This window comes from Tamandua tetradactyla, chromosome 4 (genome assembly GCF_023851605.1).
Source record: "Tamandua tetradactyla isolate mTamTet1 chromosome 4, mTamTet1.pri, whole genome shotgun sequence".
Lineage (NCBI taxonomy): Eukaryota > Metazoa > Chordata > Mammalia > Pilosa > Myrmecophagidae > Tamandua > Tamandua tetradactyla.
In genome coordinates this window covers 112,799,180-112,943,358 of record NC_135330.1, presented here as the reverse complement: position 1 = coordinate 112,943,358, position 144,179 = coordinate 112,799,180, and the positions used below count along the sequence as shown (strand labels likewise).

Genomic DNA, 144,179 nt, shown 5'->3' with positions numbered 1-144,179 from the left:
GTGGGAGTCTGTGATGGAATTGTGCTGGGCTTTTAAAGTTCTAACTGGATGTCAATCACCATCATAAGGTTTCAGTTTCCCATCATAAGCTGCAGATCACATGCCTAATGGGTGGTACTGGCCATAGACTCCAACTCCCTGTAAAAACTCCCCGTTACATTGGGTTATCTCTAAATATTTCAATGGATTTTAGAAACAAGCTACTTGGCTAAGGTTGGGATTTTTTAGACAACCAGCTGAAGTCACAAAATCCCTTGCAGAGTCCCCAGGTGCATGCATTACTTGCTCTCCAAGGAGAATGGATTTAACCTCCATGTATCTTAACTATAGCTGACTTTGGAACAAGCCATTTTTGAGTAAATAAATGAATGAAAGAATGAAGAAATAAATAAGTTAAATTATCCTTCCTTTTCAGGATTTCATGTGTTGGCCCAATGTAAGACCCAAGGTTAGCAAATAGATCCCTGAGAAATGGAAGTCTTGTTTAAAACAGCCTCTTATTTCTATTTGATAAATGGGAACCCCAGATGTTATAGTTAGATTCACATGTCAACTTGGCCATGTGATGGTGCCCAGTTGTCTGGTCAAGAATGCACTGGCCTTCTCTCTCCAGCCAACATGACGAACAGTCTCATCACCCTACCCCTCTCTGCATGGGACATGACTCCCAGGGGTGTGGACCTTCCTGGCAACATGGGACAGAGATCCTGGAATGAGCTGAGACTCAGCATCAAGGGACTGAGAAAAACCCTAGTATGAGCTGAGAATTAACATCAAGAGATCGAGAGAACCTTCTCGACCAAAGGGGGAAGAGTGAAATGAGACTAAGTGTCAATGGCTGAGAGATTCCAGAGTCGAGAGGTTATCCTGGAGGTTATTCTTATGCATTAAGTAGATATCACCTTGTTGTTCAAGATGTAGTGGAGAGGCTGGAGGGAACTGCCTGAAAATGTAGAGCTGTGTTCCAGTAGCCATGTTTCTTGATGATGATTGAACAATGATATAGCTTTCACAACGAGACTCTGTGAATGTGAAAACCTTGTGTCTGATGCTCCTTTTAGCTACTATATCAACAGAAGAGTAGAACATATGGAATAAAAATAAATAATAGGGGGAACAAATGTTAAAATAAATTTAGTTTGAAATGCTAGTGGTAAATGAAAGCGAGGGGTAAGGGGTATTGTATGTATAATCTTTTTTTTCTCTATTATCATTTTATTTCTTTTTCTGTTGTCTTTTTATTTCTTTTTCTAAATCGATGCAAATGTTCTAAGAAATGATGAATATGCAACTATGTGATGATATTAAGAATTACTGATTATATATGTAGGATGGAATGATATCTTAATGTTTTGTTTGTTAATTTTTTTTAATTAATAAAAAAAAGTAAAAAAAAACCCAAAAAATAAATAAATAAAAAATAATGCACTGGCCTAACTGATACTGTGGGATCATTTTGTGACTATTTTGTGGCTGGTCTATTAGATCATCAGTATGTTGATTGCATCCATGGGTGATTACATCTGCAGCTGGCCAAGGGGAATGTCTTCCACAATTATGATGTTCAATCTAATCAGCTGAAGGCTTTTAAGGAGAAGTCAGAAGAGATAATCTCTCTCCACTTCAGCCAGCCAGCCTGTCCTGGGGGATTCATTAAAGACCTTCAATGGAGACTGTGCAAAGCCTAGGGGATAAACAAGTGCTTCGTTATGTGGAACCAGAGAGACAAGGCTCAAATCCTGGTTATTCCATTTATTTAGCTGGGGAGCTTTGGGCTAATCACTTAACTTCTCCAGGGCTCAGATTTTTCATCTGCAAAAGGGGGGGGGGTCCACAATAGTTGCTGTCTCTTAAGGCAAAAGGAGGATTAAACAAGGCAAACTGGAAAAGTCGCCTTTCCCGGAGGTGATTGTTATTAACTTTCCTTGGGAGCAATGGTGCTAACCAAGGAGTTGATCCAGATCAGATGGGATGGAAGGACCAAAAGGATTTGTTCATTGCACTTCCCTTTGACCTAGGCTCATAATGAGGAGGTAAGAGTTCTTTATCAAGGATCCAATTTTGCTAACTCCACTGAAGCATTTACTGTTTCCACTGAAGCATTTACTGCTTCTTCTTTTTCGAGTCTCTGACTCCACCTCCTCCAGGATTCCCTTTCCCCAGAGACCAGCCCTATGTGCAAAGAGGTCCAATTCACTTCATCCTTAGAAAGCCTCCCTCCAGGCCCACCAAGTACATCATGTGGTACACTGGCCACTATGTATGCTGTTTTGTAGACTGAGGAGTTATAAAAATAGAAATGTCCTAAACCTTTTGGAAGTGAGTGGGGGTGGATGTGGAGACTACCCATGATTAAAATGATTTCCCAATGCAAATTGTACATCTTTCTGTTGATCTTGCATCATGTCAAGAAGATAGCATGAATCTTTGATCCTAAACTGATGTCTGGAGAAATTATGAGGTCTCTAGGATAGGATAATAGATTCTCATCAAGACTTTCAGCTTTAAGAAATTGTTTAATCTCCATTCTCAGTGGCTGCTGCTTGAGGCAGCTGCTATGGAAAGGTCCCAAGTGCTATTGAAAACAGCTCATCAGTTCAGAACAAAGCTGATTATGTAAATTGTGCATTAAGATGCAGATCCAATTTAATTTTATTCTGTAAATAAATATCCCATTAACATCCATCTGTTGAAAGCCAGGTAAGGCAGTCTTTGAGACTACAGGGCAAAGGTTCCACAAATAAAGACAGAGAATGAATCAGACCTCAAAATTCACTATATAGAATGTTATTTTTTTTCTTTAAATGGTGAGTTAGCTATAAAATCAATTTAGAGCAAAAAAGAAGCTGTGATTGCCTGAGAAAGACACTGGATCTATTTCTGGTCCTGTTCTTTGGAGGGCATGCAAAAGCTTTCTCTGATTGCTGTCATAGAGATCAATAATAATTATAGTTCCCGAATTCCCTCCTCCCCCCCAATTTTTCAGCTGATGAGAAATGATCACTAAATTAGCACCAGCTCTTGTTGTTTTGTGAGAATGCTGCTTGTGAGAGTTGTCTTTGCTGAACTGGCTCGTCTTCTCTCCTTGGAGTCAGGAGTGGTGAGAAAACATCCACCCTTCACCTCTTCTAAGCCTGTCCCCCCCCGCCCCCTGCCCCCAGGCCCTGGGAACAGTAATGGAAGCAGAGAGCCAGGTAGGCTTCCCTGCCTCAAGAGAACTGCCTTCTCCATTTCAGGCTCATAACTACAGAAGGCCCTTGAACTCTAGGAAAAAGCCTCTTTAATCATTCTGAGTGATCCATTGGCATCAGGCTCTCAGAGCATGAGACTTTGTCATTATCTGCTAGGAAGAGAAGTAAGAACATGTTAGGTTTCTGGATGGTTCTGGGAAGGAGCTGGCGGTGACGGATGCCGGGGTGAGATGGGAGCTGACCCATTGTTGGCTGTACATACTAACATTTAACACACTGCTTTCCAAACTGTGGGTCATTTTCCCTGATAGAAGTGCCCCATATAGCTCCCTAGAGCATCCCTGGAAAGATCTGGAGCAGAGGCCCTTCAGCCAAAGTAACTGGGCCCAAGGCCACCAGCATCAAGAGTACTTTGGTGCATATTGCAAAAAGGAGACCCTTCTGGGCAGAACTATTTCAGAAAGCTGCCCCTTCTTCACAGATGATGAAGTCTTGAGTCAAGACCCATGGATTCAGGAGTATACAGTAAGAGTGAGGCTCAGGGCATCAGCTCTACTTCTCCTATTACAGGGATGGGCCTGAAGCTAGCTCCTCCCCTTTTCTTCTGTCTTGACTGTGGACATGATGGTTGGAGCTAAAGCAACCATGAGGCAATACGGCAAACTTCTCAGGACAGTGAAGGCAAGATGGGTACAGGCTAGGTCCTGAAAGTCATTTTTGAATTGACTGTTTTTGAACTTTGTCTTTTGTGAAAAAGATAAGTGTCTATTTTAAACCATTGTTAATTAAGTATTTTGTTACTTGCAGCCAAACACCCCTAGTCCAGACAGGGAACCCTCAGGCAGCTGGTAGAGGATTTCTAGATTTCTTATTTTTGGTAAGCACATCTTCAGATGCACCACTCACACCCCCTTAAAATTGGATTTCATGATCTCTCTTCCCAATGTTTTCCTTGCTTTTGCATGGGCAGGCACCAGGAATCGAACCCGGGTCTCCGGCATGGCAGGCAGGAACTCTGCCTGCTGAACCACCGTGGCCCTCCCTCTCTTCCCCAATGTTTGCTGAAGACTAGTCATTACCTGGATTAGTGCCCTTTTACAGAATTCCCTGCAACTTGTCATCCACAGGATTATTTTTCTGCACTATTGTCATGAGTCCCAAATTAATCAAGAACGCAGATCAAATGAGGCCTTTCTGTGACTATCAGCTCTAAAAGCAAAATTCCTGAGTGTTCCATGGACAGAAATGAGGAGAAAACATGAAACCTGAGTAGGACTTATGCAACCAAGCTGAAAACCACATCATCAACTATCCGTGCATGCCAAGTCCTTCATGAGTTTTGTGGGGCCTCATCTGACATTGGCCTGAAGTAGCACCATAGGAAAAGAGTGTTTCATGTCCTGGTTCCTCCTCCATATGAAAAGAGCAGGAGTGTGTGTACCTGTGTGTATTCATACAAAGATGGAGGAATCATCTTAGGAACAACCACACCATAGTAATGTCTCATCAACTGTATCCCTTTCCTAGTGTATGTCTTGCCCACCTCCACCCAGATTGGCTCCTAGTGTCTTCTTGTGTCAGTTATAATAGACTAGCTATGCTGCAGTAATGAACACACTCCAACCCTCAGTTGCTTAGACCAATGAAATGTTTGTTCCTTGCTTATGCACTATGTCCTCTGAAGACAGCTGGGGAACTGTTCTCACAACATTGTCATACCTACCCCAGGATGCCAGCTAGTAGAAATGAATTTATCCACTATATTCCCATTCACCCCAGATATAAATAACATTCTAAGGCATCACTGTCCAATAGAAATACAATGCAAATCCCATATATGAGTTCAAATTTTCTAGTATCCATATTAAAAAGTATTATGAAACAGATGAAATTAATTTTAATAATGTATTTTATTTAACCCTGTATTATTTTAACATATAATCAATAAAAAAAAAATGAGTTCTTACATGGCCTTTTGTTTGTACTAAGTCTTTGAAATTCAATATGTGTTTTACACTGACAGCACATCTCAGGTTGAACTGGCCACATTTCAAATGCTCAGGAGCCACAAGTGGTGCAGCTCTAAGATTACACTCCAACAGTTAAACACTCAGCCCAGAAGTGACAGACATGCATCACTTCTACTCACAACTCATTGGCAAAACCAACCATGCTACTCCATCCCCCCCAACCTCACCCCCAATTACTGGGAGCCAGCAAGGGTGAGCCTACTTTATGCCTTATGGTGGAGAGGAGGGAACATTTGGTGAGCACTAGTCAAGACCAACAAGCCCTCCTCAGCCAACACTGCTTTTCCCTGAGGCGTCCCACTGAGTTGGCCCTTCTCTGGCTTGAACACCTTTTGGGCCAGCATTCTGTTGGGCTTGGCTCCATTCCTTGCTTGGCATGAGCAATGAAAGGCAGAGACACCAACTCTTGCTGCAAATGGGCCAGAACACACTTGTGCCACATGGTTTTCTTTTGTTTTTTCTTTAAAGTCCTGGGAATATGAGGCAGTTATTAAGAAATTGTGGTAACTGGTTAGATCAAAAGCTTGGAGGTTCTGCAATCAAGAGAAGGTATCTACGGTGCAGAAGAATTTTCATTCATCCTTCACATTTGCTAATCACTCTAGCTCCCTTTACCATTAGTTGCCTTGTTGCCAGAGTCCTCTGGTCTTTGTCACCAGCATTCCTGGCACCACAGCCAGGAGGCCAGGAGCTCCACAATGATGGTAAGTTATAAGGTGGTGTATGGTTATTAGTGTTTTATGGGAAACTGTTGGTGGGCTGGACCTTGATTTATTGTCCTTGAATCCCTCATATTGCCTTGTACATAATAGATACACAATAATCACCTGACAGACTGAATTATTTTTCATGATCCAGTGACAAATTCAGCATCTACCCCTGTGTCAGCTGCACAGCAGTTAGGAAAGAGCATCAAGGTGGCTGGTGGGTCTCCTGGAGCAGACCCTTTCAGTGCTCAGCCTTAATCCTTAATACAAACTCATGTTTGGGTGAAGGACGAAAACCGGGTGAGTTGAGTGTGACTGAGGATGCAGGGATGATTGACACCCAGACTGCCTAGATCAGAATGTTTTGAGTGCAACATTCTGGTACCCTTGCAACTCAAAGAGCAGTTGGAGGGGCTTGAAGGGAGGGAAGCTTGATGTTTTTGAAATATGCAGTGTTTGTGAGCCTCCCTCAGCACTGGGGATTCCTTCAGAGTATACTGGATACCTGGGAGACAGATGCTTGGAAAGTCAAGTGGGGCTGAGCATTACTTGAAAGATGTCATGGTGCCACTTGGCGTGCCCTCAGGCTTCCCTATAGCCAGTCTCTGAAGGAATTGAAATGTAGAGTCCTATCAGAAGGTGAAAATTAAATCTCTGTCTAAAGATTTGAATTTTTTGAGATGTCCTACAGAACTGGGGATCTGTGAATTAGGTGGCCAGGAAACCTCTTAAAATGATGGTGTCAGGAGCCAAGAAAAATAGTCAACTTGTTGGCTTCCTGAGTCATAGAATGGAGGACCCCATGCATGTATGCCTCAGGTGTCCAGCATGGGACTTTACAGTGAGGTCTGCTAAGGCAGAAGCATCTGAACTATCATAGAACAATGGCTACCAAATTCTTTGGGACTAGAAAAAACATTCATTTAAAATCTGTATTTTCACTTTAAAATAAAGAAAAAGTCCTTTAGAAGAGAGTGTGTTTCAGATTTATCTGTCTAATGAAAAGGGATATTCACTGATGGATGGAAAAATGGACTGATAATAATTATTAATAAACTAGTAATATCAATAGTCAGTATTTATGTAGTGCTTACTATAGGTCATGCAAGGGTCCATGCCCTTTACTAATATAGAGTCACGTATTGCTTACAACTATCCCATGAGCTAGGTATTATTATTATTCCCTGATCATGGAGAGAAAGGACATTAAGCAATTTGCCAATGGGTGATGCAGCTCATAAATGACAGAGTAGGACTTTGAACTTGAGCTCTCTAGCTCTAGTGCATGCTCTTCATTACAATACCTTGCTAAGGGAGGAAGTGCACTTGGAAGGATAGCACGAACTTCGCCCCAGTTTGTTACTGACTTTTCAGTCTGTATCAATGTCTACTGAGTATCTCTATATGGAGTTGAGGCTTATAACAGAATGGACCCTTTGTCAGATGCATAGCTGTTAAGAGCGTCCAGAGGAGTTGAAAGTCAAACCCTTTGGAATCACAAGTTGGCCCTTAAATATAAAGGCATTCAGTAGGTCTCCAGGGACTTCACATTGCAAAAAGACAGGTCCTCATAGGATACCCTAAGCCTCAAACCTCAAGCATCCATAATTCCTCACAAGTGATACCCAGAAAGGCTTCCTACAGTCTCCAAGCTCCCAGTTTCCATGCTTGTTCCTGGCTCAAAAGCTTGGTTGCTGGATCAGTCAGGATAGGCTAGATTATGTTGCAGTTACAAAACCTCCCAAATCCCAGTGGTTTAAAACCACTATGGTTTGCTTTTTCATTGTTCATAGCAATCCCTCAGGAACCCAGGGTGACAGCACAGCCACCATCTTCAAGTTGGCAGTTGTCATGCCAGAAGAAAAGAATGCCTGGAAGTTCCTGCACTTGCAATGGAAGGCTCTGCCTGGAAGTAACACATAATTCATTGGCCTGAACTGCTCAATGGCCCCACCAATCACAGACAACATAGCATGCAATCCTAACATGTGCTTAGAAGGGGGAAGAACAGACAACAGTTGGTCAACAGCATTAAATTACCTCCACGTTGCTCAGTCTGAACAGTGATGAGAAAAGAAGATTGCAGGAAAGTGCCCGATATACAAATCAGAATCTGCTGAGATCTTTGCAGCAGTGAATAGGGATGGGTGCCAAGCTTTATTGAATCTGACTTAAATGCATTAGACTAGAAAGCATGTAATTTAGCGGGTTGTTTTCCTGATTTCAGTGACTGCTCCATCCATTTTTCTCTGCTTCCCTCCCTCCCGCACCCCCCAACCATCTGCCAGGTCCCAGTATTGTGTTAGTGATACTGCTAAATCTTCAGGGCAGTTTTTATTTGTAGTGATTTAAAGGGTTGGAGAAAACCGTGATTTCAAAGGGTGATGGAGAAAACATATACTCGTAAACATTTTATGTACCACCAACTGATTATGCACGAACAAAATGGAGCTTCCAACCCTACCCCTCACACTATAATGATTTCTTTTAGTCTGGACTATTTATGGTGGTGGATAAGATACAGCTCTTCACTATATGGGAACTTTTCATCAAATTCCATGCTTGATTGACCTGGAGCAGAGGAAGTAAGAGACCTGTCACTATTTCTCAGTCTGACTGATTGTGGTAAAAAGACTGAGCTGAAATGCGGTTGATCTTGGTTGTGTTCTCCACAAGGAAAGAGGAAAGAGAATCGATTTTGTTAGGCATACAGGTCTGGGTTCCTGTCCTGGCAGCTCTACTTAGGAGCCCATGATCTTGGGCAAATGTGTTTCTTCATCTTTTTAAATGAAAAAAGCACAGTATTGACAGTTGCTTGAGAAGCTGGTCTCTTTTAAATAGAAATGAAATAAGGGAAGCACTAGCTTGCCATGACCTTGTCATTGAATCTGACACATGGGGAGAAGTAAGATTATTACAGCAATGGAATCCTGGGGCTCTGCTTAGGTTCAACACAAGTAGCCCAAGAAAGAGTTCATATTTTCATAAATTTAAATCACTCTGCTTCAAAGAACCATAGTTAAAATATCTCAACATATAGTTCATATTTAGGGCAACAGTGAATAAAGAGAGAGCACTGGTAAATAGACCTTTCAAGAAGCACTATTTCTTAAATATTACCAGACAGCTGATATTGTCATGTTATTAAGTTGTAAACAGGCTGACTTTAAAAATTACAGCACCTACAAGTGCCAACAGTTGGAAGGGAAGAGAATCCAACCAAAGGGTTTACTTTTACTCCATCATCAAAGAGAAATGCATATCGGTGCTGGATAAATATACTCCATTGCATTTCTCAGAAAGTAGATTCAAAGCTTGCTTCTTGTTTTTTATTTTTTTAGAAGGAAAAGTAGAGGGAGGTGGTCAAAACGAGACACAAGAGTTCTGAGTGAATTAGTAAATTGCCAAGGATCAGAGAGTGCTAGCAAAGCAGAAATCTCTCAAATTCTTTTGACTGCCCCTCCCCAAGTGTTCTCCACAGGAACCTGGAAACTTTAGCTCACGCCCACCTAAGTCTTCAGTGATGGGTTATTAGAGTCTGCTGGCTTACTCCAATAGTCACTGAATTCTATCTTATTTTTGTGACCATGGCAGCACGATGGCCAAGATGCATAAGGAAAGGTTTCTCAAAATATGGTCCATAACCAACTGATTGAAAGTCACTTAATGAATCAGAATCTCTGGGGAATGTGGAACAGGACTCCTCATTTTCACGAGTCCCCAAAACTCCAATCTTTGCAAACCACTGACTTAGTGCCCTGTAAAGAAATGATTTCAGCAAAGAGAAACATTGCATCTTGGAAGACTTATGAAAACCAAAGATTTCTAGAGAAGGATTGTGGGAGCAGGAGGGCTTCCTCAAATTCAAGTAGGCATGTCCCTTCTACCCATTTGGTGCCCAGTTCCCCATAAGCATCCTGAACAAGTGGCCTTTGCCTCAGGATTTTGCTACTTTTATTTTACATTAACTCATTGACTTTCTTGTGACTTTTCATAGGTTTCTCCTTCAATTTTCATAGGCTTTTTTCTTTCCTCTCTAACTACAGAGTCAGTCTCTTAAAGGTAGAAGTTGTATATTGCTGTTTCTTTGTATTTTTTCCAGGGCCAGCATGGTGGCCAGCCTCTAGTTTGTGCAATGTGGAGATCTGTGAGTTCACTGATTTGGGTACAGCTCAATTGTCATTTCACCTGAGGGGTTTAAAAATACCTAAGTCCTCTGCTCCATCCCTTATGAGCCTTGACCAGGGCTGCCACATGACAGGCACCCCCCAGACATGTGCTGACTGATTGACTTAGACTCCCTAACTTATATATTTTAAAAATTTATAAAACAATTTTTAAAATATATAATCTTTATTAAAAAATTTATAATGCTTATGTTTTGGTTGGTGCCACGGTCAGGTTCAAGTGTCAGCTTGGCCAGGTGATGGTGCCCATTTGTCTGGTTGGCCAAGTGCTGGCCTCTCTGTTGCTATGAGGACATTTCATGGACTTAAATCATGACTACGGTGGCTGCATCCACAGCTGATTGCATTTGTAATCAGCTAAGGGGAGTGTTTTCTGCAATGAGTGACACTTAAACTAATCACTGGAAGTCTTTTAAGGAGGATTCAGAAGAGACCGTTTCTCTTCCTGCTTCAGCCAGTCAGCTTCTCCTGTGGAGTTCATTCAGACCCTTCATCAGAGTCATCAGCTTCACAGCCTGCCTTACAGATATCAGACTCTTCCATTCCTACAGTTGTCCAGCCAGCTCTCCTGAGAGTTCATTGAAGAACTTCATTGGAGTTACCAGCTTGTGGCCTGCCCTACAGACCTTGTACTCTACATTTCTACAGTTATGTAAAACACTTTTATAAATTTTATATCTATGAATATTTCCTGCTGATTCTGTTTCTCTAGAGAACCCTAGGTAATACAGTAGGGTTCAAAATGCACTAGAACTGCATATGCAGTATGATGTTGATGACAATGTAAACTCTAAAAGGAACCTAAGCATAGACTTTTTTTTCCTCTTTTGAAAATGTCAGATTATTGACAGTTACTTTTTTGCATGGTGAAGCTCCTAGTAATTTTTCTGCTCTGTATTTCTATGATGACTTTCAAGTTTTCTATGGTACATGTATTACTTCTACAACAAAATGTGAAGCTTACTCAGGGGTGTGCCTGAGCTGGCTTGCAAAAGCCTGTTGTGCAAATCTCTTCCTGTAGCATGAAATATGCCATGGTGGGAGGATTTACACCACAGAATAGTACAAATTAGGACCTTTTCTTCTCAGAGAGCCAGTTATCACTACTGGATGTGTTTGACCATCTGGAACCCCTGTCTACCTGTATTTTGATGATAGCCATCATATATTGAGGTTACACTGGTCCCACAGTAACCTATGAACAACCAAGCATTATTCCAGAAATGGCTGTTTCTCAGGTGGTTTCCACAAAAGATAATGCCAACACCACATACCTGCCATTGGACCATCTAATTAGAACAATACCATCTAACACCATTTATCTGCCTACTTGACCATCTCCCCTTGGAGGTCTCATGGACAGCTCCAACTCCACACTTCCCAAGCTGGGCTCATCTTCACCCTCAATTCCGCTTCACCCACAACCTTCTCCTTCTTGGTTAATGCTGACTCTATACTCCTAGATGCTCTGTCAAAACCTTTGGAATCATCTCTCTTGCACCCACATTCAGTCCCAACTAGATTCTGTTCACTCTACCTTTCAAACACATCCTGGCCACAACTCAGCATCTGCACTAATACCATCAATCGTCTCTCTAATCATCATCCTCTCTCTTCTACTTGCTGCAGTGGCCTCTTTGCTGGTCTGAATCTGTGGTGGACTTCAGAAAAGCCATGTCCTTTGATCCTCATTCAATATTGCTGAGTAGGAGCATTTTGATTGTTTCCATGAAGATGTGACCCACCCAACTGTGGTTGATAACTTTTGATTAGATGATTTCCATGGAGGTGTGTCTCCACCCACTGAAGATGGAGTTGCTTGCTGGAATCCTTTAAAAGAGGAAACATTTTGGAGAGAGTCCCTTTTGGTAGAGCCATGAGAAAGCCAGCAAATGCCACCATGTTCGCTATGTGCCCTTCCAGCTGAGAAAGAAATGTTGAACTTTGTCGGCCTTCTTGAACCAAGGTATCTTTCCCTGGATGCCTTAAACTGGACATTTCTATAGACTTGTTTCAACTGGGACATTTTCTCAGCCTTAGAACTGTAAACTAGCAATTTATTAAATTCCCCCTTTTAAAAGCCATTCTGTTTCTGGTATATTGCATTATGGCAGCTAGCAAACTAGAACAGCCTCCTACGTGGTCTCCCTCAGTCTACCCTTGCTTTCCTCTGGTTTATTCTCAATACAGCAGCCAGAGTAGCCCTCTAGGAGTTTAGATTACGTTACTCCCCTGTGAAAGTCCCACAATGACTTCTGCTTGCATTTTTCTCAGAGGAAAAGCCAAAATCCATAATTGGGCCCTTCCATACCTCTATGACCTCATCTTCAACCACTCTTTTGGCTCAACCAGTGACATCAGCCTTCTTGCTGTACACACCCATGCCAGGCTGTACTTACCGTCTAGAATGCTTTTTTTTCTTAAATAAACACATGGATGACTCCCTTGCCTTCTTCATAATTTTGCTCAAATACTATATTCTCAATGTTGCCCTTCCTCACTCTTTAGTTTAAATTACCACATTCCTCCAGTGTTTTGGATCCTCTTACTCAGCTCTGTTTTCTCATAGCATTCACCACATTTTAACACATTATATGATTTACCTGTTTACTATGCTTATAGGTAAGAATCTGTTCTTTCCCAACTAGAATGAAAGCTGGCAGTGACTGTGTTTGTTTTGTAGTCTAGATTATCCAGTAAATATTGTTGAAGGAAGAAAGGAAGGACCCTGATTTGTTGGCAGCCCTAAAATTTAGAACCAAGGTTCTTAAGCTGAAAATGGCATAAATCCACACTGAGTGGAGGGGAAGAGCATGAAATGTTTGAGAACTAGAAAGGAGGAATTTCTCACATTGATTGTTTCTGGCTTAGCTCTATATGAGTGGTCAGCAGTACCTGTTTAGATGGATTAAATGGCTCCCTGCCTAATCAACTCTCCATCAGTTATCATCTGAACTTCCATCTTGCGCTGGTTTGAATCTGTTGTGTAACCCAGAAAAGCCATGCTCTATAATCCTCATTCAATATTGCTGGGTGGGATCTTTTTATTGTTTCCATGGAGATGTGAGACACCCAATTGTGGGTGGTACCTTTTGATTAGGTGGTGTCATGGTTAGGGACAGGTGTCAACTTGGCCAAGTTGTGGTATCTGTTTATTTGATTGGGCAAGCACTGGCCTGTCTGTTGCAATGAGGACATTTCATAGGATTAGGTCATGATCACGTCAGCTACATCCACAGCTGATTCCACTTGTAGTCGGTCAAAGGGGAGTGTCTTCTGCAATTAGTGATGCTAAATCTAATCATGGGAAGCCTTTTAAGGAGGACTCAGAGGAGACAGGTTCCATTCCTGCTTTGGCTGGTGAGCCTCTCCTGTGGAATTCATCCAGACCATCCATTGGAGTCATCGGCTTCGCAGCCTGCCCTGTGGATTTTGGACTCTGCATTCCTACGGTCACGTGAGACACTTTTATAAATTTTATATTTGCAAGTGTTCCCTGTTGATTCTGTTTCTCTAGAGAACCCTAACTAATACAGGTGGTTTCCATGGAGATGTGTCTCCTCCACCCATTCAAGTTAGGGTTGCCTACTAGAGCTCTTCAAGCAGGAAACATTTTGGAAAGAGTCAACAGTGCCTACAGAGTCCACACAGCCAGAGACCTTTGCGGATGCAGAAGGAAATGCCTTCAGGGAAGCCTTTTGAAGTGTGAAGAGAAAGCTAGCAGGCATTGCCATGTGCCTTTCCAGCAGACAGCAGTATTCTGGACCTATTGGCCTTTCTTGAATCAAGGTATCTTTCCCTGGATGCCTTAGTTTGGACATTTTCATGGCCTTAGAATTGTAAACCTGAAACTTAATAAATTTCCCTTTTTAAAAGCTGTTCTGTTTCTGGTACATTGCATTCTGGCTGCTTTAACAAACTAAAATACATACCTGTTGGCCACATTGAATGGCAAATGTTTCCTTGGGTTCTTGTCAGCCTTTAAAATCTATGGGTTTGTGATATGACATTCCAAGTAGGGTAGAGAGAGACCCTAACCTAAAAACTGCTTGAGAGTCTCTTTATTGGAGGCCAAGGGTCCCCACTGAAAGTGTATTCCAGAGACTGAGGCCTTTGGGGTTACTGGCTCGCATGACCTGATGTGGATGGTTTTCTCCAAGCGTGCCTGTTTTAGGAGCAACTGCTGCCTGGGGTGAGGAGGTGGATCCACAAAAGATGTGGATGGGTTGGAAGTTATTTATGCTAATCAACAGGATCTCTGTCTTAGCATTCATGGCAGGGCTGGCTGTTCATGGAGGAAAGTCTAGTGTCAGTGCAGGTTTCAAGATTCACCGTAAACACCAGAGGTGCAGATCAGGGGTGAGCTTATCCTGGTGCTATCTTCCTGATGTTCAGTAACTTGCCGTGCTATTTTCCTGATGCTCAGTAATCGCCCCCTTTGCTGCACTGTGTGACATCCCTGAAGACTGAGCCATGTGTTTCAAGAGGCAAGGGCTGTATGTGAGGTTAGTTCCTCTAGACCATTTGAAAATATGGTGACAACTTTGGTGCATCCTCATGAACAGGTGGGTTTAAGTCCTCTCCACTGGCACTGGGCACGTTCTCTGTGATCAATGCTTTAACAGTAGAATAAGGTGGAAGTGCAGCTATGTGACATGAAACAGCAGGCAGCTTCCACCCTATTTGTGGGAAACACTCACTCTTGGAGCCTTGAGCCCCCAGGTAAGGAGTCTGATGATCTGAGACCACCCTGTGGCTCCAAAAGACAGTCCCAGCTGAAGTTGTCCTTATGTCTTCCCAGTACAACCACCGATTTGTGAATGAAGTCACCTTGGAAGTGAATCCTTCAACCTCCACAGTTCAAGTCGTCCCAGCTGGAGCTCTGAAAACCTTCCGCACTTGCCCTTTCCAAATACCCAAGCAACAGGGCCCTTGAGCATAATAAAATGGTTGTTTTATGCCACTGAGTTTTGGGGCAGCTTTATGGCAATAGATAACTGGAACAGTGGCATAGTGGCCTTGGAATCAGATGTGAGTTTGAATTCCATTCCCACTTGGCTTGCTGTGTGACCTTGGACAGCATCTGGTACAGCCTTAAATGGGGATAAAATTACCTGTATTTCAGGTTGTTCTGAAGGTAAAATGAGGTAATATATGTACAAGGCCTATCGTGTCATGGGCACTTGAAAAAAAAGTTTTCATTTCCTTTTTTCTTCCCTTCCCTACTACGTAAGGAAAAAGAAAATAATAGGCCAGCTCTGCCCATGTCACAAACATGAAAGGTGTATAGTGTTTCCGGGTTTATGCTAATCAATAGGATTTCAGTCTTAGCATTCACAGCAGGGCTGGATGTTCATGGGGGAGAGTCTGGTGTTGCGTGACAGCTGCTGGTTTCCTTGTCCTTCTCTGTCCCACACACCTACCACAGACCATGCTCCTAGGTATGGATGGTTTTTTGCAAATTAAGAGCTTAGTATAGGGCCTGATTCAAAGGAGTTTCTTGATAATTGTCGTTAAATCAGTGTGATAAAATGCGTATAAGCTGAGGCTTTACGTACTGCTTTTGAGCAGCATAGAGGACTAAGAGGCATTATATCTCTAAGAATTAAACCTGATGTTTTTAAAGTTGGTTATCATAGACACCTAAACTCTGGCTCTGTTCCTTATTGATTGTGTGATTTTAGGCAGGTTGCATAAACTATCTGTGCCTACATTTCTCCACCTGTTAAATGGGAAAAATATCGGTGTCTCCCTAAGAGGTTTGTTGTAATGTGCTAAAGCACACACATAAAACTCCTCCACCAGTGCCCAGCACATAGTAAAGCTGCAAAGTGCTGCGCCCAAAATATGGTCCATGGACCCTGAGCTGGGGCTTCAGCTCCAAATTTGTTAGAAATGCAGGAATTTCAGGCCTCACCCAGACCTGCTAAATTGGAATCTGCACTTTAACAAGATCCCCAGTTGACTCTTAGAGCTTGAGAAACATTGCTTTTACAAACCTTAGCTATTGTAAAGGTGTGGGAGAGAATCGCCATACATTTGCAAAAATATCTTTCTATGAATTTGTGCAGCCCCGACACCCAGGAATTTTACAAAATGGGATGGTTTTGGGTATTTGGCCAATGGGCTAGTAAACACATGTCCTGCAGCAACCTCTTCCTCCCCTGCCCTGCCATTAAACTCCGCTCTCAGCATCCCTTCTCTTTCTGGCTCAGAGGAGAGTCACTAACTTTCCCAAGTGGCTCCTGGTTTATTCTTAGATCAGAACATTCTCTGCAGCTCCAGTGTTGCACATCGCCTTATGCTTCATTCAGGAAAAGGGAAATGTATCATTTGCAGTATCCTGCACCGTGAAAATTTCCTTTGCATTTGCCAGAGGCATTCTCCTTGTTACACCTGTAAGTGCACCTGTTATTTTATCCCACACCAGGAACCCATTTTTAAAAAATGCATTTCCTTGAGTAAGGTCTTAGCTACACCAGCTACAAATTCTGCCACCCTTATGGAAAAAAAATCATTCTGGCCTCTCTGTGGACAGATTTTCATATAACAAATACCTCTGCTAACTGCATGCATTACTGCCGTGACAGTTATTCAAATGGTTTTTGGAATAAGGATAATCATTACTTGTGAAATTACTGCAAGCTGACTTCTCACTAAAAATTCATTTATGCCTTTCCTGAGCATGTTTAATTTGAGACTTTTAGAAGCATTTCACTCTATTATATTTCCATTAATACCATCCACTATTTTGATAGCCCCAGAATGCTTTGGTACCTCTGTGCCGTTAATGAAAGAAAAAGGAATGCGGGATGACTGAATTCAAGTAATCAACCTAATGCAGTGTTTGCAACCCTGCCTCATTCTTTCTCCTCAGTAACTCAACAGCAATCAGCAAGCAATAAAGGCAGAGCCTTAGAGGATATTCTAGGAAAACAGTGTTTGCAAGTCAGTGGGTTCTGCCTTACAGTTCCTGGAGTCCCTGTGCTGACATGTGATTGACGGCCAGGGCTGGAACTTGAATGTGTCTCTCCTTTGCTGCATTTCTTGGATGGCATGGTGGTGGCTGACTGGTGCCTTTCCAGGTGCAGCAGGCAGATGTGGCCGCACAGCTCCTGGACCTTATGATCAGCTTGGGTGCCAAGGAGGCAGTACCTGGGTTGGAGAGCAGAGCCCAGCTCTTTCCATGTGGTACACCCCTGCAGGCAAGCGTCCAGATTCCTCTGCCCTGGCAGCACTCGTCCTTCCTCCTATGCCCTTCACAGCCACCAACCCCTAAGACATTGCAGGCACCAGATGTGAAACGGCTTGGAGTAAAATGGGGCAAGAAGCAGCAGTCTCTCCCAAGTACTTATGTGGGTGCTGCCGCTCCACCCCCCACCGTTCCCCACTGTGGTTTAATGAGTCAGTTGCAGGCAAAGGGAGCTGGCTGTCTTTACTCTCTGAAGGGAGGCATTCAAAATTGCAGAGCCTCCATTCCCACCCACAGGAGTCCAAAGGCTTTCTGAACCCAGTGATTTTCCCAAATGCAGATGTTACTGTTTTCATATAATAAAAAAAAATGCAGTGACATCAAGGGCTGACAATGGCCCCCCATCAACTCATCCTTTCCAACCGTGCCAGTGTGTTTCGTGAAGGGATGGAGTAACCAGGTATTATAGAATCAGCAGTGTTTATTTTCTTATTATAGTTGTCCAATTAGTGGGAGAGCAATGGCCAGAGCCTGGCTTGGGATCTCCAGGGAGATGCCTGAAATTTTGCAAGCAATTTAAAGAGAAGGAGTTACCGGGGCTGGGATTGACGCTCATTTCCCTCTTTCTCCATGGGACCAGGCAGGGCGTTGCGGGTTGCAGTTGCAAGCAGAGTTGCCGCTGGAACCTTCATCACGACCTCTGAATTAATGCTGACTGCTCCTTCCATCCTCTTAGGAAGCCTGTCACCAGGTCCTCCTCGCACGGGATTCGGCATCTTTAGGATTTTCTGGAATTGGCAGGTTTGCGCCCCGTGGCTCTGCCCGGTGTGTGGGAGGGGCGGACGCCTGCTGAGCCGGGTCACGGGTGGAGTTTGGAAGACTCGGAAGTCTCCGCCCAGGTGTGTGGTCGATTCCCTCCGTTGCTTGGCACTGCCAGGGCTGCTGCCCCGGGCAGTCCCCATCTCTGCGCGCCATCCTGCTCTCTCCAGGTCCCCGTGACTCTTTCCCTGCCCTGCTCTGGTTGGACATCTCTCCCAGCAGTGAGGCAGGAGTTCTGCCCACATCTCCTTCCCCTCAGGGCCCTAGAGCATAGGTAGTCTGCAAATAGGCACTTGCTTCTTAAAAAGAAAAAATAGTACGTTAAAATCTGATTATAGGAGCAATTCATTTTAGAAAGTGTTGATACTTCAGAACATAATCGAGCTGCCCCCAAAGGCCATCAATTTTAGCACTTTAACAGTGGCTTTCATGTATACGTATTAACTAACTTTCTTCACTTGTGCCGTGAGCTTTTTCTCATGCTATTAACAATTTCTCTACAACATAATTTTAGATGACTTAATAGTATTTTATCATACCAATATTTCCTTCTTCTAATGCCAATTCCTTATTTTTGACTATTTTAATGGCGGCTCAATGTTTCTCAATGATGAATGTCTTTACATGTATCTGTTATTATTTCCTTAAGATAAATTCTTAGTAGTGAAATTGCTAAGTTAAAGAGCACGCACATGTTGAAGGCTTTCATTGATATTTCCATTTTCCCTTGCATAAATAATGCATCAACTTGCTTTGGCCTAGAAAACAATTGCATTTTTATGACATCTCCCTAATTTCTCCTGGGGAACCCATATATTTCCTGGAGGGCAGGAATTTTGCCTCCTCTTTCTGTTCCTGCATCAAGTAAATAGCAGGGACTAAGTCTCTTGTTCACACCCAGCTAATAAGGCTGGGGCTAGGAGAGGTGAGTGAGGAACTTACTCTCAGAGTTGCACAAGTGCAGGGTCAGATTTGGTTGTTATTTACAATTTTGATATTTTTTCATTATACATTTTTGGCATTAATTTTTTTATTAGAGATGTTGCAGATTTACAGAAAATCATACACAAAATACAGTTTCCAAATATCCCTCTTTTAGTAACACTTTGCATTAGTAAACTTGCATTTGTTACAATTGATAAAAGCACACTTTTATAATTGTACTATTCTATAGTCCATGGTTTAATGTAGAGTTCACTGTTTGTGTAGCGCAGATCCATGGATTTTTTAAAAAATTTATTCTAGAAACAGGTTTACAACCTAAAATTCTCTCCTTTAACCATATTTAAATATATAAGTCAGTGTTGTAAATTACATTCACAATGTTTTGCTACTGTCACCACCACCCATTATCAAAACTTTCCCATCATCCCAAATAGAAACTCTGTATTTGGAGTTTTAACTCCTCATTCCCTACCTCCCACTCCATTCCCTGGTAATATAAATTCTAGATTCTGACTCTGTGAGTTAATTTGTTCTAATTATTTTATATCAGAGATATCAGACAGTATTTGTACTTTTGTGTCTGACTTATTTCATTCACTAAATTCTTTTTAGGGAAGAATAATATTCCATTGTGTATATTTTGTTTATCCATTCATCAGTTGATGGACATTTAGGTTGCTTCCACCTTTTAGTAAATATTTGTTTGATTCCCTGCTTTGAATTCTTTGGTGTATACATCTAGAAGTGGGTTTGCTGGGTTATATGGGAATTCTGTACTTAACTTTCTGAGGAACCACCAAACTGTCCACAACAGCAGCTGCACCATTTCACATTCCCACCAGTAATGAGTGTTCCTACTTCTCCACATCTTATCCAACTCTTATAATTTTCTGTTTTTTTAAAAATAGTATTCATTTTAGTGGGTATGAAATGGCATATCATTTTGGTTGTGATTTGCGTTTCCTTAATGGCTAATGATGTTGAGCATCTTTTCATGTGCTTTTGGCCTTTTGTATACTATTTTGGAGAAATGTCTATTCAAATCTTTTGTCCATATTTTAATTGGGTTGTTTGTCTTTTTGTTGGTAAGTTGAAGGATTTCTTTATATATTCTGGATATTGACCCTTTAACAGATACATGGTTTCCAAATATTTTCTCTGATTGGGTAGATTGTCATTTTACTTTCTTGATAAAGCCCTTTGATGCACAAAAGTTTGTAATTTTGATGAGGTCCCATTTGTTGGTTGTTTTTGTTGTAGCTTGTGCTTTGCGTATAAAGTCTAAGCAACCGTTGCCTAACACAAGGTCCTGAAGATGCTTACCTATGTTTTCTTCTAGGAGTTTGTTCTAGTTTGCTAGCTGCTGGAATGCAATATACTGGAAATGAAATGGCTTCTAAAAAGGGGAATTTAATAAGTTGCCAGTTTACAGTTCTAAGGCTGAGAAAATGTCCCTATTAAAACAAGTCTATAGAAATGTTCAATCAAAGGCATCCATTCAGGGAAAGATACCTTTAGTCAAGAAGGCCAACGAAGTTCAGGGTTTCTCTTTCAAGTGAGAAGTCACATGGTGAGCAAGGCATTATCTGCTAGCTTTCTCTCCTGGCTTCCTGGTTCATGAAGCTTCCCGGGAGGAGTTTTTCTTCTTCATCTCTAAAGGTCACTGGCTGGTGGACTCTGCTTTTCGTGGCTATGTCGTTCTGCTCTGTTCTTTCTGAATCTCCAATCTCCAAAATGTTTCCTCTTTTATAGGACTTCAGAAACAAATCAAGACCCACCTGAATGGGTGGAGACATGTCGTCACTTAATCCAGTTTAACAACCACCCTCAATTGCATCACATTTCCAGGGAGATGATCTAATTGTGGTTTCAAATATACAATGCTGAATAAGAATTAGAAGAAACAGCTGCCTTTACAAAATGGGACTAGGATTAAAACATGGCTTTTCTAGGGGACATACATCCTTTCAAACCAGCACAGAGTTTTAAAGTTCTGGCTCTTTTATTGAGGTCTTTGATACTTTTGAGTGACTTTTGTATATGATTTGAGGCAGTGGTCCACCTTCATTCTTTTGCACATAGACATCCAATTTTCTCAGCACCATTTTTTGAAGAGACTACTTTTTCTGAATTGAGTAGTCTTTGCCCCATTGTCCAAAATCAGTTGGCTTTATATGTGAAGGTTGATTTCTGAACTCTCAACTCAATTCCATTTGTCGATATGTCTGTCCTTGTGCCAGTACCATGCTGTTTTGATTACTGCAGCTTTGTAATAAGTTTTAAGACCAGGAACTTTGTTCTATTTTTTCAGGATGGCTTTGGCTCTTCAGGCCTCCTTACCCTTTTAAAGAAATTTGGTAGTTGCGTGTACATTTCTTCAAAGTATGCTGTTGAAATTTTGATTGGGATTGCTTTGAATCTGTAAATCGTTTTGGGCAGAATTAAGATCTTTCAATCTATGAGCATAAAACATCCTTCCCTTTATTTAGGTCTTCTTTGATTTCTTCCAGCAATGTTTCATAGTTTTCTGTGTTTAAGTGCTTTACCTTCTTGGTTAGATCTTTATTCCTAGGTATTTGATTCTTTTAACTGCCCAAAAGGGCATGTCTTCTGCAATGAGTGATGCTTAATCTAATCACTGAAAGCCTTATAAGGAGGATTCAGAAGAGACAGGCTCTTCCTGTTTTGGCTGGTGAGCCTCTCTTGTGGAGTTCGTCCAGACCCTCCATCAGAATCGTTGGCTTCACAGCCTACTCTGTGGATTTTGGACTCTGCGTTCCTACAGTCATGTGAGACACTTATAAATTTTGTATTTGCGAGTGTTCCCTGTTGGTTCTGTTTCTCTAGAGAACCCTAACTAATACAGTGCATATATATTTATAATTATTATGTCTTCATGTTGAGTTGACCCCTTTAATGGTCATCTTTCTTCTTTGTAATAGGTTTAACTAGAACTCTATTTTACCTGATCTTAGCATAGCTATCTAAGGTCTCTTTTTCTTATTACTTGCATGGTATATATTTTTCTCATTCTTTCTCTTTCAACCTACTTATGTCTTTGAATTTCAGTTAAAAAGTCTCTGATAAACAGCATATATTTGGATCATCCTTTTTTATCCATTCTGCCAATCTCTGACTTTTAACTGGATAGTTTAATCCATTTACATTTGAAGTCACTACTGAAAATTCAGGACCTTCTTCTGCCATTTTTATATCCCTTAATTCTTCCATAAATGTCTATTTTCATATTTATTGGACTTTTTTGGTATTGTGACATAGTGAGTCCTATCTCATTTCTATCTAGATATATTTTTCTTTATGTTCCTTGTGATTACCATGGGATTAAAATTTAACATTCTAAACATATAACAATCATATTTGATTTGACACCAACTTGACTTCAATAGCCTAATACTTTTTTCCTATACCCCTCTGATCTGCGGTCTTTATTTCTTTGTGCCGTTTTGAACCACTGTCTAATGTCCTTTCCTTTCAGTCTGAAGAACTCTCTTTAGCATTGCTTGTAGTACAGGTCTGGTGGTGATGAACTGCCTCAGCTTTCATTCATCTGGGAATGTCTTAATCTGTCCTTGCTTTCAAAAGACAATCTTCCCAGATATAAAATTATTGGTGAGCAATTGTTTTCTTTCAGCACTTGAAGTATTTCAACCCACTGTCTACTTACCTTCATCGTTTCTGATGAAAAATTGGCTCTTAATCTAATTGGGACTTTTCTCTTGCAGCTTTCAGAACTCTCTCCTTATCTTTGCCTTGAACAGTTTGATCAGTATGTGGAGGGCATATTTTTCTTCAAGTTTCTCTTGTTTGGTGTTTTCTATGCTTTTTGGATGTGTATATTCACATCTTTTGCTAAGTTTGGGAAGTTCTCTGTCTTTTTTTATTTGAATATTCCTTCTGCCCCTTTCTCTCTTTCTTCTTCTTCTGAGACTCCTATAATGTGAATATTATTACACTTGATGGTATCTCAGAAGTCTCTTAGGTTATTTTCAGTTTTTAAAATCTTTTTTCTTTTTGCTCCTCGGCCTGGCTCCTTTCAATTGTTTTGTGTTTGGAAGCAGTGATTCTTTCTTCTGCTAATCTGCTGTTGAAATGCTTCTGGGAATTCTTCTTTTCAGTTATTGTGGTCTTCAACTCCAGTAGTGTTATCTGGTTCTTTTTTTAAAATTACTATCTCTTTACTGATATTCTCATATTATTCATTCATTGTTTTCCTGATGCCCTTTAGTTCTTTCTTTGCATTTTCCTTCATCTCATTGAGCATATTGAAGATCATTTTTTTTAAAAGACCTTGTCCAGAATTTCCACAGCCTGGTCTTCTTTATAAATGTTTTCTGGATTTTTATCCTCTTCCTTTAGATGGATTGTCATTTCTTCTTTCTTTGTCTTGTAATCTTTTGTTGCATACTGTACATTTTAATATTTTAAAATGTTAACTCTGGGATTTATTCCCTGAGATCTCTGTTTCTTGAGTTTGTAACCATCTGGTGATTTGCTAGTTTTTCTTGAGTGAGGAGCTACAAAACCAAGCAAATTTAAGCAAAAGTCACCTTTCATCGTCTTTTCAAATTGGCTTTGCATAGGCTGGTGCGCTCCATCAGAGAAGGTCACCCCAAGGTGAGTGCAAAGTGCAGGGTCCCCCCTGTCTTTCCTGGACCTATTTCTCGTCCTGGGCTTGTTCTTGCTCATGTTCTTAAGAATTCCCTTGTTAATAAGAGCTTGAACATCCCCTCTACTTCCCAGGAAAGCAAGTTGTGGGAGGGTGGGGGATGCGTGAAGTGTTTCCCAAGTCAACAAGGCTAGGACTCACAAAGCGTGCACCAGCCCGTTCCAAACAGCCCTATGGAGAAGATAAGGGAGGAGCCAAGAAGTCCTTTCAAGGCTCTCTCATGTTGCTAATGCAGCCCTTCAACTGTCCTCTGCTGCTCTGAGGGAATGAACCATCTTTAAGTCTCCTCCAGCCCCTTTGTCTGGGACTGGCTGGAACAATGGTGCCCTCAGAGATGGGGGTAAGTTTAATGGGGTGTGGCAAGGGAATGCGATTTGAAGTAGCTAAGCAAAAAACAGTGAGCAAGTAAGGGGTATGGCATGTAAAAATTTTTTTTATTTTTATTTCTTTTTCTGAATTGATGCTAATGTTATGGGAAATGATCATGATGATGAATATGCAACTATGTGATGATATTGTGAATTGCTGAGTGTATGTGTTGGCAATGTCTGTGTTTCTTGTAATTTTTTTAATTAATAAAAAATATAAAAAAAAAACAACAGTGATCAGCGATCAGCCCATGCCCCACCTCTCCTGGACTTTGGGGAATTGGATTTTTATGACTCTCTTTGGCACCAACAAGCTGGTCATCAGAATGGGGGCTGGGCACCAGTAACTGCTGCAGGAGAGCAATTTACTGGTATTTACCATAATTTACTAGCCTCTTCCTCCTTCTCTTCCTTGTATGCTGAACAGTGTCCCACTGGACTCTGGAGGTAATAGTTGATTCAAATAGATCATGTCTAATAGTTGTTCCAGTGGTGTGACTAAGTCCTGGAGCTTCCTTCTCCACCATCTTCCCACAATTTTCTACATTAATTTTGATCTTTAAAAAATATTGCATTAAAATATATTGATCTTGATCAGTGAGCTTTTTGGCATCCCCGTAAATTTTGTGCCCAAGTCCCTATCTTGCTTCTTCCCAGCCCTGGACCTGTGCCAGCTCACAAGGTCTTCTCTAATCCATGGCTGCCTGCCCTCCAGAGCCTTTAGCCGTGCTATTCTGCATGAGCTTCCCAGCCTCCAAGCAGCTTGGCCACTTTTCTCCCGTCCTCCTTCTCCATCAGTAAATGTGTCCCATCTTTCATAGAGACATGAGATGGCTCTGAGGGTAAATTCAACTTTTCCATTATATATTGTTTCCCTATTGAGTGTCTGCTGCTTCTGGAGAGAAAGTGACTTTCTCAGGGCAAGAGAATAGGAGCAATACTTCCTGGTCCAGGGCTTCCCAGGGGCAGAAGTTTTATTCCGATTGGGAGATTCGGCAGCATCTAATCTCCTTCTCCTTCTCCCTCTTTTAAAATCCCACAGGTATCCTCACTCATGGGCTCAATAATGTGACACATTCATTTAATAGTAACAATTGTGATAAAATAATAGAGACTGTTATCAAGCCCTGAGTGTACATTCAAGAACAAAGGCAAGTAGTGGTTGAGTATTCATTTAAACTCCTGTCAACTTGCCAAGGGATTATAAACTATGGCTCTGGATTCAGCTTACTAGGTTCAAATCTAATTTGGCCATTTTCAAGCTGGGTGACTCTGGAGAAATAAGTTAACCCTCCCTAAGCCTCAGCTTCTTCTGCTGTAAAATGGGAATAGTAAGAGTTCCCATCTTGTAGGTAGAGCTTTTCACATACAGCCCCAAGCATGATGCTTGGCACATAATAAGTGATGAGTCAATGTTAGTGTGGCAGAGGGTGTAATTATCTTCCAAAATTTATTCTCTTCTTCTTCTACATTGCTAGAATCACCTATTTTCTGGACACATGGCCATCTACAATAAAGACTACTTCCCAACTTATTTTGCAGGTTGGTGTAGTGATATGCTAAGTTCGGACCAACAGGATTGTGATGGTTTGGGGGCTTTCTGGATTTCAGAAATCAAATTCTTAAAGCTGATCCATTCCTATGGGTGTAGACCTGTTGTGGGTGGGAAATTTTTGTTAGTTTGTTTCAGTTGCAGCATGCCTCCGGTGGGTCTGAATCCTCTTACTGGAGTCCTTTACGAGAGGATAAAATTCAAAGGAATGCACACACAGAGAAAGACATAGAAGACAGAGAAACCCCCCCCCACACACACACACACACTACACACACACACACACACAGAAGCTCAGAAAGAAAGTCACAGAAGCTCAGAGAAAAAGCCATGGAAGCCAGAAGCTGAAAGCAACAAAGCCTAGAAGAGATGGGAAAGTACAGCAGATCTGAAGTGTATATTATTATGTTGTATATTATGCTGCCACATGCTCTGTCATGTCACAGAGAAGTCCCATATTGTTGGCTGCCAGTCTTTAAGAAGAAGTTATCATCCTGACAATGCCTTGATTTGGACATTTTCATTACCCCAGAACTGTAAGCTTGTAAGTTAATAAATCTTCATTGTAAAAGCCAACCTAGTTCTGGCATTTTGCATTTCATCAGTTTTAGCATACTAAAGGAAATATGGAAATAGAAGCTGCATGTGCAACTTCTTGGAAGTATCTTTCAGGGAGAAGATATACTTGCCATCCTCTTCCCTTTCTCTTTCCTGTTGGAATATGAATTTGATGGATGGAGCCTAAGTAGCATTCTTGAACTATGAGGTAAAAGCTTAGTGTTTGGAGAGTGGAACAGTAAGATAGAAAGCATGTAGGTCCCTAATGATCTTGAAACCACCATACCAGATCTAGACTGCTTTTGTTTATATGAGAGATAAATAAACTTCTACCTTATTTGAATTACTATTTCTAACCATAACTGAAATGCTTAGTTATTAATATTTCTGCCTAAAATAATATGAATAACCCCAATATTTAGACTTATAGCCTTGTCATATGCTACAACCTCTACCCAGTCCATTCCCTCTGTTTTAGTTAATAAGCTGCTGGAATGTGATAAACCAAGAACTTAATGGCTTTTAAAAAGGGGAATTTAATAAGTTGCAAGTTCACAGTTCTAAGGCCATGAAATTAATGCAAGTGTATAAGAATGTCCAATCAAAGGCATTCAGGGAAAGATACCTTGGTTTAAGATGGTTGATGACATTCAAGGTTTCTCTCTCAGCTGGAAAGGCATATGGAAACATTTGCTAGCTTTCTCTCCAGACCTCTTCAGTGGCTTCCCTGGAGCTCTGTGTGTCTGTTGGCTCTGTTGGTTTGGTGACTGTAAAGCTTTTTCCAAAATGGCTCCCTTTTAAAGGGCCACCTTGAATGAGTGGAGACACATCTCTATGGAAACCATCTACTCAAAAGTTGCCCCCCACAATTGAGTGGGCCATATCTCCATGGAAACAATAAAAAAGTCCCACCCAGCAATACTGAACAAGGATTAAAAGACATGGCTTTTCTGGGGTACATAATAGCTTCAAACCAGCACACCCTCTCACCACTGGCCTGGCAAAGAAAACCTTTTGCAATCATTTCTGAAATATTATCTAATTCCTCTAGTTTAAGGCCTCAGAGAAAAGGCAGCCAAGGGAGTGAGTGTGTGTGTGTGTGTGTGCGTGCGTCAGGGTTGGGAGTATTTTCTACTATTTGAACAACTTCGTCTCATAAAGTCATATTGCTGTTTTGCCTTTCTAGAAAAAACTGTGTCACCTCAAACTTAGGGCAAGAATCCCTCTTTTCTGAATCCAATACCATCTTCCTTAGGCCCAGCTATTAACCAACAAATTATAACATGATTTCCAGAAATACTGCAAAGAGTAGATTTTTCTCCACTCGTAAAGAGACCAGAGCAATCAATTCCAATTTCACCCTGACAGCTGCCTGTGCACTGGGAGGGGTGACTGCATTATCAGTAATGGGAAATGTGCTTGGAAAATGATACTTGGTCTCCATTACCAAGTAATAATTATGAGCTGTGAGTCCAGAAATCTTACTGTCCTGATCCTGCTCTGCCATTGCTAGGGATTTCCACATACACAATGGGGAGAATGGACCTTGGCAGATTTAAAAATACATACATATCTATACTCATTTAAGGTGGAAAGGCAGAAGAAGTTATTGTCTTGATAATGCCTTGATTTGGACATTTTCATGACCTCATGAAAGTTAAGCTTGTAAGTTAAAAAAAAAAAAAACGTAAGCTTGTAGGTGACCATTCCACTTTTGTTTTGAAGAAAGGAGGAAACCAGCCCGCTGTGATGAAAATAATTTCTATGTAGTGAGCATACTACTGACATTTGCTCTTTTCTAGATACAGAATCTGGACCTGAGGTTGATCATTTGTGGCATGCCCTGGGCTGACTTGTAGACATGCAGAGATCCACGTCTGCCCTCCGCTTTCAGGCCCAAGGTTGACAGTCCCCCCACAGCATTCCCCTTCCCAGCCCCCATGCATCCATGTGGGCACCTAGTTCCAATCATTTGGAGAATCACAGGCTCAGCCCTATAAACGAAGGGGCCCTAGAGGTCATCTCCCTCTTTGTTACACAATGTGTGCTCTGAGATCTACCAGCCATGACATCACCTAGGAGCATGTTAGAAATACAGACTCTCCAACTCCACCCAGCCCTATCAAATCACAGCCTGCCTTTGAACAAGACTTTTGGGCATCCTAGAGCTTGGGAGGCACCAATGTAGTCTAATTCCCTCATCTTTCTCCACCTCCCAAAGTCACCACTTCTCTCATCCTTACGATTGCATCTTTACCTTCTTTGAGGATTAACAAAGGAAATTCAATCTCCCTCTTCTTCTCAAACATCTTCCCCACTAATGGGGCAGAAGGACAGGACAACTTGATACCACACTTTTGAAAGTTCGATATTACTCTCTCAAATCTAAGATCTCAAGATGCTCCTGCTTTCCTTATGGCATGGCTGTTCCCGGTCCACCAGGCTTGTCCTGACTTGTTCCTGAAGGTGATAGCTGGTATGGAGCCAGATTTTCCAATTTTGGATCTGCAGTGCTCCCAAACCTGCATGAGTAGGAGACATGTCCCTGGGAGCCTCACCCAGGGGAGGTTGTTATCCAAAGGTGGTGGGTCTGGGGTTAGTCATGGAGAGGGAGCACAATGAACCAGAAAGCTAGGATAGCTGAGCAAAAGCAGAATAGGGCTTCAGGCCAATGTCCTACCAGCCAATCCTAAAATCAACCAACAGAAATCAAGTATTTGCTTTGAGAAAGGCAGAAAGGTGAATCGTGTGAAGTTATCCTTTTAGAATTTGTGGCAGCCACCTTGCCCCTCACTCTCTCTCTACTTCTCTGTACCTAATCTTTTGCACACTGGCCTTAAAATTCAACATTATTAAAAAAAAAAACAGGGTATAGTGAGCTCTTACGTTGTATGTTGGTGGAGAAGTGATGGCCCTTGTCTTCTAGTTCAAAATGGAGTTGGAGACATTTGGGAGTAATTGGAATTGAAGGTGACCAGAGATGGAGCCATGACATAGACACAGGTGACAGGAGAGATGGGTCTCATATGTGGGAAGGTGGCCAAATACCTTGCTGTCAGCCCAAAGCCCATCAGCCTGCTGTCAGCCCAAAGCCCATCAGCCTGCTGTCAGCCCAAAGCCCATCAGCCTGCTGTCAGCCCAAAGCCCTCTTACTAACATCACCTTAATTTTGTTTAGGTCCTGGGTGGGTTTTTAGTTTGCTAAACCTGCTGAAATGCAATATACCAGAAATGAGTTGGCTTTTAACAGTGGGGATTTATTAAGTTACAAGTTACAGTTCTAAGGCCATGGAAATGACCAGTTAAAGCATCAACAAGAGGATACCTTTACTGAAGAAAGACTGATGGCATCCGGGTTTCCTCTGTCACATGGGAAGGCATCTGCTGGTCATTTGCTCCCAGGTTCTGTTGCTTTTAGGTTCCCTGTGTCCTTGCTTGCTTTTCTGGGGATGTTTCTCTTCGTATCTCTGGGGCTTTTCTCTGTGTGTGTGTTCGTCACTTAGTTTCATCTCTCTTCTCTGAGTTCCCTCTAATAAAGGGCTCCAGTATAAGACTCACCTTGCATTGAGTGGGTCTCATCTCCATAGAAACAACCTAATCAAAAGGTCCCACCCACAATAGGTCTGCCCCCAAAGAATGGATTAAAAGAACATAGGCTTTTCTGGGGCCCATAACAGATTCAAAGCAGCACAGGTGGTCACAAGGCAGTTGGATCTTCTCTAACTTTGGCAACTTGAACATGTTAATGAAGAAAAGGAAGACTTTATTCTTTCTAAAAACATCATCAGAAGTAATCGCACTCCCTTTTCACCTTTTTATGTGTTGTTGCTGTCTTTGTTCTGTGTCCTCCCATTGGAACCCTCGACAGCAGGGATTCAGCCCGTATTTTTCCATGCTGCTCCCCAACACTTTGGAACACTGTCTGGCCAGGGGGAGGCATTCCACAGAAGTACGCAGAAAGATGGAGCCAGGTACCTCATTTCAATTCAGCAGATAATGATTAGTTGCCTGTTGTGTGCCAGTCTCCCCGTGTTAGGCCCTGGGGATACTATTGTAAATAGACTCCAATCCGGAAAGACAAACACACAACCCTACATGACAAGTGTGACCAAGGTTCTAAAGGTGACCAGACGCAGGGAGCTGGCTGCCTAGTAAGCCTTGGTCTGGAAGGTGTTGGGAAAGGCCTCCTCGAAGTACCCGTATAAGTGGATGGGTGGGGGGTGCATAAGAGGAAGAACTTTCCAGGCAGAGGTAACAGCCTCTCTCTGAAAAGACAGGGCACAGGACCAGTCCCAGGACCTGGAAGATGGTCAAACTTGCAGGAAGACAGATGGGGACGGCGTAGTGAGGTGAAGTGAGGACCACCCAGAATGGAGGGTTAGATCAATGAGGCAGAGCTAACAGAACAAAGAGGGGAAGCAGTCTGGGGATGCGCAGGGGACAAAATCCAGTCAGGGTCAGGTGACCAGGAGCCCCACCTGGGGGTGAAGGGCAGTGCTGGGACCTGGGATCTGCGGGAGCTTGTGCATGATTATTGATTTGACCTGACTGCAAATGCTTTTCCTCCACATCCTGGCCCAAAGCCCAAAGTCAAGTGAGCAGTGCAGGTCCAACTCCTAGCCAGAAGGACACTGGCTGCAGTCACCCTGACTCCAGTAGTAGCACAGGGAGGGACTTCTGGGGCAGAATTGCTGTCAGTAGGGGTAGGAATGGGGAGGGGGTGGATGGGAGTGGAGGGTAGGGTGGATGGGGAGGGGCTGCAAAGCTATGGAGCATCGTTTTGAAATCCAGGCTGTCATTGCACATAGCCTTTGAAGAAAGTGCTGCATTTGTTTCTCATTTGTTTTATTGATGTGCTCTTTTAATTTCAATTAAAATAATAGCATAGAGATATCTGAGGCCCTTCCTGGGGGAACTCTAAGCCCTGAATTTAGCTTCATTAATGGAACCATCGAGACAGCAGCTCCTTCTCCTCTTCCCTCAGTCTCGCCCGCCCAATCTTCTTCCAGAAATATTTTGAGCTCCAGCAGGATTTGCTGTTTCAATTCCATTCAGTAGGCATTTATGCAACTGGGTGCAGGAAAGTTTCCACTAAGTTGGTGTATTAGTTAGGGTTCTCTAGAGAAACAGAATCAACAGGGAACACTTACAAATATAAAATTTATAAAAGTGTCTCACGTGACTGTGGGAACGCAGAGTCCAAAATTCGCAGGGCAGGCTGTGAAGCCGACGATTCCGATGGAAGGTCTGGACGAACTCCACAAGAGAGACTCACCAGCCAAAGCAGGAAGAGAGACTGTCTCTTTTGAATCCTCCTTAAAAGGCTTCCCATGGTTAGATTAATCATCACTCATTGCAGAAGACACTCCCCTTTGGCTGATTACAAATGGAATCAGCTGTGGATGCAGCTGATGTGATCATGATCTAATTCTATGAAATGTCCTCATTGCAACAGACAGGCCAGCACTTGCCCAACCAGACAAACAGGTACCACCACTTGGCCAAGTTGACACATGAACCTGACGATGACAGTTGGCAACTTGCAAGGAGACTTGCAGACAAGCATTGCTTTGCTAGGTGAAGAAGAGAGTCCAAGCATTGGGATCAGCACATGTGAAAAGTCCAGAGGAGAAAACACACCACAGTCAGGGAAGTAGAAGATGTCTGCTGTAAAAAATACCATGGAGTAGTTGGCTTAAACAGCAGAACCCTCCTGTTTCACGATTTTGGAGGTTAGAAGTCCTAAATCAAAGGACTAGGCAGTGTTTCTTCTTAAAGGGGAGAATCCTCTCCAGGCCTCTCCTGGCTTCTAGAAGGTAGTCAGCATCCATAGAGGCATCACTCAATCTCTGTCTCTGTCCCATGGCCCTCTGTCTGTCTGCATCCAAATTTCCTCTTATAAGGACACCTTGGATTAGTGCTCACCCTGACCCTATTTGGCCTCATCTTGATGAACAACATCCTCAAAAACCCTATTTGCAAATAAACTCACATTCACAGGGCGGGGGGTTTAGACTTGCACATGTCTTATTAAGAGACACAATTTGATCTTTAACAGGTGGGACACTGAGAGGGCTGCAGCTTGAAAAGTCTCAGGGGCCCATTGTGGTGGCTTTACTTGCCATAGTCACGTTAGAATCATACATTGGACAAGGAGAGGCCACTGAAGGCTCTGAGGAGTGGAACAATGGGATCTGACATGAGATATATGAAGATAATATCCCTGACAGTGCAATGGGTAGTGTGAAGAGGTGAGAAATTGGAGATGCAGGAACCAGGAGGGTGATAATTTGAGTAGCTATGCAAGATTTCCAGGCTGTGAGCCTGGAAAGGAAAAGTTAAATGCAACCTCTAAGAGACGGCAGTGTTAATCAGCTCTGCATGAAATGAAATTTATAAATAATGTAATCTACCTACTCTTATAATGTCAGAAATGAGATTGCACTAAGTATAACATGAAGGAGAAAGAGAGAAAGGAATTTACAATAAAATGATATGCACTTCAGGATGAAGTAGTCAGATATTTTCACTGATACTAAAAATAAATCATTATGAGTTCAACAACGGCAAATGCAAAATGATATAATGTGGAGTATTTTGTATAGCAATTCAAGTAGATTGACCCTGAAGTTCCTAGTGGACCTCTCTGAGTAGTCCTCATGAATATCCTGGAAATATACGAGCATCCACAGTATCAAATGTGGTAGAGTTTGGGTAAAATGAAGACTGATAAAAGGCCACTGAATTTGGCAATAAAGTATTAGAGAACAAAGAAATAGAAGTAACAGATATTAAGAGTTTGGATCACTGCCAGGAGTGGGAAGTGGGGAAGGAGTATGGATACAGTATGTGTTAGTGTGTGTGTGTGTGTGTGTGTGTGTGCACGTATATGAAGAGGTGGATGGGTAAATAGAGTAGGAGCAAATAAGGGTGAATCACAATTCATTTGACACAAGTTCTACTTAGAATTTACAGAATTCTACCATAGTCAACTGTGGTAGATTGAATCATGTACCCAACAAAGACATGTTCTTAATCTTAATCCACATTCCTATGGGTGTGGGAGAACCAAAACCATAATTTGGTTTCGGCTGACGGAAACTCTGAACGTGCAGCTGCCTGCATAATCCAAACACCCAGTTAATTGTTAAGCTTGTTTCCTGTGTTAGTTTGCAAGCTGCCAAAATGCAATATATCAGAATAGGAGCAGCTTTTAAAAGGGGAAATTTAATAAATTACAAGATTACAGTTCTAAGCCTTTGGAAATGTCCAAACTAGGCATCCAGGGAAAAATACTGTAATACAAGAAAAGATACTGTAATTCAAGAAAGGCTGATGCATCTGGATTGTCTCTGTCAGCTGAGAAGGCACACTTGTCCCTTTCTCCTGGGCTCTGTTGCTTTCAGCCTCTATTCCTGTGGGGGTTCCTCACTTTGCTTCTCTGGGGCTGGCTTTCATCTCTTAGATTCCCTTGGCTTGCTCCAGGTTCTGGCTTGCTTAACATCTCATGATGACATCTGCTGGGTTCCAAGCATCTCCAAACATCCGTGTCTCTGTTTTCCAAATGTCCGCATCTGTGACAGCTCTGCTCATAAGATTCTGTAGGCACCCTTTCTGTCAGCTCTGAGGTTTCTGTCATTTATGACTCCCTCCAAAATGTTTCCTCTCTTAAAGGGTTTCAGTAAACTAATAAAGACCCACCTCGGAATGGGTGGAGTCACATCTCCATCTAATCAAATGTCACACCCACAACTGGGTGTGCCACATCTAATCAAAAGTTTCCAGCATACGTTATTGAATCAGGATTAAAAGAAACAGCTGCTCCACCAGACTGAATCAGAATTCAAACATGGCTTTCCTGGGCTACATAATACTTTCAGGAGGGAAAAATACACAGATGATTCTTTGAACAAACACCAGCCCCCTTAGTAGTTTGATGCCCTTCTTTACCCTGTATGCCTTCATGTTATCACACACTCCTTTAAATTTCCTCAATCTGTAACCCTTCCACACGTAGACTGAGTAGTAAGAAACCACCCCATAAGTCATGAGACGCCTTCTAAGTGTATGATCTTATACACAATGAAATGTCCTTGTCTCAGGACCCTATTTCTGGCCCTTGTGATTTTCCCCTAGCTATGGGGTGCCTCTTGTGATACTCCAACTGGCCATGGAGCTACTGTCTCTATCTTGAATAAGTTCTCATAAGCTTAACGATGCAGTTGATACCTGGTGTTTTCTTCAGTCTCATTGTGGGAATCTCTGTACCTGGGGGCCTGGATTGGAACAGGGTGTGAGTTTATTTGTAAATTGGACCCTTTGATGATGTGGCCCCACTGAATCTGAGTGGGCTTCAATTGTTTTACCAGAATGCTTTATAAGCAGAAGAAATGTGGGTGCGGTAAGTCAGAGACCGTCACAGGGAGAAGGTAGGAGCCATTGGAAACTGGAAGAGCAGATACAAGGAGAAGGCACTCTCCATGTGGCAGAGGCAGAGGTGCAAGTCGGCAAGCCCCAAGGACTGAGGCAAGCCAGCATGAGAATGCAACAGACTTTGGGGAGAAAGCATCATCTTGATGAGACCATGATTTTGACGTTTGGCCTTCCAAATTAGAAGCCAATACATTCCTGTTGTTAAGCCACCCCGTTGCATGGTATTTTTCTTAGCAGCTCTGTCAAACTAAAACACTAACATTTAAAAACATCTGTTAAATTAATTTTTTTTATCTATTCTATATTTTTTCTTAAGAAATTTAAGTCACCTAGTCCAGTGTTCCCAAATCACTGACACTTTCTTACTGTCCATTGAATCTAAGCCTCATTAGCCTTCCAGTAAAATGGGAGGTAATTTGGTTAAGAATGTATTGGGAACTTACTTGTCGAATGGAGAGGACAGCAGAGGTTTCTGTCGGATTAAGGATCCTTGCAGAGACATGGGCAGGGATCACAAATTTCATTTCTTCGTATTCAGGAAAAGAAAATGTGATATATATTTTTAAGCAGTAGCCCGCATGGCACCAGGATTGAAACTCATGTAGGTTTTATCGGTGATGTTAGAATACTTAGAGACTGACCTTTAGAGTTCCCTCCAAGACAGCACTGACCCTCAGTCCCTCCTTCCCAGCCTGCGGTAGAAAAATTCATCTAATTCCATTTTATGTCTCTGACCTGCTGTGCTGATTACGTTGCTTTTCTCCCATTCACCCAATTGTTTACTACAGCTGAATCAAGTTGACATTTTGATAATAAAGTCCAGGATGAGCCAAGATTTCAAATTTGGCATCTTTTTTCCCTAATATGATTTTCATTGATTCTAAGAGTCGTTAGAACAGCCATGGCTCTTTTACAATTCCCAGAAAGGGACTCAGATATTCTTTTGAGAGCCTGTGTGAAAACACTCTCTTTGTACAAAGATGGCTTAGATTTCTTCACAGCTTCCTTTCCTGCAACAGCTCAGGAAGCATAAATAGGTTGGGGGATGGGGCCTGATATGGAAGCATTTTGTAATTTTGAGGCAACCAAACAAAATAGATCATTCAGAATGGTTTTATTTGCTGTGGCTCCATCGTCGTGGCTGCAAAATCTCCTCCACTTCTTTAGCCAGCCTCTGTAGCCCCTTGAGTTACCTCGTCACTAGAAGAAAATAGGATTTCTCACCTATAGATGGTGAAGAGAGAAGAAGCCAGCCTGAACATTAAGTAGAAATTACTTGTCAAGTCTGATCAATTCAGAGAAAATCCAAATCCCCTTTGAAAAGGCACAGTTGATATTTGAAGATTAGTTGGGGTGTCCTTATAGATCCATTGTTTGTCTAAATTGTCTGCATATGCAGCATGTTTGCTAAATGAATGATGCATTTGCATCTAAATGGTCCGTAAATAATTTGATTCTGCCCCAGACAGTGCAATAAACAAGGCCCCTCCCCCTCGTGGATTTACCAGACCCGCAGGAGGACAGACTTCTCTCTTAGTGTTTCGACGGTGGGGTTATCTGACAAGGTACTGGGGAAAGAGTACATGAATCTATTAATGAGAACCAGTCTCCATTATCTGCTGAGATTGGAGTGAGCGGGCAGAGAAATCTTTCATAATGCACACCTTTTGGCCTCCAGCTCTCTGGGCAAAAAATAAAAATAAAATTACGTAAGAAATAAGAGCCGAGAGTTTGAACGGGAAGCCCCGCACCCCTATCCTGGACGCTGTCGGCTGTAGCAATTCTGCTTTGCACACGGGGGGCGGTGGGAGTTGTTAATTACCATCTGTGTGCTGCTTTTGATGAGACCATTAAATACCTGTTCCTCTCATCCAGCCCCTTATGAGTATTTATAGCACACATGGGGGTGTGGGGACCACAACTGACAATTGAGTTGATGCCTCAAAGCCCCCAGCTACCGAGATAACACAGCTAGGTATTAGGATCACACAAATCCTTCCCTCCATGTCGGAGCTGATGAGTTCCAGCTCTTAATTTGAGAGGTAGGGGGTTTGATGATGGCACTGACAGTTGCCAGTTTCCATTTGCAGTAATGTCATGCCTGTTATGTCAAAACCATGCCTTTTTATCACCTCCTTTCATAGGATTTGTGATATTCAGTTCTTTTAAAAGTCTCTGGTGGGATAGTATCCCTTGAATTAAAAAAGCTCAATATATTAAATCTGGTTTTACATGAATGAAATATAGAAGACGGTTCTTGGCTTTACAAAAGGATTTGCAATGGGATTCTTTAAGTAATAAATATATGTGGCACTTAGTGTGTGATTCAGTTCACTGTTTCAGGACTTGGTCTCTGGCTAAAATGCTGTCTATTTAAAGGGTTTTGGTGCTTCTTACTTTGATGTGGTCAACAATTGTTTCCCAGCTTGCACTAGCCATGGGGACAGTCAAGAATTCAGCTGATGGTCTCAATGGACCTAGGGACCAAATTCAGCCATGCGGGCAAATAATCAAGTAATCATGACTCCATAACAAATCTTTAGTAAAAGCTCTGGCCTTTGAAGCACAGATGAGCTTCCCTGCTAGGCAGAACTCTGTGTATATTGCTACACATTGTCACCCAGAGGAGATAATATGATCTGTGACACCACAAGGAGAAGACAGCTGGAAGCTCCACATTCAGACCACTTCCAAACACCATTTTGGGCATCTCTGGACCTAAATGCAGCCAGTAGTAAATGCACCCATGAGTTTAATAGGTTTCAGTGAGTCCCATGAGTCTTTCTAGCCAGTTATCAAATTTGAGCATGGCTTTGGGAAAGCTCTAAACTTGACATTGGTGTCAGAGTGAGAGTGGTTTTATGTGGATTCTCCCCTCTAACTTTGTAGTTGGACCCTAACTCCTTGCAGTTGGGGTCAGAAGTCCTGAGCAGTGTGATTATTAAGTTATTAAGTTCATGTGTCAGTTTGGCCAGGTGATGGTGTCCAGTTGTTCGGTCAAGGAAGCACAAGCCTGGTTGTTACTGTGAGGATATTTCATGGATTAAAATCATCAGTATATTGATTGCATCTATGGCTGATCACACTTACAATCAATCGAATCTAACTACCACAGGGGCCTAGGGAAAATAATCTACCACCCTGTGGTCAGAGGGTATTGGCCAGACACCCTTGGCTCCCCAGATCAGGGGCAGACACTTTCTCTTGAGTGTTAGCAACTTGTACCCACAATAAAATGAATGCACTTTATCACCTCTTCTCATCTCAGTTGGCCAGTTTTAGCAAATAAAGATACAGGATATCCAGTTAAATTTGGATTTCAAATAAACAACAAATACATTTTTAGTTTAAATATCTCCCCAATATTGCATGGGAGATACTTACACTAAATATTTTTGGTTGTTTATTTGAAATTCACGTATAACTGGATGTCCTGTATCTTTTCCAGGCAACCCTGTTCTCTGTCTTCTCCCCTTCAAGAGCCCATTCCCCAACTGAGCCTTAGCCTCAGAGTGTGGCCTCTTCTGTAAAGTACCCCTACGGGAATTAGGTCATTTATTCTCTTTTTCTAAAGAGCACATTTCCTGAGCTTATGAAGATGACCTTCCCTGAGTTTTGCTGATCAGACAAGAACTTCCATCATTGTAGGAAGCAGGGTCACGGGGCAGCAGGCTCACCCTTTAATGATCTGGAAACATTTCAGAATGTCAAGGTGCTTTCCTTTTCTGGTTGCTTGATGAGGTTTAATTTTTTAAAAAAATCTGTAATACCCAGAACTGTCTATAAAATTGCATCTAAAATAAAAAATTGCCCATCTTCTGTGTATTCATGGAAGTCAAATTGGATCCCAGGAAGAGACCGAATGGAAGATTCAATCACCTCCTAGTTGAAAGTTAATCAAAGCCCCCCCGACTTTGATATTTAATAGATTTTTTTTCCATCAGCCCCCTTGCAGAGTGTGTGTACAGGGCGTATCTTTTCTATCCTAGGGCTAATAAGGAGCTGGTTCAGTGATTTCCTTTTCTCTCACCCTATAGGCAAGGCTTACATGTGGTCTTAGCTTTGAGCTGCCAGGGAGGGTGGCCTGTATTTCACATTCCCCATGGAGGGCTCTGAAATGGTGACCCCACTCAGGCAGGTCACGGGAGATTTGCAGGATGAATACATGCCTCCCCGGGGATTTGCTAGGTAAGTCCCTGTCAGGGCTGGAGGCAGAGATTTAAATGTGAATTACCATCCCGACCAGGCAGGGATTTACGGGATGAGCCCTTCTGTGCTCATGGGGAAGATTTACAGAGTTAGTTCATCGGCACTAAGCTGTGTAGAGAGTGTGTGACGCTCTGCCTTGGGGACCCCAAAACACACTGGCCTCCATCGGTGATGGATTGTGCATCTGCTGCCAATATCTGGATCTGCCTGTGCAGCCTCCTTCTCTCACAGCTTTGCCACCTCCTCATCCTTCAATGATGGAAGAATAGAATTCCTTCTGTGCTGGGTTAGAGGGGACTCCTACATAATACTCCTCTGTTAAACTTTTTTTGGACTCCATGAAGTTCTTCTTCCATCAGGATGTAACTAGCATTTCCCATCACCCCTTCTCTGCCTTCCTCCCTCTTGCAGAAGCTCTGTCTCTCTTCTTCAAAATTTTTAACTTGCTCTTTAGTTTTCTGTGGCCCCTCTTCTCACTAGGCTCCTGGGGTTCTCTGCTCTGGATTTGAGAATCAAAAGGGTCAATCAAATACTCCTCCAGCAGAATTCCATAGGGGCGAGTATTAAAAATCAGAATCCTGGGCTCAACTCCAGACGTTCTGAATCAGAATCTCTGGTTCTGAGGCCCAGAAATCAAATTCTCCAGATGATTCTTAAGCACATGCACCTTTGAGAACCAAAACCCTAGGTCCCTGGGAGGGATTGGTGCTGGTCTTCAGCTCCCATTGCTGAATTCCAGGCAGGCCAGTTTCTCCCAATGGTGGGTGGAGTCTCTCTAGCCCTGAGCAACCATTGCACAGATTTTTGAGGGTATTTGAGGAAAAGAGTAACAATTTGGGTCTCCATTTGGTGCAGGGCAGTCCCAAGTGGAAACGTGACTTGAGAAGGAAGTGACCTTGCTCATGAATATTCATGATGGCCCTGTGGTCAGTTTGGATCTCTCCTATCAATTCAAGGTAATTTCTATAAGACTTCGTGAGAGCAGGAAACAGGTTCTGGGAATGAAGATTGAGGTTAAAGTGAATTGACAGGCAATAGGATTAGAACTCTTGGTCCATTCTGACCTTGCGAGTAACTAACAGTGTCCTGAAATTAAGGAATTAAACCATGAAGGCTTTCTTGACAACTCTTCTGATAGGCCTAGAAATAAATTTCTAGGATATTTGTCAGGCAGAGGCAGAAAAGAGGTATGATAAAGGGTACTGGGGGTTGGGGGAGGTGGCAGGGAGATATGTTCACCATCCTTTCTTTACAATTTATCGAGAAAGGCTTTGTTCCCTCTTCTCAGGGAGGCACCAAATGCTGAAATAAGAACTGGAGGTAAATTAGATGCCAGGGCTTTTATTCAGCTCGGGTAGCGCTTTCTTCCTTATGTCCAATTATGACTTTAAAATGGAGGCAAAAATGAAAAGGGGAGGAAGATAATGCAACATAAGTCAAATGTGGCAGCTGGTGAATTTCTGATAATTGCACTTTTCCTTGTAGCATTTCATTTCTATTCCCTCATGTTGCACAGTAGCCTGTGGAGTAAAAAAAAAATAACAAAAACCAATTCCAAAGGGTTCAAGGAAAGAGTATCAAATGCAATTTAATGACATTTTCCATGGGAGACAGGGTAAAGATAAAGTAGCAATCTAAGTTTGCTTCTTTTTGTTGTCTTTAACATCATAAGAAATTCTAGAAAACTATATATACACTGATTCGTATATCGATACACTCAAGAAAGGTTTAAAAAAAAAAGTGGGGAGTATTTATACTATAATATCCAAGGTGAAATATCTTTCATACAACATTGGAGGAAACAAACTCTAACACATGTGATAACGTGATTTGTGGGGTGGGGGTGGGGGAATAATGCTTATCTACAACAGATCTCTTTTTAGTGAGGTTTCCTGAGCTGGCCCTTCTCCAGGTTAACAGAGAATGCACCAACTCCTGAAGGAAATCTCCAGAATAAATAATCAGGTCTAGCAATGGACTAAAGAAGGCCACCCTAGATGTAATTTGTAACCCAACTTTAAAGCCTTGCTCCTTGATGTCCAGCTCACGATCCACTCCCATTCCACCAGGGATTGGATCGAAGTAGAAGCTTTGTACATTTTTGCTCTGCCTTTTCTTGTCCATCCCTTACCACTAGGATTGGAATAACTGGTTCTCCGCTGGCCTTGGAGACCATACCTGCTCAGAGGTTCCCGTTATTTTTACCACTGTGGGAATTGTACCCTTGATTGAGAAAGAGGGTGAGTGTGGGACCTGAAGGTCATGGCTGGTGAACAGGGCCCTTGTTGGGCTGCGGTGAAATGAAGGAGCCGAAGCAGGAAAGGGAGGCCCGGGCTGGGACCTTCATGTAGCAGCCCTTGATTTCACTACCTTTTCTGTCTTTGTTCCCACTGGTTTAGGGCTCTACTTTTGTGATGCGCAAAACCACTACCTGCTGTGCAGTGCTTTTAAAGTCAAATTCTTCTTTAGATTAGGTTTTGACCTAATGGATATGAGGAAGAGGTGTGTGAGGAGACCCATAAGAACAAGTAACAAGAGGAGATTTGGGGAGAGCTTGATTTTGCGATTTGGGGTTAGGATAGTCAATAGGCTGGCTTTAGGGAGTCATGATTTTTCCTTGAACGTCATCAGATGGAACGTTCCACACCAATGGCAATCGGGAATAGTCTAGGGAAGAGTAAGGGGGTGCTCTTAAAGCTGTTTAGGAGCCTCAGAATCTCTTCTCCAGAGCAGTCTGTGTTTTCCCCTATTTGGGCTGTTTTGACTTGGCTCTCATCCATGACCCTACCCATGCGGGCACTGGGGTGTCCATCTCCCACCCTATAGTAAATGCCAGCAATGTATAGGCAGTGGTGTGCTGGTGACGATTTAACAGCTGGTTCTCTGGGGAGGGAAATCCCTGGCTTATAGCATTAGCCATTTCCCATGCTGTAATTATTCCCTCTGTGAGTGATTTCAAGTCATCGCCAAGTGTCACTAACCTTGAGGTGCTGTAGCAAACTAATATATAACGTATTATCATCCATATATGATGGGTGTAAATAATCTCAAGAGACATAAAATAAGAACATAGTAAAATAACTAGGAAGTGATGCGTTTTGAGAATTTCCTTTGTTTTTAGTATAACTTACTTAGTTGTTAAGTTTATGCAATTTAATTATTAACAATGGCTGTGTTGAACAATCAACTCACACAATTCTGGAAAATTTTATAGCTGGCATACAAACCAACTCTTGCATATCCACTACATCTTGGGAAAAAAGAGGGAGGAAAAAGAGAAATGAAAGGACAAAAGCTGCCCGCCCCCCCCCCCCACAATGGTACTAAAAGGCCATTCAGACTTTACAATTGGTCCTTTTGAGTTGGAGGCCTATGAATTCATAGAAATGGCATAGCTGATGGTACAGAGCCAATATGATGGGTTCCAAGCTCGCTCTGTCATTTGCTAGTTGAGTGGCCTTAAGCAAGTTATCTCACCTCTGTCAGCTTAAGTTTTCCCTCTGTACAATAGTTTCAACAATAGTATATGCTTCATAATGTTCTTATGGGATTGGATGAGATAATTTGTTCAAAGTACTTAGCCCATGATCATGTAGTAAACCCTCAAAAAGTGGTAACTATGAATCCTATTTTTATTACTATTCTAATCCATTTCTAAAATGTGCTCAGCAGCCACAGACAGGGGGGCGGGAGGGGTGCGTCTACACCAAGTACAAGTTCAATCCAATTGTTAAAGATAATTTTCTGTGTGTGACCTGATCATCATTTCAGCACCTAATATTTATGTAGGATCAGTTTTAAGGTGAAGAATGCCTCTCTCTTCACACCCCCTGAACAAATCTTTCTCACAGGTGCCTGAAGTTCAAGTTTTGGTAACTCTTGTCTTGTTGTTAGACACTGCATTCTTTCTAGGCCTAGTTTTAAATGCAAATACTCCTTAGGGAGTGAGCCAGGAAGTCTAGAACGTCGGTGCGACTGAAGCAAACAGATCTCAGGGCTCTCTGTCCCAGGACTCCTGGGAATCTAAGAATGAGAAGCCTGGGAGTGGGCAGAAGTTGATACAGAAAGGGGATTTCTCCTGCTCCCATCTGCTTCCAGGTTGACCAGTTCTCCAAGCAAAGATGCCCATAAAAGCCAAACCACTGCAGTCTCTCCTGCCATCTCAGTTATCCCAGGACAAAGACCCAGTGGGTTCTCAGGTTCATAGTCCACTGGTGAGATGGACACATTGCAGAAAGGTTTGGGTTACCCTTCTTATTTCCAGAACACCTAGTTGATGGCCAGTTGCCCTGGGTTCTAGTTGCAGTCCTGATTCCTTGATGTATGACAGTGGGAAAGTCATTTCACATCTCTGTACTTTCAGTTTTTAGTCTATTGAGGTCAGTGGTGAGAATTAATCTGAAATACAAATGAGAGGGCCCACTGTGAAGTACAAAAGCTCAACACATCACACCTTGGTATCGATATTTTCTGTTCTCTATTCATTGTTTCTAGTTTTTTCCTTTCTCTTCAAATATCCACATATGGTTATGGAGAGAAGGGTCTTCTTGGGAGCCCTTTAGGTGGAAGAAAAGAGCATGTTTCCGACTCCTGAATACCTCTTTTGCTGTAAGAAACAAAAAATATAGGCTCCCATCTGGAATCTCTTATTCTTAATACAGTTTCAGTTGTAATATCAATAACCTTAGGTTGTTCCCAGCTGGGCTTAGGAAACTTAGCACCACAAGAAGGCAAAGGTGATTTTTGCAGGACCCCTAAGAACTTGTGAAAGTTAACTAATTATATTCTTCTTGAGGTTTTGTTTGTTTATCTCTCTGGGGTACCTGTGAGGCTACACAAATATTTTCAGAGCAGCTGGGTATCAGAAACCAGAGGAAGAACTGAACTGTGGCTTCTAGAGGTAGCAGATTTAGAGCCAAGGAGATCATAATTTGTACAAAAGGTCGACCCCATAAAGTAAGAGGTCAAGTAAGCCAGGCTTTCCCAGCACTGACCAACCAGTCCTCATGTTGAGTGTCCATCTGATTGGTCCCTCATAGGAGATGCTGAGGGTTCTGAGAGCAAGCAGGAAGTCCTTTGGACTTCCAAACCTGACCTTTCCTCAATCTGGGATGTGACATTAATTACCACTCCTGTGACTCTACCAGAACAAAGCCTCACCTGGGGTTCCAGAGGTGACTATGTGATTAGAAGGGGCTGCCTTATTAAAGCTTCTGTAGACTCACAAAGTCCTTCTGATGCTTGGGGCGTGGGTTAGCAGCAAAGGTGGCTGGAGGACTGCTTAGCTGTTGTGGGGGAGGTGTTTCAGGATTAAATATTTTCCGTGGAGGAATGATTGCTGATGTCCAGGCAGGGCAGCCTGCCTGGAGTTAACTACTCCCTTGGAAGCCTGCCGGGATCCAGCAGGGATGGCTGCAGTGAGTGAATGCGCCACAGATTGTGATGTCTAGTTGGCAAAAGGCCAACTAATGAGTACTCTGTCCAATAGGGGGACCACGTGTCCACAGAGTCTGGAAAGAGGCCAGAGATGAGGGGCAAAGATGGCCAACAGGAAGGAGAGGGGGGTCCTACCTAAAGTTATTCAACATAGAAAAGGAAAGACAGAATGGACTAAATGTGCTTATGTTCTTCAAATACGTGAGGGACTTTCAGGTAGAGAATGCTGACAGATTGTTCTGACAACAAAATGAGAGAAATCAGCCTAAGGAGAAGCGATGAGCATTTTTGTGGCTCTTTCCTTCAAACTGCAACAGGATGCTGAGTACATATTTGATCAACTGTGACATTTACGTGCTGTCTGGGGTCCTCAGAACATTGTAGGTCAATAAAGGAAAGGGGACCAGGCATCCAGGCCATAAGTTCTGAGTTCACCGCCTTTGACGTTCCATTGTGGCTCTAGTTCATGAATTATCAGGAACAATTTGAGTTCTTTGCATGGTTTAAAAGTACTCTGCCTTAGAGGAATAATTGATGGAGTTTATAACTTGATCATAAACTTCCTGAGGAGAGGACATGCTCCCAGAGGTGGGAGATAATTTCATGCTTCCAGTTTTCTCCACTTCTCTTCCCTGACCCCCACCCCAAAGTCCTTCCCATCCCATTCTGTGACTTGTTCAACAGAGGGCAAAAGGGTTTTCAAGAAACCACCAAAACTTGAGGACTTTGACACCTGAGCAGGAAGAGATGGCACTGGCTAGGAACAATTCCAAGGGAGTCTGCCAAAAGAATGTTGACAATTGACAACACGAGGATATCTTGTGCCAGGCCTCCTCCAGGCCATGCCACATCTCCCAATCTACTCATTTCCAGGCAGCTCAGCTTTGAACCTGAGGTTCCTGGGAAGTTGTCAGAGTTGTATCTTGTTGGTCTGAAATAGGGTATTTCTCTGAGCTGGCCAGGCCCTCCCACTCCCTGACTTGCTGTCATCCCACTTTGCAGATTTTAGCTCACTCTGAAATAGACGGAAAACAGGAGGAAGAAATTATTTGGATGCCAGGTCTCCTTTGGACCCTTGCTTGGCAGTCTTGGCAGCTTTTGCTTATCTGGGAAGCAGGGGACAAGGGAATGGGTTGCGACAGTAAAGAGCTATTCTGGTGGAATCTTTATAAAGCTCCATAAAACTCTTACCAACAAACCAGGACAGACATCACACCAGGATCTTGAATCACACGAGGTTTACAGACTAGAACAGCCGTGGCAGACAATACTAAAATCCACAAAATACCTGAGCCCCCCCCCCCAATAAAATAAAATGAAACAGAAAGAAAAGCAGACAATAAAAAGGAGTCAGGAGTCCCGGCCGTAGGAGAGGTGAGCGGCGCAGGACAGTTTCTGGGCAGTGGGTGATTTGGGGGTGGCGCGCTGTCCGTGGAGTCCCGGGCCTCACATCTCCTCCTCGGTGGAATGCGCCTGGGCCGCGGTGATGGCAATTCCGATGGCCAGGCTGCCGTTGTCGGAGAACAGCTGGGCCAGCGAGGTGTTGAGCACGAGACAGTCCCCGTCGGTGAGGACCGAGTCCACGCACTCCAGGACCGAGCGCGGGGTGGCTTCCCACTTGAGCCGCCGATGGTTCCTGTTGAGCTCCAGGCGGTAGGTGAAGCAGTCGGCCTGGGTGGGGGTCCCGATCAGCATCATGGTGGCGAAGAACTGGGGGTGTCCTTCCTGCCTCTCCTGCTTCCTGAGCACCAGCAGGAAATGGTGGCCCAGGCAGGAATGCAGGATGATCCAGTCGGCAGGCGCGGGCAGGTGCATGTCCGTGGCCAGGAACACGATCTCGGCTCCCTGCAGGATGTCGACCCTGTGGGTCTGCCTCAGGTGGGGTACCACCACCTCCAGGTGGCCCTCCCACTGGCACGAGAAGAGCGGGCACAGGCAGGGCGTCACGTGGGCGGCGCGCAGCCCCGCCTCCTGGTGGTGGAGGTGGAGGGGGTGGGCGTGGAGGCGGCGGGGGTGGTGGGGGTGGCGGCGGGGGTGGCGGGGGTGGTGGGCGAGATGATGCGGGTGGAAGCTCGCGGGCTCCTGCGTGCTCTGGGCCGTGGCGCGCCGGGTGGACACATACTGAAAGGGAGAGAGAAATGCGTTAGTGGAGAACGAGGCCGATCCTCTCCCTGGCTGAGACGTCCCCTGGCGCTAAAGCTGGGTGAGGCCAGCTCTCCAGCGCCCGGCGAGAAATTCTGTGTCTTTTAAGTCAAAGAGGGGGCGCCTTGGAGGGCTTAAGATTCTTGAGAACTCAGTTCAAGGAAATGCAATATTTATGCCTTTCTGATTCCTTAGTGAGGCATTCAAACCAAACAGGCAATCGCCACCCCCACCCCCAATTAATGAGGTCAACTGAATTATGTCTCCCAATAAACACAAGCTCTTCATCTTGATCAGCCTTCTTGTGGATATAAACCCACAGTAACTAGGACCTTTGGAAGATGTTATTTTTGGTTGAGGTGTGGTGAACTGACCCAGCTGTGGGCTTTAACCCAATCACCGGAAGCCTTATACAGACAGCTTGCAAGTCACAGAAGCCAGAAAGGAGAGGACATGCCCAGGACGCAGAAGGAGTGCCAGTGGCTGGCACCAAAACGCTCCCAATCCTGGCAGGAAGCAAGCCTTCTGGCCTCTGAAATGGTGAGGTGACAAATTCCTGTGGTTAAACCCAAACCAGTCCATGGTGTTTGCCATAGAAGCTCTGGGCAGCTAAGAACAAAAAATCCAGTTATGTTTGTTTTTGCTATTTTGATACTGTTGATTATTTATTTATTTATTTTTGCACAGGCAACAGAGGCCAATAGAGTTTTTTAAAATTCCTATTTTATCATTATTATTATTGTAGAACAAAATCACAGCAACGGCCTATGTGTCCTTCTGGCATTGTGTGGCAGCCTTGGCGCCCTTCTCTTGCGTGTGAGGTCATCTGGTGTGAATGTAGTTGGCTGTGCCCGGCTGGATCCCAATCTCTGGGGAGGGACCACCCTATCAACCCCCTGGGACTCCTGAGATGTTGCCCCCAGTATCCTTCTCCCCCATCTCAGTTTCCTCACGCCAAAGGAGGTTTCCAGGAGCTCTCCACCAGTGGGAATCTCCCAGCCTTCTGACCCTCGGGGTAGGGCACCCATAAATGCCTAAAAAACCCCAGATGCAGGAATAGGGACCTTTTGATCAGGTATCCATCAATATTTATGGAGTATCTGCTATGACGACGCAGGCAGTATGCAGAGATACAGCTGCGACTAAAACAGACTCTCCTGGTGTGGGCGGTACATGTGAATTCATATGTAATTAATGATGTCTTTGACAAGGGACCCCATGTGACATGAGGCATGCTATTCATATTTTTCCATTGAGGACACTCTTCTGTAGTAACTTGCCTGAAGCTGGTAAGGAAAAGATTGGGATTCGTTTTCTCACCTCCTACCTCTGAGCCCAGCAGCCTCACCTTCCCCATGGTGATCCCATGTTAGCTCCCTCCCCGGCTCTTGGAGTGTTTTTTTTTTTTGTTTAATGAGCCTGCTTAACACAGGCTGGGCAGTAGGGTGGTAGCTTGGGGTGGCAGCTTGGCTAGGTGCAGCAGGCCCGAGGCCCTCACCAGCCAGTGGGTTTCTGGGCTTCCCTCAGGTCAAGAAAACCCTTTCTGCCTTAGGTCTGCAGACCCTTTCTGTATTTTAGGTGCACCGCCCCCCTCGGCTAGGATATAGAGGGTGGCAGGCTCTGTCTATTCACATTCACCACTGTTACTGCTAGAGTTTCTTTCTCCCCAGGGTCAGAGTGTGACTAATAGCAGAGGCCAGGCCACCTTCTTTTTCTTTAGGGCCTGCAGGACACACATGCACAAATGCATATGTGCAAATGCACACACACATGCAAAACACACAGACATACACAAAAACAGGTGAATATATACACACAAAGACACATGCAGATACACACAGAGACATGAAAACATGCAAATGCACACACAAATGCAAGAACTCACACAAACACGCACATACAGGCATGGACACAGATTCACAGAAATGGGCACACATATACAAACACATGCAAACCACATACAAATACACACATGCAGACACACTCAAACACACATGTAAACACAAATACAAATACACACAGAGACAAACAGGCAAGTGCACACGCATGTAAATGCACACACATATGCACGCCCCTGCATGCACACATGGTGGGATGGTCACTACTGGCAGAGGAGGTGACCTGGGAGGCAGGCAGGGGCCAGATCAGCTTTGTGAGTGGGTTCTGCCCACACCCCCTTCTGCCTCAGGTGTGAGCTATAGCAGGCCTTCTGGTAGCTCCTCCCCACTCCCGGCTGGCAGCTACGGGGCAGCCTGCTGAGCCCCATCCTGCACCTCCACCAAGCCCACCTGCCCCGAGGGGCACAGGTTGTCTTCACCCATGGAGGGACAGGCTGTGTCCTGGAATCCTGCTAGGGATGCAGCTGCCCTGCCCTTTAGGTAAAAGGGTTAAATAGGGAAAAGGAAACTAATACATTCATAACCTCTACTAAGTATTAGGCACTGTGGGAAGAGGTATTTTCCCATTATGATCTCATGTAATTTTTTTTACAGGAAGGATCACTTTCTTTACTTTTAAAAAACCAAATTAAATCTGGCTCAGCCCCCATCTGCCTTAGTCATTGGGTGAGGGAGGGCTCACACACGCCACCACCAGGCCTGAGGACTCCTCTCATTGTCCTCCCCTGCCTGCAGACCCGGCAGATGGCCGACCTCTTCTGCTAGGCTCAATAGGACCTTGGCATCTGGTGGAAGGCCCCCAATGCTGAGAAGCACCTTCTGCCTTACACAATCTTTCCAACAACCATGAGAAGAACATATGATGCTTGTCTTGTAGATGACCAGGCTGAGACCCAGGGAGGTGGAGACACTTACCCGAGGTCACACAACCCATCAGGGGTGCAGCTGGAAATGGGGCTCAGTGGTGATGAAGATCTGAGATTGGCAAGGTCCCACTGTTTAGTTGTCCATGTGGTTAAGTCACTTTCCTCATCAGCAAAACATTGGTCTCAAAGGGTTTTTATTGGATGAGATGGGATAACTCCTGGGAGATGACTTTAATAGCTATGGGGAGTGTCACCTGGTTTGGCATTTCCACTTAGCTGTGATTTCTATTTAGAAGCGCTGGCGGTCCTCCATCTCCATCCATGCCTGTCTGTCGCCACCCCGGTCAGCTGACCTGCACACATGGGCAGCATTTGGGGCTGTGCATAGGCCACCATAAAAGTGAGGAGAAGCCCACGTTGCACTTGGCCAAGGGCCTCCTGTCCCAACACTGAGCCGTGATGGCAGAGCATCCTAAACCTTCCATCTCAGAAATGGCCACTGGGCTAGTAATCTCACACACCCTCCCCCCAGATCCATTTTCCTTCTTCTCCCTGCTCTCAGCAGCTAATATAAGAGATGCAAAGCCAAAGTAAGGAGGGAGCAGGGAAGAAATACCTCCATCCCTCTTTCCTTCTGCTCTCCGATCTCCTTCCAATGCTTCCCTTTGGCCAAATCCTTTCAGAAACGTGCCAACCAGGGAGCCCAGGAGATGCGCACAATGGGGCTCAGCAAACTTTGAAAATGGTAGTAGTTGAGGAGAAAGGGGGCAAGGGAAAATCCACCTCTAGGCAAATGTCTCAATTTCCTGCGGTGTGATGTCCCATTGTGGGAGTGGGGATGATAGATTTGGTTCGGGACCCACTGTTCATTAAAGGTACACATCCTCTGATGTGTGCAAGGGGATGAGATGACAGAGCAGAGTAAGACTTTTGCTCCTGCCCCATAACTTACCAGGACTCTGTCAGCTGTTGTGATACAATGCAGAAATGCAGTATGTACTCCAGACTCCGAAAGTACAATCAGGTGGCGGTGCTAGTCAGTATGATGTGACATATTGCGTTGGGCGAGATGTGAAGGGTGAATCCCCTGGGCTAACAAGACAGGCAAAGGGCTTACTGACGGAGGGAACAGCAGGTTCAAAGGAACTGTGTGGGAAAGCACGTGGGATGTTTAAGAAATGACAAGAAGTTGCAAGTGGCTGTAGATAGTGAACATGGCGGAGATGGGGAAGGAGGTTGGGACATGGTGCTTGGGTCAAACCGTGAAGGCTTTGCAGGACAGGCTGGGACATTGAGATGTACCCAGTGCACAGCTGACATCATCAGGACCTGCACCAGAGGTTTCGCTTCACGCTCCAGGGAGCTGCCACGGCTGTGGGTTTGCAAAGCCCTGTTGCAATGCAGTCTGTTGGAAGCTGGCATGTAGGAAGGGGTGAGCAGAGGGGACCCCAAACCCTTGGACCTAAGCAAGGTTCATTCTGTCCAGATGTTCCTGTCTTTTTCCTTCTGGCTCTTTCACTGCCCTTTTTGGTTTTTAATTGCTGCCGGGTAACAAAGCATCAGAATAGTATCTAAGGAGAAGGAAGTAAATGGTTATGCAAATAGGGCAGGACATTATAAACTCATCAAGACCTTAGCACTCACTTGGTGCTGAGAAGGTGCTATGAATAAACAGTCTTCATTTCCACCTGCTGCTTCTTCTGATGCAAAATATGTTTCGTTTAAACCATCCTTGGGTGAATGAGGTCGCAAAGCCGCTGCTGGTAGGGAGAAGGGTTTTTTTTAATTGGCAAAATGCTAATCGTTTTAGAAAATGAATTCCCATCTTCCCATCTAATACAGTGAATGTGTGAGTAATTACTTTCCTTCGTTAAACTGTTAATGCAACATTAGCGATTACACTAATTAAAACTAATGAAGTCGTGCAGACTGATAAACCCCTCAGTCAGAAAGCGGGTGCCATCCTTCTATTGGCTTGCATTTAACTTCCCATTTAGAAGAGAGATCTTGAATTAACCTTTAGAATAATGTGCAAAATTGGGTTTAGAGATGTAAGGCTTTATAGACTGGGTATAATTCTTTCCCCAAGCATTAGCGAGGCTATTTCCACCAAGGATGTAATTGAATTTTAAAACGCATTCTTAATTTGATCAGCCACACTCCCACGCTTGGTACTATGTGTCCTTCTACATCCTGGCCTCTGAAGGACCCTGCCCCTGGAAATATCACAGGACCCCTTCTCTGGTGACTGCTCTCTGGCCGGCAAACTCACTTTAGAGGATTGCTTTGCCCTCCTGCTTGCTTTGTGGAACGTTACTGGGCAACTGCATTTTGATGGAAAGAAGATTCTGTTTCCAATTCTAAAGGATAGGCATTTGCTCTGAGTTTGCACATGGCCTCATTTATGAGTATCAACTGACTGGGGTCTCCCTTCCTGGACCAAGTGGGAAAGGCAGGAAGCCAGCACTGCATTTCACACACAGGAAAGAAGGGCAGGTGCCAACGTATGGAGACAGAGTCAAACCCTGATGCGAGTTCAGTGAGCAGGCCTGCTAAGAAGGGAGAATCACTGCAACTGCTGCTGGGTTTGAAATTTCACAGTATTTCAAAAATTCTCTCTGATTCTGGGATGGACAGTGGAGGCAGAAGGCTGACTGTTTCCCATTTCGTTTTCCTTAGCTGCCTTGGCTGTCCAGGTGTTTTCCTCAAAAGCTGGGCATGATTTGCACATGCACACAAAATCCTGGGAGACTCTGGAATGCTTCTACATAGACATAAGTAAGTTAAGCTGAGGGAGAAAACAAAGATGAGGCTCATGTCACCTGGGATGGAACATCTTAAATAGAAAATGTATCTTGTGTTCCTTTTTCCCCAGACTCAGATTCAGTTCTTAGTTATTCTTGGATGGATGAGATTTTCACATGGCCACCAGGATAATGTTTATAGCTTGCTCTACAATAGTCTAGGATAGAAGATGTGATATAAATGTGTATTTTTAGAGCTGTAGTCAAGAGAATTTAATCAGGAATTCACATTTCAAGGTAATCATCTAATATTTTTTTCCTGAAAGGCCACACTCCAGAGATAATGACTGTGCTTGCCTCAATTATAATCTATACTTCTGACCCGTACCAGGCATTGCTAATTACCATTTTTCACACTGGGTTTTCATTGGTGAAACTAGTGGCTTGCTAATCAGCATAACTGATGCTAGAAATGGGCTCTTACCAAAGAAGTGAATGGTTTTCAAGCTATGAAAATTGGCTAAAATATTTCAGAGACTCCCCACTTTAAGGCTGGCTCCTGAAGCTTGTTCCCTAAATATCCTTATCTCCAGTCACGGCATCAAGACTTCTGGTGGTCTGAGGCCATTTGTAAGAGTAACAGAATCTTGCCTCTGAGATATGTCCTTGCATCGGATTTGAGTAAATCTTCCATGTAAGATGGTATCAGAGCAGCCAAAAGTACAGACAGCTGAGACTTCATCAAATGCACAGACAAGGTTTATGTTTAATCAGCATCTGTAGGCATGGCCAAATTGGGAAGAGAGCTTGTGGGGGAGCAGTCCACCCTTACTCATCTCAGACTTTTGGGGGACTTCCACTGTATACCAAAGATTTGGGCATGACAAATTCCCTTAAGTAGCCTTCTGTGCTCAGAAGGATTTCATCCATGATTCTGGGGTGACAGGTCTGTGAGGCAACAAAATGCTTTTCTTCTAGGGGTGACTTGGGGAAACAGCATTTCAGATGAGACTAGCAATGAACATTTTTCTCCATGGGCTTAGGGCTTTATACACTGATGGTCACCCTGTGATGTAGGTCCTTATTATTTATAAATTATGGATGTAGAATTACAAGTACATAGATACATATAAATTAAAACTATTATCATTTCATTTTATCAATCAAAGAACTTAGGTCTAGAGAAGGAGGAAGGGGAAGCCGGGACGAGAACATGGGAGTAAGACTCTAGAGCTCCTGTTCTCAGCTATTTTGCAAGAGTTGGGCTTGCAAAGTTATCAGCAGTGCTCCTTTCATCCTAGTAATTGTCCAAGTGAAGGTGTTTCAGTTGGCTAAAACTGCCAAAATACAATATGCCAGAAATGAATTAGCTTTTGCAATGGGAATTTATTAGCTTATGAGTTTACAGTCTGAGCTGTGAAAAATGTCTGGATTAGTACATCAATAGGACGGTACCTTCTCTGAAGACTGGCTACCAGCAAGCTTGGGCTCCTTTGTCAGATAGCAAGGTACATGGTGATGTCTGCTCGTCCTTCTCTCCCGGTTTCATTGCTTTCAATGAAAGCAATCCACTTCTAGTTCCAGTGGATTCCTCTCTGAGCTTCTCTGGGGCTTTTTCTGTAAACATCTATCCATTTCATCTCTTTGTGTTTTATCCTCTCATAAAGTCCTCCAGTAAAAGGAGTAAGACCCATCCTGAATGAGGTAGGTCACATTCCAATCGAAATAACCTATCAAAGTGTCCCTCCCACAATAGGTCTGTACCCACAGGAATGGATTAAAAAAAACATGATCCTTTCTGGGTTACCATACAGCTTCCAAACTACCACAGAAGGGTATAACTGAAATTGCACTTCTGGCAAAACATGTGCATTTTCTGAGACTCAGTTTCATCATATGTAAAGTAGGAAAGATAAGGCCTGCTTAAGAGGAGCAAATGATATAGTATAATGGAAAGCACACTGCAAACCACTGTAAGAGTGTACCACTGTTATTAATTTGATGTACTTGAAAGAGCTGTGGTATCAGGTCAGGTGATCTGAGTTTGGGTTCCTATCTGCTATCAATCATTTCCGCATCACCTCTGACTCGTCTTTCTTCAGCTATAAAATGAGGAGGTCGAAGGAAGTGTTCTGATGACATTCAGTTCTATGATATTTTTGATCCTGTGATTTTATCTTCCTTCAAAGGAGGTTTTAGCTTGGCAGCTAGAAATGAATCAGATGTTTTGTTTGGGACTTTGGAAACATTTGCTATAATTCTTGACAAAGGACTATTTTAGTACCTTGCTTTCTCTGTTTTGAGATTTAAGTAGATTAAGACAGTTACATATAAGCCATGCAGTGGGGTACTGGAGCTACTCATACAGTTCACAAGAGCTGACGGTGCACGCTTCCTTCCCTTCTCACATCATGTGAGATCTCTCAGTTGGTGTTCTTGGGACTGTTTACACCATGAAAATGGACAAACATTACATATCAAGCCCAGTTTTAAAACATTTATAAGTACAGCACTGGCTATTCATTACCCTTTAGGTAAGTCCACTGACTCAGTTCCCACTTCTAAAAGCGCAACAAGGCCCTATGTCTTGGTTGTGAAGTCGTTCCTCTTGGTTTGTTTTGCTGTCTGTGGGTCAGGGATGGGGGCAGGGTAGGCTGCAGAGGATGATGTAATTCTTCCAGCCATAGGAAGGAATTGGTGATGGAACATTTGGGACCAGGCAGAGTCTTTGGAAGGGGTTTTGGGGAAGGAGAGGATGGAAGAAGGCTGGAACCCAGGAGGGTATGGATTTAAACCAGTGATTGGGGTAGTACAGAGAGGAGCCACTCATGACCACTTCTCACTTATAAACCCACTTCTTCCCCTCTACCCTGTACATAATATAAATGCTTTATTCACTGATGCTGGGCTAGGTCAGCTCAATTAGTTAGAAGTGCTGCTAAGGAAGCCAAGGTCAGGAAGTAATTCATGCATAGGTCAGCTATTCCTTGTTCCAGTAACTCCCAGCTTAAATATTTTCAATATTTTAAAAAATGATGGAAATCATACATTTATTCACAGCAGCATTATGTAGGCTGCAGAACATGAAGTTTCTTTACTGGTGATCAAAATTCATAAATTGAGTATGGAGACGTTGGTCAGCACACATTGCAGAAGTTTTGAGTCTCAAGCTATGTATGTCATTGATTAGGAAGGAGAGACATGAGATAGCATTTTCAATCTCGGTTGGGCAAAACTTTTTAAAACCAAGGCTACTAGGTGAGAAATGGTGAAAGGGGTTGTGGGAGATTGAGTTATGTGCTCGACAAACACACGTTCTTAATCTTAATCCATGTCCCTGTGGGTGGGAACTCATTATAAATAAGGCCTTTTAGTTATGGTGGGGCCAACTGAATGAGGGTGGATTTTAATCCATATTACTGGAGGCCTTACAAAGAGAAAAAATCAGCAGCTAGAAGTCACAGATAGGCTAAGAGATGAGCCAGAACTTGCAAGTCAGTGGAAACCAGAAGAGAAAATACAAAGAGAAAGAGAATATGCCATGTGACAGGAGGCAGAGACAAGCTCACAAACCTAGGGATTGCAGCAAGCCAGCACAGGAACACTACAGGCTTTGGGGAGAATGCATGACCTTGCTGATCCTTGAGCTTTGACATCTAGCCTTACAAACTGTAAGCCAATAAATTCCCACTGTTAAGCCAATCAGTGTGTGTATCAGTGGTAGCAAACTAAGACCGAGGTCCCTATAGATGTCAGTATGGACTTTGGTCCTATGGTCCCCAACGTCTCCTGCCCAAGTTGGTTCTTTCATAAATACAACCCCTGGCCTTATGAGGGGCTGGGAAGGAATAAGTGGATAACATTATGAGCCACACGGTTGAGTTCCCTTGGCCCTTATTTAGTTTCTAGATCCTAATTCTTGGTTGACTAGTATCTGGGGTGGTTTATATATGAAGATTTTTCTACCTGTCACATACCTGGGACCCATTGTTTGTTGTTCCCACTGCCAAGCACATTGTCCACCAAGCAGTAGGTGCTCATGAGTGTTTGTAGCATCGAGTAATGCATTAGTAACAGCTTTAATAGGAGAATGATGATGGCTTTGGTCATTTGAATTGTGCAGGTGTGTCCACCATGGTCCTAGCTGGTGGTGTCTCTGTGGGATAACCAGGTTCTGGAAAATGGGGTGCCACCTCCCTCTATGACTGTGATGTCAAGCAAGTCACTTAAACTAGCTCAGGGGCATCTCTTCTCAAATGGGTTAAAACTCATTGAAGGCAGGGACTGTGTGTCATTGACCCAATGACAGTTAAGTGCTGGATAAATCCAGCACATTGCAGGGTCTGGTATCCAGTAGACTCTCAATAAATGTTTGTTTCTTGAATGAAAGAATGATTCATCAGTGGAACTCCATTGCTTTCTATCAGAGGCTCTGACCCTCTGTCCTTCGTAGTGCATTGAAAGGTGGCCTCTTAAGTGATATATTGATTGTCTAATCTCCAGTACCAATGAAAATGACCTTATTTGGAAAAAGGGTCTTGGCAGATGTGATTAGGTTAAGGGTCTTGAGATAAGCTCATCCTGGATTATCTTGGTGGACCCTAAGTCCAAAAACTGGTGTCCTTAGAAGAAAAAGGAAGGATATTTGAGATACACAGGGAAGAAGTCCATATGAAGATGAGGAAGAGATTGGAATGATGCAGTCACAAGGTGAAGATGAGGCAGAGATTGAAATGATGCAGTCACAAGGAAAGCCTGGCACTTCCAGAAGCTGGAAAAGGCAAGGAAGGAATTTTCCTTAGAGCTTTTTGATTTCAGACTTCTGGCCTCCAGAATGATGAAAGAATGAATTTCTGTGGTTTTAAGCCAACAAGTTTTTGGTAATTTGTTATAGCAGCTGCAGGAAAGTATTACCCCTTCCTTCTCAGGTGCTGTAGAAATGTGTGTGTATATGTGTGTGTGTGTGTGTGTGTGTGTGTGTGTGTGTCCAAGTGAGTACACAGCTGTGAGCTTTTGGTAACTCAGGGGTTGGGACCCCCTCCCTCAGAGAATCATGTAGCAGCCTGCATGACATTCATTAAAACTCCCATCACCTAATCGCTGTTGGTAAGCAACTCTCCTGGGACTCTGCCACACCTCACAAGAGTCTTTTGTAACCAAATCTCACAAGAGTCTGCTAAACCTTATAAGTTGCCCCCTTGGCATTCCTCTTTCTCTTGGTTTTGGGTGGAGTGCAGACGTCCATTAACCAACCAGCCATCATTGGGAAGAATTATTCTCCTGTTTATAAGTTCCTAATTAAATCTCATTGGTTATTTTCTGTCTAGCATGTTCTCTGGTCTTGGGGTTGTGCTGGGCTGGAACATTTTGCAAGTTAGACAGGAGACCAAAGAGTTGCTGACTTTTGAGAGCATGAGTCCTGTGAAGGGAGACTGCAGAAGGTAATTCCAGGGTGACCTACTTCTTTGATATGAGGAGGTATCACCCACTTGCTTGACTCTACTGCAGTTGGTTGGCCATTGTCTTGTACAGTATGACCAGTCACAGCAGACTGTCTCAGAAAGAGAAGATTTAGTAGATTTGAAGGATGCCTTGAATGAGAGGCTAAGTTATGAAATAGGAGTTTAGAAATATTGGCATGCAGTATACTACAGTAAGAAGGTGTAGATTACCTAAGGGGCATGTGAGGCATAAACAGACTTCCCCTAACTGAGATCCAAAGGCTTGGGATCCTGTAGATTCTTATCTGATGATGAAAAGGAGGGAAAAAAAAGATCTGGAGGAAAAGTTTGCCTCTTTACTGCAAGAAATTAACACTCAATTCTTTAATATTCCCTTAAATAAGACCAGTCAACTTGTCTTTGCCTTCACCTAGGAATGAGAATAAAGGATCTTCATTGTGACCCCATGGGGCTATTTACATAGCCCAGCCATCTGCTACAAGTTTGTAGCAAAGGATTTGGCTAAGTGAAGAACTATAACTTTATCTCATTGCATTAGTGAAATATACCAGGAGACAGCTTTTGAAAAAGCCAAAAGGCATAACATTGTGACATTTATTAAAACTCTCCTCCCCTAATCACCCTTGGTAATCAACTCTCTATGGGGGTGGACCTAGGTGTGCCTTGTGAATTAGATGTGACCCATATCAGTCTTGGCTTTGGGTGAGGCTTGTGGCAAAGGCACTAGGCAAAGCAAACTACCATCTTTAATTTCTTAATGCAAGTTGAAGGACTACCTCAGAAATGCCCTGTGAAATTAAGAACAGCCATCCCTATACAGTAGTGGATACATGACACTGCCACTAAATCTCACTCTGGCAGTTCACAGTTAAACACATTTGTGAAATGGAAAGCTTACCTGCTACAGTGTAGCATTTTCAACAATAGCATTTTCAACAATAGCAGAAATGCATGATATTCTGAGACCAGTTTCCTATGTGGAAGAATACTTGCTCCTCCCTGCTGATCCTCCAGAGATGGCTGTCTCTGTGCCCACTGATGATGGATGTGACAGTATACCTAAGTCTGCCTAGTATACTGATGGATCAGCACGTGGGCTGTTTGCCACCTAGACTGAAGTAGCTGTGCAACCTAATATCGACACTATATGGTGGGAAACTGGGAGTATGTAAAGCAGCCAATGGGCTGAATTACAGATTATGTGGACGATCATTGTTCATAAACCGGGTGATGCATTAACTATTTGTGGTGACAATTGGGCAGTGTACTGGGGCCTGATAATGTGATGGCCACATGGAAGTAAAAGCAATGGACTTTTACTGTTGTCGGCCACCCTTGGTTAGGGAAAGAAATGTGGGAAGGTATTTGGACTACCTGTCACAAGCGAAAGGTAACCGTGTTTCATGTCTCTGCCCATAATACTGATTCTTTACCTGGCAATATTGAAGCAGATGCTTTAGCAAAATTTCATAGCCTAAAGCCAACATCGCGCAAGGCTGCTGAATGATTGCATAGAAAGACAGGACACGAGGGTACCTGGCTAGGTAGAGATTGGCACACGATTCCAGCTGACCATCACCAGACAACAACTGAAAGAAGTTGTGGACAGTTGCCTCTCCTGTTTGCTGCAATGCCCAACGATGCTTCCTCATCAACTCAGTCACATGAGTTGACTGGACTGGATTTCGATGACCAAGTGACAGATAGATAATATTAAGTCCCTTCCCTTATCTGGAGGTATGAAATATGCTTTTACAACCCTAGACACAGCCACTGGACTGTTGCTGGCCTTTCCAGTAAGGAAAGCTAACCAAAGATCTACACTAACCAGCATAGAAAAGCTAAGTGCATTCCTCGGGGTCCCCACACATGTGGACAGGATAAAGGGACCCCCTTTACCAGACAATTAACCCAATACTGAACATGTTTTATGTTTCCGTACATTTTAGTTACTTTACAACCCCACAGCAGTGGAGTTAATTGAAAAGATGAAGGAGCTTTTAAAGGAGCAGTTAAAAGATACCAAGGAATCTCTGCAGCAGTGAATATGTCAGTGGTATCCAGCCCTCACCAGCCTTGACTCACAGCCTCAAGCAGCTGCTTCCGCTCCTGTTGAACTGGTGACAGTGTGGCCCATGCAAGCAACACAAATTCAAGTAAAAGGACCAGCAACCACAGAGCCACAAGATAATGAAAATACTTTTTTTTAAAACTATAATTTGCATTTATTTTAAGATGAATTTATTCACGAGCCATAGGTTTTTGTTTCTTCAGTTTTTTCCGGGATATCATTTTCTTCTGTGCAACCTCCTCTTCCGGTTTAGGAACAATTTGTTCTTTTTTTCAGTAAGGATTATCTCAATGTGGCAAGGAGATCTCATGTACAGGTTAATTCAACCATGAGTTCTGTAAGTCCTGCGGCACGTCTTAGGGGGGTTGTTCACCTGGATGTGCTCAATGAGCAGAGAATCTACCTCTAAACCTTAAGTTCAGCATTACTCTCTGCATTTTTAAGTATGTACAACAAAAAAATCAGCACTCTTTTTGGCCTGGGCACACCTGCCAACACCAGCATCATAATGACGGAATGGAACACACTGCTTTTGTAAAGTGACATCTTTCAAATACTTGGTGGTTTTTTGAATATGCATAACCTTGATGGTCTGAGCAGTTTCTTGGGTGTTCTTTTTACTTTTTTTTAAAAATTAATTTATTAATTAAAAAAATAAAGAAACAACAAAATAAAACAACATACATAATCAGTAATTCACAATATCATCACTTAGTTGCATATTCATCATTTCTTAGAACATTTGCACCAATTCAGAAAAAGAAATAAAAAGACAATAGAAAGAGAAATACAATGAACACAAGAAAAAAAAAAAGATTATACCTACCATACCCCTCACCCCTGCCCCCACCGATCACCAGCATTTAAACTAAATTTATTTTAGCATTTGTTCCCCTGTCATTCATTTTTATTCCATATGTTCTACTCCTTTGTTGACAAGGTACATAAAAGGAGCATCAGACACAAGGTTTTCACAATCACACAGTCACATTGTGACAGCTGTATCATTGTTCAATCATCTTCAAGAAACATGGCTACTGGAACACAGCTCTACATTTTCAGGCAGTTCCCTCCAGCCTCTCCATTACATCTTGAATAACAAGATGATATCTACTTGATGTATAAGAATAACCTCCAGGATACCCTCTCGACTCTGTTTGGAATCTCTCAGCCATTGACACTTTGTCTCATTTCACTCTTCCCCCTTTTGGTCGAGAAGGTTTTCTCAATCCCTTGATGCTGAGTCTCAGCTCATTCTAGGATTTCTGTCCCACATTGCCAGGAAGGTCCACACCCCTGGGAGTCAAGTCTCACATAGACAGGGGGAGGGTGGTGAGACTGCTTGTTGTGTTGGCTGGAGAGAGGGGCCACATCTGAGCAACAAAAGAGGCTCTCTTGGGGGTGACTCTTAGGCCTAAATGTTAAGTAGACTTGACCTATCCTTTGCGGGGTTAAGTTTCATATGAAGAAACCCCAAGACTGGTGGCTCTGCCTATAGCTTTGGTTGTCCACACTGCTTGTGAGAATATCAAGAATTCAACTTGGGGAAGTTGAATTTCTCCCCATTCTCGCCACTCCCCGAAGGGAGCTTTGCAGATACTTTTCCACTCACTGATCGAATCACTCTGGGATTCATCAGGGCATCACTCTGGACAAACCAGCAAAATCTCATGTCCTACCTGAGGTTCCAAGTACTTATGGCGTTCAATCAAACTATCTACATAAGTTATATTAGGAAATGCACTAGTCAAAATATAAATTTTGTAACAAATAAACATTTTTTGCTTTAGTCTCACACAGAAGGTGACATTTTAAAATATTAATTACCATCTATTTTCAGTACCCTGCAATAATGACATTCCTTTGTTCCTCCTCATGCAAAAACATTTTTAAAATTGTACCTTATACATTCACTATTATTATACACTCTAGGCATTCCTAGATTATACCATCTCAATCTTTAACATCTATCTTTCTTTCTGATTTCATTTACGTCCCCAGCCCTCCTCCCTCTATCATTCTCACATGCAGCTTCATTCAGTGTTTTAACATAATTATATTACAGTTAGGTAGTATTGTGCTGCCCATTTCTGAGTTTTTGTATCCAGTCCTGTTGCACAGTCTGTATCCATTCAGCTCCAATTATCTTGGGTGTTCTTAAAGTGAACACGAAGATTTGAACCTCTTAGTGCTTTCTCAGTCAAGTGAATAGCGAACCATTTTCAGAGATCACTTTGGGCCACTTACAGGAAGAGAAATAACTTGCCTATTTAACAATCATCAGAAATTGGGGAAGATAAGGTCAATTGGCCATGATCCTGGCCAATGCTGAGTGTGCACTGAACTGCTGGTTGGGAATCCTAAGCCCGTGGTGGTTGGGAATCCTAAGCCCGTGGTGGTTGGGAATCCTAAACCCATGGTGGTTGGGAATCCTAAGCCAAAATTTAAGTGTTAGACCACAGTTTATACATAAAATGCCACAGGTTATATATATAACTGTGCTGGTTTGAAATTGTTGTGTACTCCAGAAAAGGCATGTTTTCTTTCATAATCCAATCTTGTGGTGGCAGAGATTGTTTAGGGTGGAAACTTTGATTGGATTGTGTTCTAGTTTGCTAGCTGCCAGAGTGCAATATACCAGAAATGAAATGGCTTCTTTAAAAGGGGAATTTAATAAGTTGCCAGTTTACAGTTCTAAGGCCGAGAAAATAGCCCAGTAAAAACAAGTCTATAGAAATGTCCAATCAAAGGCATCCAGAGAAAGATACCTTGGTTCAAGAAGGCCGATGAAGTTCAGGGTTTCTCTCTCAAGTGAGAAGGCACATGGCGAACACAGTCACAGTTTCTCTCTCATCTGGAAGGGCACATGGTGGACACGGCATCATCTGATAGCTTCTTTTCCTGGTTTCTGGTTTCAATGAATCTCCTTGGGAGGCATTTTCCTTCTTCATCTCCAAAGGTCGCTGGCTCATGGACTCTCTGCTTCGTGGTGCTGCAGCATTCTCTGCTCTCTCTGAATCTCTCATTCTCCAAAATGTTTCCTTTTTTATAAGACTCCAGTAAACCAATAAGATCCATCCAAATGGGTGGAGACACATCTCCCCTAATCCAGTTTAACAACCACTCTTGATTGGGAGACATCTCCAGGGAGATGATCTAATTACAGATTCAAACATACAGTATTGAATAGGGATTATTCTGCCATTTTACGAAATGGGATTTTGATTGAAACATGGCTTTTTAAGGGTACATACATCCTTTCAAACCAGCACAGACTGTTTCCGTGGAGATGTGACACACCCAATTGTGGATGTGTCCTTTTGATTAGATGGAGATATGACTGCCCATTCAAGGTGGGTCTTTATTAGGTTTCTGGAGTCCTTTAAAAGGGAATGTATTTTGGAGAACAGTCGTTTTGGAGCTGACAGAGATGTAGGCATCTGGAGATGGTTGGAGTGCCAACAGAGAGAGCAGATGCCTAGACAGGGATGTTTAGAGATGCAGAGCCCAGCAGACATCACTATGTGTCTTCCCATGAGATGCTAAACAAGCCAGAACCCAGATTTGTGTCTCAGAGAAGCTAAGTGAAGGCCCACAGATGCTTAGAGAGGAAAGCATTGGCATCAGAAGCTGGAAGCAATGGAACTGGGAACAAGGACCAGCAGATACCAGCCAAACATCTTACCATGGGACAAACATCGGCCATCCTTGAGTTAAGTCATTTTATCCTGCCTGCCTTAGTTTGGACATTTTTATGACATTAGAACTGTATACTTGTAACTTAATAAATTCCTTTTTCAAAAGCCATTCCATTTCTGGTATATTGCATTTTGGCAGCTTTAGCAAGCTAATACAGTACCCAACCTGGAAACCCCCACACCCCAAGGGACAGTATGTATGACTCTGTGGACACTTATTATGCCTCTGCTAACTGTGGATTTGACCCCGGAAATCTCGCTGAAATTGCATGGGAAAAAGGTGTGATAACTTTCTACTAATGGAAATTTCACTTGTAATTTTTTTTGCCCTTAGCATCTGAGCTGGTTTGAAATGATGTATGTACCCTAGAAAAGCCAAGTTTTAATTCTAATCCCATTTTGTAAAGGCAGCCATTTCTTCTAATCTCTATTCAGTATTGTATGTTTGAAACTGTAATTAGATCACCTCCCTGGAGATGTGATTTAATCAAGAGTGGTTGTTAAACTGGATTAGCTGGAGGTGTGTCTCCACCCATTTGGGTGGATCTTGATTAGTTTCTGAAGTCCTATAAAAGAGGAAACATTTTGGGGAAGAGAGAGATTCAGAGAGAGCAGAGCAGAATGACATAGTCATGAGAAACAAAGTCTACCAGCCAGTGACCTTTGGAGATGAAGAAGGAACATGTCTCCTGGGGAACTTCGTGAAACAGAAAGTCAGGAGAGAAAGCTAGTAGATGATGCATGTTTGCCATGTGCCCTTCCAGCCAAGACAGAGAAACCCTGACCACATTCACCATGTGCCTTTCCAGATGAGAGAGAAACTCTGACTGTGTTTGCCATTTGCCCTTCCACTTGAGATAGAAAATCTGAACTTCACTGGCCTTCTTGAACCAAGGTATCTTTTCCTGGATGCCTTTGATTGGATATTTCTATAGACTTTAATTGGGACATTTTCTTGGCCTTAGAACTGTAAACTAGCAACTCATTAAATTCCCCTTTTTAAAAGCCATTCTGTTTCTGGTATAGGGCATTCCAGCAGCTAGCAAACTGGAACAGCATCATAGCAAATACCTTTCTGCAATAGGCTTCTGTGGTAACCTACATGCACAATAAATCTCAGTGCTGAGTGTGCACTGAACTGCCACTGTTGGGTGCCACTGGCTGCCTCGGACTGTGTCCCCTGTGAATTGGATGTGTGGAATACCCTGCTGGCCTGGTAGAATTCAGTACATCAGTAAATCCGGAAAAGAATTTTCTCATTTAAGACTGAAATCACAGGTTTTATCAATGATCAGTGGAATAAGTTAATTCCCTTTCTTGGCCAAAACAGCTTCACTTTGTGGGACTCTTAATGTTCTGTTGTCTCTTATACTGTTGCTGTGGAATATGGATGCAGTGTCTGTTCTATAGTCAATGCAAACTGCTGCATGGGGGTGGACTGTGGCAACCCAGAGTCTGGGACCCCCTCCCTTAGGGAATCACATAGCAGCCTGAGTGATGTTCATTAAAACTCCCCTCCCTTAATCAGTGTTGATAACCAGTTATTGCAGATCTCTGCCAGATCTCAGGAAACTCTGTTGTAACCAGATCAAGAGTCTGCCCTCTTGGCATTTCTCTCTCTCTTGGTTTTGGGCAGAGTGCAGACTTCCTGTCCCATTCAGCTGCCATTGGGAAGAATTATTCTCCTGTTCATAAGTCACTTATTAAAACTCACGGATAATTTTCTGTCTGGCATGTTCTTTGGTCTTGGGGTTTTGCTGGGCTGGAACAGAGCTCAGGAAGGTGTCCTGGAATCTGACAGTGATGGGACACAGAACCATGAGTCAGCCCCGACCAGGATGGGGCATTGATGTGTGCACAGCTGACATCATGGGAGGTAAAATAAAAGCCTTGTCGAAGAAACTTCACATGCCAGAGAAGTTTGCTTTTTCTTTTTACATGGATTATTATAAGCTCAGACATGCCCCTTATTGATAGCAAATTGCTGGTCACATTTGTTTGGGAAGGATGGGGTGCTGGAGAAACCCAGGAAATCTGTCCTCCTCCTAGGTTGACACCAACACCCTTTCTCCATCTCCTCCTCAGCAAGACTATTGAACTCACAAAAGATCGGGCAGCCCTCGCTCTCATTCATTTTCTGTAAGCAATCCCTGGAAGGCAAATTCCAGCTAATCAAAGATTTTTGACACTCCTCCAGCTATATTCCTCATCCCATGAGATGAGGTGCTGATGGGCTGTGCCCATCCAGAAACCCCCACAGCCCACCCTTCTAGACCATGCCCCAGATGTTTGGCATCCTGGAAGTCCCTGCCCAAATGGCTCTGAGCCAGCTTCCTGGCCTGCACAAGTGGTTTCTGGAATCCACTCTGCAGAGGGAAGACCTTTAGACAGGAGGTGTGGTCAAGCAGTGTCTATTTTTGGAGGGTGGGGACAGAGCTTGGATGTGTGGGCTGGGGTGGCCTCTTGTCTTTGTGCAGGATGAAGCTGGGTGAGGGGGAAAGTGAGACAGGCTCCTGGTTGGGGGTTAGAGCTGGAGGGCAGAAGATAGTTGAAGAGTCTGTTACCTTGCTCTATACTCTTAAGTATTTAGACATGTAGTTTATGGGCTCCATTTGTGCCTTTGCCTTGAACCTCACAAATATTAAGGGCAAGCGTGCTGTCAAGCCCCATAGTCAGAGGAAAATTGCTCCATCCCCACTTATTCTCTGGCTCGGCTGTTCATCTGCAAGGTTCTGTGCATGCTAACGAGTTTTATGAATTTGGTAGCTGAAAGACTATTTATTCAAAGCAACTTTTCAAGTATTCAGACCTTTACCTCTACACTGACAAGTGAAACCCAGAGCCTGTGTGTACAGCTTAAAGCTTAAAATTTAATTACCTGGAACCTATTAACTTTGAGCATCCCTGCAGGATGACTTAAGAACTGTGGGGATGACTTGAGGTGGGTGGTATTGAGCATGCTGGGAGGACAATCTCAAACCAGTCAGCCCTCAGAGTGTGGGAAAAGTGTTGCTTGTCAATGGGAGCCAGTAAGGCAGACAGAGTCACTTCCTTAGGGAGGGAATAGGTCATTAAAAATGCTATATATGCCAAGGCAAACTTCAGAAGCAGACGGATTGCAGGTGTTGGGTGGACAGAGGCATATCTTGGATGCTCCGGGGTAATCTGATGGCCAATTTGTCCCAAGGTGATATACCATCCTTGTTTCTCTGTTCTTCAAAGACAATATGACCAGGGGTATGCTGATGTTGCTCCCTTTGCCAGGACTCTCCACTCTGCCTACTCCTCACTTCCTCACCCCCTAGAATATCCTTTGGCCCCCTGAGTTGTAGTCATGATTCAAATGTTTCTACTCTGATGAAATCAGGTTTATCTGTTGCTTATTCTTTATAATATGCAACACACATTTTCAATGCCCAGATTTCCTGCTGGACTGTGATGTGAGCTCCAGGTGGGTGAGTTTGGTTTGAAGCTGTTATGTATGTGAGAAAAAGTCATGTTCTTTTCGTCCATTCCTGTGGGTGTAAAACTATTGTAGGTGGGGCTTTTTGATTAGGTTATTTCAATTGAGATATGACCCGCCTCACTCAGGGTGGACCTTAATCCTCATACTGGAATCCTTTATAAGAGATAACATTGAGAGAGGCTCATAGACAAAATCCCTAAAGAAGCTAAGAGAGAGGACACACAGAAGTTCAGAGAGGAAGAATGGAACCAGAAGCTGAAAACAATGAAACCCCAGGAGCAAAGGACCAGGAGATGTCAGCCAAGTGACTTCCTATGTGTTTTGGCTTGCTAAAGCTGCGAGAATACAATACACCAGAAATGGACTGGATTTTATAAAAGGGGGTTATTTAATTACAAATTTACAGTTCTTCAGAGAAAGGCAACTTGCTTTCCTTTGGCTTTCCCTTTCACATGGGAAGGCACACAATGATGTCTGCCAGCTTTCCCTCCCAGCTTCTGGGTTCAAACGGCTTTCCCCGGGGCACATTTTTTCTGCATCTCCAAACATCTGGGTCTATGCTGGCTCTGAACCCTGAGCTGAGTTGTGCTGGGCTCTGCTGAGCTAACTCTCTCTCTTTTCAAACTTCTAGCTAGTCAAATTAAGTGTCACTCCTTGCAGAAGTCACTCCCTTTATCTGACTACAGATGTAATCAGCCATAGGTGAATTTCACATGCTGATGATTTAAGTCCAGAGCAACAGAACAACTGGCGAACAATCACCTCACCAGGTTGACACCAGAACCTAGCTACTACCATGTGACAGATATGTTCTGGATGCCAGCAGAATCCAGGTATCATCCTGTTGATGCCTTGAGTTAGACATTTTCATAGCCTAAGAACTTTCAATTATAAGTTAATAAATCCCCATTGTTGAAAGCCAGTCCATTTCTAGTATATTGCATTCTGGAAGCTTTACCAAACCAAAACAGTTAGTATCTGTTTTCTTCCTTGCTATCTTCCCAGTATCAGCACAATGTCTGGGACATGGTAGGGGCCCAGTAAATATTTTTGGAGTGGATGAATGATTAGTTCTTCCCACAGCCTTGTCACCTTACTTCCACCCACTTCTCACCAACTCATTGCCACTGCCTGGGAGCATATCACTCTCACCACCCATCTGGGCTACCAACTAGTTGTAGTGGGTTGAAGAGAGGTCCTCTCCAAACTATGTCCAGATCCCAACTCTTGGTACCTGTGAATATGACCTTATTATGAAAAGGGGTCTTTTCAGATGTAATCAAAAGGAAGACCTTGAGATAGTGCATCCTGGATTATATAGCTGGGTCCTAAATTCAAAGATGAATGACCTTAGAAGGGACAGAAGAAGAGAAGATGTAGCACACAGAAGAGACACACAGAAGATGAGAAGGCTGTGTGAAGACAGACTCATACAGGGAAGGAGGTCATTCAAGGACAGAGGCAGAGGCTGGAGTGATGCAGCCAAGGAATGCCTGGTACTACCCAAAGCTGGATGAGACAAGGAAGGACTCTCCCCAAAAGTCCTTAGAGAGAGCATGGCACTGCCAGCATCTTGATTTCAGACTTCTAGCCTGCAGACCTGTGAGACAATACATGTCTGTCATTTTAAGCCACCCAATTTTTGGTAATTTGTTACAATAGCCTTAGGAAACCAAGACACTAGTCATCCTGACTCCATTCTTGCCCTCATAGAGACTGTAACTTTACTCACTAAATATTCTAATGGTTTTCAGTCACACTCAAATGAAATCCTAAGTCTTTATCATGGCTATCAAGAATAAAAAATAAAAACAAATTGAAAAAAAAAAACAAAGGACCACTATGCTCTGGCCCCCAGCTTTGGCCTCATCTTCCATTTATGGGCCACTCCCTCTCACTCCCTCTGCTGTAAGCACATCGGACTGTTGCTGTCCTTTGAGCATGCCAAGTACATGCCTGCCACAGGGCCTTTGCATTGTCTGTTCCCTCTGCCTAGAATACTGCCAGAAACCCACATGGCTCACCCCCTCACTGCACTCCCATCTCCACTCTACTATTACCTGCACTCTGAAGCTGTTTTTCACTTACCTATTAACAAAAGAAAAAACAAAAGCCAGTCTTTACCCCTACCCTGCTTTATTTCACTTCATAGCCTTTATCAATACTATATAATCTTAATATATATTGTCATATCTCCATAGTATTGGTTATATATTTATTTGAGTACTGTCTGTCTTCCCTCTTGCCATGTAAGTTTCTTGGGAACAGCAACATGGTTAAATTCACTTCTGTATCTCTAAACCATTATCTGATGCCTAAAAGTGCATCATACTTTTTTTCTTCTGAAAGAATAGACACATTCCTTTGGCTCTTAAACTTTTCCATCTTAGAGAGGACCCAAGTAAAGTGCGCACATCACTGGAATGAAGGCCGCACTTCACGTAGTTGCTAACATCTTAGCCAGGATGACTCGGTGGTATCAGCTGACTGTACAGGGTTGGGGCGCTGTCTAAGGGGACGGCGGGGGCAGAAGAGCCAACATGAGGAAAGTTACTTCCTGTCATGTGTCTAAGGTGACGAGGGCACAATGCTAGGCACTTTATGTACATGAAAGATCTGATAAAAGGGGAAACAGTAAATAAACACTCTCTCTTCACATTTTTGCCTGGAGGGGGTCTTCCAAGAAGATTTATTATGTTACAAAAATCATTTTTGAATTTACAGGCAGTTTCAGCACATTTCCCTGGCTTCTGTAGTATCTTTGAAACAGAGTGTTTCAAAAGCTCGTATTTCCTTTGCAAAGAAGGTAGTGCTGGAGAGGAAGCGAGGGGCATGTTATTACTTCATGGACCCTGGTTTTAATGCCGATTTCCTAGGTAACCCTGGGCAGAGAAATGACACCGACTTCATGACCCTTTGTCCTTCTGCACCTACAGCTTGAAAGCCTGCTATGCCACTACTAGGCAGGTCTCGGGAAGGGGTCACTTCCCCCAACACTCCTTCTTATCACTCATCCATCCTCAGCCACCAACTTAAGATGGGAGGTTAGACCTGCCGCCCTGAAGCTGTCCCACGGTGTGGAAGAATATAGAACCCCAAGGAATGTAACAGTGAGAATTTGCTCACGTATTAAAAGGGGACTCTTGAGTGTTGAGTTGACCCCTCTCTTCCCCCAGAGACAACGAGCTCTGGATGGCTCTGACCTGGTGATTTCTCAAGCTCGTGACTGACTGCTAAGGTACCACAGAACTTGGTGTGTGCCTGCCAGCAAGTAGGGAGGTGCTGAGGGCCAGGGTTCACTCATGTGTATTCTTAATCCTGCAGGTAGTTCAAAGCTTCTGAACAAACTGAAGCAGAAGCAGTCTTGAGCTGACTCTGAGCAAACTAAGACCGGATCAGCGCTTGGGGTCTGGCCTAGCTTACTGGTTTCCAAAATGAGAAAGAGGACATGTTGGGGGAGGGGGTACAGAGAGTGGTCACTGTCTCCAGACCACTGATAAATGGGCATATTTTATGAGGCTTAAGAAAGAACCCCAGGGGGTCTTTTCTCTCCTTTTTCCATGGGCTCATTTGGTAACCTATTGAACGGGTGGCCATCTGGTTGCCTGTGATTCTAATAGCTATGGGAGGACAGGGAAGAGAGTCACAGTCATGTCAGCACCCAGGTACCCCAGGGTGACAAAGAGGGGGGGTTTAGAGCCATGGACTTAGCAAGGCAGGGTCATGGGTGAAACTCCCAGGGAGCTGCAGGGCCCAGAACCCGGGAGGAAAGGTGCTGACAGCCTTCCCAGAAGCATCTGGAGTGGCCCTGATCTTGTTCTCTGGTCCTAGTGGCAGAAGATTCCTCTCTGAGACTAAACTGAGGGGTAAAGAGCTGAAACTGATGCCCCAGCCTGACTCTGAGGCAAATGCCTTACTGAATAAAAGGCTCCTTCTCTTCCCCCAGCTAGTCCCTCCTCACCCAAACATGAGGGATGGCAAAGCCACAAAAAGCAGTTGACAACTCCAAGTACTTCCCCAGGAGTGAGGCGAAGGCAGGTGCTTTATTGACTCTAAATCTTTGCCAAAGGCTGGGTGCATATTTAATAGAAATCTTAGGCTTGAGGGGAAGACATGGGAAAGTAGAAGAGAGAATTCCTTCCCCCTGGGCTTCAGAGGTTAGCCATCTGACCAGCCCCTAATAACTCATTCATCCAATATTTATCTTTGAATTATTACAGTTTCTCTTTGCCTCTGAGGAACACGTTTATTAGTGTTTGCTAAGATAATTAGCCAAATCCACTTCAGGGCAATTCAAATTGTCCCATAAATGTATTTCTTTCCTGAAGTCACCATGACTACATTACAATACTTGTCCAGTTCTGACTGCCTTGCTCTGTGAAAGTTCCAAACTCCCCCAACCGGCCCAAAGGAGAGGAGACTCAATCTCCAGGCTGTAGCTCAACCATCTCCAGGCTAGCATTGTTGCAGCCTGAAAAAGGCCTTTAGGAGCATGCGGGGGGCTGGGCTGGCTTCCCACCCCTCTGCAGCATCCTGTGCTGTAGCACGGTATATAGGAGGGAAGGCACAGGCAAAGCTTTGGCTGATGCAAAGCACTGAATTTTATGCCCTGTACTTGTCTGAACCTCTCATAACTTCCCTAGCAGTTTCATAGGCAGCAAAACTCTGCTCTCTACTCCACTAAGAATGGGCGAGACTAGCATTCCTTAAACAGTGTCACATGCACACAAGTCACCTGGACATCTTGTTAAAAAGCATAGTCTGCTTCAGCAGGTCTGGACTGGGGCTGAGATTCTGCATGTCCAGCTAGCTCCCAGGGAATGCCAAAGGTGCCACGTCACAGACCACGTTTTGAATAGGGAGGGGCTATCTCATGGTTGGTGTCCTTTTTCCTTTTCTCAAAAGCCCTCACGTCCCTTTAGGAATCAACTAGGCAATTCTCAATGACTTTGAGCATTCCTCTCTAACTGATACTGGAACAATTTCAAAGTCCTTGCAGGTTCCATTGCTACCTTCAGAATGGAGGTGACAAGGCTGCCTTATTTTGTAAGATCAACTTCTTGATCTTGAGTGCCATGCTGAGGCAGAAAGCCTGGTAGCACTGAACAACTTCACAGGAGAAGAGGGAAAGCAAATCTGTGAAGGCATTTTTCGAGCAGAGAATGGAAAGTTGGTTTATCGTCTTTCTTTTCATAGTATTTACATTCATTTTTTAGGAGCAATCATGACTTTAATTAATAAGTTCCCCACTTTTTAATGGCTGCCTGTAGTTTCCTACTATTTGGTTTAATTGGGTCTTCATGTTCAGAATTTAGAGGCAGCTTTCTCCTGTGAGTTTCGAATAGTAATACATAAACAAATATCATGCTTTTCTGCAGCAGCCATAAAGTCTATACTTTTTTGCTGTTACATAATGAATTCATTCATTTTCTTATTCATCCAATAAATATGTTGGACCACTTACTATATGCTAAGTATAGTGGGGGGTGTTAGAGATTAAATGGTGAACAAAGTAAACAGTCCCTGTCCCCACAGTGCTTGTTTTTCTAGTAGGGAGGAGATGCTTTCAGGGGTCAAGGAGGAATCTGCAGGAAAATTATCAGTCCGATATCTCATTGAGGTCCTTTCTGCCTTCTCCTCTCTGGATGCCAAGCCCAGTAGATGAGGGGAAGATAAAATGGGAAGGAGAAAGTGGAATTTTGCTCCGCTGCCTTAGGGGGCAGGTGAGGAAGAAAGCACAATTCATCCTCAGTGGTCTTGAAAGTAAGTGAATTTATATTTAAAGGAAGGGGAATTTGGAAGGACTTTATTTTCCTTCCTTTCTCTGCCCCCATTCCACAACTGCTGAAAAAATCCCTCCATTAATTTAATATTAAAAATTATTTCTGAAGAAGGATAAGTTGATAATGGCACTGAATCATTCCTCCACAAAATGCAGAAATGGCCTTGCCAATGTATCAGCCTTAGGGCATGGAATGGAAAGGGGCCAGAGTCTCTTCAACCTTTTCTCCCTCTTACTGAAACTCTGCATTTACACAGTGCTTTGTCTCAGCAACCCATTTAATAATGAATGTCCTGGGTAATCTTCACAAGTCTTTGCATGCAGTTCTCAGAATGAAACTTGAAGTTTCCTGTGTTGGATAAGAAAGGAAACTGAGGTGTAGGCAGCTGAGCTCAACAGTCTGATGGAGAGGGGAACAGAAGCATGGGATGGCATGGAGCCCTGAGTTTGGTTCCAGTTCTTCCACTCTTTAGATAATCAAGGGCAATGCCCATCACTTTTCCAAGTCTTAGCTATGACTGTAAAAGAAGAATGATGATACCTGCCCCCCTTCTGGCTGATATGTGGAATGTCTAAAAATGTGCTTTAAATGATGAAGTTCTACCATGAAGCCCATTTGGATGAAAGTACAATATGAATGCAAAATCATATAAAAGGGCATGCCTGAAGCACACAATAGATTCTCATTTTCTGGGGCGCTATGTTCTATAAAGTCCCAGCTAACACTAAAGTAACTAAGGCTGAGCCAGCCTTGGTCCACCTCAGCTGGAATTATATTTTCCTCACCTCTGCACATGTGTATGTCTGCAAACTCCTGGGGAAGCATTAGGGGCAGTATTAGAGAGTGGGTGAATTGGCGAATACTATCTGAATAATGAGGGTCAACCAGTTGTTCTGTCTGTAATTGCTCTGGCTGACACCACTGAGTGTTTTCTGTAGTGACTATCCTAAGACATACATGTACCTCATTTAATCTTCTTGTTGGCTCTAGGAGGTGAAGGCCAGTTATCACCAGCAGTAGACAGATAAGCAGCTGCAATACAGAGAGAATAAATCACTTGACCAGAAAGGACCTCAGGGTTGTTTTGAACTTCGGGAGTCGGCTTGCAGAGGAGACACCCGGAGTGTCAGTGCCTCCTTCCCTTCTCAGTGTGTGCAACCAACTGTAATTATCCACATGTGGACTATATGCATCCAAGATTTCATCCCAGGCTGACTCTTCCCTGCTCTCCAACTCAGCTCATTAGCTGGCAGGGGAGCTCAGGGAATTAAAACTAATCCTAATATTAAGTAAAGAGCAAGGCATAATTAGGCAGATAAATCTTCTGCAGAAAATGTATGTAACATATTCCAAAGTCAAGCATGGGGGATTTCTTTCATCTTCTAGATTATCTACAGCACTGTTCTCTTTTTCACATGCAGATAACTGTGAGTAGATGGTGGGGTTTTTAAAAATTTAATTTTTTCTGACTAGATAATAATGTATTCCTATCACAAACATTTTAGAAAAGTCTGCATAGTATAAAGAAGAAAATAGAAAACATTCACAATGTCACCATGAAGATAGTACCACTGTTGGCATTTTGGTATACAGCCTTTTAAACATTCTTCAATGCTGGAATAAGAATAAATGCCTAAACATTAAATGTAGAGTCTCATAAGTTGTCTTTTCCACGTAATATCTTGTAGGACTATACATATTAGACAATGTAGATTAACAACTATCATTTTTATTGGCTTTGCAGTACACCTTGGAGAATGCATAGAAAACTCATATAGCTGTGGTACAATTTGTTTCATTCACTATCTGGCTAGCAGAGACCCATATGCTGCTTGCAACCAATCATTCATTCATTCATTCATTCATCAAAACTGTAGATATCGGAGATCAAAAGGAAACCAGGATTCAGTTCATATCTTCTAAGAGTTCATTGTCTTATCTCAGAGGCTCTGTGTCAGTTTATTTTCTGGCCCAATCTCACCATCCCTGTTAGGGCCTCCCCTCTCCTGCACGTGGCCTGAGAAGTAGCCTGCTTTGTTGTTGAAAGCAGCTCAGGCCTTATTCACTAACCCTCCCCCACTCCCAATCCCTTCCCCTTTTTGCCTCTGGGTTTAACAGTGGCATAAAACTAATTTATAGCTCTTACCAGGAAGAGGACAAATTTTCATTTCAGCCCGTCATGCGAAAAGCACTAGTACAAATGAATAATTGTTGACCCATGCTACCTATTAGAGAATGCGCTGGGGTCATCTCGTTTGTTGTTTTAACACAAGAGATTAAAGGCCCTGGCAAGGGCTTCCACAGGCACTGAATTGGTAATGAGATGGAGCATCGTCTTTGTGGGTGACCTCTCCTGGTGCCACGTTCATGAGGAAGAAAGGCAGGAGGCCTGCACTCCACAGCTCTCCCATGAGAAGGGCAGAACACTGACTGTGTCCGCTTTTGATTTTAGGCACAGGGTCTTTTATCAGGCAGCAGATGCCTGCAGAGTAGCGTGGGCAGGGCCGCTGCTATGGACGTTGCTATTTTGGTCATCAAGTGAAGAAGCACCTGCCATGTGAAGCTGTGCTTCCACTACGCATATGACTGCATTGCACTGAGTGATGTGGCTACGTTTCCTTCCATACCCATTGCCTTGAGGTGTAGGAAGAGGCTGGTGCAGGTGGTGACACTCGAGATGGGCCAGAAGGAATGGATAAGATCTGGGGGGCTAGAGTGATGACAGGAGAGCCTCCAGGATGGGGAGGAGCTGGTCTTTTCGTAAAGCAGGAAGGCCTTGTCAGAATAATGAGAAGTAAGGCTGGGGAGGAAGGAAAGATGCAGCCAGATTATCGATGGCCTTGAAAGCAAGATGGAAGTGGGAGGGGTAGAAGGGGCTTCAAAACTGTTTTGTCAAGTTCCATATGCTGGATAATGACCATGGTACACTGGTTGTACTGAATATGAAATGCCTTCTAATAAGAGTGATGAAAAATGACAATGAAAATGTGTGTGTATAGAGCCTTTCACATAGCAGGGGCTCAACAGATACATAGTAAACATGTTACATTCTTATTCTGATGCTGTCTCTTGCGTCAAGAACTCTTTTACCTTGAATGATCACATCAGCATTTTAAAAAGTGTTTTCATTCTCAGTAGTGTTTAATGTCATCCTGAATATAGGTAAGGTCGGGTGTGTTTGTTACCTGGCCAGGAACATTTGCTGACTACTATTCCCTATGTTCCCAGGCATTGGTCTTGGCCAGCAGATGAGAGTATTCAGGGGGAGTGAGGCTGAGTTATGATGGAAAGGCTGCCTGTCCATGCAGGCCTGTGGAAGACACAGGTAGCAGGAGGGGATATTGCTCTTCCTAGAAATTGGGACATTATATAAGAGAATCAAACAGAAAATTGTTATGAAGAGTAAGAACATTCAACAAAGTGGCTGGGTGAGAGGAGTCCAGTTTGTTTTTTTTCAGTCCCTGAGCCCTGACAAGATGCTGGAGATCGTGAAGTCATGGAGCAAGGTGGGGTGAAGGAGGGAAGGGATTGTTGAATTAATTCTTCTTTGGGATCTTGGGGTGTGGTCCCTTAGTGGAAAGGAGAGTGGGAACACTCCCAGTTTATTAGGATAATTCATAGCAAAGGCATTCCCAGCAGCAGACTTGGGAGGTCCATTGAGGTCACAAAGAGCAGCTGCTTATGTCTTGGGGCAAGCAGGTGGGGGATGTCCTGGGATCATGCAATATTGCAAAACAGAGATCAGAGGCTGTTTGGTATGCTTCCTGAAAGTACCCAGCTGGCTTCAGATTTGGATTCGGCATGTTGCCACTTCAAATTAATATGCATTAGGCAAGCTACTGAAGGTGGAGTAAGGAGTCCTCGACTGAAGTGACCACGGACCATTAAGCCTGCTCAGTAAAGTGTGGGCAGGAATGACTTAATCTTTTAAGCAGTTCAAACATGAGGGCTGCATTTATTACAACTCTTTGTCTTGCTCAGAGAACTCAGTTCACCGGTGGGTTCAGAGCAGATGATGAAGTAGTATCTATTGTTATGTCTAAAGCTGGAGTGGACAGACTTAGTTTCATTCATTCATTCATCAAACCATCTTCCATGTGCCAAGAACTATGATAGATCCTGACAATAGAATGATAAATAAGATCCAGTCCCAGCCTCCTAAAGAGTGAAAAGTACATTGGGGGTGTAGGCTGGTAAGAGTCAACCACTTTACATGTGTGGTAAGTGCTAAAACGGAAGTAAACCCAAGGTGCTGTGAAAGAAATATAGCTAAGAAAGTATTGGGGAGGAAGTGATGGCAGAATTGGGCCCTAAAGGATGGATGGAGGTTATCCTGGCTGAGGGTGAGCGCTGGGCAGAGGGAGAGGACATTTGGGAAGACTAAGGGAACAGCATGCATAAACACAAGGGAATGTGCAGGTCAGTGGCAATAAGAGGCCACTGGACTGTGTGTGCCCTGCTAAGGAATTTAGGCCTTGTTCTGAGGATTTGGCGGGCCAGGAAAAGATTTTAAGGGTGCAGGGAAGGAGGCTGATATCAACAAATTTCTTACAAAAATTGCCAGCGAGGTCAGTTGGGTGAGATGAGAAGGGTGATAAAAGGTTAGTAGCAGTTACAAAATGCTTATTTTTATCTGACGTGCATCCAACTCTTTCACGTAGATACATAAAACAGTAATCTGAAAACAGATGGATTCCTAAAAAGTAAAGCGTGGTTGGAACTTTACAGGTAGGATAATTTTATATATGACATTTAAAAAAATAGGGCCATTTTATACTTTATTCACAGGAGTTTATCATCACTATTACTATAGATACATTTTCATATTGATATTTATTAATACATCATGATAGTTACTTTTACCTGTCAGTTTGACTAGTTTACAGTGCCCAGTTGTTTGGTCAAATGCTGGCCTAGTTGTTGTTACGGAGGTATTTCATAATGGGATTAGCATCTACAATGAGTTGATTTTAAGTAAAAGAAATTTCCCTCAAAAATGTGGGTGGGCCTCATCCAATCAGGGGGAGACCTGAAGAGCGAGATCTGAGGGGTCCAGGGATCAGAAGGAATTCTACCTGAAGACCACACCCTCTACTTCTTGAGTTTCTGGCCAAGGAATTCAGACTTAAGACTTCAACATCACCCCTTCCAGAATTTCCCATCTTCGGCCTGTCCTACAGAATTCAGACTTGCCAGTCTCCGCACTCATGTGAGCTAATTCCTTGCATGCTAATTCCTTAATAATATATGATAATATTTATTTATTTATATATTATATAATAAGCACAAACATCCTGTTGCTTCTGTCTCTCTGGATAGTCCTAATATACACATGTTCCTAAAAACAAATCTATTTTTAAAAGGCAAAGAATCCTTTCATATCACAAGTATTCTCTCAAGCTATAAGGTTGTACATTCGAGGTTCGTGTTCATATAGCAGGAAGCTTTTACAGTTTTAAAATTTGTTTAAATGATTTTAGACTTACAAAAAAGTTGCACAAAATACAGAGAAATCCCATGTACCCGTAATCCAGTTTACCCGAATGCTAACATCTTATATAACCATCAGGCAATTATCAAAATCAGGAAGTTAACATCAGTACAATACTCTTCACTACCAACGACCTTATTCAAATTTACTAATAACTTACTTTCCAGGTCTTGATTGCCACTGTTTTTTTCAAGGGATTGTTCAAACGGAATGCAACAAGGAGAGGAAAATGACTACCGATTAGGTGGAGCATGAAGCATGTGTCTTGGTTGAGTAGGGTCTAACTTCTTGTTTCACATTTAAAGTGTTCCACTAGGGCGAATGTGCAAAGGAGGAGCTCACAACTCTCCTCCCAGAAGAGCAACGTGACTCATTATTAAAGGACACTGTAAAAATGTGAACTGAGAATAGGGAAATAAGCACAGACACAGAGGAAATTTATAAATGTTTTGCTTAAACCTGTTCAAATATATGCACGCTTTCTCTGGAAATTATGAATTAACAAAACCAATCTCAGTGGAGATAAAAGATACAAACGCATCAATTGCTATTGAGCAATAGAGAAAATCAGAAAATCGCTGCTTCTCTCTCACGGCCCTTTCCAAGTGCCACTACTTGGCCCAGCTGTTTTTACCAGTGAATTCTACCAATTTTTTACAAAACAGATGCTCCTGATGCTATTTAAATTGTCCAAGCAGAGCAGAAGGAAATCTTAATTTTAGAAAACCATCATAATATTAATAATAAAACTTAATGACGGTAACACAAAGAGAAAACTAATCTCACTTATGAATAGCAATGTAAAATTCTGAATAAAATGGTAAAAAAAAAAAAAACAACCCAGCGCCCAGCAGCAGCATATTGAAAGAATAATATCTCTTGGCTAGGAGGATCTCCTCTCAGGAGCGTGAGGATGATTCGATATTTGGAAAGCGATTAATAGGACTATATAAATAGATCAAAAAGAATAATTACATATTATCATCCCTGATGCTGAAAAACAGTTGATAGAATTTTACATAATTCTTAATAAAATAGGACTGCAGGCATCAGCTGGTGCCAGGTTCTACCTGGTCTTTGAGAGCAGAAGTAGAGGCCGAGGCACCGTAGAAGCTGAACCCAGGCTCCCCTGCACTGTGCCTTTCCTGTCCCCCAAAGAGCAGAGATGCTGCCTGTTCCTAGTGCCAAATGCCCAACTCCCAGCCCTGTTCAGAAGGAGGACACAGTGGTCGGCATTTCCTGGCTGTCCGATTGACTACTGCAGCCCTGGCCAACTTGGAATTTCCATAAGGGCCAGTACTGCCCAGTTTTCCCTGTGGGTGTGGACCATGCAGCTTTTCACTAAGTCTCAGCCAGGGAAAAGGGGCCGAGACCTAACTTTGTGACCCCCCCAACCCCCAGGCACTGCCTCCTTCCCTAGGGTATAATTTCTAGAATAGTTGCCACTTTATTATTGGGGCTCAATTTGCTGCCTGTACTGGCCCTTGGCCTCAGGGCCCACTTGTTTCGTTTGGTGCTTCAATGCCTCTTACTGCAGGAAATAAAATGACTAGATGATGTTGCAAAGGGTACCATCAAGAAAGTGAAAAGATAAGCCACAAATTATATATTTGATAATGGATTTGTATCCAGAATATATAAAAAACACTTAGAATTCAATAACTTAAGAAAAAATAACCCAATGAAAATATGGGCAAACAATTTGAACGTTCATTTCTCCAAAGAAGATATACTAATGGCCACAAAGCACATGAAAGGACATTCAGTATAACTGTCACTAAGGAAATGCAAATCAAAACTGCAAGTAGATATCACTTCACACCCACTAAGATGGCTATAATTCAAAAGACAGATGACAGCAAGTGTTGGCGAAGATTTTAGAGAAATTGAATCACTCAATCATTGCTGGTAGGAATATAAAATGGGGAGCCACTTGGGAAGACAAGCTGGTAGTTTCTCAGATAGTTAACTTAGAGTTACTACATGACCCAGCAATTCCATTCCTAGGTACATACCCAGGAAAAAATCAGAACATAGTTCATACAGAAATTTGTCCAAGAATGTTTATAGCAGTATTATTAATAATAGACCAACAATCCAAATGTCATCAACTGATGAATGGTTGAACAAACATGGTATATATATGAGATATTATTTAACAATAAAAATAAATGATGCACTGATATATGCACCATGGATGGATCTTAAAAATATGCTGAGTGAAAGAGGTCAGTCCCAAAAGACCACATCTTGTATGATTCCACTTATATGAAATGCCCAGAATAGGCAAATCCATAGAGACAGAAAGATTAGTGGTTACTAGTGGCTGGAGGAAGGAAGAGAATGGGAAGTAGCTGCTTATGGGTACAAGATTTCTTTCTGGAGTGATGGATATGTTCTAAAATTGATTGTGGGGATGGTGTCATAGTTTTGTGGATATACAAAAACTCACAGAATTATTCACTTCAAAACTGTGTATTTCATGGTATGTGAAGTATATCTTGACAAAACTTTTATTAAAAATAGGACTAGGGTGCATGGGTGGTTCAGTGTTCACCTTGCATGTGGGAGACCCGGCTTCGATTTCCCAAACCATGCACTCAAAAAAATAAAATAAAATAAAAATAGGACTAAGCCCTATTTCTTACCAAGTAGACTGGCATCATTTTTAATGGGTAAGCTCCAAAAGCATTATTTAAGTCTGGAACAAAGCAAGAATGTTCACTATTATTATAATTATTTAACATTCCACAAGAACTAGCCAATGTAATTTAACAGGAGGAAGATATAAATGCCATCAAAATCTTGGAAAAGTGAGAATAAACAGAAAAATTATTATAAAAAATAGGAGAATTCAGTAAAGCATACATTTAATAAACATAAATCAATAGTTTTCATAGATTGAAACAACTATTTATAGACATTTGAAAAATATCTACAAATAAACTTTAAGGAAATATTCAAAAGCTATATGAATGCTTTAACAATTTCACTGAAGAACACAGAGAAAGAACTGAATGAAGAAAAAGAATAATTAATATATGGATAGGATGGCTCAATATTATAAATATGTCACTCCCTAAATTTAATAGAATCAAATAAAATATACAAAGGGATTTTGTTTAAACAAAACCAATTAAACATGAAGTTTAAAAAGTTTATATGAAAAATAAACATACCAATATAATAAGAATACACTGAAAAAGAAAAATAGTGAAGGACACTACCCTACCACATCATAAAACATAGAATAAAGCTACAGTATTTAACTTAAAACAGTGTGATTGGATGCATGAATAAGATCAAAGAAACAGCCTACAGAGTTCAAAAAATTTTTTGGTTAAAAATGATATAGAACAGATGAATGGGGAGAGGTGGTTAACAAAAAGTTAGAGGTATGTTCACTCTTTATTCACTTACCAAGTACCAGCATAGGCATTGGCAAAGTTTTCTATAAAAAGCCAGACAATAAATATTTTAGACTTTGTGGGCCCTATGGACTCTGTTTCAACTATTCTATTCTGCCTTCTTAGTGGGAAAGCAGAGTATGAATGGGTGTGGCTGTGTTCCATAAGATTTTATTTATAAAACATGCAGCAGGCCACACTTAGCCAACTCCTAATCTATACACAGAGAAAGATCTGGAGATTGACGTTTCATTTTCACTAATTGGACATCCTCATTTACCTCTTTGTTTCTTCCCTAAATCTAACTAAAATCATATAAATAAATTTCAAAAGGTATGAACATACAAAGGCATGTAGAATAAGAGGGAGAAAGAAAGCAGAGATGTAAGAGTGGCCAATATCCACTGACCCACTGGAACCCCGCAGCCACTGTCTGAGGTTGGTCCAATGATAACCCTCATTATGAGGATGGAGAAATTTGGGAACATGGAGATAAAGTTATTTAACTGAGGTTTACACAGCTTGTTAGTAGTAGGGCCAGGTTTCAAACACAGGCAGTCTGGCTCCAGACTCCATGAGCCCAACTACCATGCTGTATTACTTCCTGAAGATTACTTTGCTGAAGATGGAAAGGAGATGTATGAGTGGTAAATGGTAGAGAAATAGGGAGAGCCCAAACTAACTGCGTATGAGGACATGGGGTGGGCAGACTGCAGTAAGAAGCTAGCTGATTCACACTGGAAAGGCTCAGGATTTAGAAGTAGAAAGTGACTCGTCATGTACAAGGCAAAGCCAATAAGATTAACAGCTGACTTCATGTCAGAGACCATGGAGACCAGAAGGCAATGGAAGACATAGTCAAAGTGGTGAAAGAAAAATAAACACAACTGTCTAATAAGAATCATATCTAACCAAGCTAACCTTCAAAAATGGAGGTGAGGGAGGTGATAGCATCAACATGGTGACTTAAACAGCTACTGAAAACATTGCCCCAGAGATTTGGTGAAGAAAAAAAGGACAATTCTCACATGTTCAGAACTCTGGAGGAAAGTATAGACTGGAGAAGGATCCTACATGTCAAATTAAAGAAATAGAAAAATATCAGGTAGGAAACTTCCATTCTGCACAGGCCAGTCCCCTCCCCTCCCAACCCCTCACTTGGTCCCACACAGTACAGGAAGGGTACAGAAGTAGCAGCCAGGATCCCTCTCACCTCCCACCAGGAACACAGAGTATAAAATATCTCACAGCAGTGAGACAGACCCCTGCCATTTAGGGACAGGGGAGGACATTTCAAGGCCCGGGTCAATTAGGGACAAAGAGTCTGAGAAAATGTGGACAGAGACTGTGTTTCCAGCCCTGGGTCCTGGTGCCTCTCCTCTATCCTTGAGGGAAATAGCAGCAGGCAGCCTGATCCTTGCTTGGGGGACAACTATAGACTGGGGCAGCTGGGGCAGTCCTCTGCCCTAAGTAAAGTGGGGGACACAGTCCCACACTGAGTCAGATTTTGTCAGCAAAGTGAGTGCACTGGAACCCCCTCAGTTTCAGCCCCACTTGGTCAGATGCAGTCAGGGTTCCCGAAGGATAAGAGTTTCTGAGGACCATGAAGTCACTGAGCAGCACCATCTGCTGAGAAGACCAGAAAGTGAAAGGAGATTGGAAGGCTTTTCAGAGCCTCCCCAGACCCTTTTCCTGGCCCACTGGAGCTGATCTACACCCTGCATGGGAACCTGGCCCTGTTTTGGCTGAGAAATATGGATGACTCAACTGTCAAAACAGTGCCCTAAAATAAACCCAGGCCTTGCTGGCCAGCAAAAAACAGAGCACTCTTGTGAGCCAGAAAGACTTGTTTTATCCATACCCAGAGACCTTGCTACAGTGTTCAGTTCCTATCCCACATCCCTGAGGCAGGTAACTAGGGGCACCTGATGTTGGGGGAGACTAGAAGGCAGAGCTGGTCTGACGATTGGCCAGAGAGAGAGACACTTTGGGTCATGTTCCACAGAGGCTAAGAATGTTAATGGTGTGCATGGTTGGAGAGGTGGGGACAAGGGAGTGAGCTTCATTGAAGTCCCAGGAGCTCTTTCCCAACACCAGAGGTCTGTGAGTACATGACAACCCGGCTCTTGGAGGCCAGCAAAAAGCAGGGCAATCCTGGACTGGCTGTGGGCTGGGGAAGTTGAACCTCTCAGTCTCACAGCCCAAGGTCATTCCATGTGGGAGCATGGGTATCTCCAGACCCATTGTGCACACAAGCAAGTTCTCAGCTGAGGTTCACGGTGCCTACCCCACACCCCTCAGGCTGGCAGCTTCCAGCGTGCATGGAGATCTTTGGCACTGGTCACAATGGTGCTTGGTTGGGTCCCTGACCAGTGGGATGCCAGAGTCAGGTAGTGAGGCCTGCATGAGAACCCAGATTTGGTTTGGCTGGGAACTGTGTGAAAAGACACCTTCAATGTAAACCCAAGCAACTACTAAATCTTAGACAAGTTGGGAAAATCAACTTTCAAAATAACCTTATCTGGCTTCCTAGTTGCTGCCTGTGCAAAAAAAAAAAAAAAAAAAAAAGCCAGAGGAGATGCAGAATTTGGAACATCTAATCAAAGATGTTCATACACATCTCCTAAATAACTTCAATGGGTTGGGTTGGTTAAAGACAAAAAGGCTATTAAGAAGACACGAGAAGAGCATAAAGAAGAATTTGGAAGAGTAAATAGAAAAATAGCAAATTTTACAGAAATGAAAGATATACTGTAGGTCAAATTAAAAATATACTGAAGACACACAACAGCACATTTGAAAAGGCAGAAGAAAAAATAAGTGATCTAGGGGACGGGAGAACTGAATTTGATTTTTTTTTTGGTGGTGGTGGGGGGAATGCACCGTCCTGGAAATGAAAGGAAAACTGAATTTGAATGCAGAAATGAATAAATGGTGAAAAAGAGGGGAAAACTTGAATTGGATTTCAGGGAAATGATTGACAACACAGAGTGCACAAATATAAGAATGATTGGTACCTCAGAAGGAGAAGAGAAGAGTAAAGGGCTAGGAAGATTGGTTGAGGAGATCATTGGGGAAAAGTCCCAACTCTTATAAAAGACATAAATATGCAAATCAAAGAAGCTCAACAAACTCCAAATAGAATAAGTCCAGGTAGACCCACTCCAAGGCACATATTATCAGACTGTTAAATGCTGAAGACAATTGAGAGTCCTGAAAGCACCAAGAGAAAAGCAATTCACCACATCCAAGGGAAGCCACATAAGATTAAATACTAACTACTCGTTGGGCACCACAGAGGTGAGAAGGCAGTGGTATACTATATTTATGATTCCAAAAGAGAAAAATTGCCAACCAAGAATTCTTTATCCAGCCAAGCTGTCCTTCAAAGGTGAGGGACAGTTTGAATTTTTCATAGAAAAACAAATGCAGAGCTGCCCTGCATGAAATTCTAAAGGGTGTCTGTCAGCTGAAAAAAGAAAAGACAGGAGAGAGGTCTGGAGAAGAGTACAGAATTCCCCTTTTAAGTGTAACTTAAAAGATAAAAAAAAAAAGGGAGAGAGGGAAAGAATAGACTTGACAAATAAAGACCAAAGGATAAGATGGTTGAATCAAAAACTGCCTTTACAATAATAACTGTGAATGTTAATGGATTAAACTTTTCAATTAAAAGATATAGATTCACCGAATGGATTAAAAATATGATCCATCCGTATGCTGTTTACAAGAAACTCATCTTAGACCCAAGGATACAAATAGGTTGAAAATGTAAGGATTGAGAAAGATATTCCACACCAAGTTGAAGTCGGAAGAAAGCAGGGCTAGCCATATTAATATCAGACAAAATAGAATTTAAATGCAAAGATGTCATAAGAGACAAGGAAGGGCATGGCTATTAATAAAAGGGACAATTCATGAAGAAGAAATAACAATCACAAATGTTTGTGAACCCAAACAAAAAGCTCCAAACTACATGAAGCAAACAATGGCAAAACTGAAGGGAACAATAGATGTTTCAACAACAACAGTAGGAGACTTCAATACAGCACTGTTGTAGTTTGCTAGCGGCCAGAATGCAACACACCAGAGATGGATTGGCTTTTAATAAAAGGGCATTATTTCATTAGTTCTTCAGAGGAAAGACAGCTAACTTTCAATTAAGGTTCTTTCTTACGTGGAAAGGCACAGGACGATCTCTGCTGGGCTTCTCTCCAGGCCTCTGGGTTCCAACAACTTTCCCTGGGGTGATTCCTTTCTGAATCTCCACAGGCCTGGGCTGAGCTGTGAGTGCTGAGATGAGGTATGCTGAGCTGCTTGGGCTGTGCTACATTGATCTGTCTCATTTAAGCTTCCAGCCAATTAAATCAAACATCATTCATTGCAGCAGGCATGCCTCCTAGCCGACTGCAGATGTAATCAGCAACAGATGAGGTTCACACACCATTGGCTCATGTCCACAGCAATAGATCTAGGCACCTTCACCTGGCCAACCTGACAGCTGAATCTAACTCTCACAACCACTCTTCTCTATACATAGAACCCAGACAGAGGATCAAAAAGGAAACAGAGAACCTAAACAATGTGATAAATGAATTAGACCTAAGAGACATATATAAATAAATAAACAGAAAGATACAAGTGCCGGAGAAGAGGTGGAGAGAGAGGTGTACCTATTCAGTGTTGGTAGGAAAGTAGAATGATGCAGCCCCTCTGGAAGGTAGTGTGGCAGACCCACGGGAGGCTAATCATAGGGTCACCATATGATCATGCAATCCCATTACTAGGAATATACTGAGAGGATTGAAAGCAGGGACACAAATAGACCATTTGTACTATAATGCCATGATTATTTATGATTGCCAATGGATGGAGGTGGCTGAAGGTCCATAAGCTGATGAGTAGAATGGAGAACTGTGGTATACACATTTGATGGACTATTGTGCAGCTACAGAAAGGAATAAATCGTGAAGTTTGCAACGAGGTGAATGAAATTTGAGGACATTATGTTGAACCAAAATAAGCCATAAACAAAAGAACAAATATTGTATGGTCTCATTTAGAAAATGGTTATAAGAAAACTTGGGCCTCGATTGTGAGCTCTTACAGTCACATTTAATCCTGAGTTTTAAGGGTTATTTCTAGATTCTGAGATGCTGAGATCTTTGTATATAACCTGGTAGTTCCCTGGAACTTTGGGTACTTGTGTGTCACCTAAGACTCAGAGTTAGAGTTCTGCAGCTCTGAAGTCAGCATTACTCTATACAGCAACTGTTAAAGAAGCTGAAAAGACACCAGATTTCAATTACAGATATGAATGAAGCTGATCTGGTTGGGACTAAGGCAAATCAGAATACAGGGTAAAGGATGATATTGTCATATTTTAAAACTTCAACTTCCTTGTGAGACCAAAGGAAGAGATGTTATTTTGTTCAAAATTTAAATTTTCTGTAGCACATTATCTAACTTAAACTGCTGGCCAGTTTATTTAAACAACCTAATTACATGGAGTCTAGAATAGAGAATGGGATCCTGTTAGTCTGTATAGCTTAATGTTATGCTCCGATATATTCCAGAGTTTGTAAAGTCCCTTGAGGGACTGGGGAATAAATATGGAAGTATTAAACTTCCCCACTTAGGAAATTCCTGATATTGTCTCAAGCATTAGAAACTCCCAATTTAATAAGCTAAGCCCTTGATCTTGAGGCTTGCCCTTATGAAACTTATTTCTGTATTGGCAAAGCTAAACCTACTTATAACTATGCCAAAGAGTCACCTCTTTTGTTGCTTGGATGTGGCCTCTCTCTCTCTCAAAGCCAAACTCTGCAAATAAACTCACTACTTTCCTCCCTGCATGAGACATGACTTCCAGGGGTGTAACTCTCCATGGCAACATGGGACATGACTTCCATGTATGAGCTTGGCCTTAGCATCATGGGATGACATGGGGGAAAAGGAAGGAAATGAAATAAAGTTTCAGTGGTTAAGAGATTTCAAATAGAGTCGAGAGGTCATTCTGAAGGTTATTTATTTGCAAGCTTCAGCTAGATATTGCGAATTGCCAAAGTGTGCCAAGCCTCAACTAACAGTATTCCTGAAAACCCTAAACAATACCCAGGGCTAAGAGTCTATACAAGTTTTATTTATTAAGTTAATTTTTTTCCGAAACTTAAAGCCTCCAGATTGTTCCTATGCCAGATAATCCCTGAAACCCAGAGGTATTAATCTCTCCAAGAATATCAGCCAGTGGCATTCCACTACCAAATAATGTCAACACCCTTTTCAGCAAGAAGTTAGAAGGGCCATTACCCAAAAATTCCTGAAGATTGAGAAAATGATCAAATGAGATGGAGGAGTTGTAACTGAGAAGTTAGGATTTAACAAATGATTATGAATACTCAATAATTTTATAGATATTTATTTTTAGCTTCTAGTGTATTAGAACAGCCATAAATTGTTGAACTACAACCCAAATAGTACTTTGAAATCTGCTTTATAACTACTTGTTAAACTGTACTTTGCAATTTATCACTTTTCTGTATACGTTATATTTCACAATAAAAAATGTTTTAAAATATGAAGGTGAAATAAAGATATTCGCAGATAAACAAAAACAGAGAATTCATTGCTAGCAGGCCTACCTTACAAGAAATACTAAAGGAAGTTCTTCAGGCTGCAAGCAAGTGACCTCAGAAAATAATTAGAATCCACAAGGAAAAATAAAGAGAGCTAGTGAAAGTAATTAGATAGGGAACAATAAAAGACAGTATAACTGCATATTTCTTCTCCTTTCTTCTCTTAACTTATTTAAAAAGCAATTGCATAAAACAGTATGTATATAATTGTATCATTGGGCCTATAACATATAGAAATATATTTTACAAAAACAGCACATAGATTTTGGGTGGAAATAGTCATATGACAGCAGATGGCAACTCAACTCCACCAAATGTAGAGAACCAGAAGCAAATATACACTTCTTCTCCTTCTTTCAATGTTTATAAAATATATAAAAATTATATGAAGTATTAATAAGAATATATTTTTGAATCCTTAACATATGTAGTTATAATATGTATAATAATAAAAAGTGGGGAGGGAGGAAGGATTAGAGTTTCATAGGAGTAAAGTCTCTGTTTCTAATTGGAATTGTTACTACAAATCTGAAGTGGATTCTGGTATGTCAAGATGTATATTGTAAGACCTAGAGAAATCAGAAAACAAAAAAAAAAACTAGTTAAAAAATCATTAAAGGAATTAAAATATTACATGAGAAAATATTAACTTAATGCAAAATAATGCAGTAAAGAAGGAACAAGGGAACAAAAATGACATTAGACATATAGAAAACCAAACAAAAAAAAAACAGTTGTAATTCAATCATATCAAAAATAACATTAAAGATGAATGGATTAAACAAAGGCAGAGATTTCACACTGGATTATGAAAACAAGATCAAAGTATATGCTGTCTACAGAGACACACTTGTGATTCATAGATACATATAGGTTGAAATGAACAGGTTGGAAAAAGATATACCACATAAATAGGAACCACAGAAGAGCTGGAGTGGCTATACTAATATCAGGCAAAGTAGAATTTGAAAGATCAAAAAGCACCTGGCATTGGACTTTTCAACAGCAATAATGAAGGTAGAAGGCAAGGAAGCTATGCCTTTAAATTTCTGAGGGAAAATTATTTTCAATCTGTTCATTTTCCTTCCTGTCATACTGTCAATTAAAAACGAAGATAGAAGAAAGACATTTTGAAACACTGAAGTGCTCACAACCTCCTGCAAGCTTATGAGGGATATGCTTCAGCAGAAAGAAGTTATAAATCAAGAAAGATACAGCCAACACAACAAGCAATCTCACCACCCTCCCCCTGTCTATGTGGGACATGACTCCCAGGGGTGTGGACCTTCCTGGCAATGTGGGACAGAAATCCTAGAATGAGCTGAGACTCAGCATCAAGGGATTGAGAAAACCTTCTCGACCAAAAGGGGGAAGAGTGAAATGAGACAAAGTGTCAATGGCTGAGAGATTCCAAACAGAGTTGAGAGGGTATCCTGGAGGTTATTCTTATGCATTGAGTGGATATCACCTTGTTATTCAAGATGTAATAGAGAGGCTGGAGGGAACTGCCTGAAAATGTAGAGCTGTGTTCCAGTAGCCATGTTTCTTGATGATGATTGTATAATGATATAGCTTTCACAATATGACTGTGTGATTGTGAAAACCTTGTGTCTGATGCTCCTTTTATCTACCTTGTCAACAGACGAGTAGAACATATGGAATAAAACTAAATAATAGGGGGAACAAATGTTAAAATAAATTTAGCTTGAAATGCTAGTGATCAATGAAGGTGAGGCGTAAGGGGTATGGTATGTACAATCTTTTTTTCTTCTCTGTTTTCGTTTTATTTCTTTTTCTGTTGTCTTTTTATTTCTATTTCTGAATTGATGCAAATGTTCTAAGAAATGATGAATATGCAACTAAGGGATGATATTATGAATTACTGATTATCTGTGTAGAACGGAATGATCACATATTGATGTTTTAGTTCATTTGTTAAATTTTCTTAATTAATAATAAAAAATTATAGAATGGCAAAAAAAAAGAAAGAAAGAGGAAGACACGGGGTTCAGGAAACAGGGCACCCTACATAAGAAAGAAGTAAGAGATGTCCAGAGCTGCCAGCTGAGTAGCAGGCTTAGAAATGCTCCAAGGACGTGAAGGACCAAGGACTCTGGGAGGGAAGTTGCTAGGGAAGCTGTGGAATGGAGAGGTTACCTGATGTATTTGACCATGGGGAAAATAATTTTGAGAAGTTGATAGCTCTTGTAGGAAGTTTAACAGAAATGAATGAAAAAAATGAGGCAATATTCAAGGGTTTTCCATGAAAGGAAAAGTTGACTATTAAATTGGAAGTGAGTACTTACACACTTGTTAATGTACATAATGAATATTGATCTAAAAAACAAATTATGATATAGCTAGAGGGTCAGGATGAGAGAAAGGGAAGTGATATATAGGAAGGATATTAAGAGAATTGTATCCTCATATCTAGTAATGACTCAATAGATAATAACTAACATCAATAAACCATGCACCAGCAAGATAAGCATTTTTTTTTTCAGAAAAATGGAATAAAAGAAGAAACAACTGAAAGAGTTGAGAGTGATTGCTTGTAGGAAGCAGGACACATGGGCCAAGAAGGATGGGGCAGACAGCTGCTTTTTTGGTTAAAGCTTTGTAGCACTAGTTGATTTTTAAACTAGTTCATTTGATAAAAAGGAAATGTATTTGGAAACCTTGAAATGTTTCGCCTTTCAGGTTAGTAAAGACCAAACCAGAAATTGACAACAGACATTCTCATACAATGCTTGGGAGAATGTAAATGGATGTGACCTTATGAGAGGTAATTTAGCAATATCTACCCAAATTAAAGGAAGCATACACGCTGACACAGCCATTCCACTTCTAGGAATTTATCCTAGAGCTATACTTACATATGAGCAAAGTGACATATGTTCAAAGATGTTTATTGCAGCCTTCTTTGTAATGACCAGAGATCAGAAACAACCGAAATGTCCATATCTAGCAGACTGACATAAAATTTTCTGGCATATCCATGCAAAGAGAACATAGGGAGCCATTGAAAAAAGTTGAAGTCTCTATGTGGACTGATTTGGAATGACCTCCAAGATAAATTATTAGTCTAAAGAAATAAACGAGGCAAGGAACACAGTATATACTATAAGACTGTGTATGTGCACGTGGATGCATTTTAAAGCCTGTATAGCATGGGCTGTCTCTGGAAGAATATGAAAACGTGGTGATCATGTCTGCCTTTGTGAAGAAGACCGGATGGACTGGGGTAAGTTCTGGGTGGAAAGATTTACTTTTCGCTAAATATACTCTGTGCTTTTGAAATTCTGTATAGAATACTTATTTCTAAATAAATAATTTAAATAAGACAGAATCAGTGAAATGCTTAAATGTGTAAGCTCTGAGATGTGACCGCCTGGGTTCAATTTCTGTCTCTGTCACTTATTATCTATATGACCTTAGATAACATACTTAATCTCACTGAGCCTCAGTTTTCTCATCTGTAATATGGGGCTTATTGTGAGGATAAAATGAAATAAGGAACTAGAATTCCTAGCGCATTCCTGGCATGTCCTAATCACTCCACACACGTTATGTCCTATCCCTGTTTCTCTCATAGGGTGGTGGTTGTGGTCGTAGAAGGAGGAATCGCTGAGCCAGTTTGGGAATCAAATATTGGAAATTATTAGAAATTTCTTGAATAAAGGCATTTTAAGTTTTTACAGAGTGGGCAATGTATTGTCAAGAACTAAAGAAGGAGAAAGCCTCTTCTACCAAGGAAGCTGACCCCCTCCCTATGTCTCCCCACTGTCTTGGGAACACCTTGGCATCATGCGGCACCTGCACTGTTCTGTTGCTCTATTCTCACTCCCATGGTGAAAAGAGAGCTGCCCTGCTATAGTTGCATAACATTTTCAAGTATTAATTGATGTTTTTCAAGTAGCATGTTCATCTACCCTTAGCCTTTCTCCTGTAGTGAAAATTAGGCCTGCCGCTCAAAGCAAGAGCGTCAAATGCTTTTCCTTTGTGTTTCAGAAGCCCAGCTGCGGACATAAGAGAGAAGATCTGGATAATTAGAGAATAAACTTGGAATATGTCATTGGTAACAGAGACCATCAGGAGTTAGAAACAGGGTAAGATAATGGGTAATTGGAGCTGAAGGGATACAGACTGTGCAACAGGACTAGATACAAAAACTCAAAAACGGACAGCACAATACTACCTAATTGTAATGTAATTATGTTAAAACACTGAATGAAGCTGCATCTGAGCTATTAAAAAAAAAAAAAAAAAAGATCTGGATAATTACCAGGTCGCTCAGAGTGAGGCTCCCCTATCTCAGAGACTAAATATGGTTTCCAGCAGGAAAAAAAAAAGCAAGAGGAGAGAGCTGGAGAATAAGGAAGACAGCTAGATAGAGGACATGTCCTGTGGGATCAGGGATGATACACACCCTGAATGGGATTGAAAAATCCTGGAGCAGTGGGACTCAGTACCTATATCTTTGCATAAAACCAGGAAGAATTCAGGGAAAGAGCTATGGTGAGGGTTCTTGGAGACTAGTATGGCAGCATGAGCAGCTGGGTAATAATGGCAAAATAGCTACATGGTTTGTGTACGTGGAGAGGGTCTGAGTCAGCCTCGTAGAAGTTCCTGTCACCCCAGCAGATCAGGGGGTACAAAGAAGCTAGCTGAAGGACAGCTGACAGACCTGGGGAAGACTTAGTGAGTGTGTAAAGTCAGGACACAGCAGTGACCTGCTTGGACCAGTGACCAAAGGCCAGATGGCAATAAAGACCCTGAGCGGTGTCAGTATGGGTGGATGACATGACCTAGAAAGAATGCCCACTGAATCCAACCGCTGACAAAATACAGGTTCAGTGGTGCAATAACTTACAAGAGCTAATTATTAAATTTTCAGGAATTTTGTGAGTTGCTTGTTAAACACAGTCATTATTAAAATTAAATGATATAAACTTATAATTAGAAACATTATATTAAAAACAAAGGTAATAATTACTCAGCACTCACCACTTCCTAATTATTTTACTACATTTTACTATGATAAATGTTCTTGAGGTTATTTGCAAGTATCATCTAGATGGTGGAAATGCTATATAATGGTAAGCATCTCTTCCTCACTTCATATATAGTGATATCACATGCGAAGCTCAAAATTAGCCATGCTATGAGCATTTATACCAAATGCTATAAATCAGGGCTTGGTGTCCTGTTGTGTTGATTGTCTAGTGTAGACAGAAGAAAGTGATGGAGAAAATGTTAATAAAACAAATTAAACTTAAAAGTGTGTCATGTATATAGCTGTTAACTTTGTGTTAAGTAGCACAAAAAATTGAGGAAATATTCTCCCAGTATTCTAAATCTATGACCCTTTTCAGCAAAGAAGTCTGACATTTTTGATAAGCGAATAATTGTCTGACATTTTTCTTTGTCATTTCTTTTATCATGTTTACGTAAAAGAAAATATCAACTGATATGCATATGGAAATCACGCACTTTCATCAATGCAGAACTGGATAGTTATCATAGACTGATTTCGCCAAATGGTAGTTGAGTTGCCAGCGTAGGTTGGCTGGGACACAAGAGTTCAGCAAAACCAGTGAAAGCCTTCTGTGTGGCTACATGAAATTTAAAATAAGGAATATTGTATATTTTATTATTATTTGTAAATTGTGTTACATGTTGTGCAGTTTGAAAGGATGTATGTATCCTAGAAAAGCCATGTTTTAATCCAGATCCAATTTTGTGAGAGCAACCATCTCTTTAATCCCTATTCAATAAAGTAGATTGGAATCTTTTGATTAGATTATCTCCATGGAGATGAGACTTGCCCAATTGTGGGTATTAACCTTGGATTAGAGGGAGATGTGACTCCACCCATTCCAGGTGGGTCTTGATTCATTTACTGGAATCCTTTAAAAGAGGAAGCATTTTGGGGAAAGCTTTAGAACGATGAGAAAGCCATGAGAACCGAAAGCCCACATAGCCAGAGACCTTTGGAGAAGAGGAGAACACCCCTGGGGGAGCTTCATGAAGCAAGAAGCCTGGAGAAAGCTATCAGATGTTGCCGTGTTTGCCATGTGACTTTTCATTTAGAGAAGAACCCCGAACTTCATCAGCCTTCTTAAACCAAGGTATCTTTCCCTGACACCTTAGATTGGACATTTTCATAGCCTTGCTTTAATTGGGACACCTTCATGGGTTTAGAACTGTAAACGTGCAACTTATTAAATTCACCTTTTTAAAAGCTGTTCTTTTCTGGTATAATGCATCTGGCAGCTAGCAAACTCGAACACATGTCCTTTATTTCAGTTAAATTTCTAATAAACTGATGATGTACATATAGACAAATAGGTAGATAGCTATAGATAGATATGCATATGTTCCCCCTTAGACACCCAATTGTTAAACATCTACCAGAACATCACTTAATGACCCTCAAAACTTGGACTCAACTCTGGGAAAAGTAAGGAGTCTTCACTTGGTTAAGATTGAGCTGCCACTCCTTGATGGATGGGAACTCAAAAATATAAATTGAATATTGTTAGAGAGGAAAACAACATTACATGTATTACACATCTGAAGTTATGCATATGTGTAAGATGTACACCCACTGTGCACTTGAAAGAGTTTAGTTGTGCCAGGAGCCCCCGAGGCTGAGCAGCCCCTGTTGGTGGCTTCAGTGGTGTGTTCTGTGTGTGAACTAGAGGGACTTCCAATCCTATTGTAATGATATTGATGATCCCTGCCTGCTCTTTACTCATAAAAGAAGTCGATACAGGTCAAGGAGTCCTGACGTAGGCATAAATCCCGAGGCTGCCTTGCACAACCTCTGACCTTTCAGTGGCTGCTGCCTTTAAGGTAAGTGGCCGAGCTGCTGGGAGCAGTGTGGGGGACAGTGGAGATGCTGGGGGCGCCGTAAAACTGAGGCCTTTAAATGGACTCCATAATTTTAATTCCACACTTCAAGCAACACTGGGAATTTATGGATTATGGCTTGGAAATCATTACAAGGACTAGACATGTATTTTTGTGCCTACAGGTAGAAAGAATCTGAATCTCTGGACACCGTAATAAATGGACCCAAAGAGATCATATCTGCCAACTACAGAAAAGGGGTCTGTGCCCATGGAGAAATTGCCAGGCACCACCCCTGATGGTGACAGTCAGCTGTTTCTTTACTGCAAAGAAAAGCTCAGCCCAAAGGATCAGTACTTGAGGAGCCTCCTTCCTGCGTCGGGGCTGCTCTACAATGGCTAGTCAGCCGAATGGATGGAATGGCCAAGATTTAAAGCAGGAAACACTAGGTTGGAAGGTCCCCAGATGACTTCCCCAAGAAGCCCTTACCTTTATACTGACCTTGTAAAATGTTTACAATATATTGCTTAAAAAAAAAAAAAAAAAAAGAGTAATGTAAAACTGTTTATGCATGCCGTTCAATGCAGTTCATATTTTAAAAAAACACAATCAAACATTTCACATTTAAAAAAAGAAGTTACCAGAAACACAAATATCAGCATATTAATAGTGATTTTGTCTGGATGGGTTATAGGCCATTTATTTTTCGTTGTGCTTTTCTTTATTTTATAAGCGTTCTGTATAGTGCATGTATTACTTTTATAATTAGGAAGGTGAATGTTGGTTTTCAAATAATGTAGTTGACGGAGAGACAAAAAACAAACAAAACAAAACATTTCTCTTTAGAACTTCTCTGATTGATTGGCAGCCCAGGCCAAGACAGGATTCTCTTCCTGCCAAGGAGTCTCTATTTAAGCTATTTAAGAACCCACGACCCCTAATGTTCCTTAACCAGCCCAGACTCCCGGGGCAACAAGCTGAAGGCATAGTCCAAAAAGGGTGGTGGAGAAGCCTTCAGTGTAGAACATGGAGCCCACAGCCTACACTCCAGACCCTCCCAGGGAACTGAGCTCTCCTCCCTCCCCCAAGACATGCCAAGATCCTTCTTCCAATGGAAGTGAGTTGGCTGAGTGGATGGATAAGCTTCTGCTTAGCACCAGCTTCCTTGCTGTGCCTGGTTGAGGAATAGTTTGCACCAGGGGTTCGCATACATCTCGATGTTGCCTTTTGTTGTCAGGCTGATATAATGCTGCTGCAAACCGCTCTGAATACTTAAAATCCAGGAGGCATTTGTCAAACTCTGCTACAAACAGCTGGTGTTCAGTGGTTCAGACATGGGGCTATTGATGTGTCCTGAATTGAAGCAAATCACCCTCTGAAAATGGAAAAATGCCGTGACAAGGACCAATGTAAGACTGCATTTTCAACTGAGTGCCTTTGCCTGGGGCTGGTTGGTTTCTTCATTTCAAAGCTTGGAGCCAGAGGCAAACCTTGGAAAAAGAATATGCTGCTACACTGGAGTGACTGATGGGAGTCAGGAATTGGTGTTCTATAAGAATGATGATTTTGAGCAAATTTGACTGCTAAAATTTGGCTATGCATTGTCACGGCCAAGTCAGTTACAGGCAACTCTGGAGATCTGAAGCAGCAAACTTCCCTGTACCTTTTAGATAGAGTGAAGGTCTGAACACATAGCATCTAAAAGGGGCCAGGATGGGACTTTCCAGAAATAAGACACAAAACTGTAAAGAAAGAGAATGCAGAGCTTGCCTGTCCACATCCTTCTGGTCAGCTTCCACGGAATGTGGCTAATTGTTCGGGAATGCCAGGGAAAGGCAAAATAGAGAAGAAGTTAAGAGCATGAACTTTGGAGACAGAGACCTGGGTTCAAGTTCTGCCTGGCTTGGCAACTTCTTAGTTGCACGACTTGGAGAAAGTTACTTAAGCTCTCTGAGCTTCATCTGTAAAATTAGGACAATAGTAGAACTTCTATCATAGGGTTATTTCAGGAATTAAAAGAGAGGTTCATGTAAGACCTTAGTACACTGCTTGCTTAGCACATTTTTCATTAGCACATTTGCTAATGAATCAGTGATAGCGGTGATGATGTTGATATCCTCTGAACCAGTGTGGCAGGACTATTTGGAGGGGATGTAGGATAAGCAGTGGTGGTAGTGCATCCTCTTGCTATGGTGGGGGCAATGCATATTTCCCAGGAGAAATGGAATGTTCTCAGCCTTACTAGACCTTGAAAACTCTGCAGCAAGACTTTGTTGATAGGCAATGTGATGTGCTGTGGAAGTATTTTAATGCCTTCTACATGGCGCTATATTGGTGACATTTCTGCCATCATTACAGGAAACCACTTCAGTGTCTTAGGGCTGGGAAGCTATGGGATGGGAAAACAGACAACGGCTTTGTTCACTCCACTAGATTTCTCTTTCGAGATGTTCCCCAGTCCTCTCCTGGGGTTTGTGGCTCTAGAGTTTGATTCTTCTCATGTGCTGGCTGCTGAGCAAGGTACTGGTGGCCATTTGCAGAAAAGGGCTTCCAAAGCGGAAGACAATTCTGTCTCCAGGGAACCAGAGATGTGTGGACCTGGTCCTGCTATGAGCAAGTCAGAGCCTGAGAGGGGTCCTGCCCTTGGATGCTGTGGAAATTCTGCATCTGGGCTCTCAGAGTTTCCCCTATTATTGATTGGGGAAGGATAGATTGCCTGAACCTGTCCTACTGGGGACACACCCAGCCAACACAACCCAGAGGCTCACAGATGCACACCTTTTATCCCAAAGCCATTCATCAGGAGTACACCCCCTCTCCCCAGTCCTTAGCTCCAGTGGATGGAGAAGGAACCAGCAAGTCATGTCTGGAGCTGATCACTGATAATTCCGAAGAAGAACTTCTCATGCATTCCCAAGCTGTCTAGCATAGAAACTTGGCCTGTGGCTTGATAATGCACAGTCAAGCCTGGCAATGCACCCAAAGCTTTCTGATTTTCAATAATGTTCACATGAATGGTCCTTTTTTGTCCTCAGAAGAGAGGTCAGAAAACTCCTGTGAGCTCATTTTATAGGAAAGGAAACAAGAGATGTGGAGGTTACAGGACTGGCCCCGGGTCCATGTCTAGGATATGGTAGGGCAGGGGCCAAGCTTTAGTCAGATTCCTAGTTCAACCCCTTTTTCTTTTCACCTGAAAGAAGTTAAAAATAGTGTCTGCTAAAGAACTTTCCCCCAAGGAGTCAAGTTACTTTATTACCAGCATTCTGTTCATCCTTACATGCATCCCAGAACAGCAGGTAGCTAATATTATGATTATAGTAATCATTACTATGGCAGAGAGGTGGTAGGAGCCTATGGTACAGCTTTCTTAATGTTGTGCTTTTCTGTGCTGCATATGGGTGTGTGTATATGCATACATATATGTATGTGAACATATATATACACACAAATCCATATACACACATGTGTACATACACAGCCATACATATACACATATGTATGCACACACATACATACATGTATACATAACACAGACATGCACATACATTACACACATCTACATACATATACAAACATACATATACATACAGATACTCATACATATAAGCACATACACACAGACACATACATACACACACACATGAACATATGCATATACATATACATATACACATCAGAAATAACAGCTAGGTAAGGAAGCTGAGATTTGAGAATGAAGTTTACTGAAAGTTGAGAATGAAGCTTGAGGTGTCCAGCATGAGCAAATCAGAAGGTCCTAGGATTTTCTGATGCACTAGTGGCACAAATGCCTTTGCAAATGACACAGAGTGTGCTAACATGATAAGAGAAAGTTTGGAGCTCCTTCACAGGTTCAAGAACAGACAGTTCACAAAGGCACTGAGGCCTTGCTGGGCTAGGTGTGTTAGGTTGTGTTCTTGCTTCTAAGTGGAAGGAAGCCAGAATTTTGAAGCCTACCCAGACCTTCCAGGCACCCATCTGGGTGGCTGGGAAGTGAGTAGGTGCCCTGCCCTTTCTTTCTGCACTGTCCATGCTCTGGAACGGGAGTGGACAGACCTACTGTGAACATAGTGAGTGAGCCCGCTGCAGACCGAGTCTGACACTCAGCTGTTTTGCTCTGTGATGCTTCCATTCAGCTAGAATGGGGGGAGAGGGAGGCCGGGAAAGAGGCTGTCAGACTTCCATGATGTAAAGAGCAAGAGGAAAAGCTAGGGGGTTGGTGCTGGGGTCGCTGAAGCACATCATTTCTGGGGTCTTGCATGTGAAGCCTCCTTGCCCTGCTTTGTGAAGACCAGTGCTTCTGCCTACCCTTATGGGATTGCTCATCCATCCATTCATCCATCCATCCATCTACCCAGGAAATGGCTTGGGAGCACAGCCCCCAGGGAGTGATGGTTCAGTGAGAGACACAGACAAGCAGACAAGCATTTGTACATCATGTGGAATGTGTGTCCTGGAGCGAGGTTGGCACTGGGTGCCAGGGGAGCTTTCAATGGGAATGCAACATGATCTCAGGGTACCAGGGAAGGCTCCCAAGAAGTGACTCTTGGAGGATGAGCAAGAGTTGAGCAAGGAAAGAGAAACAAGGGGAGTGGGCTTGCTGGCCTAGGAAAAGAACATGTAAAGGGGATGGACATAGACATCTGCAGCTTCCTTCTCTTGTGCCAGCCCAGATTCCCTGTCTATCCTTCAACTCCACACTGCTCAGACCCTTCTGAGGAAGTCATGAATTTATTTGCCCCCAAAGATTCAGCAAGAATAGAAATCAACAACCATGGGTACTTGTTGGGTAGGGGCTGTAGTGATACCGTTTCATCTTCCTGGATAAATCCAAACACCTCTAAATTGCCTGGTTCATTTAAAGGGGTTACATCTTATCCACCAGGAAAGACAGTGCTTTCTTGCATTTCCCAGTTATTATAGGTGTTCACACCACGCATATATATATGTATGTGGATATATATACAAACACAAATCCATATACACATATGTGTACATACACAGCCATACATGTACACACATACATATACACATATGTATGCAGCATGATGTGAGAGGACTTGGTAGGAAAAAAACAACCTGAGTTCCATTCTTTCCCCAGTCAATGATGAAATTTATAGAATCTAGACAACTCAATTAACCTCCTGGGATGCAGTTTCTTCATCTGTCACACAACTGACAGAGGCTGTTAAGTGGACCTGGCGGCATGGGGAGCCTTCTAATAAAAATGACAACAGATGCTATTCACATAAGGTCTTTGAGGAGCTGGCCTCATGATGAGCTCATTGCATGTGTGATCTCATTTAATCCCCACAGCAAAACCATGAGTTAGGGATCATCATCATCATCGTTGTCAAACCAGATGAGGAAACTGAGGCACAGAGACCATTAGCAGCATTGCTCAGGTTCCCACAGGTGGCAGAGGCAGAGGCAGGACTGGAGCCCAGGCAGCCAGGCTGGACCCTTCTGCTCCCCTACCCTGATGGACCTTGAGCAACATCAGTCTAAATTGTATTTTGGCCCTGTGCCATTGCATGGCACAACTCCAGGGAGCACCTCTTCCGCATTCACAAAGCCTACAGTGAATAGTGGCCCCTGGGGTTGGCAACCTGGTGTTCCAGGGCCTGCTGGCTTTTCCACCTTAGGATCCTGGTGGCCAGACTGGAATAGCGACAATGAAATTTGGCTTACCCAGAGAAACACATTACTATCCCAGCAAAGGAAGAGAGGGCATGAGCAACCACTTATTACCAATAACATATGAACTGAAAAATTAGGTACATGCATCTTACTATAATTTAGAACAGCCAGGTTACAAAACCCTTGAAGAATGTCAGTCACCCAAATGCAGATGTTCACAGAGCCCTCACAGTAGCAGCACTTAGGGACAGCATGCTGTAATTACACTTCCTCCAGGTAGAGCCGTGACCCAGTGCCCTGCTCACTTCTTTGCCTGCCTTGCCTCCATGAGATAGGGGAGCTGGCTGGTGGCTGCTCCCTGGCATCACCTGAGCTCAGCAAGATGCTGGATGGCATTTAACTGCTGCGCACATGTTCATGGATAGCCAATCCAGTGTGGCCCAGAAGACATCTCAGATTAAGACAGCTGTGCAGAGGGTGTGTCAACTGTAACTACAGGCAATAGCAGTGATGATAATGCTAACGATCATACTAGTATATGCTGAGCACATTTTACCAGCCAGCTGATTTCATTACATAATGATTAGGAATTTGCACTAGATGACTCAAAACAACTGGGTTCCAATCTCATCTCTGCTTCTTACTGGCTAGTGCCTTAATTTCCTCATGGACGACATTGGAATAATAATGCCATCTGCCTTTTAGTAGTGATGTGAGGATTAAATGAGTTAATGTATTAAAAACACTTAGAATCTGGAAGATTGTAAGCCCTTTAATTGTGTGTGTGTGTGTGTGTGTGTGTGTGTGTGTGTGTATCCCTTCCAACAATCCTATGAGGCAGGCAGCATGGCTAGTCCCATTTTAGAGATGAGAATATGATCTGGGATATATCAGATCCTGCTGAGGAAGTCACAGGCACGCTCAGCAGTCATCTCCCAGCCCTCGCTGACCCCCTTCCTTTTCCCCTCTTGCTGGTTGATGTGCAGGTGTTTAGTATGTTTCCATTTTGCAAGCAGCCCAGAGGAAAGATTAAATTTCATCCAGCCCCAGGTGTTTTTCAGGGTGTGAAGGCTGCTTGATGAATACTTTTTGCTCATTGGTGAACCGCCACCCCCAGATGTATCAAAATCCAGTTCTTGGGCAGCACAAGTGTCTCTCATCTCTGACGCAAAGTATGGCATGCAGAGCTGCCATCCACCAATCCTGACCTGAGCAATTGGCTTCCTGGGGTACTGCCCATGATGGAATCTCTTCCCCTGGTCTTTTGGACCTTTTGTGCTGCCCAAGAATTGGGTTTTGATAAAGCAGCCATTTGCTGGAGTCTCTGTTGTATGTGAACCTGTGGTCCCACAATGCAGCACAGACCAACTCACTCCACAGATTCCCAAGAACACACACTCAGCCATCATGATACTTGTTGATGTGTGACAACTGCCTGCTGTATATATTGTATATGAACAAATGATAAACAGAACCTGAGGGAAAATACCCGGATTCCTCATACTTGAATGGGGACAATTCTGAGGTACATTCTACATTGTCTCCCAGAGGTTCCCAGGGGATTGCTTCCCAGCCGCCCACCAGGGTTACTTGCTCACACGTGACTCTCATATGGCTTCTGTCCTTCTGTGTCTCACATCCTCACTCATCTACCAATGTTTCTTGGGATTGCCCCCCATATAAATAAACTACTTAAATCCCTGTCCTTGTCTCAGGGTCTGCTTCTCGGAGAACACAAACTAAGACACATATACATATTTGTTATGTTTATACATGTAATTTGGCTAAAGGATGACTTTTTAAGAAGTAAAGTCTATTCTCTTCCTAAGGCTGCTGAAACACATTGGGTGGCTTTAAACAATGGAAATGTATTCTCTCACAGTTCTGAAGGCCACAAATCCCAGTTCAGCCTCTCTAGGCTGAAATCAACAAGTCTGCAGGGCTGCACTCCCTTGGGGGCCCTAGGGAGCAATCCTTTCTTTACACCTTTCAGCTTCCTCTGGTTCCCGGTGTTCCTTGCTTTGTGGCTCCCATCCCCAAGGCCAATATCTTTACATTTCTCTCTGTCTTCGCAACACCTTCTCCTCTATGTGTCTGTGTTGAGGCTCCCTCTGTGACCCATGTGATAGCATTGAGATAATCTTCCCCATCTCAAGATCTGTAATTTAATCACAGCCAAAGATTTTACTATATAAGTTAACATTCATAAGCTCCGGGATTTAGGATGTGATGCCTTTAGGGGACATTATTAGCCCACTAAAATAAGATAGACCTTCATGCAAAAAATTTTTACTCAGTACTCATCAAGTGCTAGGCTCTGTGCTAAGGTGTGCTAAGGGATACAGAAACGAATAAAAAATACAGCCCTTGTCCTTTAGGTGTTCATATTCTAGTGTAGAAATGGACAAGAAAACCCAATTGTGCATGGTGCTGGCAAAATGCATAACGTGAAACTTGAAGAAGACACTGAGAGATCAAAGAGGCAGGCACAGACCTGAGCCTGGGTAAGCACAGAGGGCTTCTTGGAGGAGGTGCTCCTTAAGCCGAATCGTGAGTGGGGCTGGACATTGGCAGAGCAAAGACCACCAAGGACCACTCAACATCCCGTTTCCCCATCCTCTTTAGAAAAGACAGCCTGGATTGGTTAAGGGTTGTGATGCTCATGGCTAAACACGACAACAACCTGCTTCTCATAGAGATGGGAGTGGTCATGACACGTAAGAGGAGGTCATTGGCTGGGATTTCTGGAAAGTTTTTTAGTGCCTTTTTGCCCTTGCCTTTCTTCCTTCCTATGGGCTGACACGTGGACGTGATGGCTCAGGCGGCCAGAGCCAGCTCTGAACCATGAGGAACTTTGAGAAAGGATGCCCCGAGCTAGGGCTCCCCACTCCTCCATGCTGCTCCCAGATGGCTTTAACAGAGAAGCACAGGAGACTCTACTGTGTGCGAGTCACAGCTTTGGACTTTTTTGATAGATGCAGCTGGACTTTATTTCTCACAGATCCAAGAGGGGAAGAGCATTTCAGGAAGAAAGGACAGTGTGTGTCCATTCACAGAAGCAGGAGGCAGTGGGTAGGCTGGGGGCTGTGCATTGGGCACAGCTGGGGTGGGGGTATGGCTGGGGAAAGGGGCAATCCTTGAGGCTAGGGACCATTACGAGCCTCTACAAGAAACAAGTAACTCCAAATTTCTACTAAAAAAAAAAAAGAAAGAGCAAAGAGGAAGTCAGACTTTGGAGGGAACTGTAGGGCAGCCTTAGAAACAGGAGAACTCAGCAGAAGCTGGTATGCAAAAGAAACATAATTTATTGTGTGGCTGCACAATATGGCTTTGGATATAGCTTTGCAGCTGCTCCATGCTCAAGGGTAAAATGGGCCCCACACTTTAGAGGATGTGTTCTCTAAAATCTCCCCCCAGGGACAAAGAGCCCACGGGTCCTGTGCCCTTCCAGACTGTATTCCAGAGACTGAGTCCTTGTCTCCAGTGCCCAAAACCCACATCCAGAGTCTACATGGGTCCCAAGGATGGACCATGCCACAGCTGTGGGCGCTGGGTGCTGGAGGGATATGTGATGTTCACATATATGGACCAGGGGGCCAGTTCTTCCTACACTGCCTCATTCTGATGGGGAAATACTCAGGAATCCAGAAAGCATAAATCTGAACTTGGCCTGCCTTCCAGGTTGTGCCAGTGAGAGTAGGCGAATAGACCGCAACTGGTTTAAGAATTTGTCAGCTGGGTTCACATCTTTGGCATATGCAGTCATGAGGTCTGGGGGCTGCCACTTGCCCCAGACTTTACACACCCTAGCAGCAGGCTCAAGGTGGTGGTGCCAGCTAGTTCCAGAGGATTCTTGAGAGGCAAGACCCCTAACCTTCCCGCCACTCCCTCCCTACTTCTCAGCAGCTTCCCTTTCCTTTCTAACACCCAGATTCTCGGGCCGTAGTAGCAGCCTCGCTCGGGAATAGATCGGCTGCTATTCCCACTTTCCAGGAAGCCGACCCCTTCCCTCTGGGCATTTGCACACAGTATTCTCCCTTCCTGGAATGTCCTCTCCTCCCAGACTCTCCCACCAGGGTCTGTCATTCCCTCTGCGCTCCTCTTTGTGACTTGGCCACAGGGGTGTCAGTCCAAGCACAGCACGTGATATTTATTAGCTCTCTTGCCTCTTCTACGAAACCATCAGCTTCTTGAGGACCTTAGCGGCTGAGCACCTGGTCCAAAAGGTGCCATGTGAATAACTGGACTTCAAGAGTGGAAAACCTCTGGAGAGAATTCTTAACTGTAGTCCTAATTAATTATAACAAATATGCAAATTGCAAGCAAGGGTCATGCAAATTACGACTCTATAGCCCTCTTAATTATTTCAATGCCCCATTTGCCATCCAGGAAGTAACTGTTCTCAATTACTTGTTTGCATCAGTGAGCGTGGGGAAGTGCAGAGAGGGTTGGTTGCCCAGTAGGTTGGGTAAGGAGGGAGAACAAATAGTGTTCACTGTGAAATAGCTGGACCTCCTTCTTCACATGCCAAGTTGATTTCTGGTTCTTATCTTTCGGCACCACCATCCAAGGAGCAGGGGTGAGGGCGTGGTAAAGAGTCAGCTGTGATTTATGAGGGCCAGCAGCAGCAGTTAAAGGAGTTCATTCCTAGCTCGGAATACACGCCTTTGCTTCAGAGGCAGGCATCCCCTGGTACGCGTGACACGTGGGGTCCCAGAGCGTCTCAGACAAACCTGGCCCTGGGAGCTGCTGGTGCAAGGTCTCCCACACTAGTCCCAAGACCCACCAGTGGCCGGCACCTGAGGCTTTCCTGAAGACACTGGGTTTTGAGCTCAGACCTGTCTAATAGTCAATTCCTGTAACCGTAACTGGGGAAAAATAAGCAGAACCATAGCACTCTCTCTGGAATGCAATTTGGAGGCTTGACCGTCAGCCCTAATATAGTTTTCTTAGTGGGGAATTTATTTCCCCAGTAACCATTATTTTTTCAAGGTCTGGTAGGCAGTATATGGATCATTCGAAAACAGACTAAGCAAGGAGGACTTTTTTGTTGTTGTTAATTAATTAAGCTGCATTTGAATTTAAGGCTTTTCTGAACTAATCTTCAGCTCTGAATTATTTCTCAAGTGTAAGCAATACCATGAAAAGTGAGCTAAGTTTTCATGATCAAATATATATAAATGTCAAAAATAATATTAATAATGGTCATCCCTAGGTGTTAGGATTATGGGTGATAATTTTTTACACTTTTACTTTCCAATTTTTGAAAATGAACACGTATGTTTTTATATAATCAGAAAAGTACCGCTTTTTAAGAAGACCATATCCTACGGATGATATATTTACGTGTGCTACCAGTGTGTAGCAAGGCCTGGAAACAAGAAATTTATCCTCATTCTGCAACGAGGGGCTGGTTTTAAAGCTGTCACGTTCCCAAGTCCCATCCCACTGCCCCCAGGACCTGTAGCTCCTGCCTTAAATGTTACCTCTGCGGGCGTGGGTGGTATTTTTTTCCCCTTTTAATAAAGAACAAATGAATAGATTCCCAAAGACCAGAGCCCACTTCATCCTCTGTAAAGATCTTTACTCGAACCACCCCAGAGGGAGGCAAACACCCCACGGACTCCTATACCGCCAGCCTGGACAGAAAGCCCTTCCTTAGGTTTAACATGTCACTGTGGTACAGACCAGCACTATTAGCTGGCATCCCATCGCCTGGTAGTCCTGGGTCTACTTGCATAATAAAATGATTCCAATGTGTGTGTACCCGATGCTTTCCAGGATGGTTTCTCAGCTCCAGCTACACCATCCGATCCCCAGGGAGCGGTTACAGAACGCAGCTGCCCGGGCTGCTCTGAGTGTGGATTTAATTGTTCTAGGATGAAGACCCAGCATCAGGCAGATCGTAAAAACAGCCCCAGGTGATTCTAACACGTGGCCAGGGCTGAGCTTGGTGTCTTGCTGCAGGTTTCGGGTTTTTAAGAAACTTGCCTGTACATCATTCTCAGCTGATGCTTGCATCTGCTATGGGCAAGGCGAGTCTGCCCTATATCCCCAGGCGCGGCTTTTTATAGTCACGATCCCAGGAACCTTATCTCTCCTTCTGTGGCTCCTGTTTCTCCAGTGTCCTTTTCTTTCGTGAAAGCTACGGTTGACATGCCTTCCAGCTTTTCAAAATTCTCTAATTATTGGCGTGTGAACTCTCAGCTGAAAAAGCTTAGTCTATTCTGGTGTCCCCCATGAAACATTTTGGTCTCAAAACATTTGCTATGCAAAAACAAATAAACAAATAATAAAACCACACTAAAAAGCTTTCCCTGCCTCTCTCTATCCAGCATTTAAGGCAGGGGTCAAAAGATACAAATATCTCTGCGACTAAACTGGTACCAGAAATGTGTTAATCTGGTGGGTTAATCCTGGAGACCCTGCAAGTCTGGGGAATCATGCTGATGGTATCAAAATAAGTGTCTGTCCCCTCTCCAAGGCCTTGGCTGCATGACCTGTGACCTAGGGGAATTGCTTAAAGGCTCTGAGCATCAGTTCTCTCCTCTGTAGTCTCACTGGGGCCATGTTTTAATAGCCTACTCAGGCGGCCCTATGAAGTTCAAATATGCACGTTAAGCCATTTGATCTTCCCAGCAGGGGCAATTATTACACCCCCATTTTACAAATTAAGAAACTGTGAAGTCACACAGGTAGAAACTGGGACATCTTGGTTTTGAGGCCAATTCCTTTTAGTTTCAAGCCCTACATTAGTCCCACTCTGCGCCATTGCTTCCCCTAAAGGTATCGGTGACGTCACCTGCGATCGCGGGCCATCGTAGGATTCAACGTGATGAGGCCCGTCGGCTGACACAGGGCTGATGTCGATGGAGCTTTGCTCTCAGTAAAAATAATAAATAATAATGAGGACTACCAGACTACCCATTTGTCACTTCCCATGGTTTTCCCTTTCTCTCCCATCATTTTCCCAGGGCTAGGGATTTGTAACCAATCACAACCCAGTGGAAACATTCTCTGGGGGTGGGTCTCAGGTATAGGTATTCTTTTGAAAGCTTCTTAGATGATTCTAACAGGCAGGAAGGCTCAAGCATCCCTGTTAGAAAAGGGTCCCTGGGCTAAATTCCTTCAGATGGTCCCACCCCACCCCAGACCACGTCACACAGAGCTTAACCCATAAGAAGGTGATGTGTCCTGCTTGCAAAAACAGTGGATGGGAAATAGAAAACCCAGATCTAATTCCTGGCCTTACCACTTGTCAAGGAGAGCCACTTATTCTCACTGAGCCTTAGATTCCTCGTTTATTAAAAGAAGAAGAAAGAAATGAAAACAAGACAAAACAAAAGCAAAAAAGGCAAGCCGTCCTCTACTGTATTCCAGGGTGGTGCTGAGAAGTGAAATGAGGTAACACATGAGCCGAAACGTTATGCCAAAGTGCGGTACTATTACAGTATTGCAGGTGCTTAATAAATATTGATTGATTTGCAAGAGATCTTCACCTACCCATCTTGGCTTCACTCTTAAATATGAAGCAGAGGGAAATAAATAAGAAATATAATTGCACCTCACACTCTAGGAGTCCCTGGGCATCTTGCATTAATAGGTCTCTTCAGCTTTCCTCTAAGTGCTAATAATTCCTGGGCGTTTTGATGGTAGCACTTTCTCCCAAAGATGAATTGACCCCAGTTAAGAGCCTAGCTCCTTCCCAAATCTCATTACAATCAGCCTTGATGGCAGACAGGCTTCAGAATGTAACAAAATTAGAGCTTTTAAATCATTATCTCGACTCTGGGAGCATCACATTAATAAATGGGAATGGAGATTATAGAGAAAAGCGAGGGGGGAGGGGGCTGGATTGCAGCCGCCACACTTGAGCTGCACGCCGCCGCACTCCACGCCATGGAATCTAGGCAGGGAAAAGAATTTCATCAAAGGCAGGGGCACAGCGCCCGGCTGGGTCTGGGGGCTGTGCACCTGTCAGAGTGCGGGGTGTTAAATCTTAATTTGCCTTTTCACAATCTTAGTAGATTAGCTTCCCCCAGCTTCCTTTCCCACTGAAGGTGACGGGCAGGGGGGCATGTGAAAAGATGGCATCTTCTGCGAAACGTCTCCGTGCGCAAGAAAGTACTTAAGAGGCAGCACTTTCGGCTGCTGTGACTGCTGTTTCCCTTGCTGCTTCCCATTGGGACTGTTCTCAGCATCCTCGGTTCATTCATTCAACAAACATGGCAGGCCCTGCAGAGCGTCCAAAGATGAACGTCCGTTCCCACTTGCTGGGCTCCCGGCTCTACGCTAGGTGTCGAGGCTCGCCGTCATTTCTTTTCTGGGTATTTAGCAGCGGGGCTGCTCCCCATGCCCCCACCAGCGTCCGCACCCCGTGGGCCTGCGCTGCGGTGGCCCTTCGGGTCTGGTGGAGCTATTGCACCCCCACCCCGCCGCAGTCTCCCAGCCCCCCGGGCTTCATCATCATTCTGCTTTCAAATGCCCAGCACGGCCACTGCGCCCTCTCCCTCCTGGCTACCTGGGACTCAACCCCTAAGCCTCGGCCTTCCCTCAAAGGCCCCTCACACCGTGTAGATCAAAACCAGGTCCCCAAAGGCCCCGCCTGCCTGGCTCATGACCCACCATCCCCTGGCTCCCCAACACCCGAGTCCTGCATCCTTGTGCCTTGTCACACCAAGAGCAAGCGAATGCTGCCCCTTCGCCTCTGCCAGAAGGCCTTTGCCTACTGGAGCCTGGAATGCTCCAGAATGTTCTTTACACTCGGGTTTGAGCTCACCCACCTCTTAGTTAGGGAAGGCTTTCCTGGATGAGCCAGTCTATAGCAGTGTGTTTTAATTCTCTGTAGAGCACTTACCTTCGTGTTTGTGTGTTTGCTTATTGTTTATCTTCTTCCTTGAACTAAACCTGAGCCTTCTGGTCAGAGGCCTTGCCATCCCCTTGGCTGCTGCAGTCCCAGCGCCAAGGGCCTTGCTTGGCACCAATGCGTGTAGGGTGTGCTGGGTTGATGGCAACCCCTAATAGATATGCACACATCCCAACTCCTGGTACCCGTGAATGCGACCTTATTTGGTCATTAATTGAAGGTTCTTGAGATGGGGAGCTCATCCTGGTTATCTGGGTGGCCTGCTGTGTATTGAAATGATTATAATGATCCTCAGTCCCCCAAATTTATAACCATGTGACTGCAATTATAATGTAAACAAACTGAGAAAAACGCCAAAGCATTAGAAAAATGGTGATCACAAATAAAATGCAAACAGGTTGAGAAGAACCGGTTTCTGCACTAAATGATAACCAGACGTGTGTGTGAATAAATGATATGGAATGGTGTAATGCTAGCCAGATGGGCGCTTATAAAAACCCTGCATAATCTCGCCTGCCATACGGGAGACCCAGGTTTGAGTCCCAGTCCAGGCACTAACCCACCCACCCCCGCCCCCACCCTACCGCCCATAAAAAAAAAACCTGCATAACAATGAGAGTTAAATTGGATAGCAAAGGTTATCAGGAGATAGAAGGAGGGCAGAGATCGGGCAATTGACGTTTAAGGAGTACGGAAAGTTTAATAAGATTGATTGGAAAGTTTCAGAAATGGATAACACAATACTGTGTGATGGGAGAACGATATCGTAAGTGTAAGTAACAAAGCTGAGTATGAGTATGGCTGAAAGAGGAAGGCTAGGGTTCTGGATGTCGCCAGAAGGAAAGCTAAAAGATGAACACAGGGACTGTATAATTCAGCGAAACCTGGAGTGAATGATGATGAAGGTGTTGGAAGGTTTTTCATGGGCTGGAGCAGGTGTGTATCACTGTTGCAAGGTGTTGGTGGTGAGAAGGTGTGTGGGAAAAAATGCAATTCGTGCAGACTGGGGTCTGTAGCTAACAGTGATATTGTGATGTTTTTTCATTAATTGTGGCAGAAGCACTATACCAGGGCTGGATGTCTATGATAGGGATGTATAAGGGAGGGTATGGGACTTTTTTCTTTCTTTCTTTTCAAAAGAAATGGAAATGTTCTCATATGGGTTGTAGTAGTGAAGGTATAACTAAATGATTATGCCAAGATCTACCGATTGTGCATTTGGGATGGATTGTATGGTGTGTGTATAAAACCGCTTTTTTGTTTTTTTTAAATAAATAAATCAATTTTAAAAACCAGTGCTAACACCTTTTCAGCAAGCATCAGGTTGAGGAGGACAGACATCTGGTCTCGGGCTCCCAGCTGTGAGAGTTACTGTCCTTCTCGCTGTCACACTGGGGTCCCACCAGCACCTCCCCACTTAAGCCTTGGACTCTCTAATAGGCACCACACAAGACCCAGCTTTCGAGTCTGCTCGTTAAAAAGTGGACTTGCCAAAAGGTGATGCAGCGCAGGGGCTCCTGGGCCACAGGACATTAAAGACTCTGATAGCCTCCACTTTTAAACATATTGTGTGCCCTGACCTGGTTATCATGCTTGGATCCTATCGGAAGCTGCAAATAAATTGCATTCGAGCTGCAGTCATGCTTTCAGGTGTTAAGTTTACTTTCCACTTCAATCTGCTTTCGTTCTGTTCCAACAACCATATGTACACGGCAGGACACAGGTCAATGACAAGTGTCCTTATAAGAGCTGAAAGGGGAGAAGACCTAGGTACACACAGGGAGGGGGCTATGTGGAGGGTGATGCTGCCACAAACCAAGGAATACCTGGAGCCACCAAAGCTGGGAGAGACAAGAAAGGGCTCTTCCCTGGCGCTTTTGGAGGAATCTCGTCAGTACCTTAATTTTGGACTTTGGGCCTCCAAAACTGTGGGTCAATGATTGTCTGTTGTTTTAAGACACGATGTTCATGGTAATTTGTTATGAGAGCCCTAGCAAAACATGCCTGAAGTACTCAAGAAATATTTGATTCAGTGAATCAGTGTCAATCAATTGTCTTCTCTGCAAACCACCCCCTTGACTCTCCAAGCTATGTATCATGGGCAGGCTATGCTATCTCCTCACACTCTTCATTTTGTGTCGCAGCCTTTATCATATAAATTAAAGGGATCATAGCACAATCACAGTTCCTAGGAAAGTGGACATCATTAAATACATTTTCCCAAATTGAGATGCAGATTTGCCCTCTAGGAATCTAGCAGGAGAGAGAGGACAATTTCAGAAAGACTAATATCTCTGCGTAAATTGTGTGTCCTGAAAGAAAGAGATGATGTGACTTGGGGCCAGCAGACTGTGGGCTACAGAGATGGCAGCTCTCCAAACTCCTGGAACGAGTGACCACACTCCTGACCAACCGTGACCCCAGGGTCCCTAGGACTGGCTCTGAGAGACATACAAGTAGACTGGGTAAGCTCAGGGGGTGAGTTTATTCTGTAAGGGCAGCCAACACTCTTTAACTACCTGCACGATACTTGTTCCTCCTTTTGCCCTGGCTAATAGTACTTCAGTTTTGTTCATAGCAGCTTCGTGCCCCCACTGAGCCAATCACAATACTTTTCCTCGCATTCCAAGCCCTTCTTGAAAGTTATGGGTGTCCGTGTGACAGTTCTCATCAGTGAAATTTAGGGCTGTTTTTTCTTTTTGTAGGGGAGCAGACAGGGTTTCTCAGAAACCCAATAAAAGGAGACAGTGTCATCCTCTCTCCTTCTACATTCTTTTGCCTTAAATTCAGTCAAGATGACTGGAGCTGCAGTAGGCATCTTGCAATCATGCAGTGACAGCCTGAGGGAAGGGTCAAGAGAACTGCAGGGATGCCACCACTGACATTTTGAGCTCTTGCAACTATTGTTAGAACATCTACTCCCAGGCTTCACTTTGTGAGAAAAAACAAATATCTGTCTAAGACACTGCTATTTGAATAACCTATTTGCAACTGAACATATTTCTAGCTGATATGCAACTCTGCCTACCTGTCCAGTTCAGCCCTTTCCAGAAGGCCACAGAATTCTCAGCAGGGTTAGGATGATGCCAGCTGGTCGGGAAAGTTCCAGACAGCAGAGAAGGAACCCAAAATTGAATTCCATCCCCAACCTCAGCATAGGCTGCTTGTTGTCTGGACAGGCTCAGAGTCCCCTAGACTTTGGACCGCATCTTGCTCTGGTTAATTTGATAAAACAGTCACCAGTATAGTCTGGTGTCGTGGTATATGAAACCGAGTGGCATTTCCCTTCCATTTCACTGCCACCTCCAACAATAATGATTTCCATTTTATCAGACTTTTCAGCAAAAATTAGTTCCTCCCTCCTCTCTGCCCCCCTAATTCTTTGTAGCTCCCCTGTTCAAGGCCAGTTTCCCAGATGTGTGACCTGTGCCATCACACAGGACCCTGTGTTTGGAAAGACCCTGTGCTTGATTTCATGCTCTCTGGCCTCCGTCTTGAAATTCTTAAAATGTTTCAAGGAATCCTACATTTTCATTTTGCTCTGGGCCCTGCAAACCACGTGGCTAGCCCTGCCTCTGCAATAGACCTCATATTTGGGGCCATTTCTTAGCCTCTCCCAAGCTCAATATCTCATCAGTGAAATGTGAATCCCAGGAAGGGCTTTGCTGGGTCATTGGGAGGACAAGGTGAAATACCAGAAGTGGAGCAGCCCACTACACCTGGCCCACGGGAGAGCTCTGTATCGGATCCCGCTCCTGCTTTTCTCCCCCTATGCTTCCGTTGACTGGCTCATTACACGTGTGGACACGTGCTTCTCCACAGTGGAAATTGACATTCCAGATGCCTCATCTAGGGGCGTAAGCTCCAAGAGGGCTGTAAACCCCCATCCCTCTTTGTTTCCTCCCACAGAGCCTGGGATGATCCCTTGTCCTCAGTGAGCATGAGGTAGAGGTTTGCTGAATGAATGAATGAATGAATAAATACCACTCTTAAAGCGTTTATGCCCCCATGTCAAAGTCCACTTGCCATCAGAAGTTAGATTTTGAGGATAACAGAATTATTTGTTAAGGAGCAATCTAATAAAGAAGGCATACTGAGTATTTTGTGAGGCTCAAAACTGCTGTCCCAGCTTACCTAATACAAGAACAGTTAAAAGCTCCTCTTAGCCCCAGCTGAGCTTCCAAAGAGAATTAGATTAGAGCTGGGACAGTAGCATAAAAGAATCAAATGCTGCTGACAGCCAAGCCCCTTTCAGGTGGCCCAGGGTGAAATCGTCTCAAGACCAGGAAAGGTCTTTTGCAATAAGCCGCTTTCAGAAGCGTGCTCTAGTTTCCCACTGGATTGAATTCCAGTTGCCTTGTAATGCTGGATGGTGATGAGAATATCTGCTTACCACGCAGGGAAGTCTAGACCCATGTGCCGTTTAAAATAAGGCCGTCCATGAAAACAAGTGTTGCTGATGGATGAGTTAGAAGGGAGGAAGATTTAGGACAGAACTAACTCATTTGTCGTATTTAGAAAAACTTCACGTTAAAAAAATGGTATCCGTGCAGGGTGGTGCGACAATGGCTCAGTCGCAGAATTCTCACCTGCCATGCCAGAGACCAGGGTTTGATTCCTGGTGCCTGCCCATGAAAAAAAAAAAAATGGGGGAAAAAATCCATGCATTTCGAAGTTTCAAAGCATTATAATGTAATAGCTTGTATAGCTAAAACATAACATAATATAATAATTTAAAAGTACAACAACTGGGCACTGACTCATCTAATCTTACCAAAGGGCTGCAAGGTAGGAATATTATCTTACTTTGCAGGTGAGTAAACTGAGGTTTAGAAAGTCTGACTTGTCCCAAGGGTTAGAGCTGGCAAACCCAAGCTGCCCCAACATGCTTGTCTTTAAATTTTTCTTTCAGGGGGCGGGTATGGTCTGGGAATTGAACCTGGGTCTCCCGCATGGAAGGCAAGCATTCTACCACTGAACCATTCATGCACCCTGTAAATTGCCTTTAATCTCCAGTGTGCAGCATGGTGAGTTTTAATCTTTGCAGGACTCAGTGACCACCTCCCAGATGAAGATATTGAGTCCTTCCAACATGCCAGAAGGTTCTCTCCTGCTTCTTCCAGCTCAGTGCCCATCCCACCACCCCATCCCGGCCCCCACCCCCAAAAGTAGCCAATCCGTTGACAGCTCTCTCCAAACAATCCCGCTTGTTTTATTTCCTGCATTTTTTCCTCAGAGAAGATCAAGAGCTACTTCTCTCTTGTGTCCAATAATAAATCTCTATTTAGGATAGCAGTTGTCTTGTATTTTTAGAGGGGTTTGTTCTCAGGGACATGGAAATGCTATCCTGCAATCCCTCTGCCATGGCTCTGAGGATTCCTGGATGCCTGAGCTGCTTGGACATTTGTGAGATGTGTGGCAAGAGTCACATGGAGGCCCACAGGTCACTGGCCTAAGTGTTTAGGATTGTGGTAGGTTGAATGATGTACCCTAGCAAATACATGTTCTGAATCTTAATCCCGTCCCTGTGGATGGGAACCCACTGTAAAGAGGACCTTTTGGAGAGGTTACTTTTAGTTAAGGTGTAGCCAACTGATCCAGGTGGGCTTTGGTGGTCTTATAAAGAAAAAGGTATGGGAAGGAGACAGAAGCAGCAAGTCAGAGGAAATCAAAAGGGCAGGGAAATAGGGGAGGACATCACCATGTGACGGGAAAGCCAAGGAACCCCAAGAATCACCAGCAGCCACCACCAGAATGCCACATTCTTTGGGGAGAAAGCAAGCCTTGCCAACATCTAGGTTTTGGACGTGTTCTAACTTCAAAACCATGAGCCAATAAATTCCCATTGTTAAATCAAAATCGTTTTGTGATATTTGTGATAGCAGCTCAAGCAAACTAGGCAAAGAGTTATACTGAAAGCCAACAGAATGTTGAGTAAAATTCAGTTTTCTCTTCCTATATTGACAAATAAACATCTCCATAACACACTCGAAGGCCAGATCTGAGTTTACAGTTCTCAGATTCCTCAGAAGTCTGGAATACGGTGGCAGTGAGAAAGCCAGCCCAACTTTTCTCCCCATCTCTGGCTCTACCCTGGACCCGAGAGGTCTCACACATGTGTATGTGGCTGTCCCAGTCTGTCCATCTAGGTTCTGAATACAGTCCCCACAAAAGGAAGCCTCAACTGCCCTCCAGCCTAGAAGCAAAAACACAAGCTCCAGGTAGGAGTGTTCACTTGGTACAGCAGATTCCTCACCCCACAGAACAGGGAACAACCCAAAGAGGGCCCAGCCAAGTTGCAGCACATGGGGTAGGAGAGGGCGCCCTCTTGCCCAGGTTCTACAGAGTTGCTATCATGTGTCCAATTCAGAGGACAGACTTTGGATTCAAACTTTATTCCCAAACTCACAATGAAGGTTCAGTTTGGTTGCACCCATCTTCACTGATCTATGTCAGGCACTGAACCATGTGCTGAGAGAATGAAACATGTCCCCAGTTGTCCCAGGCCTCCAGTCTCATGGAAGAGTGAGGCCGGTTAACAACTCTGTATCATGATAGAAATAAATATACACAGGCAATTTTAGGAAGGACTCTTGAAAGGGGATGGCATCTGAACAGTCTTGGAGGATGAGAAAGTTCTAACCAGACAAAGAAGCAGTTCTTTGCCTTGTTCTGGGTGGTAATCATTGGGTCAGGCATCTATTGACCTGCATTTGGGGGGCAAAGAACAGCGTGAGTTAAGAATGGTCTAGATAGCAGAGGCAGTGGTGGGGATAGGGAGCCTGGGAACGCAAGTGGGTATGGTAGGTGGCTTGGGCCCACCGGGCTGCTGTTGCTTCTGGAAAGGGTTTGACTAGAGGAATCCCTGGAGCAGCTGTTGGCTGACTCCTCTGGCTGATGGCACATGGACCAGGGGCAGCAAGGGCATCTCATCCAGAGAGAGATACTTTAGAGGTCAGGCCACCAGCACCATGGGACAGTACGTCACCAAGGGCAGGAACTTCTCATCGATGCTGGGCAGCAAGAATGCAGACCTGACCCCAGCAGCAAGTCACACAGTAGGCAAGGAGCAGGCCACCAGAGCAAATGGCACCAGCCTGTGGCAAGTCAGGTGGGGATACCCTGGTCAATGGGAACGAGAAGGCAGAGACTACCACCGAGGTCTGCCAGCAGCCAGCATCCTTGGGAGATGCTGGGCAGAAGCCCAAGTCCAATACCAATGTGCCTCCCTTGCAGAGGTCGGAAGAACTGTTCAGGATGAATGGGAGAATGCAATTTTGGAGGAAGGCATGGAGCGCTTTTGCAATGACTTATGTGTCGACCCCACGGAATTATAAGTGCTGCTTCTGGCTTGGAAGTTCCAGGCTACTACTCTACAAATTTACCAGGAAGGAGTTTTTTTTTTAAAATATTGTTATTGACAAATCTTTACACACATACAGTCCATACATGGCGCATAATCAATGGCTCACAATATCATCCCATGGTTGTTTATTCATCACCATGATCCCCTTTAGAACATTTGCATCACTCCAGAAAATGAAATAAAAAGAAAAGAGAAAAAACTCGTATATCACATACCCCTTAGCCCTCCCTCTCATTGACCACTAGTAATTCCATCTACCCAATTTATTTTACCCTGCCTATTATTTTTATTTTTTTTATCTCTATATTTTTTTTACCTTTCTGTCCATACCCTGGATAAAAGGGGCATCAGACACAAGGTTTTCACAATCACCGTCACATTGTAAAAGTTGTATCTTCATACATTTGTCTTCAAGAATCAAGGAATACAGCTCAACAGTTTCAGGTACTTCCCTCTAGCCACTTCAATACATCACTAAACTAAAAAGGGATATTTATATAATGCTTAACAATAACCTTCAGGATAACCTCTCAACTCTGAAATTTCTCAGCCACTGAAACTTTATTTTGACTCATTTCTCTCTTCCCCTTTTTGGTCAAGAAGCCTTTCTCATTCTCAGGATGCTGGGTCCTGCCTTATCCTGGGAGTTCTGTCCCACATTGCCAGGGAGATTTATACCCCTGGGAATCACGTCCCACATAAGGGAAAGGGCAGTGAGTTCACTTGCCACGTTGGCTTAGAGAGGGAGGCTATATCTGAGGTTCTCTGGGGCGTAATTATAAGTAGGCTTAGCCTATCCTTTGAAGGAGTAAGTTTCATAGGGGCTGACCCCAGGATCGAGGGCTCAGCCTATGGATTTGGTTGTCCAACTGCTTGTGAGAATATCTGGAATTCTTCAAATGGGGAAGTTGAATATTTCCTCAGGAAGTAATTTCTTGTTGGCTGCAAAGCTGTAAGTGCAGATAGCATTGACGGGATCTGTGCACAGTTCCCTAGCCTCTTAACAGAAGCCAAACAAGAGGACAAAATTAAGGATCTCTACCGGTTTACATTTCAGTTTGGCTTGGACTCCAAAGAAGGGTAGTGGTCACTGCATCAGGAAGTAGCCATTGCCCTGTGGAAACCAGTCTTTACTCAGAGCAATCCTCTGGTGTTGGACCAGTGGCTAAGCTTCCTAACAGAGGACCCCTTGGGGGTCAAGGGCATCTCCCCAGACACTTGGAACATGTTCCTTAACTTCACTCAGGTGATTGGCCCTGACCTCAGCAATCACAGCAAAGGCGAAGCCTGGCCAAGTCTTTTCAATATCTTTGTGGAGTGGCAAGTAGAGCGAAGGAAAAGAGAGGGTGAAGGGAGAGAGGCACTCGGTTTAGGAACCTAGGGCTTGTGTCCTGAGGAGCAGACTTAGTGGCTCTGTCTGAGGAGCAGCAGAGGATCTGCCAGCTGCCCTGCAGTCAACCCAGGAACTGGACCTTTCTGGGAATTACTGAAGACCCGGATATTTTCCACTTTACACCTTTCTCTGCCTTGTATCTGAAAGGCTTTAAAATGCTGTATCATGCTTTAGGCACTTTCTTTATTTTTTGGTTTTTTTTTTCAGGAGGGGGTCCCCCAAAATACCAAAATATTTGAACCAGGCTATGTGTTGTGCATCTTTTCTTGAAGGCTTCGGATAGAATAAGCCTGCCATTTCTTGCACAAATTAGATTCTTCTTCTTCTTCTTTTTTTTTTTTTGTGTGTGGGTGGGAGGGCACAGAGAACAGAAAGGGGTGGGTGGGATGGTTAGGTTGAATTACCATTACAAAACGGTACAGTGCCAGGTCTCAGTTTTGCATATTCTGTTATTCAGGATAGGTTTGTACTGTGTGTGGTGCTGTTTACGTGGTTGAATTTAGGTTGCAATAATTATTTTTAAAGATTTACACGGAGATGAATGGCAATGTTAACTGTTAACCACATTGCATTAATTCCCAGACAATTTGAAGCTCTTGGAGAGCTAAGCGCAGCAGAGAGCACTTGTACTCTGGTGACAACCCTCTTTTAAGCTAATTTATGTGAGACCCTATTTTCCTTCCCTTCTTACTCTTTCCCTCTTTGACCTATTACATTTCATGTTGAGTTTATTCATTAACATGCAGCACCTTGTCAGTCAGGTGAGCAGGTTTCTTTAAAAATAAAACAAAAACGTTGTACTGAGAACTAGTTAAGCACTGAATTGCAGAGAAAGCAGTGCTACCTCGGTTTGCTGGAAGTAGACTTCTTTGATAGTTTTCTTTCTTGGAAGAAGTTCCTGTATTTCGTGTTGTAAGTGGGAATACTTTTTTTTTTTCATTTGCTTTGGAGCCAAATTTTCTGTTCCGCGCAGTCTGAAAAACTGCGTGTTGAGGCCAAGTAACTTGAAGGAAAGCTGTGGTCTGGAGCTCTGCTTGGAATTTTTTTTTTCCTTTTCTTTTTCTTTGAGTATTATCAGCTTACTTTGTCTGGCAAGTGCAAAAGCGTGGGGCTGGCCTGACTTCTGCCAAACAAGTACAGACGTGTATTTAATAGTTAAACGTTGTGTCCCTTCCCTTTTTGCTGCACCTGTTTTGTCACTTAAACCTGAGGAATTATTTATTATCTTTTCTGTGAATGTCAGGCTCATTTGGGGTAATGTAATAATTGTTTAGGTTTATGCAACCACTCCTTCCTAACCCCCCAAATACACATATATATACATATATAAAATAGGTGTATATTTTACCTATATAAAAATATATATTTATATATTAATATATATATATATACAAATATATTCTTTTGGTATTTTTTTTTTTTTTTTTTTTTTTACCTTCTAAAACTGGCCATAATGAGAAAGCTGCTTCAGTATAAGAAGAGTGCCAGGGGGCGGGCCGCGGTGGCTCAGCGGGCAAGAGTGCTTGCCTGCCATGCTGGAGGACCCCGGTTCGATTCCCGGCCCCAGCCCATGTAAAAAACAAACAAACAAACAAAATATAATAAAATACGAAAATGTTTAAAGATGTTTCCCTTTCTTCCTCCCTTCCTTCCTTCCATCCTTCCTTCCTTCTCTGTCTTTCTTTCCTTCCCTTCCTCCCTCTCTCTTTAAAAAAAAAAAAAAAAAAAAGAAGAGTGCCAGGAAACATCACAGTGAAGGAGGCTTTGGCATCTGAATTTGGACCAATTTCACTAAAGATGAATTTTGCAGCCTTTTCCACACAAGGAGACTCCACACACACTCGCTCTGAAAGGCCAGCTTTGGCCAAACTGCCACACAGGAACTCGTGTGTCTCTGGTCCTACCTGTTTTCAGTAGAGGGTCCTATTTTGTTCCATTTAAGAAAACATGTTCTCAAAAACCTGAACTTACGCAGTTCGGCTTCTGAAATTTTGGAACAGATTGAAAAGAGGATCTTTTAAATAAAAACTTTGAAAAATATTTTTTTTTAAAAAAAGGACATTCTAGATAGTGAACTTAGAACATTCAAACAGAGAGAAGGCAGGGAAGGGGATGTGGCTAGTGCAGTATCTGCTCATACATAATGTGGCCCCTACCTCAGGACATTGGGACAGGAGCTGAGGGTTTCAAGCGGAAGAGGACATGGACACGTGGACATTTTTAGTATATTACTCTGTCACCAATATAGGGACCATGAGATTGGGTAGAAGATAATTCAGGCAAGAGTTAATGAAGGTCGGTTTATTCATTGCTAACAGCGCCCCTGCCCATAGCAGACTCTCAGGCTCTATTCGCTGATGAATAAACACATGAATGAATGAGCTGCTCCATCTCCTTTTCCCCTCCATTGCCCATCATCCAGCAAGGGCACAGCCTGGGGTTGATTTGCCAGGACACTTTTGGCTCCCTTATGCTCCCTTAGAATGGACCAATTCCCTTTGGCCCAGCTGGACTGAGCAAAGCCATGCTGGGTCTTTTTTGGCACTTAACTATCGCTGGCCATGAGAAACTTTCAACATGGTGTTCATAGCTTGTAAGAAATTCGGAAAAAAAAAAACACACAAGTTGCCTTTAGATCTTTTTAGGGCACAGCAGGGCTAATAAGAAAACAACAAAAAAAGAGATGGGAAAAGGAATCATTTATCCAAATAGTCACATTGTGACTTAAAGATTGCAGAGCCCTTTCTTTGTCAGGGCTTTTTCTCATGTGCACCTCATGGTAAGTCACTGCAGCTGGCAAGGTAAGCACTTCTCTCCATCCTTGTACAGGAGGGGACAGGCTCAGACAGGGGAATTGACCTGCTGAAGGTCAGAGCTGGTAAGGGGCAACGGCAGCCTGCTTCCAGGTCAGGAGCTAGGGTTCTCTCTCTCTCTCTCTTTCTCTCTCTCTCTCTCACTCTCTCTCATGGTGTTGGCTCAACCCTTCCCTAAGTGGTTTTCACAGTCAATCAAGAGTTTTCCTGAGGCGTCTGCACAGACTTTTGGCTAGTCTTTTCAGAAGGTCTTCTTGCAAAATGCTTTCTTATTTTTCACCCAACCAATACTGAGGTAAAAAAAAAAAAGCCTTTCTAGTCTCTTTTTCTGTACCAGCCGGTCTGGCAGAGCTTGTTTCATTTCATTCCTGAAATTCAAATTGGAAACCGCCTTCTGTTCTCACTAGTTTGGGTTGTAGCAGTCATTACATTCTAAACAATTAATCCCCGAATGCCAATTTCTGACTAGAATTATTCTGGCCGCAACAACTGGTTTTCTTAGCAGTAAGGCTGAAGCAATTATTCTTGGCTTTTGTAACTAAACATGCTGTGCTTGGCACTTTACAATGTTTTCATCATCGCTGAGTTATCAACATTTATCTCTATCAGGGGAAAGAAAATTGTCAAGGCCCCACGATCACACTGGCCTATTTACCGACATCAACCAGGCTTGCAGCAGCTTCTTTGGCTTTTTTGGAGAATAGGATAATGTCCCCTGGCCCCAAACCACCCCCCCACTCCACCCCCGGAAATCAAAAGTTTACATGTTCTGAGAGGTACTAAAAAACAATGGGAAGATGCAGTAGAGGGGCTGCGGGTTGCAGGGGGGGGTTCTCCTTGGGAGTCTAGGACTCCACTCCACCCCACCCCCAGAGGCAGAGGCATCCTCGCAACGGTTGTCCCCTTGAGTCCTCAGCTCAGTGTCTGTGGGGCATGAAACCCCCCTTCTGAAGCCAGACTGCCTGAGTCAGCCCAGGGAATCCTTGGGGAACAGGGAGTCTATGGGATCCTTCTTACCTCCGTGTGCATTTACCTAAACATAGGCCTTCTCTCTGGAGAGATTGCATGGTAGGAGCCACACAAAGGACTCTGCAACCAGGATCCTGGACTCCCCGCCTTTGCCTTCACCCCTCGTTGCTGTGTGGACTTGGACACATAGCCGAGCCTCTCTGTTTTTTAGAGACCTCATGGATAAATCAGCTATCGCAATAGCTTTACGTCACAGGATTATTTTGAGGATTCAGTCGATATTTGCAATTAGAACAGTGTGCTGGCACATAGTAAGTGCTTTATAAATGTTGGTTTTAAAAACCTGCCAACAGGAACTCTCCTTTAACAAGAAAAGGACATGTTTCATGTTCTTTTGGCCTCTTTAAGTTTGACAGCCCACCAGACAGAACATAAAAGCAGAGAGAGACGGACCTGCTCCCTATTCCCATACCATGAAGCTTCCTCATGCACTTGGACTCCCAGCAAAGACATCACAAAACAAAGTTCCTTGAAAGTCAACCTTGGGCACATTGTGTTAGTAACTCTTCTTCTGGCTCTCAAAAAATGGTATTCAAAGCATTTCTCAACAGCATGCAGAGACCTAGTCTTCAGGCTATCACTCCCAACCAATTAAAATTAGAGCAGGTATATGCTGTGGCTGGAAGCCAGCATCCACCAGATACCTCTTTCTCCCCTCTCTGCGTCACCATCAAAAGCAAGGGATGACCTCCATTTTCCATACCTGATAATGACAATAATAGCAACACAGAAGCAGTGGCAGTAATAGTAGTAGCTAAGGCTCTGTGCCAAGCGCTTGCTATATTGACACATTTAATCCCCACAACAACCCTAAGAGGCAGATGCAAGTATTATTTCCATTTTACAGATGGGAAAACCGAGGGATTCAAAAATTAAGTTGCAAGTTCAAAGTCATACAAGCCATAGCTGCAGAGGCTACAGTGAACCCAGCACATCCGGCTCTCGAGACCAACCCACGCCAACATGCTGCACTTGCCCATATTGCCACCCCATCGGAGGACCCCAACCCAGGCTGGACTCAGCAGCGCAGCATCATCCTCAGGCAGGAAGGGTCTGGGGGGCTTGGGACATGTCTCCCAGCTCATCTGGCCCTGGACTTGTCTCCTGACTGTCCTCCTTAAAACTACCTCAGGCCATGTGTGGGGCACAGGCTCTCAATTCTTTCCCTGCCTGTGAGCCTCTGTCTTGTGCTCCCACTGCCCCTAGGATGAAGGTCTTGCCTTGCTCTTCTAGTCCCAAGCCGTCCATTTATTCATCAAGCCTACCTTTACAAAGCACCTACTATGCGCTGGACTTTTCTGCTACGCTGGGGAGACAGAGCCCTTGAGAAAGCCTCGGTTGGCAAGGCTGTAGCCACGCAAAGGGATGTTTGGAGTCAAAGGGGGGAGGGCTACAATTGGTGAAAGAAAACTTTCTAATTTTTAAAAAATGAAAAGAAGGAAGGAAGGAAGGAGGGAGGAAGGAAGGGAAAGACGGAAAGAGGGAGACAAAAAGTAATTGTTTATCTACCTGGCACTGAGTAGGTGCTTCCACATATATTTTGTAACAATTAAACCTTGACTAACTACTTTGTATGGCTTGTTATACCCATTCCATAGACAAGGAAAAAGAAGCCCAGAGTTGCTAGGTAACTCACCAAGGAACACACAAGGATGAATACTGGAGCTAAATTTGAAGCCAAATCTGAGTCCAAAGTCCATGATCTTTCTAGTACATTTAGAGGTGCTTATAGTCCATCCATGGAATTTCATTTTCCTACTAAATTTTTGTCACCCGTGATAGTGGGTTAAGCTCTTACTTGCATTCTCCATTTCGTTCCCATTTTTTTTTAATATCCATCCATCATTTTGTGCAAATCACCTCGAATCCCTTTCAAAAAGAGGCAGCGTGTAGATGAGCTCCATTGTAAAACCCAATCTCTGCAAATGCAGGGCACCCGGAGGCAGGCAGACAGCAGGTGTCATCTTCCCATTTGACAGATGGAGAAGCCAAGGTTAAATGCCCTCCGAGCCCATGGTGAGCTGAGCCGCAACTGCCAATGAGAGCTTCGCCTCCTGATTCGGGGAAACATCCTTGACCAAACGGTTTCAAGCAGTGGGCAATACATGCCTGGAAGCTGCCTCTCTGTTTCAGTTTCTCTCGATTCTTGGAGAGCAAATGGTGCTTGTGACACTTGCTTCAGTAAGCAGGCGGAGAATGGTCCAGCTGGCATTTATATAATTACCATAAACAGATGTATCGCTTTGGCTTCAAGGAGCCAGTTTCTTGTGCTCATCGGCCCTCCTGCTTATCGGGAGGTTTGGGCATGTGGGTGGCAGAGGTCGGCAGACAAGTCCTACGGTCAGTGCCACACGTCCCACCAGGCCATCAGCCCAGGGGTGCCATGACATCGCGGGGGTCCCGGATGGCAGCCATGGCGTGCCGCTCACGTCGGAGACCCTTTGCTCGCAGATTTCCTTTTTTTTCCTCCCACTTCTTTTTCCTCTGTGAGACTTCTGCACCCTCTGTGAACTGATCTGGGTGACAGCCCCTCTGCGGCTCCTGGCTGGGAGTTTTCCACCCACTGTTTCGCCTGAAGTCAGTACAAATGCTTCCCCACGCTGCTCCAGCGTCCACATGGCCACCCAACTCCAACATCCTTCTTGGATAAACTCACCTCTCACTTTGGTGCTTCCCTCCCTGAGTTCTCCTCACAATAGTTTTGGCAAAAGAACACATATAAAAGGGTGTTAGAGAAAGTTTGCCATCAATCAAGGTAGAAGCTAAGATAAATCAGGCAGAAAATGGTCATTAAAATTCCATCCCTCTAAAATTTTTGAAAAAAAATTGCAGTGATCTAGAATGGCTGCTAATGAGAAAGAAAATTTCAAAAGCCTGCGGATCTCTTAGAGAACAGATGTTACATGGAAGAGCCACTTTCTCTTTAAGGACATTTTGCTTTTTATTAAACTACTTCTTTGTAGTCTTCTTATTTTAAGAGATAAGATGGTCTGTTGATTGCTATCCTAATGCTCAGAGAGTGTTTTGCATTTCTGATGTGGTCACCTAGCTCCCATTATCACAGGGAAGCTAGTCAGATATTGACAAGATAATCACATGCCCCAGATTTGGAGGCCAGTCCTAATTTTAGACATCTCATCCACCTGTTAAACCAGGCAACTCATTTTTAAAAACTGGTCGTGGCATACAAACTCCCTTTTCTGCAGGATCATTTTGAGTAGGGAATTAGGGTCAAGTTGTTGGTATGTTATGAACTATCTTATGCAGATCACAATTTTTCATTGAGTCTGGATTTGGAGGGTTGGTCTTTTGGGTCCTTTGGGGAAACTTCCAGAGAACCAATTCTGTGATCAGGAGGAAGAATCACCCAACAAAGAAGTTCAAAGCATGGGCTAAATTCTGTTGCTCATTGGACATGCCTTTGGACAAGTGACTCAAACTCTCTGTGCCTTGGTTTCGTCCTTTGTCAACTGGAGATGGAGGTAATTCCAATAAATCACATAACCCAGTGCCTGGCACTAAGTAAGTGCTCAATGAATGTCAGTTAATAAGAAATTGTACGCATACACACATGGAATCTTAGGTTTGGTTCTCCCAAAGCAGAGTCTGAGAAGACTTGGACACAGTCATTTATCTGGGAGGTGATTCCAGGAGGCAAGAAGAAGAAGAGGGCAGAGTCTATGCTGAGATTTCTTCTGGAAGCATAGAGAATGTCTCCTGGAATTGTGCAGCAAAGGCTGTGGTAACTGTGTGTGTGTGTGTGTGTGATGTGGGCAAACACAGGGTTGAACAAGACAAGCTCCCAACACAATATTTAAAAGTGAAATCCAATAGACTCAGTATTAGTTCTCTGGCCAAGCAGCCAATTGGTTCCATTGTTTGTTGTGAAACGTGAACCGTAAGGATTGAAGTATCAAGCAGATCTGAAAAGTCCAGGATTTGTTTTTAAAGCTTCTCCCACAAAGAGCTGTGTGACTTTGAGCAAGCTTTGTTTTTCTTTTAATGAGAGAAATCATAAGTTTACAGAAAAATCATGCAGAAAATGTAGAATTGCCATATCCCCCCTATTATTAACAGCTTGCATTATATAGTACATTTGTTACAATTAACAAGAGAACATTATTATAATCGTACTAACTCTAGTCCATGATTTGCATTAGGGTTCACTGTTTATGTTTTACAGTCCAATACTTTTTAAAAAAAATTTCGTTCTAGTTACATACATATGACTTAAAAATATCCCCCTTTTAACCATATTCAAATGTATAATTCAATGTTGATAATTATGCTCACAATGTTTAACCTTTCTTTGCTTTGGGACTAGAGATCATGGAGAGTGGTGATAACACACCACTTCCTGGTGCGAGTTAAATACATAAGCATTTAACACAGTTCCTGGACGTAGCATGCCTTCAATAAATGTTAGCCATTCCGTAGTTGTTGCCACCATTTTTATATTGTGATAATAACCGACCTGGGAGAAATCTATCATCTCTGGGTTTCTGGACAGGGAACTATTTGGCCAAATGTAATGCCCACAATATAGCCCCAATTCACAGAACAGGAAGCTGAGGTTCAGAGAGGCCAATTGCCTCAGATTTCTCAGTAGACCTTTGGTGAAGTCCTAGGAGTAATTGCTGAGGTGCCTGAGTGTCTGGCTACAAAGCCTGGCAGGTGGCTAGACTTGCTGGCCGGGCTTTTGTAAAATCTGCGTTATTGATCTGGGTTTGGTTCCATCTCTCTGGTTTCCTCACTCCAAACTTCCCCCAATGCCAAGCTTTCCCTCTCCATGCAGGGTCTGCAATGGACCTTCCCTGCTTCTCCTGGGTGGGTGGGTGGGGTCAACCCTCCTCACCCTGTGCTGCTGTTCCCCTCAGCTGGAGACAGCTCTGCAGGGCTCCCTCCTAGTCACAGACTTGTGATTAAAAATACATGAAAGGACCAAGAAATCATTAAGAGATACAGCATCTTGCAAGTCATAATGATGTTTCCAAGTAGATCACAATTGGACGTTATTCACAAGGACCCTGCCCTTCTATTGGAAACATTAGGTGGGAGTCAGATCAGTTTTCCGATGGCATTTTTATCCTGGGCTTTTACAGCAGAACTTGATCCATCCCGCTATTGGAAAGGCGGCAGCGAGTTTGGTGTCTTCATTTGCACCTCATCTCCATTGCTCCCTGTACATCTGCGCCAACATGAGAAAACCAAGGAACGTGTGACTTCTAATGCCCTACTGTGGCTCCACTGACTTATACCCTGGCAAGGCCCTAAGGATGAGGGCCTCTGGGAAGACATCCAGAACTGCAGCTTAGAAAGGCAGCATCCTGAGCCAAAGCTACACCCTCGTCAATGTGGTAGACCAGATGGAGTCGAGGACTGATTGCAGAGCATGAGTGCTCGATCCAACAACCCCTTCTCCTTAGCTGGGACCTTGGGCAAGTCACCTTGAAATTTCACGCCTCATTGTCAACCCCAGACCTGGAACTAGAACCTCATTCCGGTTCTCTAACTGTGGTCACCCCATGGGCAAGTCTTTTTTACTTCTTGACCTTCCTTCTTGATCCCAACATCTAGTTTGCATAGAAGTTTGATCACCCACATGAGTTGAGGCAAAAGGATTGGGTCAGAGCTTGTGTGTCACCTACCATCTCTAAAAGACCAACTAGATAAGGAGAATAGCTTCTATTTATGGAGGGTTTACTGGGTGCCAGGTGCACTGCAAAAGACTTCATATGCATCATATTCTTATATATCATTAATAGATTATTGTTTTGGTTTGCTAAAGTTGCCAGAATGCAATAAGCCAGAAATGGGTTGGCATTTACAAATGGGATTTATTAGATTACAAATTTACAGTTCTAAGACCATGAAAATGTCCAAATTAAGGCATCAAAAGGAACCTTCTCTCAGGAAAGGCTGCTGGCATCGAGGGTTCCTCTGTCACATGGGAGGGCACATGGCAGCATCTACTAGCCCTTCTCTCCAAAATGTCTCTGGACATTTCTCTTACCTTCTCTCAGGGCATTTTCTTTCCAAGCTCTCTTTCTCTGTGAGCTCTCTTAAGGGACTCCAGTAGAAAAATAAGACCCACCTTGAATAGGCTGGGTCATATCTCCATGGGAACAACCTAATCAAAAGGTCCCACCCACAATAAGTCTGACCCCACAGGGACGGATTAAAAGAAACATGACCTTTCTAGGGTACATAACAGCTCCAAACTAGCACGATTATTACATATTATTACTATGTTATTATAGCAAGTTTACAACCACCATTGTACAAGTGAGAAAATGAGGGCTCGGGGAGGCCAAAGATATTGCCCAAATGGCAGCATTGGATTCAAAGCCACATCTGTCTGGCTCCAACTTGGCATGTTCTTCCTTTCTTTCCCAACTCCTCTTTCTCACCTTCCCTTTCCTGGGACAGCAGTGGTGGGTCAGACACTGGAATGGGGAGAAAGGTCTTGTTCATCTCCACTATTCTTTCTGCACTGTGGGGACCATGAGGTTCCATCCACTGGCCCTTGCAACCTATGACCATGCCCACTAAGGTCACTCACGGTCCAAACAGGTTGGCATCTCAGAATCACCATCGTGTGTATGTTTGTGTGTGTGTGTGTGTGTGTGTGTGTGTAGAAACTCGGGTTGGAGTGCAGGGGACCCCAACCTAGGGCCTAGGTGAGCACTTTTTAAATTCTCTGATGCTACGGAGGCCCAAGAATCCTTTCTAGGTTTGGAAAGGTCAGAGCCTCTCAGAGTCCCACCCTCGATTGCCCAGGCCACACTCTTCTACCATGCATTACCCCCACCCTCACCCTGCACCACTGAGAGGGAAGCCACGCCCTCCAAGTGGAATGGACTGAAGGACAGAGAGCAAGCATCAATCTCACAGAGCTCATGCAGTCTCTGCCTCCCTACTTCTGTCAGCCCTGAGGAATATCTCAGTGGTGTCACTGAGCCTCCGGATACACAGGCTTCGAATCCCACGTCCATCACCAAGCCACTTACCTGTTTGCTTACTGGAGCCGCTACTAATGAAAAGAAGTCATGCATAAGTCATGAGGGGCAAGTCTTCCAGTGGGGTGGAGAAGGGGATTTATCTGCACGGTCCCTGGCTCCGGGAATGACAGGTGGCCTTCCCCACTGGGTCCACGCCCCACCGTGGACATGCATGTGCTCCTGAGACCCCGCCTGTCTCCCTTTGCACTTCTGGGCTTAGTACCCACACAGGGCTCAGTGCCTCCTTTGAGGCTAAACATTATGGATAAAATCTGACTTTGATATAAGCCCAGAAATTGTTCTGCTCAAAATTCTCTTGAAGGCCAAGAGCGATTCACTGATACCAAGAAAGAAGAAGCACTGAGGCTTGCAGAGAGGGAGGGAAGGCCAAGACAGCAAGCCTGTAGCTGCCAGGTGGGGGGTGTGGGAAGGTGAGCTCAATTCTGGAGACCCCCTCTCATTATAATGATCAGAGTAATAGGAACTGCTGCTATTTATTGACTATACTCCTGGGCTGACATTTTACTTCGGTGAGCTCCTTTAATCCTCACAAACACCCTAAGGGGTAAGCAGAAAGAAGCTAAAAGCCATTTGTTGAAGGTCACGCGTAGGTAAGTGGCACAAGCTGGATTCAAACTCAGGCCCGTCTTCCCTAGAGCTCATGCTTTTCCCCTACCCCCACTACTTCTCCCCACAATGGCCTCATGGGTCTATCAAATATGCACCAAGGGCAAAGAATAAAGCTCGACGCTTTTGACCGTGTGCTTTATCATTCAAACTCTTCATCATTTGATTTTTAAAACACGATGTGCATGCATTCATATTAACAAAACTTTCATTTTTTTAAAGAATTTTACAACAGGAAAGAGAGTTTATGAGGGAGTGGGGGAACAAAGAAGGGCGATGTTCAGAGGCCCTGTTGTGTTAAGAAAATGTGGGTCTGGGGAAGTGGGAGGTGGGAAGTGGGAGGTGCAGCCTTGCGGTGATGCTGCTAGCTTGACATGGGGATGGGGGGCCATGTGTAATGGGGTACAGGAAAGGGGACCCCGTACTTTCTGCTCCCACAGCATGCACCCGAGCAGGGAACATTTAGCGTGGGCTAATTTGAAGGCAGAGTGGGGCAATGGAGGGGATACCGGTCTGGGCATTGGAGACCTGACTTCTGGTCCCAATTCCATCACTAAATGTCAACTTCACCTGTCTGGCCTCAGTTTCCTGATCTGTAAAACAAGAAGATCTAAGCTCCCAGTTCTGATTCCCTCCCATCAATTCCCAGAGCCGCAGACCCCCACGGAGGCCAGTCCTCCCACTCTCAGGTCAACTCCTCCCACGTGACGTGCATCTAAACAGGTCACCTTTCCCTTTAGGGAACAGAGCCTTCAGGACAAGATGGCATTGCTGAGGGTAAAAAAAACACACACACACACACACACACACACCTTTACAGCCAGTTAATTCTTTTTTTTTTTCTTATTGTTAATTGCTATCGGGAAAAATTCCATCTGATCTCAGAGAAACCATTCAAATAACTCAAAGAGAGCTTTCAGGGTCTGTTTTCTAATTCCCTCCGTCTCCCACCCCCACCCCTCTAAACAGTTCCTTGCAGTTGAGGGACAAGGGTGAAGAGAATTCTGCAAAATTTGCTTTGGGGCTTCGGGGTAAATGAGTACAGAGGTAATCGGCTTACCTCCTCCCAGCCCCCGGTTCCAGCCCCCTCTCCAACTCAATCACCAGCAAGCGGCCATACCAAATTACTGCTCCGGGCAGCTCGCCTCCCAGTTATGTGACTCCGGAGTCTCATTTGCAATCACCATTAACCAGAAAAGCCGCAGGCTGCTCTGTACCCTGGGTCATTCGATCGTCACCGAAATGGAAGTGCTGGGAGGGGCTACGTGGGGAAGCCTTTGGAATAAATCTCCCAGTGTCCACACCACCAGTCTCAGGTCACCTCCCTTTTCCTCTCCCCAGCACCTCGGAAGTGCCAGGGAGCTGCAAGGTGGCACAGAGGCTGGACAGCAGAGGGAAGGCTGTGACTTTCCCAGAAGACGGGCACTGGAACCCTCAAAATAAAACAGTGCCAGGTAACCCACCTACTAGCCTTCCAACAGTCAGAAACCTTTTAGCTGCTTGAAAACAGGGATTAACATGCAACGCTCCAAAGGCCATCCCTAAATCTCTAAAAACAGGGCTGGAGTCTTTAGGTCTCTTTCAGCCACCAGCTCTGCTGTGTCAAGCAGAGTTGGCCCAGGACAGCTGTGAAAGCCTGGGGGTGGCCTGGGATTTCCAGGGCTCAGCCCATCAACAAAGAAATGATATTGGCCATGCATTTCTTTTCCCCCTCCTTTGGTGATTCCTCTTTCTCCTCCATTCACCACTGTCACTCAACACACGTTCATCCACACAGGTTGGCTTTAGAATGGAAGTCACAGGGAAGCTTCAAGTCAGGGTACTGAAATGATCCACTTTTAGATCAGCCAGGCACTAAAATTGAGGCCACTGCTGGGCTGTTTGCACCTCCCACCCTGTATGTGTGTGCACGTGCGTATGTGAGCCCAAGTTTAAAAGATTGCAGTAGAGAAGGGTGCACAGGTGGTTCAGTGGTAGAATGCTCGCCTGGCATGCAAGAGACCCAGGTTCGATTCCTGGCCCATGCAAAATAAAGGTTATAATAGAGAAGAGCGGGAGGGACTCCAGTGGACTAGAAGAGGTGACAGACTCAGGGAGTTTACCGGGAGGCAGTTTGCTAGTCTTGTTTCACAGCCTTGCTTATCAAGGGCTGTAGTCAAGTGGCAGAAGCCGTCAGCCTGGCTCAGCTCAGCCACCACCCACTTCGGAAATACTGGGAGCTGCCTGGGGAGACCTCTGGCCGGCGCTTCAGACCTTTCCCTGTGAAGACCTGGGCATAAGGGACTGGCCTGGCCCACAGAACCGGCAGAAGAGGGCAGGGCTTTATAGACACCACCAGTGCTGATGGGAGAGGAGCCAGGAGACAAAGGCTTTCTTGGCTTAGAAACAAGCAAAGGGCACTGGGGAGAAAGGAGTGCTGAGTCAGGACCAGCAGCTGGAGGCCCCACTGCCAGCCTGCAGCCAGCTCCGCCACATGTCAATAACCTGTGTGAATGGAGAAGCCGAGGGCACTGAGCCAAGAAAGCGACTCCTGGGTGGTGCACTTTTCATGGGTGGGAAGAAGCGGCAGGGGGCATCATTTGGAAACCATGAGCTGTGCAAAGGGAGACCTCCTTACAGGGTAGACAGAGAGTCACAGTGAAATGCAGTCTTCTTTGCAGACCCTGGAGAGGTCTCTGCTGTGAAGCCTTCCCTGCCTGTTGCCCACATAAACCCAAGGCCCTTGCTACTCTAAGCACCCCTTTTAAGAAGTAAAGTGACTTTAACGCAGTGTGTGCCATCCCAGGAAAGCTTTTGCTTTTCACTTAGAAAGAAGGGCATCTGCTTGCTTAAAGGAATCCCAGGTTTCTGAGTAATCACCCTAATATGATCAAGAATGAAGGTGGCCTATACAAGGATAGCAGATACAGGATTTTCTCTGCTCCACAAATGAAATTTGATGACAACTTAGCACTTGCCTCAGGTCTAAAAAATGCTGTAAGCTTTCTCAGGGAAGCCCAGGAAAGGGCAAAGTACAAAAATGCTCCCACGAAGGAAAGCACAGGCTTTCCAGCCCTGTGTGTAGCTGTAAGTAACCTGGAAAATGGAAACAAGGTGGCAGGCTCTCTGTCCTTGGTCACCATTTCAGGGACCAACCCATTATATAGAGTGAGGGGAATCACCGCAGATCAACAGCTATTCTGGGTTAATGGCTCCACTGCTTTTTTTCCTTTCCTTTAAAAAAAAAAAGTCTCCTGCCCCTACCTGGGTCACAGCTTATGACATATTTCCTCGGAGTTTATGGAAATGGATGTTTAGAAGGGGCGTTTTTCTTTTGAAGTTTTGTGTACTTTTTAGCGATAAGGCAGTGATGCTTCTATAGGATTGTTCCTTTCCATGCTCTGCAAAGGGCTGTTAACCCTTAGGTGTGACAAGCAGGTGACACTTACATGGTCGGCTGCCTGGACCCTGAGTGAGTGCTTGTTGCTGGCAGGGACCTCTCAGGAGGCAGCCGGACTGCAGGGGGTGTCTTCCTGCCCTTTAGATTCCTCAGTGGAAATTCCTGCACCCCCTGGTAGCTTCTGTGACCCTCAGCTTGCTATGTTTATCTACGGTAATGTTTGCCTAAACCAATTTCTCAAGTGGGAAATGAAAAGCCAATTGAGAGTGTACGTGAAAAAGTCATCCATCCACAGACAATCAAAGCACATTCCACCTATTTTAATGTTTGTGCTTATCTGATTTCCAAATGGGCTGAAGGCTTTAAGTGACAACTTTTGAGGTTCCTAACAGAATCTTAGAGAATATATGCAAAAATCATACATTATTTTGGAGGCAAGTCTTATAAAGTACATCCCCCTGGAAAGTCTCTTTTCAGTCTCATGAATCCTTGAAGAAGGCAGGATAGGTATTCCTGTGTCCATTTTAAAGGGGAAGAAGGGAAGGCTCAGAGATGTTGAATTGTTCAAGGTCCCCCAACTCAGAGCTGGATCAGGATTTCCAACCTTGACCCTGAGTTCCAGGCAATCATCCCTGAAAAAGGCATGCAGACCGTTTTCCCCAGGCCCCCTCCTCTTAGTCCCTGAGCAAACCCACTGTCCCTCATCCTCAGCTCTGATCCACAAATGGTGTAAACTCAAACTTCAGAAATGCTCAGTCTCATAAACAGTTTTTAAAGTATTAAAATGCAAAGCAGGAATAAACAAACTTTCTCGCCACTAATGTAAAGTGACAAAATAATGGGAGTTTGAACGAGGTCTCCAGAGTGGCCATGAAATAGGATTCAGAATCATATTTTAATATGCACACCTCACACTGGCTTCCCAAGATTGACTGGTCGTGAATTCTCATTTATAAAACTAAGCCATGAAGGGAAAAAGAAATAGTGAAATGAATGGACGGGGGCGGGGGTGGGGGTGGGGGCGAGAGAGTGCTCAAGTAAGGTGGCATTGGTCCTGAGCTTGGGTGCCACTGAAAGCCAGTTTCCAGGTCTAGTGCACCAGAGATGTCCCAAAGCATTCCAGAGCCCCGTCACCCAGGACTGGCCTTGGCATCCAGCCCCAAGGTCTTCCAGGAAACGCTGCGGGAGACAGCCATCAGCACTGACCTGCAAGCTCCAGCCAAGGAGATGCGAACTTGTAGGACTTTTGTAAACTGACAAACAGAAAGCCCCAAAAGGAGAGGTAGAACCACAGCTCCATCCCCACAGAGATCGTTCCAGCACTCCCTCTGCAGGCATGGTCCCTCCCCCTGTCACTCAGCCCTCTGGTGGCCTGTGGAGGGCAGGCACACAACTCCCCAAACACAACTCCCACCGAGTCCATCTTCATTTTAGGACAGGTCCGGTGGCTCAGAGTTCCAGACTTGGGAAGCTGCGTTGCGCCCTTCCAACATCCCTGCCCCGCTGCTTTCCCTTCTTCCCCGCCAGCCCCAGCCAGCGGCTCTTCATTTATTCCCCCCCCCCCGCCCCCCCATCGATCTTGGCTGTGAGGTGCAACCGTCCTTCCTCTGGGATCCCCTATTTTGGCCGTGCTCGCAAAGGGCATTGACCCGAAGGCGCAAATGCAGAGGCGGCGCCAGACGCTCAGCACAGCCTCCGCCGGCGGCTGCCGGCCGCAATTCCCGCACCAGAGGCCTGGAGGTGGCTTTGTTATTATACAGTGGAAGCAAAACCTTCCCCCTCCTTTTCTCAGTGGAAGGGCACAGCTAGCATTTAGCTAGCCGGAGAGAAATAAGATAAACTCCCGCGCGCGCGCGCGCACACACACACACGCACACGCACACGCCACACACTTTGCAAAAAGACCACCCTCGCCGGCCCCTCAGCCCACCCCCCACAGTAGCCAGAAGGGGCTTCCCAAACCGACGTATGCTTCCTGCCTCTCCACACACATGGGACATGGCTGCGATTTCGGTCAACTTTTCAAATCACCTCTCCTGAGCGCTTGCCCACGAATATTTGGGAGAGAGATGGGGGCGCGCCCCTACTCGCGCCACCTTCCTCGCTTCTGGCTCCCTCCCCACTCCGCGGTCGGAAGCTGGGGGAGAAAGAAACCAGATCATCGCGCCAGTTTTTCGTGCCAGCCAGGGAAACAAAACACAGACACACCAACACCACCAAGCCACTGGGGGTGGGGACCGAGAACGAGGAGCCCCGTGCGCGAGCGGGGAGGGTCCCCGACACCCACGCAGGCAGCGCTCGCGCCCACCCACCCCCAGGCTCGCGAATCTAAAATGAAAACGGGCCGCTCACCTTTAGGTTGTGCGTGGGGTTTACGACACAGACAAGTTGCCCGGCAGCCGAGAAAACCCGTTTAGCCTTGTAGTGCTGAAACCGGAGGTGAATGAGATCTAACACAGCCCCAAAGCACTGGGTAAAGAAAAGCATCACAACTTCTGGGGGGCTGGTTGGCACAGGAAAGCCTCGGAGGAAGCTGCAAGTCCTTGGGCTTTGGAAGGCGCGCAGCCCCTGAGACCCTCCTCTCCTGCCCGGCTTTAGCTTGCTTTCATAGTCATCGTCAAAATAAGACGGTTAGAATCTTGCAGCAGTGAGGCGGCCAATCAAAAGGACAGGAATGTTATCCTTGAGGTGCAGAGACAGCCAATAACAAATGCCTCCCCTCCCGAAACTCCCTGATGAATTGAGCTTGGCGGAGAATGTATTATTGAACATTACCGTAGATCAGCACTTTGCATTTATCTTGTGATTACAGCCGACTATATATAATGCTGGGGACATAGGCTGACAAAATTGATTGCTTAATGTGTCTTCATTTATTAATTGACTTAATTTAACATGAGAGCCTCTCTCGATGTCCTGGCGAAAACGCACAAGCGTTTAAACCGCCAAATAGTAGAACACCCTGCTCCAAAGTAGGCAGATGGATAACGCAGACCGTGGCTCAGCTCGCCAGAGCGGCTTGGGAGAAAAATCAAAGATTGCAAGACTCTCTGATTCCAGATAAGAATTTGGCAGCAGTAGAAATGTGTATCTTTCGATCATGGGCTGATTCTCTCTGCAATTTGGATTGCAGCTCGATGCATCTTTACTCTCCACTCTCTATACAAGAAAAGAATCCCTGACAAATGCGTTTGGAGTTGGGGGGGGGGGGGGAATACACACACACACACACACACACACACACACACACACACAATAGCGTAATTATTAAGCCTGAGAGTATCAAAGCATAAAAATGCACAGAGCATGCTTCTAAAAATAATGAAATCCCTGATGCATGATGCACACACAGAAAAACCTACACAGAGAGGAAAGTGGCTTGTAAATCAGCAAAATAATTATAGGTGTGGAGGGCCTTTGCTTGTCACTCATTTGCATATTGGTGGGCAGCAAATTGCTAATTAGCCACTAGATTGTTGGCTACATTAAAATAGAGAGTAAGAGTGCACATAACACATCACTCTCTTGTCTCTGTGATTGCTAGCAGCACATTTTGGGGTTCTCCCAGGCACAGGGCACCCTCAGACTGAGCCCCCAGAATGGAGCTGGTTGAGTTGCTGAGGCTACCAACTGGATCCCTGGGAAAATGAACAAACAAAAAACTCCTGAACCAGTACAGGAAAGGGTTTAGGGTTTATGGAGATGAGCTCTAATAGTTTAAATTTTTTTTCATTTTGCTTTTGATTAAAGCGGGAGAGTGTGAGTGTGTCATGTTCCCCCTGTTTTTGGTTGTTTCTCTGTTGAGAAATCAGCCCAGCTCCATGCCTGACGAATGCAAATGCTGTCATATTCCAGTTCTGTGCCAGTGCAGTTACTTTAGAAAGCATCAAGTTTTTTTGGCTTTGTTGTCTTGTATTTTAAGGGACAAGTAAGCTAAGAAACTTCATATTTTCTAAATTAATTGCACTGGCAAAAAAACTGGAATATGACAGCATTTGAACTCATGACACCCTTATCAGTATGATATACTTATAGGATTTGAATTCCTGAACCCACTCATTACACGGTTTGTGAATAAAGATTGCTGGCCTAGAATACTAGAATCCACCCTCTTAAGTTTTCATTTCCCAGAATAAACTTTCAGTAGTTCAACAAGAAAACATTCAGTATTCTTTTTCTTTTTTACCTTACCTTTTTTTCTAACAGAAGTGAGCATATGTTCCCATAGATTCCTTAAGAGACACAATCCATAATTCAGAAAGGTTCAAACATCCTTTTTTTTCATTCTTTGTTACAATGAAATTATGGTGTAGTTTTTTTTCTCCTTCTGTTAACCTCAGACAAATTTTCCACCCCTGCTAATGTTTACTTCCCACTCCTGTGACATGGGGATAATAGAAATATTTATATCCCAGGGTCATTGTGAAGATTAAGATGATGTATTGGAAAGTACCCAGCATAGCATGTGATTCAAAGCAGTCTGTCAGCCCTTGATTCTGTGCTGACTATCTTTGGTGGAATAGAGATTATTTGGCAGCATGATTTTTCTTTCTGGGCCATGAAATATTTTTCCCCAGTAATACCACTGTACATCCAGGGGCAAGCAAGCAAAGGACATGGAAAGAGAGGGCTGGGCTCTGGCTATGTTCCTAAAAGGGTAGGTGTCCCTGATATTATCTAGAGATTGGGTCTGGGTGGGTGAGGGCTGGAAAATAGTGGAGGGTGATGGAAGGTGATGGAGGACAGAACCCGTCAGCCCTGAGAAAAGCAGCCCAGACTTGCTCCTGCACATGCTTTTCCTGGGCCCCAGACTTGACCCATTGCTCTAACTCTACACACACACACACACACACACACACACATGAAAACTGGTTTGCGTCACCTATTTTAGAATGTGAAGCATGCCCATTTATTATCAGAGTCATACCTGAAAAAAATCATCCATTGGGCAATGTTTGGAATTGACCTTAATAACAGATGTTTCTACTCAATGTCCCCAAATAGGGTGATGCAAACTAGCCTTCAGGTAGAGCTTTAAAGCCACGTCCTCCTCTTACTAGTAAGTTAGCCCCTCTGCAACAGTAAGCTTAGGGCTTTCTTTCCACCTCCACAGCAACCAGATTTGCATTTTTATCTGTTCTAAAAGTCTGGGATTCAGACTCAGACAAACTGAGTGCAAATCCTGTACAGTTGCTTAAGGTTACTTTGCAAATTATTTAACTTCACCAATGCTTATTTTGGTCATCTGTAAAATGAAAATAATATCTCCCTTGAAATGTAGTTTAAGGATTAAATAAGATAATGTGGGTAGAATAAGCAACTCAATGCCTGGCTATTATAATAAATACGGGAAAGAAAAGTCATTATTATCATCATTACCATCTCCTCAGCAAAAATATGTCATCGCACAGCATCATTAGCCATTAGGGAAATGCAAATCAGAACCACAAAGAGATACCATTTCACACCCACTAAAATGGTTACTATAAAAAAATTGGAAAATTATAAGTTTTGGACAGGATATAGAGAAATAGACACACTCATTCATTGTTGTTGGGAATGTAAAATGGTGCAGCTGCTATGTAATACAGTTCAGCAGTTCCCCAGCAAGCTAAGTTTAGATTTACCATATGACTTGGCAATCTCACTTTTAGGTATATACCACAAAGATTTGAAAGCAGGGACTCACACAGATATTTGCACACTGAGGTTGATAGTGGCATTATTCACAATTGCCAAAACAGGGAAGCAACTCAAGCACCCATTAGCCAAAGAATGGATAAACAAAATATGGTATTTTATATATATGATTAAATATTATATGATGGAATGTTATTCAGCCCTAAAAAGGAATGGATTTCTGATATGTGCGACAACATGAATGAAATTTGAAGATGTCATGTTGAGTGAAATAAACCAGTCACAGAAGGAAAATATTGAATGATTTCATGGATATGAAAAATTAGAATAAGCAAATTCATAGAGTCAGAATGTAGAATATAGGTTACCAGCGGGCAGGGAATAGGGAGTTAATGCTTAAATTGTGCAGAGTTTCTATTTGGGGTGATGGAAAAGTTCAGTAATAAATGGTAGTACAATATTGTGAATGTAATTAACAGCACTGAATTATATATTTGAATGTAGTAAAAAGGGGAAATTATAGATTGTATATATGTTACTAGAATAAATTGATTTTTAAATCCATAGGACGGTATAACACAAATAGTGAACCTTAAGGTAAACCATGGACTGCATGGTGCTTTCATATATTCTAACAAATCTACCAAAGCACTGCAAGCTGTTAATATAGGGAGTAAATGGGAACTCTATATAATATGCATGATTTTTTTGTAAACCCACAACTCGTCTAATGAAAAAGTTAAAAAATTATGTATATAAACATATATAAATTATATATATATTCAAATCAATACAAAGTGGTGGTGAGGATATGGAAAACTGCTTAGAAGCATCTATTAAAGTTAAAAGTATGCATATTAATTACACCCACATGCCCAAAAGAAAGATGTACTAAAAATGCTCATAGCAGCATGTTCATAACAATTAAAAATAGGAAAAAACCTAAATGTCTCTTATCAATGAAACGGATAGATTATGTTATTATTTCTCCCTTTACTGAATATGATAAGGCAACAAAAAACAACAACAAAGTATTGCTACAGCAACAATATGGATGAATCTCACAGATAAAATTTTGAGTTAGAGAAGACAGACACCAAAGAAAACATTCTGTATGGTTCCATTATATGATGTTCAAAAAGGTAGAATGGTGAATATAAGGTGGGGAAATCTGGAGAGTGGTAACCTTGGGAAAGGGTTTGTGACAAAATGGCTTCCAAAACACCAGTAATGTTCTGTTTCTTGATCTGTGCACTAGTTTCATGAGTGTGGCTGTCTTAGTTTGCCAGAGATGCTGTGACAAATACCACACAATGGCTTGGCTTAAACAGGAATGTACTGGCTCATCATTTGGAAGGTTCGAGTCCAAAATCAAGACATCAGCAAGGTCACGCTTTCTCCCAGAAGTCTGTGGCATTGTGGTGCTAGCTTGCCACAATTCTTGGGGTTCCTTGGCTTGCATCTCTCTTCCTGTCACATGGCAATGTCCTTCCTTGGTCTCCTGTGTCTTTCTAAGATGTCTGGTTTCTCTTCATAAGGCCTCCAGTAACACAAATTAGGAACACCTTGGTTCAGTTGAGCCACACCCTAGCTAATACTATCTTCAAAAGAGCCTATTTACAAATGGGTTCTTTAAAGGATGTCAAAAATTTCAAAAAGTTCAGTCAGCAACGGCAAGGACTGTGCAGCTCCTCAGTCAGTCCAATCCTGACTCTGAGAAACCAGAGTCAGGCCAACTCCTGAGGTAAAGGGCAGCCTTCTGCCCCTCAGGCACCAGTCACAAGTTTGGGGGCCCAAGACTGCGGACCAAATGGCAACAAATTTGAGGGTTCCCAGCATCCCCCTTGGAGCCAATAATTTGCTAGAACATCTCACAAAACTCCCTGGCAGAGCTATACTTACAAATAAAACTATATACTTATAGTTTTATTATAATAAAAGGACACAAATAAGAAGAAGCCAAAAGAAGAGATGCATAGGGAGAGATCTGGGAGAGTTGCAAAGACAAGCTTCAGTGTCTTCTATCCTCATGAAGCTGGAACACGTCACTTTCCCAGGACAGCAACATATGCATTCTCTCAATCTTGGAAACTCATAGGGATTGTCAGTGTCTCCTAGTGTATATGAGGCATCATTACGGAGGCATGATTGATGGAATTTCAGTCTGCAGCTCCCCTGCTGTAGGAGGGGCTGATATGACGTGGCTCAAACCCCAATGCCTTAGACACCTGCTTAGGCTTTCTGGTGGGGCCAGCCCCCACCCTGAGACTGCAGTGTGACTGGTCCCTCCTGTCACCTCATTAGACCATGAACTAAAGCTATGGTCCAGGGCCCATCATGAAGAGCAGAAGACACGCTTATCACAGGAAATCCCACAGATTCTCTGGTTGCTTCCCCAGAAACTGAGGAAAAGAGCAGCCAAGCTTTTCATTCTACAGCAGGTTCACATCCACGGGAACAGGGACCAAAGAATGTGCTTTCCTTGGGATACATGACTCAGTTAACCACAAATGTCTATTTCAGGAAAATTCATCAAGCTGTGACCTTCTGATTTGCGCCCTTTTCTGCATGTGAGCTGTATGGTCCAAATAATACTAAAGTAGCTTATAAATAAACACATACTTGAATTTTGGAATAATGAAGCATTTTACAAACATATATTTAAAAACTGATAGGTAATAATAAAGGCAAATACTTAACTACATAAAATTTTAAACTTCTGTATGTCAAAAGGTCAAAAGTAAAAAAAAAAAGAAAGAAACAAAGTATTGAGGGAAATATGTGCAGCAGTTATTGCAAAAAGAGCTAAAAAAGAACTCCTGACTATATGTTTTAAAGAAACAAAATTATATAGAAAAATATAGGTAAAGATTATAAACAGCACACACAGAAGAAGAAACTGAAAGACTAATAGATAAATAAAAATTGTTCACCAGAGCTAGGAATCAAATAAATGCAAATTGAAACAAAGTAGTATCTTTTACCTCTCAAATTGTTAACATTTTTTTAAACAATAATATTCAGTGCTCACCTACTTGTGGTAAGAACCAAAGTAAGAAACATTCAAATGCTTGCTATCTATGCACAGCACTGTGCTAAGAACTTGGCACATATATTCAAGTACATATGTAATCAAATATCTTATTTTTTCTCTTCACAGAAACCCCATGAGGTAAGTATTATATTTCCCATTTTCAGGAGAAGAAGTTGTGGGTCAGGAAAATTAAGTAACTTGCTCAAAGTCACGCAACTAGTAAGTGGTAAAGGTAGGATTTGAACCCAGGTCTTTCCTATGTAAGATACTAAGACTTACTGCCTCTGGGAGAGTAAACTTGTCATACCTTTCTTTGAAAACATTTTATCAATATGGACCAACAGCCTAAAGAGGTTCATAACTCTTGGCTTATTAAATTAATTTCCAGGAATCTGTCCTTATAAGAAAACCAGAAATGCCAATAAAGATTTAATAAAACCAAACCAAACCAAAGAAATCCCCAAAAGTCAAAAGCAAGATGAAATAAATACACTGGTTTTTCCACGTTGTCGTCATGAACACACAGAGAGGACAATTTCAAGTGACATTGGAGCACAGCATTTTGACTGTAAATCCTTAGTGAGATATACTCTAAGGACAGAAATAACTGCAAAAAAATATTAGCTACCTTTGGAAATTATATCATTTATAGCAATGTTCATGGTGATTTAAAAATATGTCTGCAGATGGACAGATAGAATGACATAGCAGATATGGAAAAATGTTAAAAGTGGTGGATCTGGGTATCTACATGTGTATGTGTGTGTGTGTAGAGGGCATATGTTGGAGTTCTCTGTATAGGTTTTGTGTCATTTTAGCAACTGTCCTATAGGTTTGAAATTACTTCAAAATAAAAAGTTATAGAACCATCTCCTCTCTTCAAAAAATGGAGCCCAATTCCCTTTCCCTTGAATGGGGGCCAGATTTAGTGACTCACTTCTAATGAAAGGTAATGGGAGTGATGATGTTGACATCTGAGGCTAAATCATTAAAATAACTGCAGCTTCTGCTTTATTCTCATGGGTTACTCACTCTGTAACCAAGCTTCAGGTTATGACGACACTCTAGCAACCCCCTGAAAAGGCCCATTTGGAAGGGAACTAATATGCCCCACCTACAGCCGACACCCAGCACCAATGTTCCAGTTGTATGAATGAGACATATCCTTCCACTTCATATCAGCCTTAGAGTAGCCAAATTCTTTACTGGAACTTAATGAGTAACCTCCACTCCCTGAACTGCCCAAGTGAACTGCTTTCAAATCCCCAACCTAAGAAAAAGAGAGAATAAGTTTTTTGTGTTCCTCTAAGTCATCAAGTTTTGGAGTGATTTTGTCACGCAGCAAAAGATAACTAAGAAAGAATTTGATACCAGGAGTGGGGTGCTTCCATAACAAAAACAGAAACCAAAAAACTAAACTTTGGAAGTGTCTTTGGAACAGGGCAGTGGACAGACACTTACAGGAACTTGAGAGTGTAGCCATTGTGACTTTCCTCATCATTGTTTTCATATATGGTGTGGCAGCGTAAGAAATTAAATGAGGATTTTGGGCGAGTTTTGCAGAAGCCGAGACAATACAGGAAGGCCAGCGGATGACAGTATTTTTCCTTAACATTGACCTACATATAGCCTATGACCAAACACTTAAACCCAAATTTTACGATAAGTTATGATAAACACCCCATAAAAGAAAAAAGATTTATTGTCTGGTATGAAGGGAGGGCCAAAAAATTTTACACAGATTTTCTAGTCTCATGGGGGTCTTGCACCCCTGCACCCTGTGATGTGGAAGGAATTACTGTACTTGTGAAAATTTTAAGGGCCTTGAAAATTCTGTTAGTAGGGCCAAGGTAGAGAAGGGCTTATTTTTAAGGGATTTGTGGGTGTGGTTTTATTGAAGAGAATGGGTTCCAACAAGAATAGTAGGAGATCTTTGAAGCATTTAAGGGGATTGAATTGAATTGGCAGAACACCACAACTTTGGATGGAGAGGACCAGAGACAATATAAAACGAACAGAGGCTGAATTGAAGGGGCTCCCATGGCCAAAATGGGACAACTGGAGTGTCGTTAAGAACAATAACTGCAATTAATTAAAACACACTAAATACATTTGAATCCATAAGTTCAGAATGGTACTGAAAAGCAAACAAGTTCTCTAGATCATGCCATGTACTGAATTCATTATTTTGAAACCTGGCAAATAAAGGGGATGGATGAAGCATTCTCAAATGAACTATACTTTATAAATCAAACAATCGATGAGAGGTTTCTTTTTATGAAATTATTCCAGTTAATAAATCATAAGTAATGGTAAAATTAGAATAACACTGTTTTGAAATTCCTAATGAAATAATGGATCTGGGCAACGATAATCTGTGGCTGCTGGTAGCACAAAAAGAGAGATAACCAGACATTAGGTATCTCCTGGGAAAAATTCTCCTTAGGAAATATTCCTGCCTAAATAGCAAATGTGAATCCAATCAGATCTCTAGATTTGGCTACCAGTTTTTAGGATATATAGAGAATAAATGGCAACATGGGAA

At 43.3% G+C, this 144,179-nt stretch overlaps 1 protein-coding gene, 1 non-coding gene and 1 pseudogene across 2 annotated transcripts; 2 read left to right on the top strand and 1 right to left on the bottom strand.

Moving 5' to 3' along the window:
- Positions 1-40,466: 40,466 nt before the first annotated feature.
- Positions 40,467-135,473, bottom strand: SIAH3 (siah E3 ubiquitin protein ligase family member 3). Its single transcript, XM_077158272.1, has 2 exons — positions 135,313-135,473; positions 40,467-46,434 (listed from the first exon to the last, which is right to left on the bottom strand). The coding sequence occupies exons 1-2, from the start codon at positions 135,445-135,447 to the stop codon at positions 45,760-45,762; spliced, it is 810 nt and encodes a 269-aa protein (XP_077014387.1). The 5' UTR covers positions 135,448-135,473; the 3' UTR covers positions 40,467-45,759.
- LOC143679280 (DCN1-like protein 3) lies at positions 116,324-118,227 on the top strand (annotated as a pseudogene).
- TRNAA-GGC (transfer RNA alanine (anticodon GGC)) lies at positions 131,538-131,608 on the top strand. Its single transcript has one exon. It is a non-coding gene; the product is annotated as a tRNA-Ala (tRNA).
- Positions 135,474-144,179: the final 8,706 nt, after the last annotated feature.

Excerpts from the sequence above, each read along its gene's own strand:
- SIAH3 (XM_077158272.1), bottom strand. The coding sequence starts at position 135,447 with ATGCTTTTCTTTACCCAGTGCTTTGGGGCTGTGTTAGATCTCATTCAC. Across the intron at positions 46,435-135,312 it reads ACCCCACGCACAACCTAAAG|TATGTGTCCACCCGGCGCGC; the intron begins GTGAGCGGCCCG and ends TCTCCCTTTCAG.